This window comes from Sciurus carolinensis, chromosome 17, assembly GCF_902686445.1.
Source record: "Sciurus carolinensis chromosome 17, mSciCar1.2, whole genome shotgun sequence".
Taxonomy (NCBI): domain Eukaryota; kingdom Metazoa; phylum Chordata; class Mammalia; order Rodentia; family Sciuridae; genus Sciurus; species Sciurus carolinensis.
In genome coordinates this window covers 30,484,999-30,629,177 of record NC_062229.1, presented here as the reverse complement: position 1 = coordinate 30,629,177, position 144,179 = coordinate 30,484,999, and the positions used below count along the sequence as shown (strand labels likewise).

At 39.8% G+C, this 144,179-nt stretch overlaps 1 protein-coding gene across 1 annotated transcript; it reads right to left on the bottom strand.

Moving 5' to 3' along the window:
* Positions 1-24,519: 24,519 nt before the first annotated feature.
* On the bottom strand, positions 24,520-139,982 carry Scn11a (sodium voltage-gated channel alpha subunit 11). Its single transcript, XM_047531029.1, is given in 27 exon segments — positions 24,520-25,505; positions 25,508-25,543; positions 28,479-28,749; positions 33,948-34,048; positions 37,681-37,822; positions 42,216-42,269; positions 42,428-42,688; positions 43,094-43,195; positions 56,636-56,809; positions 59,665-59,819; positions 61,595-61,712; positions 62,405-62,518; positions 67,617-68,048; positions 69,770-70,132; positions 79,427-79,591; positions 83,068-83,306; positions 84,473-84,602; positions 87,778-87,951; positions 88,707-88,904; positions 89,497-89,638; positions 94,306-94,372; positions 95,770-95,943; positions 99,893-99,987; positions 101,337-101,465; positions 137,792-137,893; positions 139,083-139,201; positions 139,716-139,982. Coding segments are annotated over 27 exon segments (5,310 nt in total).
* Positions 139,983-144,179: the final 4,197 nt, after the last annotated feature.

Genomic DNA, 144,179 nt, shown 5'->3' with positions numbered 1-144,179 from the left:
TCAAATATTCACCAAATGAGTGATTGAATGAATGAATGGATGGAATGGAAATCGGCAGAGAAGGGTTGCAAAAATGTACTTTTAATAATGCAATTAATCTCCTGTGCTTTCTAGGTTTTCTGCAGTGAAAAGATACCACTCGATTGTTGGAATAAGATTGAAAACAGGTTGGGGGAGCTGGTCAGGAGTCTGTTCCCTTGGGGGAGAATTTTCTGAGGTATCCATTCTCCAGGCTAGGGACGGTGCCCTGCCCACCCATAAACCAACCACAAGATGGTGTGGGAAGGCAGATGCTGGTCTCAGGGCTGGGGCAGTGACCAACCAGGACTGGGTTTCTCTGTACCAGAAGTTGTGGTGGAGCTGGATTCCAGATGGCCTCTCCCTCAAAGAGCTTATGGTGTGGTTTGAAGGCTCATGCACTTAGCACATGTAACTCTAGAACAACCTGTACGTGCTTGTGCCCATAAAAACAGCAAGCTTGGGAGCCGAAGGATAGCTGGCAGATGGAGGGAAATGTGTCTACTGAGAAACCACTGTGGTTACAAAGGAGAAGTGTGCACCTAACCCCAACCCTCTTGCCAGTCAGAAATGACTGGTGGGACACAGCAAACCATTTTGCATGTCTCTAGTTGTTCTTCTTGGCAATTAGAGCAAAAAATGCATGTAAGGATTTCACTTGGGTGGTGGGGTCGAGGTGGAACTTCGGCTTTCCTAGAAGGGGCAGGGCTGTATCTGGGCTCCTTGGGATAGGGGGTCTGGAGAGGTGGGGTAGGAAGACCCGGCAATGGGAGCGGCAGGGGAATAGCCATGTCATTGGCAGGAGAGTCCTGTTCAGTTGTGCCTGTCAATCTTCAGGAATCACCTGAGGTGGTCCTAAAATGCAGAGTCTCATTCTAGAGCTCCATTTCTAGAGATTTTTCTTTTCTTCTGTTTTGAGGTAGATTTGGAGTTGGTTCCAAGAATTTACATTTTTCACAAATGCTCTCAGTGAGCCTGATACAGAGGATCAAGAATTATAGTTTTTATACTATATTAGACAGCTTGGGCAGCCCTAACTAAATAGGACAGGCTACATGGAAGAGATGTCTCGCTGGTCCTTTTCTTATAAGGTTACCAATCCTATTCAATTAAGGACCAGTCCTCATGGGCTCGTTTAACCTTAGTTATCTCCAGAAGGTTCCAGCTTCAAATGTTGTCACAATGGAGTTAGAGTTTCAGGGAACATGATTCAGTCTTCAACCTGTCCCTTCTAAGGAAAGTGGGACCATCACACCTGGCCAAGGATAGTGGAGGATGTCCAGAGAAAAGGGCAAAGACCCGGGTGAAGGATTATGTGCCAGGAGATGACTGGGCATCAATACTGCCTCCCTATTCAGATGATCTGAAAACCTGAGTGTAAGAAGCAAAGATTTTACTCCACTACAATTTTGTGGGGCAAGTAACGCTACATGACTTTTTTTTTTTTTTTTAAACTAAAGTGAATGGCTCTCTGAGCCCCTGTCGCTCCAGGGGTTAAGAACTTCATCTCAGTCATCCCCGAGAACTTTTCATCTCTCTCCATTCTCCTGGGGGCAAGTGAAGCTGTCCAGGCCTTCCTTACAAAGTCCAGAACATGGGGAAAGGAACTGTGGCCTTGGACCCACACTGGTCACGGGCGGGGCATGCTCATGGTCCAAACCTGCATGATCTCTTGGAGGTGGTAGACTACTGCTTGGTGTCCTGATGGGAAGATATCTCCTTCCAGGACTGGGATACCTGGGGCAGGATTCCACCTTTTATGATGTTATTTTGTTCTGGTACCCTCATCTCCCCAGCACTCCTATTACTCCTATCTCAGAATGTCTCCCCTGCCAATTTAAAAGAACACATGAAGTATTGAGGTCTCTGCCACTCAGGAAAGTCCCTTTGCTAGTTCCAGAGAACATCCATTTCATCCTCGGACCTGAATGGTTGATCCAACCCTGCTCTGTGCCCTTCTGCTCTGGATGGGTCCCACATAATGTGGTGTCCAGTTGGCCTGTGACAGGATAGTGCAGTCCCTCCTTGGAGATGGGGTTTGAGAAAGAACAGGATGAAGGTGGGTGATCTCCTGAAGTTTGAGGACTGCTGCCCTGCAAAGGTTAGTGATCCACCTCTGCAGGAAGCCGTCCATGGCTTCTATGAGAACTGAGCCTAATTTGAGCCATTAACCAGGAATATCTAGTCTCAGGAACTCACAGTGGGTTGACTGTTTGAGACCACCCAAGTCACATGGTTATCCTGCATTAGCTCACCGCTCACGTTCAAATACAAGCATTGGATGTAGGAGTGAATCTGCTAGAGCCAAATGGCTCACTTACCTCCATGCCCCCATCCTGTTTTTCATGAAGAAGCTTCTACTGGTCTATTTTGATTTGTACCAATATAAACGAAGCAAGTGCGGGCTCCTTTCTTTTGTTATAGCCAGACCCTTCTTGACGACTCAACCAGTCACACTCCTGCCCTTAAGATAATTTTGTGTTCTGTCTTTATTTCTGATAAATTTCATAACTTTTATTTCACAGCCAGCCCATCCCTCCAACAGAAACACTTTCTCTCGCCCATGTGGGCCATGAGCGAGAACTGGCACCTGGATCAAGTACTGTTCGAGAGGAATCCAGAAGAGGAAGATTACAGGTAGGTTATGACCCTCTCTCGTGGAAAGCACGCACACATGAATAACTCATTGAGAGAAAGAAAAGAGAGGAATCTTTCATAGCATGATGCTATTGGAGATGGAGTTGGGAAAGAACAGGATACAGGTGGGTGATCTGCTGAAGTTTGAGGACTACTGTCCTGCAAAGGTTAGTGATCTGCCTCTACCAGATCTCTTGCAGTGTTCAGATCTCTGGGACTCTGGGTGCAGGATGTGGCATCCCTTGGTCCTGTAAGGCTGAAAAGAGAACATGTTTTATAACTGAGACATAACAGAGCCAAGTGGATGCAGAGTTTCTCTTCGAGAGTGAGTGGATCATAGAACAACAATGCGGGGAGAGAACCTAAAGCTCATCTCATCAACCTCCTGGTTTCACAGTTAGCAATCAGAGGCCTAGAGAGGGAAGAGGACTTGCCCAAGGTCCACATTCTTCCAGTGTCCAGGGCAGGAATGAATCCTAAGACCCCTGATTCCCACTCTGGCTCTGTTCCTCTCATTCTCATTTGGTGTGAGCTTGCTTCCTCTGCTCTAACTAAATCCTGTAATTTTACTTGGTTTTGCAAACCTCAACATTTGGTTTTGCAAAACCTAAGATCACCATGGGATTCATCTGAGAAGTCCTAGGGAAACACTGTTAGCCCACAGGGCATGTTCTTCCAGGACATGGAGAAAAACACCTGTCTTGGAGCTCCAGCAAGCAGCTGAGGAAGCAGCGTTCACACATCTATTTCTGAGCATCCTATCCACCTGAACAGAGTGGACCGCTGCATCCCGACCTCACTTCCAGGCTTGGAACAGGAATGTGAGCACAGAGGCAATGCTGTTGGCCTGGAGTAGAGGGAGATGGAATATTTCATTCACAGCACCAGACCCGCTATGCTCCATGGAGAATCTACCAGGCCTTCAGGCAAGTGTGGAGGTACACAGTGCATTTCTTTGAGACATGGAAGCCACGTACCTTGACCCAGGTATGCTGCAGTCCAGGCAAAGAGGGCAGAGGACCAGAGTTCCTTAGTCAGTAATGACCTTCTGCAGACAACCGTTCTGGCTTATGGAGGAAGATGAGGCCAAAAGGGATGGTGAGAGCCAGGGAGAACAGCACTACCCTAGCCGACACTTGCTGGTGTATTGTGTGCAAAGAACCTGATAAAGATTAGCTCATTTAATTCCCAGAAGGAAGCGTGGACAAGGATGGTGGAGCTGGAGGTGTGGAGAGGGGGTCTCCATGTGTGACATTTGGGGACTGCGACTAACAGGGCACACTGGTGGGTCTATGATACAGGAGAGGGAAGAACAAGAACAGCTCCCAGGTTCCTCTGATAGAATAGTCTAAGGGAGTGCAACCCCTGAACTTGCCCATGAACTCTTCTGCTGTCAGCTGGGAGCCACCCTGGTTTATCAAAGCCAGTGTGTGTGTGTGTGTGTGTGTGTGTGTGTGTGTGTGTGTGTTTCCTGCTGGCCACAACTCCAAAGAGAGGGTAGAAGGAGGTGAGGGAAAGAGGCTGCTCTCAGGACCTCTTCCCTGTCTGAGTCTGGCCCCACAACCACAGTTCCCCTCCCCACATTCTTATCCCAGGCTGGTGCCAGGAGAGAGCCACAGTGATGAGGGCGGAAGAAGTTAGCTCTTGGAAGAGAGGGGAAAACAGGCTCCCTCCGGCCAGTTCCTTGTATGGAAAGTCAGTCCTGGGCTGAGCCCAGACAGGCCTCAGACAGGCAGCCCTGAGGGTGGCTGCCGGGCTCACTGCCTGCAGAGCACTGACTCATTTATTTGGATAAGTGGTGGTTTGCCATAATTATTCACGGGGCTCCCCCTCCTTCCACAACTCCAGGCCCAGCACCAGGAGGATGCTCCTGTTCTGGTGTGAGCGGCCCTTTGGAAAGCAGTCGGCCAGGCTGGCAGGTGGACCCCAGCACACAGGTGTACAGGACCCTAGAGAGGGCAAGTGGACAGAGGTTGGGGACAGACAGATGCCCTGCCTCTTCACCCACAAGCCAACCCTGAATCCGCACAGCAGCTCTGGATGTGACGAGGTTTATCTTTCTCATCTTGATTCAAGGAAAATGAGTTAGTACATACTTTTCCCAGATAAAGTTCCAGAAAGATGCTGAAGCAGCCAGTTCCTTGGAGACCTCAGAGCTGTCAAGTGCCTGGAGAAAGCCAGTTAGAACTCACCCATGTAGCCCCCAGGGGCCCTTGGGTACCTGCTCCTGGTAGGACATCCTGGGTCCTGGGCTCCAGGCTCACTTTGGGCTCCTTTCTCTGGCAGCATCTGAATGATACCCTGAAAAAGGCATCGAACACCTCCCAGGAATGGGACTGGGAACTCAGTGAGGGAATAGGACTACCCCTTAGTTTTCTTTGTACCTCCTTCCAGACTTTTCGAATGCTAGCAAAAATAAAGCAAGTACAACAAACATTTAATACATAGTGATAGTAGTCGCTGCCAACTGAGCCCTCTCATTCAAGGATCTCAACTCTCTCATGAAGTATGGTCATTATTGTCTCCACTTTTTCGATGTTTAGAGCCTCAGAAGGTGTAGGAGTGGGGCCAAGGTCACCCCACTGCTATTTGGAACCATGGACGGAACTCCCAAGCAGCCTCCCTGTCCAGCCGTTTTCCCTCCAGAGAGAGCAAGAGTCCTTGCACTGAGGTTAGGTTAGGTGCTGAAGCAGCCTGCACACGTCCACTCACAGACCCAGCGGCACCCTCTCTAACTCACCCCACCCAAATTTGTGCATTTATGGTCATTTTAAATCCAATTTCAGTTCCATTATTTCATTCTGGGAATGAACTAATACATAAGGACATGTTGCATTGCCCTTCAGGGTTGATGACAGAATCGCTGTATCAGTTAGAAGGTCCCCACAACTGCTTAAAACAGAGACTCACAAAAGAACGGCTTCAAGAATACATAGGCTGCTTTTCTCCAACATAAGGTGATATGCAGAAGTAGGTCCAGAGTAATGCAGCAAATCCAGGATTCCACGAGGTCTCACCTTCTTCGTCTTTTGACTCTGCCATTCTTAGGATATAGCTTTCATTTTTCAGTTTCACGGACACAGGACAGCTACTGAACCCTACTCTCACATCTGAATTCCAACCAATGGAATAAGCCTCTTATTTTAAGGATCTTTTCTGGAAGTCTCCTCCAACAATGTCCACTTATAATTCATTAACTAGTAGGCAGTCCATAAAAATCGAGCTTCAAAAGAGGATGAAAATTGTACTTTTCTCTTTTTTTGTGGTTAGGAAAAGAATCCTTTGTTTAAAAAACACTCTCTGTTGGTTAAATTTGATCATAGTTGTGAATATAAATATATTATTTTGTAAATCTGTGAGTCAAGTCCAAAACTCTGTTCTCAACCAGAAATTCTTAGATGTTTCCACAGAAGATGAAAATCAACTTTAAATGTTCTCTTAAGTTCAGGAGTTCTGGACTCTGAAAAAAAAAGAGGTTTTTCTGGTCCAAAAACATAGGTTAAATAGGTTCATTTGATCCCCTCTTTCCAATGTGTAAATTAGAGCAGGAAATTAGAGATTGGTAGAATCCTTTTGAGCATGGCGAAGGGCATCGTGTAGTTCTCTGCAACCTGGAAAAACAGACCAATAGCAGAATGGAGTGAAGCTGTTAGAGACTGTGACTAGGGAGATGATTACTTGGAGTTTGGAAAAAATGGAAGTGTGGTTATAATTAAACCTGTTACACAGCAACGCCACTCAAGGAAGTGGAAGGCACAGAAGGTTCTTTCCATATCAGTCTACAGAATGTCCTAAAGCAGGTTCTCAGAGGTGGTTACTGGACCAGCAACAGTAGCGGTTGCATCGCCAGGAATGTGAATTATCAGGCCCATAACAGACCTACTGAAACTATATTTTATGTATTTTTTTATTTAAATTTTATTTTTACAGGCTGCATTTTGATTCATTGTACACAAATGGGGTACAACTTTTCATTTCTATGGTTGTACAATGTAGATTCACACCATTTGTGTAATCATACATGTACACAGGGTAATACTGTCTCTCATTCCACCATCTTTCCTTCTCCTGCCCCCTCTCCACTTTATTTCCCTCTACACAATCTAAAGTTCCTCCATTTTTCTCTTACTCCCCTGCCCCCCTAACCCTGTTATGTATCAGCATCCACTTATCAGGGAAAACATTCAACCTTTGATTTTTTGGGATTGGTTTATCTCACTTAGTATGATCTTCTCTAACTCCATCCATTTACCTGCAAATGCCATAATTTTATTCTTCTTTATGGCTTAATAATATTCCATTGTGCATATATACCACAGTTTCTTTATCCATTCATCAATTGAAGGGCATCTAGGTTGGTTCCACAATCTAGCTATTGTGAATTGAACTGCTATAAACATTGATGTGGCTGCATCACTGTAGTGTGCTGATTTTAAGTCCTTTGGGTATACTGAGGAGTGGGATAACTGGGTCAAATGGTGGTTCCATTCTAAGTTTTCTGAGGAATCTCCACACTGCTTTCCAGAGTGGTTGCACCAATCTGCAGTCCCACCAGCAATGTATGAGTGTAACTTTCAGAAATTGTATTTTTAAAAAATCTGATCACTTTGATGCCTCCAATAAAGTCATATTTCTTTCCCTACGAAAAGGAAGGGGATAGATATTGTATCAGGTGTCCACCACTACAGGTACAGTTTTCCTTGGCCCTGGCCTGGCCTTTGTCTCTGTAGTCAAGGATAACTCTGGAGAGCATTTTCATAGACAGGAAACTCCTCGTGACCCCCACCCTCTGAAGCCTTGAAGGGAGTTTGCCCCTGCAGTGGCCTCATTCCTGCAGCAGCCTCGCCACACGGTCCCTCTCTGGGCTGACCTCAGTGGGAAAACACCTCACAAGGAAGAAAATAGGTAACTTCGGCCTGGCTGTCCCCACCTTAGCAGTGAGCCTTAGGAGAGCCAGCACACGTGACAGCTCATCATGAACTCTGATGCCTCTTCCCAATATCATCAAGGTCGCTGCTGCCTCTCTAAGTTCATTTTGTGCTGCTGTAACAGAACACCTAAGACTGGGCGATTGTAAAGAGTAGAAATGTGTTTCCATGTTGTGGAGGCTGGGAAGTCAAGATTAGAGGCTGGCATCTGATAATGGCCTTCTTGCTGCATCATCCTGTAGCTGGGGGACCAAGGGGACTGAACTCACACTATTATAAGGGTATTGAACTCACACTATTATAAGGGTATTGATCTCACCCCTGAAGGCAGAATCCGGAAGACCTTGTCACCTTCCAAAGGTCCCACCTCTTAATACTGTTATGATGCCAGTTAAGTTTCAACATGAGTTTTGGAGGAGAGCAACTATCAAGGCAAAGCACTACCACTGTCTAGGACCTTACTACCCAAATGGGTTCCTATGACTCACAGAACTGGCATCTCTGTTTTTTTGTTTGTTTTTTAAGAAGACCACAATATCTTTTTTATTTCTTTAATTTATGTGGTGCTGAGGATCGAACCCAGGGCCTCACACATGCCAGGCAAGTGCTCTGCCACTGAGCCACAACCCCAGCACAACCGGCATCTCTCGATGCCGTTAGAAATGAAGATCCTCAGACCACCACAGAGCTATGGAATCAGAATACACATTTTTAACAGATCCTGGGAAATTTGTGGGCCTCTTATAGTTGGAGAAACACTTCCCTATGGCCTGTGAGTTCCTCCGATGCTCCCCTTATTCCTGCCCAGGATAGGTGGGCACACCTGAGAGGCACTGGTGAGCCACGAGCCCACTACTGAGCCAGTGGTCTGGTGACAGGAGGAAGCTGAGCCTGCCTGAGACACTTCCTCTAGCCTGATTTACATGTCAGGAAAATCGTCCGTCCTGGCTTTGGTCTTCCCTTGGCAGTGGGATGAGTGTGCACACACTCCTGCTCCATGAAGTGTGGTCGTGAACCTGCAGCATCAGCATCGCCTTGTCAGAAAGGCAGAAGCTCAGGCCCATCCCAAGGGGACTGAAGGAGAGTCTGCTGGGAGCAGGCTTCTGGTGATGCACATTGAAGTCTGAGAAGCCCCGAACGTACACAACTGGGTCCAGGCTCCCGTCGATGAGGTGGACGATGGAGATGACTGATTCCTGTAACGCCACAAGTCACTTTGGATGGAGAACAATGCCCTTTGAAGGCACAGTGACCAGCAGACCCCAGGTCGGGGAACAGTGAGTGGAGTGAGCCCCGTGGTAGGTGCTGTAGAAGCCTGGGCCAGGCAGTGGCACAACTGGGTCAAACGGTGGGTCCATTCCAAGTTTTCTGAGGAATCTCCATCCTGCTTTCCAGAGGGTTTGCACCAATGTGCCTTCCCACCAGCAGTGTATGAGTGACCTCTTTCCCCACATTCTCACCAACATTTATTGTTACATGTATTCTTGATATTTGCCATTCTGACTGGAGTGAGATGAAATCTCAGTATAGTTTTTTTTTTTTCTTTTTTATTGTTTATTCTATTTAGTTATACATGATAGTAGAATGCATTTGGTTCATTGTACACAAAGGGGGTGCAGTTTTTCATCACTATAGTTTTTTAAAAAATATTTTTAGTTGTAGATGGACATAATACCTCTATTTTATTCATTTATTTATATGTGGTGCTGAGGATGGAACCCAGTGACTCACACATGCCAGTGAGCCAAAACCCCAGTCCTCTGCATAGTTTTAATTTGCATTTCTCTAATTACTAGGGATGTTGAACATTTTTTCATATATTTGTTGACCGTTCGTATTCCTTCTGTGAAGTGCCTGTTCTGTTTCTTTGTTCATTTATTGATTGGGTTATTTGTGGGATTTTATGGTGTGAAGTTTTTTGAGTTTTTATATATCCTGGTGATTAATGCTCTAGCTGAGGTGCAGGTGGCAAAGATTTTCTCCCATTCTGTAGGCTCTCTCTTCATGCTCTTGATTGTTTCCTTTACTGTGAAGAAGCTTTTTAGTTTGATACCATCCCATTTATTGATTCTTGATTTTACTTCTTGCGCTTTAGGAGTCTTGTTGAGAGAGTAGGTTCCTAAGCCAATGTGATAGAGAGTTGGGACTACATTTTCCTTGGTATATAGGACTTAAAATCAGCACATTACCTTGATGCCACATCAATATTTATAGCAGTTCAATTCACAATAGCCAAGCTATGGAACCTACCTAGGTGCCCTTCAACAGATGAATGAATAAAGAAAATGTGGTACATATACACAATGAAATATTACTTAGCCAAAAAGAAGAATGAAATTATGGAATTTTCTGGTAAATGGATGGAACTGGAGACTCTCATGCTAAGCGAAACAAGTCAGTCCCAAAAAACCAAAGGCCAAATGTTCTCTCCCATATGTGAGTGCTAACAAGTGGTGGGGGTGGGACGAGGTGGGGCACAGGGGAATAGAAGTCCATTGGATTAGCAAAGGGGAATGAAGGGAAGGGTGGATGGGGAGAGGAAAGACAGCAGAATGAATAGGACATAACTTTCCTAGGTTCATATATGAACACACAACCAGTGCAACTCCACATCAGGTACAACCACAAGCATGGGATCCTAATTAGAATAAGTTATACTCCTTGTATGTAGAATATGTTAAAATACACTCTACTGTCATGTATATCTAAAAAGAACAAATAAAAAACCCAGAAGCCTAGACCAGGTCTGGAGCAGGGATCAGGTTTGGGGTGGGGACCCCTGACTCTTCCCTATAACTGGAGGGGTACCTGGAGACAGAAGCAGTGCCTGGCGACAATCTTGAGCCATGTCTCCACGTGCTCCTCCTCTCCCGGGGTAGGAGGGCACGCCTGAGGGGGTGCACAGTGGAGTGGATGCCACCTGCTTTCTCAGCAGCAGGAGGAAGCAGAGCCCCTCGCCAATCTTCCTGCCACTGAACACTTGGTTGTTAAAAAGAATCCTTTAAAACAGTTTGATGTTTTGGACTAAATAAAGCTACGCTCCCACTCCAATTGAGCTTATAATGGAGTCTAATTTTATAAAGAAGCCAATTAATGGCTTTGTAAATATAAAAGAAAGGATCCCTGCTTTTTTTTTTTTTTTTTTCTCTCTTGACCAAAAGGCCCCAGAAGTTAGTCCTGCAAAAATGTCAAATTTTGCTCTAAAGAATGGCAGGACTTCTTGGAGGAGAATAACAGGAAATGACTCACAGAGGGCACCCTGAGGCCACTCTGCCATACAAAGGGGCCCCCTGTGCAGTAATGCCTGGCTGCTGGTCCCTGCCAACTGCAGGGAGGAAAGTGCCCCGCCCACGAGGGGGGCCCTTGCCATCTTCTCTAGGCAGGGGCTGCTCTCTGGGGCCTTGAGGCTGCTGGCACGCCGGCTGGTAGGGCCAGAGCAATGCCTGAGGCTGGGAACCAGGCAGAGTCTGGGTTTGGTGCCTGGTGGAGAACTCATCTAGAAGTAATGCTAAATTAACAGCACAGAACGGGCAGCCACTGGACTCTTACCTGTACTGGATCCACTCTGACCCTCGCCTCTATCCCCTAATTGAGTTAGGTGGGGCTCCTTGCAGAGCAGATGGTGTTCTCAAAGATGTCCCTCCTGATTTCAGGATCGAGACTTTTATTGTGCCATCTAGATCTCCGCCTGCCGCTGTACTTCCCTTCTCCCATTTCCCTTTTCCACCCTCTTGTCCTAGTCCTTTTTCAACAGGACTCCACCCCATCCAGACTTCCCAGATCTCCAAGCAATGAGTGACAGGATGTTCAGACAGGATAGACCAGTATAACCAGAGCATTGTTAAGACAGCAAACCTCTCCCATTCCTGGATGCTACACTGAGCTACTCTATTAGTCAAAAAGAAGAACCCACCTCAGATGGTGCAGGAAACCAATGAAATGACTATTTGCTCAGGTATGGATGGAGTAGTATCAGTTAGCTACTGCTGTGTAACAAATCACTCCCATACTTTGCAGCTTCAAAACAATAAACACTATCCCACTATTTCTGAGGAATGAGAATACAGAAGTGACTTAGCCAGATGATTCTGGCTCAGAGTCTCTCTTGAGGCTATAGACAGACTGACTGTAGAGAGATGACAGTCACCCAAGTCACCTAGAAACTTGTCTGAGGTCGCAGAGTGTGTTTCTAAGCTCATTGAGAAACTCTTTGGCAAGCTACTTCCTATTTAGTTAGGAAATTTCAGTAGTGTTCTGTGTGAGCTTCCCCAGGGAGCTACTCACATCCTGGTGGCCAGCTCCCTCCTAGTGAGTGCAAGAAAGCAAGCCATAGGGTAATCAAGACAGAAGTTGTAATCTTTTGGAACTTAATCTCAGAAGTTGACATATTGTCACTTCTGTTGTAAGCTATTGGTCACACAAAATGAACCGGGTACAGTGTGGAAAGGGACCACTCACAGGCACAAATATCAGCAGACGAAGACCACTAGGGACCATCTTTAAGGCTGCTACCCCAAAAACTAAAGGTGTTGAGGCACTCAGAGTCTAGCAGAGCAGGAAGCCTTTTCCACACTTGGACTGGAAGGGACACAGGGAATATAGTTTTGCCGGAGCCCAGGGAGAGCTAGAACAACCATCAGGAGCTGCACCAGCCCTGGAGTAATGCAGCCACTGCTAGCAACACTGTCTTGAGCAAGGAGGAAACAGGGAAGGAATGCCCCCAACGAATCAGTCTCTTGCTGGTCTTTCCCAGTCACTGAACCCCACTGGAAGTTCAGTAACAAGAGAGCCCAGTTGACAAAGCCTGGAAGGATCTGTCTTCCTGGACACAGATCAAGGAAGAGAAAGGCAGAAAATGGATCTGAGATGGGCATACAGTGAATGAATTCTAAGCAGCACTCCTAAATGTTCTCTGGGCCCCTCAGCTGCCCTGGCTCCTTTCCCAATACTTCTACCCCCAATATATCCTGGGATTCAATAACTACAGAGTCATACCCAACCACACTTCTGACCCACCTTGTCACTACCCACATTTTAACCAGTCTCAGGGACCCATCCAGCTCTCAGGGGCATCCATTCTGTTGGGCCAGCATCCAAGCCTTGCCAGAGGTATTTTGAATATCACCTCTGAGCAGCACAGGCAACAAGGAAAATAATTTGAGCCAAAGCAGAGAGTGACAACTGAAGGAGAGTTGGATGAGGAGTTTGGTTTAGGAAGGGGAGAACCCATGTTTGACCCACTGGTCTCCATTTCCAAAGCAGGCTCCACCCAGGTCAGAAATGAGCTCTTATGTCCCATGACAGAGGACTCCCCGGGCTCAGAAGAGCTGCCATTTTGGATCGGGTTGAATCTTTTGGGATCACCAGCATTTTGCCTGTGACCTGGCATACTTCGTAGGGTCCCAGTGGCAGGATGAGGGGCAGGGTAGAGAAAACCCACATTCTCAGATGGAACCTTCTCCACACCCATGTCTACACTCTTTCTTGCATGGCACTAGGCTATGCAGAATTAGATGGGTAAGAGGTGTCTTCTCAGTCAGCTTGGAAGGAAGTAAAGCAGAGAAGCTACCAGAGACTGAGTGCAGGGCTGCCTTGGGAAGGAAGTGAGAAAGGGAGGGCATTTCAGTGAGCAAATTGGTGTGAGGAGGGCAGGATCTGCCGGGATTATTCCAAGAACAGCCTGGGGGCTGGTGGAGCCTGAATGGAAAGTAAGGAATGGGTGGTTGGGAGGTGAAATTACCCGCATGGCCTTCAAAGAAGACCCTGGTGCCCTTATTCCCTCTCTTCCTGGGGCCTACTTGAGCTATTTAGCCCATGTTTGAGATCTGCCATGGCACCTCTGGGCTGGCTAATGAAAGGTCTATGACGGATGCCATATAGAAAAGGTGACCAAGTCACCGTGACCTGGACGGCACTTCTTTGCATCTCGATACTGATGTGTTTACTCTCTATGTGAGCAGCAACCTGTCCAGAATTTCTCCCTGTTTTCCCACACCTCTGGCTGTTGGCATTTCTGCCCTTGACCATTTCCTTACAGATCTTCCACCAGGTGTGTGTGTGTCCCTGCTCTTTCTCTGCTACCCAAAGATGAGGGCTGGTGAGGATGAACAGACGGAGCACACACCGCCAGGAGCAGCACAAACAGCCCTTCCATTTCATTAAGGTCCAAATTAGGCTCAGAGAGGGGAAAGGTTTTGCTCAAGGTCATGAAGCAAGTTGAGGGGACAGTAGGGCTCAGCTTCCCTCCACCACCACCACCACCATCACCACCATGCTGTGTGGGAGGGCAGGGGGTTTTCTCAGCATGGTGGGGGGGAAGTAGAATAGTAGCTGCAGGCCCCAGTGGCTTTGAGCAAAAGCTGCTGTTGGGCGCATCAGAGCATTCTTAAGTGTAATTGACTTTTAGGCATTAAACTTTTACCAGAATGAGCTCACATGGTCTGCAGGGATAGGGAAAGTGCCTGGTGCTTCCTGCCTCCTGGGGCAGTGTCTGGGGTGCAGAAAGCCCATCTTCCTGACTGATGGAGCTCTCTCCTGGGAGGGAGGAGAGGGCGAGGCCCCAGGAGAGGGTAAAGGCCCAGATGCAGTGGCGGCCAACTGGTCCCCACCAACTCCGGGTGGGCTGGGATGGGGCCAAGATCACCCACCCAAGCAGCTGTGTTGTGCAGTGAGAGACTACTGCAGGCCCAGGGAGGAAAGACGGTCGTCACTGCTCATAGGACACACCCTTGTCCTTTCCCCAACCCATTTGCTCAGCAGTTGTCCTCCCATCTGTGCATCCATCAATCAGCACCGTGTTTAAACCACTAGCAGTCTGGGTATCAGTTTTTGTATCTGTGCCATGAGGACCTGGAGCCGATGAAGCCAAGTTTTCTGAGCACAGTCATTCCCTAAAGAGGGACTTACAGTTCTTACACGCGGGGCTTCCTTCCAGGTGCGGGGATAGCCACGTTCCACCTCTGGAGGAATCACGTTGGTTTGCAGTGGCGAAGGCAGCGGGGCAGGTGACCAATCTTAGCCGTCATCTCTGGAACAGCGCTGGTTTCTCCTTCAGACATCAGTTCTAAAATGAGGGATCCACTGGCTTAGTGAGACTCCTACTTAGACCCAGACCACAATGTTTTTAGTTATATGTAACATTAGGATACATTTTGACATCATCACAAAAGCATGGGTTATAATTTGCTCTAATTCACTCCCTGGCACTCCGCCTCCCCCTCCTTCATTCCTCTGTTCTCCTCCTCCTACTGATCTTTCTGCAATTTATTTGTAGTTTTTTTAAAATTAGTGTCTTGAGGATATACTTGTTGTTGATATTCACTGTGGTATATTCATGTATGTGCAAACAAAATTCAATTATATTCATTCCATTTTTCTTCCCCTATTCAATCCCTCCTTCCTTTTCCTCAATCCCCTTTGTCTACTCTACTGATCTGTCTTCTATTTTGATGGAATTCCCTTTCCCCTTCTCCCTCTCTCTCTTCTCTCTCTTTCTTTCTCACTCGCTCTCTCCCCACTGCACCAATTCCTGATTAGCTTCTGCATATCAGAGAAAACATTTGACTTTTGAATTTTTGGTACTGGCTCAATCACTTAGCACGATAGTCTTCAGTTCCATCCATTTACCAGTAAATGCCATGATTTCATTCTTCTTTGTGGCTGAGTAATACTCTGTTGTGTATATGTACCACATCTTTATCCATTCATCTGTTGAAGGGCACCTAAGTTGCTTCTTGGCTATTGGGAATTGTGCTTCAATAAATATTGATGTGGTTGTATCACTGCAGTATGCTGATTTTAAATCTTTTGGATATATACTGAGGAGTGGACTAGTGGGTCATATGGTGGTACCATTTCTAGATTTTTGAGGAATCTCCATACTGCTTTCCAGAGTGGTTGCACTAATTTGCAGTTCCATCAACAATGCATGAGAGTATATTTTCACCCCCATCCTCATCAGCATTTATTATTATTTGTATTCTTGATAATTGCCATTCTGACTGGAGTGAAATGGAATCTCAATGTAGTTTTGATTTGCATTTCCCTAACTGCTGGAGATTTTGAACTTTTTTTTTCATATATTTGTTGACCATTTGTATTTCTTCTTTTGAGAAGTGTCTAGGTTTATGCAGTTGACATACTGTGAACTGCATATTTAAAGAGCACAATCTGAAAATTTTTGGCATATATTATTTAATTGTGAAACTATCACCATAATCAAGATAGTGAACATAATCATTATCCCTAAAAAATTTATTTTTCCTTATCAACCCTGCCTCATTACCACTGACTTTTTAGTTTACATTTTCTTAAATTTTATGTAAATGAAATCCCTTATACTTTTGATTTTTCTCAGTAGATTTCACTTAGTGCAATTATATTGGGGATCATTCATGTCATATGTCATTCTGTATCAATAGTTCATTCCTTTGTGTTTGCAGAATAGAATACAGCAATAGACCCACACAGTAGGACAGTATTGAATGGACAGACTCACACAGTAGGACAGTATTGTGTGGATATACCACAACTTATTTATGTATTTACCTGTTGATGGACATTTGGAATTTTTTGCAAGTTTTGGCTATTAAAAATAAAGTTGCTATTAGCATTCATGTACAAGTTTTTGTGTGAGCATATGTTTTTATTTCTATTGAGTAAATACCCAGGAGCAGAATGACTGGATTTTGTGATTGGTAGTATACATTTAACTTCACAAGAATGAGGAAAATATTTTTCAAAGTGGCTACATCATTTCACCCACCAGCAATGTATGGAAGTTCCACTTGCTCAACATCCTCACCAAAACTTGGTAGGGTCATTTTTTTTTTCTTTTCCTTTTGTTATTTGGATGAATTTCAATTTATTGATACTTTTCCTTTAAACATTAACCCTTATCTGTTGTATTTAAGAAATCTCTTCCAACTTAAGATTATTAAGATTTTCTCCTATATTTTTATAGAAATTTATAGTTTAGCTCATACTTGGGCTTATGATACATTAAGAGTTAGTTTTGTATACAGTGTGAGGCAGGGGTCAGCGGTTTTCTATTTATTTTACTTTTTGCAATTTGATATCCAATTATTCCAGAACATTTTTTCCTCCTATTGAATTGCCTTGACATTCTTGTTATAAGCCCATCCATTGGTGGACTTATAATTGAATGGACTATTGGGAGGTAGTGGAAGCTTCAGGATGTGAGGCCTAGTTGAAGAAGTAGGTCACTGAAGGCATGTCCTGGAAGGATATATTTTGTCCTTTGCCCCTTCCTCTTGCTCTCTTTTTCCCTCTCTGCTTTTGGCCACCATGAGGTGAGGAGGTTTGCTCTCTGCCCAGCACTTCTATGATATCAACTGACAATGGAGTGAAACCTCTGAAACTGTGAGCCACAAAAAATCTTCCCTCCTTTAAGTAGTTTCCCTTGGGTATTTTGTCACAGTAACAGAAAGCTGGCTAACACAATATCAAATGAACACATATCTGTGGGTCTATTTCTGCTTCATCGAGCTATTTGTCTTTGTTTATGCCAGTAATACTGTCTTGATTACAATAGTTGTATAATAATTCTTGAAATCAGGTAAAGTTAGCCTCTCTAACTTTCTTCTTTTTCAAATTTGTTTTCTCCATTCTAAGTCCTTTACCTTTCCATATAAATTTTAGAATCACTTTGTTAATTTCTATTAACAAAGAACTTTGATTGGAATTGCTATCAGGGAAAATTGATAAGAATATTGAGAATTCTGATCCATAATCTTCTTTAATTATTTAGATCTGCTTCTCTCAGCAATGCTTTGTACTTTTCAGTACACAAGTCTTGCACCTTTGTAGTCGTATCTACCTATAAGTATTTCACTGGGTTTTTAAAATTTTTTATTGATGGATTATAATTATACATAATAGTGGAATTCATTGTGATCTATTCATACAAGTTCACAGTATAAAGTGGTCTATTTAATTGCCCTGTACCTCCCTTTTTTCTCCTGTCCTCCCTCCTCTATCCTCTTTCTTTCCTCTACTCATCTCACTTCTATCTTCATAAGGTCCCTTTTATCTTTTTTTCTTTCTAGCTTCTGCATATAAGAAAAAAATTTTGCCACTAGACTTTCTCGGTCTGGCTTCTCTTGTTTAACATGATGTTTTCCAGTTCCATCCATTTTCCTCCCAATGTCATGATTTCATTCTTTATGGCTGAGTAAAACTCCATTGTGTATGTACACCACACTTTCTTTATCCATGAATCTATTGATGGACACCTAAGTTAGTTCCATAATTTGGCTTTAAATACTATTTTGAATTTTAACTTCAGTTGTTCATTGCTAGTGTATACAATTGATCTTAAAATTCTATCTTGTATCTTACGGCCTTGCTAACCTTACTGTTTGTTTTCATTGTTGTTATCGTTGTTGTTGTTTGGTAGATCCACAGGATTTGCTATGTACTAGGTCATGTCATTTGTAAGTAAAAGTAGTGTCACTTCTTTTCCAACCTCTCCAGATACCTTTTACTTTTTCTTGCCTTATTGCTCTGGTCAAAATTTCCTGTATAATGTTGAGAAGAAGTGATATGACCAGACTTCCTTGCTTTGCTCCTGACCTTGAGAGGAAAGTACATCCTCACATGTTTAACTCATTTGTTTGATGCTTTTGAAGAAGCTCCTTCCATGCCTAATTTGATGACAGCTTAGAGCTTTTTTTATTTTAATCAGAATGGATGTTAGATTTTGATAAATGACCTTTTTTTCATCCTTTGAGATAATCACATGGTTTTTCTTTTGGATTTCATCAATATGATGCAGTAAACTGATTGATTTTTCAGCCATGATTTAGACCAATCATGTATTTCTGGAATAAATTTCAATTGGTTGTGATGTACTTTTAAGAATTTATTTCTGGATTTGGTTTGCTAAATTTTGTAAAAAAAAATTTTTTTTGAACCTTGTTCATGAAGAATATTGGTTTGTTGTTTTCTTTCCTTGAAATGTCTTTGCTTTTTGTATCAAGGTGATACTGGCCTCATAGAATGAATTGGAAATATTTCCATCTCTTCAATTTTCTGGAAGTTTGTGTAAAACTGGAATTTTTTTTTTTCCTTCAATGTGTGATATAGTGCACCATGTGAAACCATCTGGGCCTGGTGTTCTCTTTGTAGAAAGTGTTTTAACTGCACATTCAATTTTTAAAATAGACATATCACTATCTGAGATATTTATTTCTTCTCAGCTGAGATTGGTGTCTTTTAAGGAATTTGTTTAGTAAGTTGTTGAGCTAATTAGAATAAAACTGTTTGTAATAACCTCATAATATACTGCTATTACCTGTGGAATCTGTGATTATTTCTACCTTTCTTGTTCCTGATATTTATCACGTGTCCCTTTTTTCCATCAGTTTATCTAAAAATTTATTGATTTTGTTGATCTTTCCAAAGAAAGTTTCATTGATTTTCTTTATTATTTTTGTGCTTTACATTTCCTTAATTTCTCTATTATTTCATTTCTTCTGTTTACTTTGGTTTCTTTCCATTGCTCTATTTTCCCACTTAGGATGGGAGTAAAGTTGTTGATTTGGGAAACTTTCTTCTCCTTTCTTTTACTTCCTTTTCTTCTAACTTAACAATCAGTACTACACATTTTCCTCTAGCTACTAATTTAGCAGTATCCCACACATTTTCAAATGTTGTGGTTTTGTTTTCGTTTTTCTTTAGTTCCAAGTACTTTTAATTTCCCTTTTGATTTCTTCTTAGACCTATGAGTTATTTAGGAGTATGTTGTTTTTTGTTTCCATATTATAAGAGATTTTTTTCCCCCAGAGATCTTCTTGTTGTTGATTTCTAATGCAATTCCATTGTGATCATAACAGCATATTTTTATGATTTTGAATATTTTAAAATGTATTCAAACACTTTATGGACTTATCTTGGGAAACATTTCTATATATACCTGAAAATAATGTATATGGTGTTCCTATAAAATTCTATAAAAAGCGAGTATACTGAGTTGGTTGATCGTTTTATTCAAGTTTTCTATACTCTTCTGTATTCCTACCCCATCCTGGAGTAGTCACTCCTAACTTCAGGCAAAGTCTTTCCTTTGCTGGATAAGTCTCCCTAAATGAGTGGACCATCACCTGAGGCTCTGCTGCTCTTCTGAGGAATAGCAAAACCCCTCCTTTCAAACTTTGTTGAAACCTTCCTGAGACCTTCATTTACATCCAGAAAATTGTTTTTCAAGTATTTCTCTTTCAATGATTAATTTTTGAGTAAAAGCTGTCTGGAATTCTGACTAGAGCTCATGAATAAGTAGAATATGAGCTTCCAGTGTGAGCTGGCTTCGTAAATGATTTTAAAGCATAGGCGGAGCTGAGAGTGTGGCAAGGGAGTAACCAGGGACCTGTTGCTACATTGGCACAGCAATCATAATATTTTTAGATCACCTGTGTGTTAATTCAGGGTGTCTTTAGTTGGGGGATTGATGGAAATTAAGGAGAAGTGAAGTTAGTATTGCCAGGGTACCTCTGGGTACCACCACTCTCTGGCCAGCACATTTGAGTCTACATTAATAGAAGTATGCTGTCCAAGAAGAGGGGCTATTTTCACTGCTCCTGGGCACCTGATTTGATAGGCGGTCGATTAACCAGAGTTTGCCTGGAGAAGGGAAAAGGGAATGGTAAAAGGATAGCAACTCTGTCAAAATATTAGGAAACCAAATACGCCAACGGAGCTGAGTATGTCACATTTGAAGAGGGAGCAGAACATCTCCTGGGTGCAGGTTTCCACACTGTGAGAACTTTGAAAGCATGCATCTTCTCTAGAGGAGAGGAAATGGGTGGTGAAGTGTTCACAGGAACCACCAAGAAATTGCACCCTCCCTTCAATTTCAGCAACATGATCCCTTTTCGTCTGTGGGGCAGTGCAATGCAGTGGTTGAGAGCTGGAGATCTGGAGCCAGGTGTTGGGGTTCAAATCCTGACAGGGCCATGCATTGGCTGTGTGGCCTTGAATAGCCTTTTACTTCCTTTTTATGCCTCAGTCTGATGAGGGTTAAAAATAGTTTCTGTCTAAGGCAGTATTAGTGGTGATTTGAGGAGGTAATGCTGGTGAATTGACTACCAGGTCCATAATACGTGCTCAATAAATATTAACTCTCGTTTTCTCGCTGCCTCTTTGATTACACCTTGTGTATTGAGGGATGGGATTGTCCATTAAATGACCTAGGAGGTTCTATCTGGGTTGCCAGGCAACAACCTATCTGGGACCAGGGGGAGCTGCGCTGGCTTTCGACTTCCCCAAGGGCTTTGGGTGCTAGTAGCTGACATTCCAGGACTGCTGCAGGGCACAGCTGGCTCCTAGGCCTGATGACTTGTAAGGCACGCTCTCTTTCTTGCCCTATAAAAAGATAGAGAAGTAGTGGGTGGGACTCTGTAAGAAAACCATGGCATGGCCTGGTTCCTGCATGCTTCTAGGTGGGAGGGCTGAAAACCTGGAACCACGCATCTCATCTTGTCGACTGTGAATTTGTCCATCGAAACCTGCTCTGGGTCTGTACTTCATGACTTGGTATTCACTTTCACTCCCTCCCCACATCCGTCTCTGAACTGTCTCACTCCATGTCAATCAGGGCAAGTCCTCTCCCCTGAGACCTGAGCATGCTCTCTCCCTTATGATTTCATCCATTCCTGAGGGTTCAGATGTCGCCTTTGCATTAAAGACTCCTGACCACACCTTGACCTCACTCTCTAAGCCTGGCTAGAAATTGTCACCTCAACCTGTCATCTTAAACCTTCAAAGAACTTAAAATTTGAATTCATTTGGGGATTTTCTTTTTCCTTAGCCACAAAAACAAATAAAAAGAAACAGACTTGCTCTTCCTATACTCATTAACTTTGTAATCTGTACTGTCATCTATCTTGTCCCCTGATCAGAAATTCCCAGGTTCCCCCAAACTCCTCCTCCACAACTAGTCAGTCAGTGTAAACATCTCAGAGTCCCACTGAGTGCCCACTTCCTGACTCAGTGCCCCCTTCACACCAGGACCAGTGATGGTCTCCTTCTCTGTTCTACCCTGCTCACTCTGTCCACTTATCTTTCCTCCCCTCCTCAAACGCCTTCAATGCCTCCCTAGTCCCTTAATATAGCTCTTTACTCTAGCTTTGTCCAGTCAGTTGGGTAACTCAGACTCCCTTACACATTCTAACTCCATGGTGCTGTCTGCACTGCCTCCTCCGCTTCAGACATCCTCCTAAACCACCTCCACCTGTCAAAATCCTACACATCTCTCAAGCTAATCTCAGGTGTCTGACTGTTCGACTCTCCTCTTCCTCTATTCACATCCTCAGGGCACAGGTGGTCCTTGGTTTCTGATTTGTCATAGTGTATGGCATTATCATCACCTGATGATTATCATTATCTGATTTTTTCCTCATTAGCACATGCTTTGAGGTTAAGGGTCACTGGTCAGCAGCCATTGCACAAGGTGTACTACACTGGTCCTCAGGAACATGTTTCTCCATTGAACTAAGCAGGGCCTCATCAACCTGGAGAAGGCTCAAGGCCTATGTGCCTGTAGAGCTGTTTACCATGGACATTCAGTGTGGTCACTGGGGAGCAGATCTCAGATCAATATGTCTGCCCCTTGGGGGAACCTTGGTGTTCTCACAGTGAGAGGTATCTCTGGGGAGGCTGAGCTTTCTGGAACTCACCCAAGGATGGGATAATTCACTGCTTCCTGCCTTGGCTCCTCTCCCTCAACCCTCTGGCTCTCTTAAGTACTGGGCTCACACACAGATTGCTGTGCAGCTCTAAGAACGGGTTGGTCATTTGCTGCCATCTAGTGAAAGAAGCGTAGTTCAACCTCTTGGTAAGCCAGGCAGAGCCCGAGCGCTCCCTAGGAGGTGGCTCCAGGAGTCCAGTCTCGGCCAAATGGTAGACAGGTGTATATGAGTATGGCTGAAGCTTTGCATAGAGCAGATTATATCCCAGTCCCTGAATGGCAGACTGAAATGGGCAAGATCACATCCTTCCCTCTCCTTCTCCAGCTCCAGCAAAGAGGCACCCCTACTGGAATGATGACCAATCATCTTTTTCAGAAAACTTGGTAGGGTTCTACAAAATGCCCAGAGTACACAGTCAGAGGCGTCATTTAGAAGAGCCAGAGGTCATTCTCATAGCCTGAAGAAGAACTCGACCTTGACTTTAGAACTGGTGATTCCCATGAGGCTCTTGTACTTCCACATAGGAGCCCCTGTGGCCCATCTCAAAGGTGTCTGGCCCTGGAGCCATTTATCCCCTCTGCCCCAGCAGGGCACAAAGGCTCAGGCTTCACCAGATGAGTGACAGTGTGCAAGTCACCCAACCTGTCTGAACCTGAGTTTTCTCATATTTAAATGGGGTACTCCTTATTCATTACGCTGTTATGATTACTCATGGCAAATGCTTAGCCAGTGCCTGATGCAGAGCAACCACTCAATAAATATTTCTAATGATAGTATTACCATTTTATTAATTTTTTTATTTGTTCTAATTAGTTGTACATGACAGTAGAATGCATTTAATCAATGCTCCAGAACATGAGGCTGCCTACAACACTCGGATTCTAGCTAAAAATACATTGCATCAAGTTTGGATCTTACACGCATTGAAAATAATCACTGCCTCAGCCCATCACAGGATCCATCTACTGGACAGTGGCGGCCAGGTCAAAGGCTTGGACCTCAAGCCTCTGGCAGACACATCAACTCTTCCCACCTGAGTACAGATTCCAGGGTTTTGACCTCTGGGCATCTCTAGTATTTGTGGAAGTCCTGGGCTGCCAAGTACTTCTGACAGGCTTGGGTTTTGCTCTGAGCTACATTGCATGGTGACTGACATTCAACCAGAATTGAGTGTGGGGCTCATCTGATGTCTAAGACTGCTGGCTAACCACTATGTCTTACGGTCCCACATCCTGTGTCCCAAGTATTGAGAAAATGTGCTCCCTCTGTCCAAGGCACTCACTGCAGATGTTATAACCAGGACTTCCTTATTAGTTCTAGCTCATGGTATACTGGAGCCAGCTCAGGCCACCTCTCAAGAATTTATTTTGAGCATCTTTTTCCAACATGTCGTTAGTTTGAAATCAGCCATGATGGGAGTATTCACACCACAGAAATCAGTGAATGCTAAAATGCAATTTTTTTCTCCCGTAGAGCTCATTGTTAAACACTTATCAGACAGACTGCTGGCACCAGCTTTAATTCCAAGCAAAGAACCACATTAAACCACCGCTTATGCAGCCACCAAACAAGAGGAAAATATTAGTGTACTATCTCAATGAAGCACAAATGGAAAGTCTCATGTATTTATTTACTTGCTTAGTATATATAACATAGATTGCAGTTTGGAAAAGACAGCTTGGTAACTAACAAGTCAAGATTGTGCTTTCAGGTTTGAGGCACAAATACTTAATATTGGCAAAAAAACAATCTGCAATAAGCTACTCATTTATTGGCAGGTTTTGATTTTTCACTTAGCACATAAAAGATCTCCAGGTGGTTAAACTGCATACATTGAAAAATCATTAAACAAAGGTACTGGGTAATGTACCTAGAAATGTGGGGTCACAATCTAAAATTTTAACATGGTTTTTGTTCTTTATCCTTTTGTTTTTATATCATTTCAACAGTATTCCAATCCTAACCTTTGGGTGGATACCCTCTGCAGTCCTTCCTAGCATCTTGTTCCTCACTAAAATAGTACCAGAGGTTAAGTAAGGCAGTCTGATCTTATATCTCTGCAAGAATCATTTTAAATAAATACTGAACTATCACTTCTTTCTGTCAGAAAAACAAAACTGTATGGCTAATTCTGTGAGTCCGTCGCTTGCTCCTACATGGAGCTGCAGACCTCTGAGTTGGGGCTGGAGGCAGGACTGTGAGGCCGTGAGGTAGGGGTGGAGGTGAGGGGCTCAGTCATAGTGCACTTTGCCCTTGGCCCCCTCCGAGCTAGACAAGTCTCCATTGCAAAGTGTCTGGAATGGCGAAGGAGGCCTGTCTTCCAAAGCACACGTCATCCTCCTTATGTACCTTCGAAAGGCCTTCTGAATAACAGCAGCACCTCTTTCCTCTTCCTTTCTCTTGGTGGTGGTGACTATGGGTTCATATAACTTCTTGAAGGGATTGGCTTCCATGAACTTTTCCTCCATCATTGCTTTCATGGTATCCAGGCCACTAGAGTCACCAAGTACCCTAGTGGTGAAGGCAAAGAGAATATCCATACAGTGCAGGCGATCCCCACTCACCATGGGCAAGTCCATTACTAGGAACTGGAATTTATTTGGCTTTGCCACACGCAGAGGCTCAGGCAGGGCATCGGCAAAGTCGGAAAGGGCAGAGTATTCAATAAACTGTGTTGCTTCGGGATCGAACTTTTCCCAGACTTCATAGAATATTTCAAAATCATCTTCACCCAGAGGTTCCTCACTCTCTTCGGTGGCTGTATTGAAGTTCTCTAAGATCACAGCAATATACATGTTGACGACGATGAGGAAGGAGATGATGATGTAACTGACGAAGTAGGCTGTGGCTACGGTGGGGAGGTGACTGTTGGCTGAGGAGTTGTGCGAGTCTCCTGAATTCAGCATGGGGTTGAGGAGAGAGTCCCAGCCTGCCGACGTGGTTATCTGAAAGAGACAGAGCATGCTGCCCTCAAAAGTTTCGAAGTTGAATATGTCATCGATTCCAGACTCTTTCTTCACTTCAGAAAAACATTTCATGCCTAAAATGGCATAAATAAACATAACCAAAAAGAGCAGAAGACCGATGTTGAACAGAGAGGGAAGGGACATCATCAGAGCAAAAAGGAGCGTCCTAATTCCTCTCGCTGCCCGAACAAGTCTCAGGATGCGCCCAATCCGAGCCAGGCGGACGATTCTGAAGAGAGTTGGAGGAAAAGAATGTGCTTCTGATTTTCCAAGGCAGAGACCATTGTACCTGGAGAAGGAGAAGGGTCAGTGAATATCCAGCAGGAATTCTGGTTTCAAACTATGTCTTTTGTCTCAGAAACGTAGTGGTGTGAACTTTGAAGCCATGCTTTGTAATTTATGCCTAAAACTAAGAATTTTCTTTTTCAGTATCAGGTGAACTGTTTACCTGTTCTTTCACATGAGGAATCATTTCCAAGGGCCATACAGCTTTATATGGGACTTTTGATGGGGTAAGTCGTATAATATATCAAGGACAACCAAGGAAAGGAATCTAGTTTATGAAAGGCTACTTTGGGGATTATCCCATATAATTGAAGTACATTATCTACGTTGGATTTTTAAAGTCACTCTTAGAGCAGCAAACAGAATCATTTTCCACACTTATGAATATAAAAAATGGAAAATGGAAAAACTATACTTGGAGTCTTTTAGAGTCAAGGAGAAATTTCTACTTCCAAAGGTTGACTGGAGTCTGAGATAGCTGTGAATATTGTGGAATCTCTAATAATCCCCAAGTTCCTTAAAAGGGACAGGTTCTTATTTATTTAGAGGAATTCAAATACAGTCTTGCTACAGGCAAGGACAGTCTGCTGAAAGGGTCAGGCATGTACCGGGCTAGAGGGAGGCAGTGGCATTGGGACGCTCATCTTAGGCTGAGGCTGCCCATAGATCACTCACATTTGTCAATAAGCTCCTCCAAGGATTCCTGAGGGCCGAGCTCACAAAACTTGAGGCTTGAAATTGGGAGATACTTTCTCTGTTGTTGTGGACCCTCCAGAAAGGGCACTTCAAGCAGAGCTTTGTGCAAACAGGTGAATATTTGGCCTAAAATGTCACCCTGTTCTCTCATTACCTGCTCTCCAGGCAAGTGATACAAGGAGCTAAAACAGTCACATTTTGGCCCAGATATTCTAGAATGACTGGAACATGCTTGCCTTGTGTAGGCATGGCCTTGTTCTTGTTTTGAGGGTCCTCTAAAGTCATAGGGGGTCATGGACAGTGAAAATGGTTCTGCCATCACCTAATGACTAAAGAGAAATAGTCGATGATATCCTTCCCTAACTGCCCAAGTGTGCCAAAGAAGTTTAATTCATATGTTCATTGGGCTGTCAACCCTGGCAATATGTGAAATTTATTAAGTGCCAATTCAGCAACATCCATCCTTTAAAAAGGCCTGTCTTCTGCATAGATATGCCTTTGATTAATCAGGTCCACGGTCATCTGTCCTTTCTCTGAGCTTAGTTCTTCTGTGTAGCATGTGATTGGTGCCTAGTTTTTTCTGAGAGTTTAAGATGAGTAAGCTTTAATTCCTCACTTGGATTGCTAACTCCTAGAGAGAGACTTACTCAGCTCATACTCATTTTGTTTTACTGTAAAAGCTTAGGAAGGAGTTTGGGAATGTGTTGAGGCTAAGTGTTGGATGGCAGATGAAGTGGCAAAGGCACATTAAGTTCCACCCACACTGGTAAGTAGGATTTGGCTTCAGGGGTGAATTTTCTCATCCACTGGAACAAAATGCTGTTTGGCACATGTAATTGCAATTGTCTAGCAGCTGTCCAAAGGACAGATGTCAGAGATATTTCCAGGAACTATATAATGCCAGGCAAGAGCCAGAAGCAGCTGTGGAGTAAACGAACCTCTTTGCACATCAGAGGAAGGGTTCTCCAAGCTTCCAGAGGGCTGCCCCAGACCTGTCCTAACACCATTTTCTTCTAGTTTTTATTACTGCTTCCAATTGCACCAGGACTTGTGATTGGAATTGACTAATAAAGATTAAAGGTCTATTGAACTATAAACACTTGGAAGAATCTACCACTCAACTTTATCTACATAAACTTCATGGCTTAGAAACCAGAGTCGACTAGGGACTGAAGCACTTTTTTTCTCTCTGGCATGCCTGTGTTGCTGCAGTAGCAACAGGAATCAAAATATTTTGATCCATCCTATCTGTCTAGTGCATCACTTCTGAGATTGCACAAAAACATCCACTTGTGAAATCAGTTTTCCTTGTCTTCGTTGCTTGTTGAACTATGAGAAGGGTCCCTGGGCAGTTTTGCATAATTATAAAAAGTCAGACCCATAGTTTAGTTAAAACCAGACTTCAAAATCCACAAGTAAATGCCAATGGGTTAGCTATGAAGAATTTAATTTCCAAGTTGTGTGTGTTTTATGAAAAGATGTCTGGCAAAGGCTGGGATATAACTCAGTAGTAGTGCACATGATCCCCAGCACCAAAAAAGAAAGAAAAAAAGGTTATAACCTTCATTCTTCTTCCCTAAGGTTGGGAAAATAGACGTACAGCCTGGGACTGGTTGGTGAGCAGGGTCAGAACAGTTGAGTGAAGCATAGTTCACACTGTGGTTGAAGTGAATGTGGAATTCAGAACAAAGAGAGAGCACAGCTTGTCTCTATCAGACACAGTCTAGAGTAGGCCAGGGGCCTGGAAGCCCAGTCTAGAGTCGACCATAGGCCTATATAGAAGGTGAGGGAAGGCCCCAGAATGCAGGAGGACCCATCATTGTGATCTAGCATCTGCATGTATTTTGAACAAAGGAAAAACATAGGTGCTAAGTGCCAAATCCTTGAAATCACAGAGGGCTCATTAGAGTTCATAGTTGCACAGTAAAGGTAGATTTTGACCCAATTATCTGTATAAATCGGGTACCACTGCAAGAACTTCTAAATCATCTTAATTTTGTTCATCACCATTGAAAAAAATCTATTTCATTGGTGCTGACAATCAAAGGAATGGAAATTACTCTCTATCTCCTAGCAACTTCCCTTAGAGATGGCATTAGTATGCCTGTCTGTTTTTTTCAGATACCACATTAAACCTAATTTGTTGCTTTGTGGATAGTTTGGCCATACTTCCAAATTATAATATTTACAGGTTTACTTCTGGATCTCAGTTAAAAGCCACTCTGGCCGCTGATTTTACTTACTAATAATAGAAAGAACCACGACCACACAATCAAATAAGTTCCAGCCATTGGTGAAGTAGTATTGCCTCAAAGCAAAGATTTTGATGAGACATTCTATCGTAAAGATGACCACAAAGGCTATGTTGAGATTCTCAAGGATAAATGTCGCTTCTTTGGATTGTTCATGTGATTCAGCCATCATGCTAACCATGTTTAGGATAATGAGACTCATGATGAAGATGTCAAAGACTTGGCTTGTGACCAGGTCAAACACAAGACCTTGACATTTGTTCTGAGGAGAAAAACAAAAGAAGAAATCATTGATCATTTGGAATCATTAGAACAAAATCGTGTACATCTAAAAACCACGTTAATACAACAGAATTTGTTCTTTCTTACAAGTAGGCAGCTCCTTGAAATAAAAACAGACCTTTTCAGAGGGCACGGCATTCTTTTTTTGTTTTTTAGATTCACAGTGTCACCTTATATTCATTTAAATTTAATTAGATAACTGGTTTTAAGTGCATAAGCTTATAATTTTAATTCTACTTTAAAACAAAAACAGTAGACAAAAAATTCTTAGGAGCAACATAACTTTGAGGTGATGGATGATGTTGTTTTCCTGAAGCAAAACAGCTCCTGTTGGATTTAATAAAAAAAGGATGAACCTTGAGCTCTAATATTTCATCTGTTTCTGTATTTTTACTTCAATAATATTAAAGCAGAGAACATTTGCTTACATAAGTATCTTGGGCAAAATGGACTGAACTTCTCCAAACTTCTATTTATCAGTTTGAAATAATCAGAACTTTTAAAACTTAACCAGAACTCTGCATTCAGGGGATTCTTGCAAGCTAATTTTCTAATTCCTGTTACAATAAGTTAGATAAATAGTGTTTAATCCAGTAACTATTAAAAATGAAAAAATTATCTGATTATTTCCTATTATTATTGAGGATCAACTTGCATTTTGGGTTCTTTTTGGATGGGTTACTGCCCTTCATGTGACTATAAACCGATGACAGCTCTGGTCCAAGTTCTAACTCTAGTTTGCATGCCTTGTCTATCATGTGCAGTAAAAATCTCAAATATTTCATTATTTTCTTTAACTCACCTGCCTGGTGCTTTACTGAGTGCAAAACTGTTCTGAAACACAAACTCAGACCTGAAATTGAGTGACATGCTTGACTATACATTGGTTGTTTTACAATACATGTATATATTTGATTGTTTTATATTATCATTGAATCAAAAAATGCACATACTATTCTATTTAGCAAACTCATGGATGGCTTAAAAGTGCATCATTAGAACTTCCAGGGATCTGTTACGGTAAAACAGTAAAAGATGATGTTGGTTTGTGGTGGTACCAGCAAACAAAGACATAGCATGCAAGTTTAAAAGCTAACATGGAGGTTGAAGCGGAAACAGTCAGAGTGTTAGAATCAAGGGGACTATGGGACAGAGACAGCTGACATTGTTTCTGGTTAGTCGATCCATTTAAACATCCAGAGAACAGAGAATAAGGGCATTTTTGAGGGAAAGTGATGAGATCTGTCCTGAGCATGTTGAGTTAGAGGTGTCAATGGAGCATATAAGGGCCAGGAGTAGATAGAAGTTGTATTTTGAGCTCAAGTGCAGAATCTGGAAGGCAGATATGGAGTCCCATAGCATCAACACTGATATGAATCAAAACCATCAAAGTGACTGATACCATTCAGGGCAATGAGAAGAAGGGAACAGATCACAAGGGGAGGGATGCTATGTTTAAGTAGGAAATTTTCAAGCCATGTGTTGGAAGTCCTAGGCTTTTATCAAGGAGTTCTGAGGATACACCAGAAATCCAAGTACATTTCCTAGGTAAGAATGCTTCTGGAATATCAGCAAGGACATGGAGAAAAGATGTGTTTACAGGTGGTTTTCTGGTAAATAGAACAAGAGGCAAGAAGAGATGTAAGTACTGACTTTAGAGATAATTCTGACATTTAGACAAATAGAGATTAGAGGTATAAATTAGTTAAGTGTTAGATGACCAAAAAGTGTTCCATAACTCTTCAGAATATACAGAGACTCTTAAACCTCAGTATTTTTTATTATCTTATTAAAATTTCTTTTGGTACCAGTGATTGAACCCAGGGGCACTTTAACACTGAGTCACATCTCCAGCACCCTCCATTCTTTTTTATTTTTTATTTTGACAAAGGGTCTCAATAATTTGCTGAGGAACTCACTAAATTACTGAGGACTGATCTCAAATTTGTATAAATTACTTAAGTGCTAGATGACCAAAAAGCATTCCATAACTCTTCAGAATATAGAGACTCTTAAACCTCAGTATTTTTTTTTATTATTTTATTATTATTTCTTTTGGTACCAGTGATTGAACCCAGGGGCACTTTAACACTGAGCCACATCTCCAGCACCCTCCATTCTTTTTTATTTTTTATTTTGACAAAGGGTCTCAATAATTTGCTGAGGAACTCACTAAATTACTGAGGCTGATCTCAAATTTGTATAAATTACTTAAGTGCTAGATGACCAAAAAGCATTCCATAACTCTTCAGAATATAGAGACTCTTAAACCTCAGTATTTTTTTTTATTATTTTATTATTATTTCTTTTGGTACCAGTGATTGAACCCAGGGGCACTTTAACACTGAGCCACATCTCCAGCACCCTCCACTCTTTTTTATTTTTTATTTTGACAAAGGGTCTCAATAATTTGCTGAGGAACTCACTAAATTACAGAGGCTGATCTCAAATTTGTGATCCTCTGGCCTCAAGACCCCGAGCCTCTGTGATTACAGGTGTAAACCACGGCACCCAGTACTGATTTTTAAATCAAGTAATGAAGTCACTTTGTGGGGATGCTTTGAGAGAAGCCAGAAGTGAGTCCAAATCCCTTCCTCTATTGCTAGAAACAAAATACATCAACACTCAGGCTAAACCAACTGGATTTTCCTCCCTGGGTCATTGCTATGCATTTGTTCTCAAAGTCAAAATATAACATTCAGAGTTTAGAGATTTTTAAAAAAATCTCTGTGAAGGTGAAGTTGTGGGTGACAGGTTAAGAGTTGACTGGGAATCTTAGTTCAGACTCAGGGACATCTGAGAACATGATGTTGGATTTATATCATGCCCCACTGATCTCTGGAATATAGAAGTTAAGATATATTAACATGTTAAGATATATATGCAGTGTTAACTGGAGAGATTGTATCAAAGTCATTCATCGAAGGTTTGATTGGTGGGTTGTGGTTACACAGGGAGTGTTGGGACTTGGCACCTGCTTCCAGATGATCCCTTGGTAAACTTGCTATAGAAGATGGTTAAGGAAAGGAGGTAGCAGTTTTCCTGTAGGAAGGTCCTCCATACCCACTTTAGGTCGTGTCTTGTGCCTACCTTGCTCTGCACAGTGAGGGGTCAAGAAACTGCATCTGTACCCTAAGTTCTGTTTGGCTGTGTGCTGCATTGCTTGAAGCAAACTGGTAAGTATGTGGGAACACGTAGTGTCTTTTGAGTCTCTGAATTAGTTAATTCTAATCCCAGGACCAAGTGGTATTAAGCTAGGGGTTGCTTAATAAGCACAAGTAAACACAGTCCTTAGGTCTTATTTTGTTGACTCAAGTCCAAATAAGAACTTCAAACTGAAAGGAGTACTAAAAAGTAAGACTGGTATTTTTTTTTTAAAGTTTATATCTTAAGTTTATTTTAGATAAATCTTCATTTGTATTTAGCTTAAGAGTTTTACAAACCATCAAACCAAGTCTAATATTGAAGATTATTAAAGCTAGATTTGATTTAGCACACACTGTTAACAGATGTTTCACACACTGTTAACAGATGAAACCTCTCCAAATACAATTGTATCATTAACCTGTGGCCAAAAATTCCCTCACTGTACAAAGGATACATTCTAAATACTTGACCCTGAAATTCACGGACACTTTTAATGTAATACAAATATTTAATCCTAGTGGAAGTCTGTTTATGTTCTAAAACACAGTCTTTCATTCAACAAATAATTAACGAGAGCACACTTTATGCCAGATTGTTTTGAGTCCCAGGAAGAGCAGTAAATAGAACATACCTTTGACCACTTCAGGTTTCATGTTCAAATGAAAATCTCTAAATTCTCCACACGCTTCAGATAGCAAGCCTGCCTTCCATTCTGCTTTCTCTATTTCTTAGCCCCCACTGACCCTCCCTGCCAAGGAAGCCTTCAAACTCACTACCGGAGCTACCAAATGTGCTCACTATTTTGAAGATCAAGTATCCCTTCTCCAAAATGCTTGGGATGAGAAATGTTTTGGATTTTGGATGTCTTTGGATTTGTGAGTATCTGCATATACATAATGAAATATCTTAGGGATGAGACCCAAGTCTAAACACAAAATTCATTTATGCTGGGCCATGCCTGTAATTCCAGTGACTGGGGAGGCTGAGGCAAGCAGATTGCAAGTTCGAGGACAACCTCAGCAAAGCAAGGCCCTCAGCAACTTACTGAGACCCAGTCTCAAAATAAAAAAAAAAATAAGAAGGCTGGAGATGTAGCTGGAGGTATAAAGCACCTCTGGGTTCAATCTTCAGTACCAAAAAAAAATCTGTGTTTCATATTTGCCTTCTACACATAACCTGAAAGTAATTTTATACAATATTTTCAGTGCATTCACATTTTGACAGTGACCCATCAGGTCTGATGTGGAATTTTTCACTTGTTGACATCATCACTAATCAAAAAGTGTTGTATTTTGAAGCATTTTCTGATTTCAGGTTTTGGATTAGGGATGCTCAACCTGTACTTTCTAATCCAATGCACGGAGCCAGTACTCAAAGCAGTATTCAGGTGCTACTGCCATCTTGCCCCATGGTACCTGACCAAGCAGGATTCAGAGAGAGCAGGGTTAGCAAATTGTGGTCCACGGGTGAAAGTCAGCGAGTCTGATTTTTTGTTTTTGTATTTGTTTTTATGTCCAATGGATAACAGCCACATTCATTCGTTCTTTACTATCTCTGATTGCTTTATCGCCACAATGGCAGAGTGCAGTAAGAGTACTGGAGACTGCAGTCCCATCAAAGCCTATTTAGCCCTTTGCAGAAAAAGTTACTGAATCCCTGCTGCAAAGTATTTATTATAAAGTGGAAGTGAGTATGCATGACCTCAGCGTCACACAAGCAACCTCACATATACTGGTAAAGGACATTATAAGTACATTTTAAATTGGTTAAAGTCAAACGAGTTGCCAAGTTTGCGTCAATGCAATGCACCTATGGTGCGTTCACTAAAAATTACATTTAACTTCTTGCCCAGGCTCTTTCCAATGCACACGACTACCTAATTTCCTTAGGATTTGCATGTATCTGGGATTTTGTTGAGTTCTTAGATAAATATGTAAATTTAAAAGATTTACAGTATGGCTTTGCAGAAACCTGAGTTCCTCACCCTCTCTTATCTGAGTTATGTATTTAGAATCATTCAATTGCTCTCACCAGAGGCCTTGGAATGGGTTTTTGAGGTTTTTTGGTTCCTAATTTTTTCATTGCACTGTAGTATTTCTTCTGTTCTTCTGTCATAAAAATGTCTTGTCCACCTAGGTATAAGGAGAAGATGAGAGTTATTTACCCTTAACAGGTTTTTTAAATCAAATTCTGAATTTTTAGACACAATTTTAAAGTTTCATTGCATTTCTATCAATAGTTCTTAAAATTTCAGTGGGAAGCAAAAGAAGATGGACCCTAGGGGAGAGGTGGAAAGAAACTGTTTAAGGGAGAAATAAAGTAACTTTTATCAATCATATTTCACTTTTTATAACATGGATTACAAACAGCAAATGTCTCCCAGAATCTCTATAAAAACTGCATATATTTCAGATTGCATAAATTCAACCACACAGTAACAATTATAGGAATTAACAACAAAAATTTACATTAAAAACCCTGCAAAGTGGCAACTACAATTCTCCCAAACAATAAACACCTTAGAGCCGCTCTTAGAAAAATAAAATCACAGAGCTTTAAAACTATTTTCACCACTGACCAAGAAAAAAAGACAGAAAAATGGGCTAGAGTTTTAATTTCTGGAAATTTTGGAGGCAAACTATCTAGAAATGCTGCATAAACTATAATAGAAGTAAGGAAAATCTCCAGGTTCTGAAAATTGAGAAAGAAAGAAATTAGAGTGGTAAAGAGTTCTAAAGCCAGGGTTGGCCTAACAGCATTTGCTAATTTCTATGAACTAGAGTCTTGGATTTTCTTGACTGAAAGCTGGTTGTGGCAAAAAAAAAAAAAAAAAAAAAAAAAAGACCGTGGGCTAATGTGAACAGAGGGAGGCACACAGGACCCTGCAAGCCTCTGGGACTCTCCAAGGGCTTCCAATGACAGGGTGAAGAAGAAGACAGCCTCTTAGCAATGAAAGACACCAGGAAGCTTGGTCTGGACCAGGAGTAAAACCCTGTCTTCTCTGATACTCTGTGACTCCAGACTCATCTTGATGAGCATGTGAGATTGGAATTTACTCTTCCAGTGTAGACCAAAGACAAACAGCCCTAGAAGTTAACCTAGAAGGTAATCAGGTTGCTTGGGGATTCTGGGCAGAAATAAATCTTTTGGTAATCATATGTGTGTTGTGGAATAAAGAAAACGAGTCATTGTGGTTATTTTAAATTTATCATCATATCCTATGCTCTTGAGAATCAGGTTTTTCAGTGTGGAAAAGGAGGCACAAATATTCCATATTCCGTAGGTGAATATTTAGCTACTTGATTTCAGAGAAGGGGTTATATGAATTATCTATATGCATAGTTCTACACTTATATTTCCTTTAATTCCTGAATTTAAAGTAAGTAGCTCTATCCACTGGAAAGACCTAGAAATGATGATAATGAACATTCTGGATTGCAGTCTTGAGACACCATTTTCCAAAAAAAAAAAAAAAAAGAGCAAAACAAACAACAACAAACTAGCACTTCTTAGAGAAATGGCTGATTCCAGATAAGGACAGAGAGGGTACAACCTAAGCCTGGAATATCCTGTCACTTCAGAGAACAAAAATACTGTCAAATGGGAGAACCTCATTTGAACCCTGATTTGAAAGCAAAACTTCAATAGAAGTGAATAAATAAATAAAAGGAAAAAAATAAATAAATCATTTAAGAATATTAAAGACATGGCAATTTGCACATAGATGGAGTAATTTGATGAATTCAAAGAATACATTGTTTTAGATGTGATAATGGAATTGTGGTTATGTGAATGCACATCATAGGCATGTATGGAAAATCATGGAGAATCCATTAATCTGTGCAATTAATATGTGTTAATAATTTTAATAAAAATAGACATGTAAAAAAAGAGATATGCTGAAAAATATTTATGAATGAAAAGATGTGATGTCTTGTCACTTACTCCATAAAACAAATCCAGTAGCAGGGCTGAGTAAGGGTATAGATGTTCTTAAGTCAATAAATGTTGTGCTAGTATACTCTTGTGCATGTTTGAAACTTTCCACAAGACAAAACAAAAGGATGTTATGGAATGATCAAAACAGTAATTTCTAATGTGAGCTTAAATCTAAAATCACAAGGGCTGACATCTAAATTGCAGGTATTGATTGCAATCAAGATGCCTATAACAGAGGTGACTACATTGCTCACACCCTCCTGAGCAGGAGAAGAAATACAGTTGGTGTAACAATAGCGAATAACTAAGCTAAGAAGGCTAATTGGTACCAAGGTACATTTTGGATGAATTATAAGATTTCAACAGTAAAATTTTAAAAAGAGGTTTAAAAAAAGATAGGAATACCATAGGCGAATATTTAGCTACTTGATTTCAGAAAATGCCTTTCGTTCACAAATGTGAGAAAAGAGCTGGGGATATAGCTCAGTTGGTAGAGTGGTTGCCTCACAAGCACAAGACCCTGGGTTCAATCCCCAGTACAGCCAAAAAAAAAAAAAAAAAAAAAAAAAATATATATATATATATATATATATATATATATATATATATATGCATAAATGTGAGAAAAGGAACCCAAAAGGACAAAGTTGGCAATTTGACTCCATTAACATATCTATAAGTCAAAATGTCATAACAAAAAATATAAGAAGTGAGCCACAAAGTGTACTTACTACTTTAAAATGTGTAAGAAAAAGATGTCATCTTAAATATAGACAAAAGATAAAACAAAGAATTCTTTGAAAGTACTTAGGTTCACCAACCTGTGAACAAGTGTGTCACCTCACTAATGATCAAACACACAAATATAAAACAATGAGATAACACTTTCCTCATAAATCTAGAGAAGATTATAAATTATAACCATCAGAATGGTGCATAACCAGTCATTCTCATAGCCTGCAGGAAAAGGCTAGCTACCATAGGGAGGTAATTTGTCAATGCCTTTAATGCCTTAAATATTCTAATTCTAGGAATTTATCTTGAGGAAATAATCAGACATCCAGGGGAATGTTTATGATTGCTTTAAAAGAGCAACAAATTTATTATGAGCTCAAAAACTACAAAATTAAAAATATAAGGAATTCCAACCAAGTAAAAGGAATTATATGTTTAGTTAGAAAATTACTGGAGAGAACTATACTAAAATGATAATAGGCACTGTCTCGTGTGGTTACCGTTTGATGATTGTTGGAGGGTGATATATATTTTCTTTTTACATTCCTGACTTTACCACCTTTAGTATGAAGCTCCTGTGGGTTTTGGAATCAGAAAAATAAGTATCTGTTTATTATAATGCATGGGCAAAGACCTCCCCAGCCCTTCCTCTTCCCCAGTGATCTTTCCAAGTAGGTTCGATAGATCTGCTAAGACTAGTGTTGGGAACCAGGACAAAAGTTTGTTGAAAGAGGAAAGTTCATACTTTTTATCGTGGATTAAAAAAAAAAAACTTGTAATGTTATTAAAATATGACTATAGGACATAAATACTTATCCTGGTGATTGATATTCTATTAGGATCCAATTATTATCAGGTTTAATCTCAACAAAAACAATGTCCATTGAGAGGAGAAAACAAGTATCAAAACAATGACTTAATAACACCCAGATATTTCCATTCCCTTTGGCCTTATCCTGGAGGATCTTCTCCAGGCAGAGGTTTTTTGTTCTCAAGCAGATCACAGACAACAGTCTACTTCAGAATCATGTTCCATCAAAGCCCTTTGCAGAACCGAGGGGGAATTACCAAGTCAGGGCAACCGGCATACTTATCTTTTTCTGCTGTTGGTTGAAGTTGTCAATAATAACACCAATAAAGAGATTCAGAGTGAAGAATGACCCAAAGATGATAAAAACTACGAAGTAAAGGTACATGTATGGATTTGCCTCAAAAGCTGGCTGTTTTTCTACCTGTTAGGGATTTTTTTTTAATGAGAGAAAAAAGCAATTATTGAAGAAAAATTAAACAATCCTGTTTTATCTACAAGACAAAAGCATTTTTTACCAGCAACATTACACACTTAACCTCCTCCTGATGGCCACTGTCCCTCTGGAAAGTCCTTTTATGCTGTCCCTCACTTAGCTTGAATAGTGCACAGGTGGGGATATGGGGTGGGGGGGCAGGCTCAGGCTTTTCTTCTAAGCAATGGAGAATCATTAGGATTCTGAGAGAGGCGTGGAATGATCCCATTTGTCTTTTGAAGGTCTTCTGAGCATCGCAAATTATATTCCATGCTTATATGATTCTGTCAAAATGAACTAATAAAAAATAAATTTAAAAAAAGAATTCAGCTTCTCGGGGCACCAGAGTAAGATAGAAGAGAATAGAACTTGGATATGAAGGAATGAATGGAAACTTCAGTCTTCAGTGAAGACTTGAATGAATTCAAGATTCAAAGATCTTTCTCATTTTTTAACAACTTGATTTATCTTGGACATTGAGAGTATATTTCAAGTTTTCCACTGGTAGAGAGTTTCTATTTATTCTCTCCTTCATTTTGGCTTGAAATGAGCTTCTGCCATGTGGTCTATATATTCTCATTGTGCTTTGTATGCTGAACTTTACAAAGTGTTTCACTGTCCAATTTTATGATAAGGTCTCTAAATTTCATTTAATATTAAGATCACAAACTTTCTTTGGGCTTATATTTGCCTAGTGTATATTTGTCAATTCTTTTATATTTAACTTCTCTGAAGTATGCATTTTATGTGTTTACATTTAGTTTACGAGCTAACCTAGAACTCTTTTGTGTAGGAATTTAGCCTATTTAGATTTATTGATATGAAAGATACAGTTGTTTTTAATCACTTTTTTAAAAGGAAGTCTTTCTGAGTGTCTATATAGACTTGTATTCGGAAAGACCCAAACTGGAGGTGAGGCCAACAGAGAAGGGGCTCATACACCTTAGGCAGAGATGACTAACCTACCAAACATTACTGAACTAGTACACCTGTCATACAGAGACCAGTACTCTACTCACAGTCCTCTGTTCCGTGTGGTTCCATTCCTTCACTCCTGAAATCCTAGTGCCTAGCACACCTCTTGATATGTAGGTTCTCACACACATGGATGAATGAATGAACCATCAGGCTCCAGAAGGGACAAAAATTGATTACAGCTCTCCCAGGTCAAGAAAGAGCCAAAAGCCTCTTAGATTCTTTGCTTCCAAGTTCCTCACATTACTTTCAAAATTTATATATATATATGTATATATATATATATGTACATATATGTATATATAATTAAATAAATATTAAATATTATATAAATGTATATATTTTAAATTGGCATGGTAATTGTACCTATTTATGGGAGTACAGCATGACATTTCAATACATATATACAATAGGCAATGATCAGATCAGGGTCACTGGCATCTCTATAACCTCAGACATTTATCATTTTTTTGTGTTGAGAGCATTCAAAATCCTCTCTTCCAGTTATTGTAAAATATTCAACTATTTGCTCTCAGCCTCAGTTATCCAGCCAGGCTATAGAATGTCAATTATTCCTCCTGCCCAGTGGCACCCCTGTAGCCATTTACCACCCTCTCTCCACCAGCCTTATGTCCTTCCCAGACTCTGGTAACCACTATTGATTCTTTACTTCTGTGAGATCAACATTTTAGTTTCCAGATATAAGTGAGAATATGCAATACTTGTCTTTTTGTGCCTGCCATTTCATTTAAGATAACATCTATCAGTTTCATTGATGTTGCAAATGACAGCATTTCATTCACTCTTGTGGTGAATAATATTCCATTGTGTATACACACCATGCTTTCTCTATCCATTCATCCGTTGGTGGACACCTAATTTGATTCCATATCTTGGCTATTATGAATGGTGCTGCAGTAAACAGGAGTGTACCTGCCTCTTTGACATACTGATTTCGATCCCTTTGGATACATACCCAGTAGTGGGATTGCTGAGTCATATATAAGTTTTATTTCTATTTTTTTGAGAAACCTTGATGCTGTTTTCCATGTTGTTACTATTTTACTTTCCTACAATTGTTGTATGAAAGCTCTCTTTTCTCTGCATCCTTAGCAGCATTTATTAATTTTTTTGTCTCAACAATGGCTATTCTAACTGGATTGAGATGATACCTCATTGTGATTTTGATTTGCATTCCTCTGACAATTGGTAATGTTGAGCATTTCTTCATATACTTGTTGGTCATTTCCATATTCTCTTCTGAGAAATGTCTATTCAAGTCATTTGCCCATTTAAAATTTGGATTAGTTCCTTATATATTTGGATATTAATCCCTTGTTGGATGAATAGTTTGCACATATTGCCATTATATTCATGCAGACATGTTGGGTGGAGGATAAGAGGATTTCTCTTTCTTTTTCCTGATCATATTCAAAGATATAGCTAGCACTGTTGACAGCTCCATTGCCATTGAAATGTATTTATATTTGTTATTCAATACTCCTCATATAACCTTGGGTAATGGAGACAATTATTAAAAATATTTTTCTCATATGCCTGAAAGACTTGACCTTAGTCCCAGTTGGCTTGAGGCTTCCATTTATTTCAACAAAGAACAGGCAGTACAGAAATAAAATAATGGGAAGAAACAGTTAAGGTTCAGCACCTGACATTTAAAATAAGATTATGCCATGGGCTGGTAGTCTTGCAAGTTGTTATTGACTTGAGAAATAAGAATATCTCCATTCCTTCAGGTCCCTCTTTGTCATATCAAGGTCTTGGAATAGACAAGTTTTATGTGAGGGTGGTTGAGACAAGAGGAGGAAAGGACAGAAATAATCAGAGCTTCAAGATGTATGTTCTGATTCTTTCTCTATGGTCTGGAGAGGGGAGTTGGAGTTCAATAAATTGACTAGAATGTGGAAGACGAAGAAGATGTTCTTGCTTGAATTCTGTATTTTTCTGGGAGGAAACTACTACTTGGAAGACCAGGGATGTATTGGGTAGGCAGGCTGACCTAAGGGCCTGGGGCAGCATAATCAGGCAGAGAGAGGTTTCTTAAATCTCTCAGTCCCATGTGGCTTAGATAAGGAGTTGACAGTCATGAACCTGCCATGATAGACCTTGCAGCAAGGGACAGGCATAGACTTCTAGGCCAGGGACCATGTGAAGGATATGGCTGAGAGTCTGCGTGAGGCCGTGATGAGTTGATGGAGAAAGTGGTCCATGAATTTACAGTTGAAGCTGCAATATTTTGATACCAATAGGACGCCCTGTGACTTTGCAGACAAGAGCCATAATGCCAGAGGTTAGTATGCAACAGCTAGTGAACACCAAGACCAGCACCACAATAGAAACCCTTCCACACACTTCCACCCAGCCCCAATTCATCAAGGGAGCATATGTAAGCCACACACCTCTTCTGCCATACATCTGCAAAAGCTTCCTTCACACCCCACCTTTTCACCTCAGGGCAGATGGATGCCCAAAGCAAAGTAAGGTATCAAGTATATGTATTCAAGAAGAAAAAAGAAATGAATACATTAAAATTTTTAAAATTTTCCTTTGTTACATAGTGTAAGTATAATATAATATATATAATATATAATTATCTAATTATGTTATATTTAAATGCTTTAGTATAAATTGTATATATATGTAATATAATGGAATAATTATTATAAACAGTTAAGTATCTACTACTAGTTTTTCCTTTCCAGAAACTGCATTTTATTACTATACTCAGAATAAAACAAACTCAGATTTGTTGCTATGCATTTTCTACCTATGAACTCATAATGACAGTCTGTGAATTTATAATAAGAATCATTTTCCCCATTAATTTCATTCTTGACTCAACCATCTGCTTACTCTGCGGTTTTGGGCAACTCTTTTTTTTTTTTTTTTTAAACTGGAATTCAACAGTTGGCAATCACCAGATTCCCCTCTAGTCCCCCGGGAACCTAGAGTCTTGGGAGGGCCTGTCTTACTCAAATGTAGCCCAGTCTTAAAGTTTTTCCTCACAGTCTGGTCTTTGACATTTGGTTTGTTCTCCATTCATTTGCAGAAGAAATTAGAGGAAGATCAAGACATCCCATGATTGCTTTGCTTCTGGCTCCATCTCTCACATGAACAGTTTTCCCTTATTTACCATGGAGAAAGAAGACTGGATTTTAGAGAATACTGGGGTTTCAGATACTAATAGGACAATGTATTAGAACCCCATTTTATCAGACTGGTATTTCATAATTTTGTCCCAAAGAAAACAAGGCAGAGAACTCAGACTGTTGAAAATATAAGGCAGGAAGTTTGGGACTATCCACGATTTAACCCTAACATTCTAGAACATAGTGGAACATGAACTTACCCCTTTTGAATCAACAGCTGCATTCATGATGTCCAGCCAGCCTTTATATGTTGCCTGCAACAGAAGCAAAGAAACATGAATACAACTGCAGACATGTCATCCTGGACACAGTTGATTCTATTATCTTAAATGGAGTCACTAGATTTTTATGAGAAATGTTTTATAGTTCTTATGAGTTTTCTCTGAGTTCAAAACACACCAACAGCACTTACCACTTGCAGGAGAGCAAGGTAAGCGATCCCCACGTTGTCAAAGTTGACTTCCAGGTTGACCCAGCGGTAAGTCTCATTACACTGGCTTTTGTTATTTATAAAATCTAGATAATTGTTTTTATCTTTTCCACTAATGCATCTTCCAAAATGTCCAGAAAAGAAGTTTACTCCCAGGATACAAAATATGAGCCAGAAAATTAGGCAAACAAGCAAAACATTGAGAATGGCAGGAATGGCCCCTATAAGAGCATTAACCACCACCTTCAAGAAAACAAAACAGAAGAATAATAGAACAGATGCGGAGGCCTCCCCGGCTCTAGATCACCCCAGGATGGCCCAATGGGCGTGGCTGGATCTCTTTAAAGCTCTGTCTGACAAGCTCAACTCCCAGTTCCTATTTCCACTGCGAATAGCTTGAGGATGGCGTTAGAAACTTAGAGGAGAGCTGCCCTAGGATTCTGAAGGGAAGCCATCTCGGCTGACACAGAAGCTCTCTAGGGACTCTCTCTGACTCTTCTCCATCTCTCAAACTCTAAGCCCTGGGCTGCGTGGAAAGAATCCCAGGAATGCTTAGCAACCTAAAGAAAGCCCAGGTCCAGAAGAGCAGAGGGCTTCTCGGCCTCTACCTGTTAACTGAATCTCCACCCATCCACCTGGAGAACGTACCTTCATTCCTTCAAACTGAGACAGTGCTCGAAGAGGCCTCAGTGCTCGCAGAGTCCGGAGGGGCTTCCACATCTTTAAGGTGAAGAGACTGACCACGGAGACCTGGAGGGAGGAGAACCTGACTGGTGAGTGCACCTAACTGCATGCCTAGGGGTCAGCTCAGGGCTCAAGAGCCCCTTTTCTTAAGCCAATCCCAAAGAACCAAAGGCCGAATATTTTCTCTGATATTTGGATGCCAATTCACAATGGTGGGGAGGTGTTAGGGAAGAATAGAGGTACTGTGGATTGGACAGAGGGGAGTGAAGGGAGGGGAGGGGAATGGGGGTAGGAAGGACAGGAGAATGAATTGGACTTTATTACCTTATGTGCATATATGTTTACACCACCAGTGTAACTCGGCATCGTGTACAACCAGAAGAATGAGAAGTTAGACTCCATTTATGTATGATGTGTCAAAATGCATTCTACTGTCATGTATGACTTATTAGAACAAATTTTTTAAAATATTTTTTTAAAAAGAGCCCCCTTTCTGAGAGGCTGAGTGCAGTAACAAGTCAGACTGTGCTGGAAGAGGAGGGTTGAGGGAGAGTTCACTTTTTTTCCTTGTCTGGCAAAGCTACAGTCCACAAAAGCTGGAACAATGCATTTGCATTATTTGCTTAATGAAAGATGAAAAAAGTTGAGAAACTGTTATGAATTATAGGATACCAAAGAGACGTGACATGAACTCATGTTGAATTTTGTCAAACACTTTTTTGGTGACTATTAAGATGAGCATAAGAGTCTTTGTTCTTCACTCTGTGAATGGTTTACACCACATTTACTGATTTGTGTGTTTTCAAACACTCTTGCAGCCCAGGATAAATCCCATCTGATTGGTTGGATCCATTTAATATGCTACAGAATTTGGCTTACTAATATATACTTATCATTGGTCTATAACTTTATTATTACTGTATTAACTTTATTGTGACATTGGTCTATAACTTTAGTTTCTTTTTTATATTTGTCTTTCTTTGATATTAGGGTAAGGTTGGTTCTATAAAATGTAAAATGGAAAGTTTAAAGTTTTTCCACCATGAGCAGGAAGAAGATAAGGATGCCCATTTTCACCATTTCACCATTTTTATTTAACACAGTACATTTCTACCCCCCAAATCTAGAACAGAATAGATAGAATTAAAAAGGCTTCCAACTTTCAAAGGAGGAAGAAAAGTTGTGTATGTTTGCCGATGTAATTATCTTCAATGCAGAAAATCTTAGATACCCCAACAAAAAGTGTTATAACTAATAAAGTTAATTTGCATTAAAAATTTTTTAAAAAAGGAGACAACAACAGTGATATTATAGTGTGGGATTAGGGCAGGGGTAGAGGCTGTGTGAGTAGAAAGAATTCATCATAAAGATCTTGGTTTGACGACTGACAGTATAGAGCTGATGTTAAATTTTCTAACTTTAAGCATTGTACTGTGATTATGAGACAATGTCCTTGTTAGGAAATGCATGCTGAAATGTTTAGAGGTAAAGAGACATCATGCTTGCAACTTATCGTAAGCAGTTTAGAAAAAAAAAGGGAGAGAGAGAATGAGAGAAGCAAGCAGAGGGGCGACCTGTTGGTAAATGGTGAAGCTGGGGACAGAGTATGAGGAGTTCTTTATACTATTTCTTGCACCTTTTCAGTAAGTTTGAGATCAAAATAAAAAGTTACAAAAAAAAAAAAAAAAAAAAAAACAAAATAAAAAGTTACAAAGAAAAACCAATTCGTTTGCTAATGTTTTTCCTTACTCAGATAGCTCCTTTTTTTGAGAAATAAAAAGCATTTTTTTCTCCCCAGTACTTTTCCCTAATGGGTAGGACTTAGGGTTGGAAAGCTCTGGTAAGGACACAAAATAAAAACCTAGTGATCGGCTGATCTTAAGCTGAAGACTGCTCCTTGCAGATCTTCAGTCATTATTATTAGTTATGAAGAGTCTTCAGAGGTTCGTCTAGGATAAGGAGTTGCTCAGCTGACCAAGGAGTTATGATGCTCCTGACTAAGCCAATGTTAACGTTTGCTTTTAACCCAAAACATTCTGCACAAATCCTGCCAACTACACTGCAGTAGTATCATATTTGCAAAGTAAGAGTAATTGAGTGATTATGACAGAATGATAGGATTTTAAAATTTGTCATCAACCTCAAATGTTTCTATGTATAATATTTTTTTGAAAATGGGCTTTTTGCTTATAATAGCATTGCTTGTTGAAGGAGTATTAAGCACCTCTCCTACACACCCCCACCCTGCCCCCAGCCAGAGAGAAAAGGATGGTAGAGTTAAGCTGTTCATCTGGCTTTACCAAACCACTGTCCTCTTTGCTGGGAAAAGGCGTTTCAACAGGGATACTAATAAACCTCACCCCCATCTCTGTTCCATCAAACTTGGAGACATTGATGAGACCCATAAAAACACCCAGTCTTTCCCAATCTACTGCATTTTTCAAGTGGGATGTCTTCTGATAGTTTTATCTTATCTTTTAAACTTGCATTTATCACACTCCAGTGTTCTTTGAAATTCATCATGCTTAGTTGCTCCTTTTAATTGTTGTGGAATATTACAGCATTCAAATAGTCATGTTTTGTGGATTCATTCTCCCTTGGTGAATATCAAGTTTATTTCTATTTCTTTGCTATTATGAACAGCAATAAACTAACAGATATGTGTGTTTTTTTTCTGGGTACATATGTGAGAGTTCTCCCTGGATCTAGAATAGAAAATGGTATTTCTAGATTGTAAATTGGACTCGTTTGTAGTTTTATTTAATAGTGCAAGATTTTCCTCATAATGGCTGTATCAGTTAAATCATAAGCAATGATTAGAGATTCCATATCTTTCTCAATAGGAAATAACATCTAACTTTAAAATTGTTTGTCACTGTGGTGAGTGAAAAAAGCATGTACATTCTCACCACTTCTATTCAGTATAGTTCTTGAAACTCTAGCCAGAGCAATAAGGCAAAAGAAGGAAATTAAAGGGATACAAACAGGAAAAGAAGTCAAATTATTCCTGTTTGCTGGTGACAAGATTCTACATCTAGAAGACCCAAAAAACTCTACCAGAGACTTCTAGAGCTGATAAACAAATTTAGCAAAGTAGTAGGATACAAGGTCAACATAAAATATCAATAGATTTTTCATATCTCAATAATGAATTTGCTGAGAAATAAATGTGGAAAGTAATTCGATTCACAATAGCTTCAAAAAAAAAAAAAAAAAAACCTTTGGAGAACACAGAAACCTAACCAAGGAGGTGGGTGAAAGAATTCTGAGTGAAAATAATAGACTATTAAAGAAAAAAATTAAAGAAGACTTTAGAATATGGAAAAATTTCCCATGTTCTTGGATTGACAAAACTAATATTGTCAAAATGCCCATGTTACCAAGAATGATCTACAGATTCAATTCAATCCCCATCAAAATACCAATGACATTCTTCACAGAACTATAAAAAAGTCTTAAAATTCACATGGAAGAATAAAAGCCCCAGAATAGTCAAAGCAATCCTGAGTAACAAGAGCAATGCTAGAGGTATCACAACACCCAACCTCAAATTATACTACAGATCCATAGCAACAAACTCAGCATGGTATGAGCATAAAAACAAACATGGAGACCAATGGAATATAATAGAAGACACAGAGACAAATCCACATAGAGAGTCATGTGATCCTTGACGAAGATGCCAAAAACATATGTTGGAGAAAAGACAGCCTTTTTAACAAATGTTGCTGGGAAAACTGGATATCTTCTACATATCCTTATGTTGAAGAATGAAACTAGATCCCTATCTCTTACCTGGAACACAAATCAACTCAAAGACCTAGGAATTAGACCGAAACACTACAATTGCTGGAAGAAAATAGAGTCAACACTCCAACATGTCAGCACAGGCACTGACTTCCTTAATAAGACCCATAAAGCTCAAGAAATAAAATCAAGAATCAATAAGTAGGATAGCTGTAAATTAAAAAGCTTCTGTACAGCAAAGGAAACAAGAGAACAAAGAGAGAACAGAATAGGAGAAAATTTCTACCAGCTACTTTTCCAATAGGGGATTAATATCCAGAATATATAAAGAACTCAAAAACGTTATCACTAAAAAAAGGAGACCCAATCAGCAAATCGGTAAATAATCTAAAGGATATTTCTCAAAAGAAGGAATACAAATGGTCAACAAATATAGGAAAAAAATGTTCAATATCCTTAGCAATCAGGGTAATTCAAATCAAAACTACGTTGAGATTTCATCTCACTTCAATTAGTATGGCAATAACCAAGCATACACATAACATGCCAGGCATAGTGTCACATGCCTGTAATACCAGAAACTCAGGTGGCTGAGCCAAGAGGATCACAAGTTTGAGGTCAATCTTGGCAACTTAGTGAGGCCTGTCTCAAAAAAAAAAAGGTTGGGGCTGGGAATGTAGCTTAGTGGTAGAACATTCTTGGGTTGAATCCCCAGTACCATGGACAGAAAAGGTACACTAAGACGGAACTGGCCCGCTAGTGAGAGCCTGTCTGAACAGAGCACGCTCCGAGTCCCGGAGCCCCTGCAGGGCAGTGTACTCCTGCAAAGAACCAGCGGAGAACCTCGATCTGCAGTCAGCCTCAGGGATAAGGGCAGGGCAGCAGGAGACCTCTTCAGGCGGCACTGCCCACTCCGGCTGCGGGCTCTCTTCACGGGGCGATCCAAGATGGCGGCCTAGAGGGAGACTGCACCCCCGGTCGCTCCAGAACCCAGGAGTTAAGAAGGGGAGGCATTGAGAGACTCGGACTGAAGTGGAGCCACGGGTGAGTCTGCCCACTGGGTAAAGCTCGGCCCGGGTGACAGGCCCAGATAGAGGTGGCTTATCGGAGCCGGGCAGGGCAGCTAGAGTCATCCACAGGCAGTCCTGCGCACTCCGGCGGTGGGCCCCGCCCACACAGCCAGCTTCTCCAGGTTCTCCGAACGGAACTGGCCCGCTAGTGAGAGCCTGTCTGAACAGAGCACGCTCCGAGTCCCGGAGCCCCTGCAGGGCAGTGTACTCCTGCAAAGAACCAGCGGAGAGCCTCGATCTGCAATCAGCCTCAGGGATAAGGACAGGGCAGCCAGAGACCTCTTCAGGCGGCTCTGCCCACTCCGGCTGCGGGCTCTCTTCACGGGGCGATCCAAGATGGCGGCCTAGAGGGAGACTGCACCCCCGGTCGCTCCAGAACCCAGGAGTTAAGAAGGGGAGGCATTGAGAGACTCGGACTGAAGTGGAGCCACGGGTGAGTCTGCCCACTGGGTAAAGCTCAGCCCGGGTGGCAGGCCCAGATAGAGGTGGCTTAGCAGAGCCGGGCAGGGCAGCTTGAGTCTTCCCAAGGTAGTCTGCCACACTCCGGCAGTGGGCTCTTCCCACACGGCCAGCTGCACGGTGCAGGCCCACAGTGAGAGCATTTCCGCACAGAGCCAGTTCCAAAACGTGGAACCAGTAGGGGGCTAGGGGCAGTATTCTTCGAATGAGCTGCTTTATCAGATTCCTCCAAGACATCAGGCTACTGAAGGCTGGGAGGTGATACACTGGAAATCTACTGGGACACTATAAGCCAATAGTGGAAAACTGCAATATCTCAGGGTCCCACTGACAACTGACCATTATGAGAAAACAAGGGAAGAAAATGTCCCAAACAAACCTAGATACTACATCAATAAAACCCAATGACAGCAGAGCAGAAGAAATGTCAGAAAGGGAGTTCAGAATGTACGTAATTAAAACGATCAGGGAAGCTAATGAGGAGATGAAAGAGCAAATGCAGGCATTGAAGGAGGAGATGAAAGAGCAAATGCAGGCATTAAATGATCGCACCAATCAACAGTTAAAAGACCAAATACGGGAAGCAAGAGATCATTTCAATAAAGAGTTAGAGATACTGAAAAAAAAACCAAACTGAAATCCTTGAAATGAAGGAAACAATAAACCAAGTTAAAAACTCCATAGAAAGCATAACCAATAGGATAGAACACCTGGAAGACAGAACCTCAGACATTGAAGACAAAATATTTAACCTTGAAAACAAAGTGGAACAAACAGAGAAGATGGTAAGAAATCATGAACAGAATCTCCAAGAACTATGGGATATCATGAAAAGGCCAAATTTGAGAATTATTGGGATTGAGGAAGGCTTAGAGAAACAAACCAAAGGAATGAACAATCTATTCAATGAAATAATAACAGAAAATTTCCCAAATCTGAAGAACGAAATGGAAAACCAAGTACAAGAGGCTTATAGAACTCCAAACATACAAAATTACAACAGACCCACACCAAGGCACATTATTATGAAAATACCTAACATACAAAATAAAGACAGAATTTTAAAGGCCGCGAGAGAAAAGAATCAAATTACATTCAGAGGGAAACCAATAAGAATATCAGCAGATTTTTCAATCCAGACCCTAAAAGCTAGAAGGGCCTGGAACAACATATACCAAGCCCTGAAAGAAAATGGATGCCAACCAAGAATCTTATACCCAGCAAAACTTACCTTCAAATTTGACGATGAAATAAGATCCTTCCATGATAAACAAAAGCTAAAGGAATTTACAAAAAGAAAGCCAGCATTACAGAACATTCTCAGCAAAATATTCCATGAGGAAGAGATGAAAAACAACGATGCAAATCAGCAACAGGAGGCGCTAGCCTAAAGGAATAGCCAAATAAAGGAGAAACCAAATCATGTCAAAAACAAATATGAGTCAATTGACTGGGAATACAAATCATATCACAATAATAACCCTGAATGTTAATGGCCTGAATTCATCAATCAAAAGACACAGACTGGCAGATTGGATTAAAAAGAAAAATCCAACAATATGCTGCCTGCAAGAGACACATCTCATAGAAAGAGACACCCATAGACTAAAGGTGAAAGGATGGGGAAAAACATACCATGCACACGGACACAGCAAAAAAGCTGGAGTATCCATCCTCATCTCAGATAATGTGGACTTCAAACCAAAACTAGTCAGAAGGGATAAAGAAGGACATTACATGCTGCTTAAGGGAAGCATAAATCAGCAAGACATAACAATCATAAATATCTATGCCCCGAACATTGGCTCATCCACGTACGTCAAACAAATCCTTCTCAATTCCAGAAATCAAATAGACCACAACACAATAATACTAGGCGATTTTAACACACCTCTCTCACCACTGGATAGATCGTCCAAACAAAAATTGAATAAAGAAACTATAGATCTCAACAACACAATCAGCAATTTAGACTTAACGGACATATATAGAATATACCATCCAACAAAGAATGAATACACTTTCTTCTCAGCACCACATGGATCCTTCTCTAAAATAGACCATATTTTATGCCACAAAGTTACTGTTAGTAAATACAAGAAGATAGAGATACTACCTTGTACTCTATCAGATCATAATGGATTGAAATTAGAAATAAATGACAGAATAAAAAACAGAAACTTCTCCAATACCTGGAGACTAAATAATACACTATTATATGATGAATGGATAACAGAAGACATCAGGAGGGAAATAAAAAAATTCTTAGAAGTAAACGAGAACAAAGACACATCATATCAAAATCTCCGGGACACTATGAAAGCAGTACTTAGAGGAAGATTTATTTCATGGGGTGCATTCAAAAAAAGAAGTAGAAATCAACAAATAAACGAGTTAACACTACAGCTCAAAACACTAGAAAAAGAAGAGCAGACCAATACCAAAAGTAGTAGAAGACAGGAAATAGTTAAAATCAGAGCCGAAATCAACGAAATCGAAACAAAAGAAACAATCGGAAAAATTAATAAAATAAATAGTTGGTTCTTTGAAAAAATAAATAAAATTGATAAACCCTTAGCCACACTAACAAAGAGAAAGAGGGAGAAAACTCAAATTACTAAAATTCGGAATGAACAAGGAAACATCACAACAGACACGAGTGAAATACAAAACATAATTAGAAGCTATTTCGAAAATCTATACTCCAACAAAACAGAAAACCTTGAAGACATCAACAAATTTCTAGAGACATATGAACTACCTAAACTGAACGAGGAGGACATACACAACTTAAATAAACCAATTTCAAGCAATGAAATAGAAGAGGTCATCAAAAGCCTACCAACAAAGAAAAGTCCAGGACCAGATGGGTTCTCAGCCGAGTTCTATAAAACCTTTAAAGAAGAGCTCATTCCAATACTCCTCAAACTATTCCATGAAATAGAAGAGGAGGGAACCCTACCAAACTCGTTCTATGAAGCCAATATCACCCTGATACCTAAACCAGACAGAGACACATCAAGGAAAGAAAATTTCAGACCAATATCCTTAATGAACATCGATGCAAAAATTCTCAACAAAATTTTAGCAAATCGCATACAAATATATATTAAAAAGATAGTGCACCACGATCAAGTGGGTTTTATCCCAGGGATGCAAGGTTGGTTCAACATTCGGAAATCAATAAATGTCATTCACCATATCAACAGACTTAAAGTTAAGAATCACATGATTATTTCAATAGATGCAGAAAAAGCATTTGATAAAATACAGCATCCCTTCATGCTCAAAACACTAGAAAAAATTGGGGTAATGGGAACATTCCTAAACATTATAAAGGCCATCTACGCTAAGCCCATGGCTAATATCATTCTAAATGGTGAAAAACTGAAAGCGTTCCCCCTAAAAACTGGAACAAGGCAGGGATGCCCTCTTTCACCGCTTCTATTCAACATCATCCTTGAGACTCTAGCCAGAGCAATCAGACAAACCAAAGAAATTAAAGGGATACGAATAGGAAAAGAAGAACTCAAACTATCCCTGTTCGCTGATGACATGATTATATATTTAGAGGAACCTGGAAATTCCACCAGAAAACTTTTAGAACTCATAAGTGAATTCAGTAAAGTAGCAGGTTACAAGATCAATGCTCATAAATCCAATGCATTTTTATACATAAGTGATGAATCTTCAGAAAGAGAAATTAGGAAAACTACTCCATTCACAATAGCATCGAAAAAAATAAAATACTTGGGAATCAATCTCACAAAAGAGGTGAAAGACCTCTACAATGAGAACTACAGAACACTAAAGAAAGAAATTCAAGAAAACCTTAGAAGATGGAAAGATCTCCCATGTTCCTGGATAGGCAGAATTAATATCGTCAAAATGGCTATACTACCTAAAGTTCTATACAGATTCAATGCAATTCCAATTAAAATCCCAATGATGTACCTCGCAGAAATAGAGCAAGCAATTATGAAATTCATCTGGAAGAATAAAAAACCTAGAATAGCTAAAGCAATCCTCAGTAGCAAGAGCGAAGCAGGGGGTATTGCAATACTAGATCTTCAACTCTACTACAAAGCAATAGTAACAAAAACGGCATGGTATTGGTACCAAAATAGAAAGGTAGATCAATGGTACAGAATAGAGGACATGGACACAAACCCAAATAAATACAATTTTCTCATACTAGACAAAGGTTCCAACAATATGCAATGGAGAAAAGATAGCCTCTTCAACAAATGGTGCTGGGAAAACTGGAAAACTATATGCAATAGAATGAAACTAAACCCCTATCTCTCACCCTACACAAAACTCAACTCAAAATGGATCAAGGACCTCGGAATCAGACCAGAGACCCTGCATCTTATAGAAGAAAAAGTAGGTCCAAATCTCCAACTTGTTGGCTCAGGATCAGATTTCCTTAACAGGACTCCCATAGCACAAGAAATAAAAGCAAGAATAAACAACTGGGATAGATTCAAACTAAAAAGCTTTCTCTCAGCAAAGGAAACTATCAGAAATGTGAAGAGAGAGCCTACAGAGTGGGAGAATATCTTTGCCAACCATACCTCAGATAGAGCGCTAATTTCCAGAATCTATAAAGAACTCAAAAAACTCTACACGAAGAATACAAATAATCCAATCAACAAATGGGCTAAGGAAATGAACAGACACTTCACAGAAGAAGATGTACAAGTAATCACCAGATAGATGAAAAAATGTTCAACATCCCTAGTAATAAGGGAAATGCAAATCAAAACCACCCTAAGATTTCATCTCACCCCAATTAGAATGGCGATTATCAAGAATACAAGCAACAATAGGTGTTGGCGAGGATGTGGTGAAAAAGGAACACTCATACATTGCTGGTGGGGTTGCAAATTAGTGCAACCACTCTGGAAAGCAGTGTGGAGATTCCTCAGAAAGCTTGGAATGGAAACACCATTTGACCCAGCTATCCCACTCCTTGGCCTATACCCAAAGGACTTAAAATCAGCATACTACAGAGATACAGCCACATCAATGTTCATTGCTGCTCAATTCACCATAGCCAGATTGTGGAACCAACCTAGATGCCCTTCAGTTGATGAATGGATAAAGAAACTGTGGCATATTTATACAATGGAATATTACTCCGCAATGAAGAATGATAAAATTATGGCATTTGTAGGCAAATGGTCGAAATTGGAGAATATCATGCTAAGTGAGATAAGCCAATCTCAAAAAACTAAAGGACAAATGATCTCGCTGATAAGCGGATGAGGACATATAATGGGGGGTGGGAGGGGCTAGCATTAGGTTTAGGGTTAGGTTTAGAGTTAGGCTAAGGAGAGCAGTAAGAATGAAGGAAAGAAGGACTGTGTAGAGGGAAAAGAGGGGTGGGAGGGGTGGGGAGGGGTGGGAGGGGTGGGGGGGAGGGGAAAAATATAATAAACATCATTACCCTATGTAAACGTAAAAAAAATAAATAAATTAAAAAAAAAAAAAAAAAAAAAAAGAAAAGGTACACTAATACATTGTTGGTAGGACTGCAAATTAGTCCAATCTCGAATGGAGATTCCTCAAAAAACTGGGAATGGAGTCACCACATAACCCAGCTATCCCACTCCATGGTATTTATCCAAAAGAATCAAAAGCAGCATATTATAGTGATACAGGAACATCAATGTGGATAGCAGTGCAATTCACAATAGCCAAGTTATGAAACCAGCCCAGATGCCCATCAACATATGAATGGATAAAGAAAATGTGGTATATACGCAATGAAGTTTTATTCAGAAGATGAAATTATATCATTTTATGGTAAAAAGAATGGAACCAGAGAACAATTGAATTTAAATATTTTATGGTTTATTTGTTTTTCTACTCCAAAATTATAAAGATCATAAAGATCATTATATGTAATCTCAATTGACAAGCAACATTGTAGGATTTTTTTTTTTTTTTTTTTTGGCAGTGCTGGGGATTTGGACCCCAGGGCCTTGTGCTTGAGAGGCAAGCACTCTACCAACGAGCTATATCCCTAGCCCTAGGATTGTTCATATAAATTCTCTCATTTGATTTTTTTCAACAAAGTCCCAAACCAATCAATGTCCCACAACACCTACCACATTACAGATGAGGAAACCTGAAGCTCAGAGGATTACCATCTTGTGTCAGGAAATAGAGTTGATGAGTAGTGAAGCTTGATTCATACCTCAGTCCATATGATGTCAAGACTAATAATAGTTATAGTGACCCACACTTATTCAGTGCTTTCTCTGTGGTTTATAAAGAGATATAAGATTCTTTTCTTGTTCTATTTGTTTGTTTCTATTCGTTGTCTAGATTCCACTTGTCTCACTCATTAAATAAGTTTGCAAACTTTCCCTCTTCTATTCTTTGTAACAATTTGAATAAGATTGGGATTAAATGCTGCTTGGGAGATTAGTAAAATTTGCCTGCTTTTTTAAGTGTGGTTTGGGATGACTGCTTTGATATCTTTAAGGGTTATTCCTAGATTTATATTTCCTTCTATTTAGTATTTGATCAACTTATAATCCTCACTTTTATTCAGAAGAAAACCAGTGATAAAAAAGAGGAAATGCTCTCCTTAAGGTTACTCTTGGGGTAAACACCGATCAGTGCCTAGGAAAGCTTACAGCAAGATAAAAAGGACTCTATGTACATGTATGATTACATGAATGGTGTGAACCTACATTGTACACACCATAGAAATGACAAGTTGTACTCCATTTGTGTGCAATGAATCAAAATGCAGCTTATAAAAATTTTAAAAATTAAAAAAAAAGTTGTAAGTTTAATGCAAAAAAAAAAAAAAAGAACATGATAAGAAAGGAAATGTAGAGGAGAAGCTAGCCACTTCCCTTGTCTCTAGTCTTGAGGTAAGAATCAAAGCAGAATGGCCTTGGTTGTAAAATTAAAGAATGTACTCATAAAACATCTGAAGAAATCCACCTGTGCAGTGGGCACTCAACCTATTCCATATGTTACCCTGCTAAGCAAAATAAGCCAATCCCAAAGAACCAAAGACTGAATCTGTTCTCTGATACTCGGATGCTAATTCACAATGGTGGGGGGTGTTAGGGAAGAATAGAGGTACTTTGGATTAAACAGAGAGGAGTGAAGGGAGGAGAGAGGGTCTGAGTATAGGAAGGGTAGTAGAATGAATCGGACATTATTATCCTATGCACATATATGATTACATGACTGGTGTAACTCTATATCATGTACAACCAGAAGAATGAAAAGATATACTCAATTTATGTATGATGTGTCAAAATACATTCTACTGTCATGTATAACTTATTAGAACATATAAAAAATTATTTTAAAAAATCTAATTATCTCATATTGGAAAGGATGTTAAAATCCAGTGCTGCAGAGTGAGACTTAACTAGGTTTGAATCTCACCTCACCATTTCTATCTAGGCAATCTTGAACTTGCTTCATAGCCTCTCTGTCACTTGCTTTCTCTGACTATGGGGAAAATAATAGTGCATGACACAAAGAGTGAGGTGGTAACTAAAAGAGAACAAGTAAGGAGAAATGGCAGAGTATTTGGTACAGAGAAAGTACTCAATAACTGTGGTCCACTGTTGTTTCAATTAGCATTATCATATGGATGGAGGTGTGGACCCTAATTTTATCACTAATCAATTCTATGATCTGAAACAAATTGCTGAGCTTCTGAACTTCTGATTTCCTCATCTGCAATGTGGTAGGTATCATAACATACTGCTTAGAACAAATGTGCACATTAAATGAGAGAATGTATGTGAGCAATTCTCTTATATTGCCTGACTGTCAAGACAGGGACCAACCTATTCTATTGACCTGTTTTGAGAAGTCTTGAAAAGAAATGAAAAGTTGGAAGCAGGAGGGGAAATAGAGGCTACTCCAAGTGATTTTAGGTATATATTACACATAAGTGGGGCTAATGGAGAGAACTAGATGATTGCCAGCTCAGAAATAGCCAGTGGCATTAAAGGTCAGGAAGGTGAGCATAGGAAGTATAGGTGAGAGGTGGGGCATAAGGAAGGTTGAAATCGCATTAGATGCAAAACATTTAGTTACAAGTACTGTGAGGAGGCAGGAAATAATTAACAAGAAAATAATTTGGAGAGGCACCCCTATGAGGCACACAGGCAAAGCAGCTCCTAAATAGTCCCCTTCCCTAATCCACCTCCACTTTCATTGGACACAGACAGAGAAGACTTACAATCACAATGATGAAATCGAGCCAGCACCAGGCACTGGTGAAATACTTCCCAAATCCAAAGGCCACCCATTTCAAACACATCTCCAAGATGAAAATATATGTGAAAGCATGGTCAGTATAATTTAGTATTTCTTGGATATGGGGCCGCTCATTAAGATGAACATCTTCGAATACCTGAAAAAATGAAGAACATCCAGCCATAGGCCAAGCTGAATATTTGCAGAACACTCATTGCTTAATTTTCATTTTTCTTCCTTGTGTGAATAAAGGCTAACACATCTCCTGGTGAAGCAGCTTTGCTCAAAAGAAATTAAGGCTGAGCTTTTCCAGTGGGATCAATTCCCAAATGAAAATGGAAAATCCTTTTCCTATACTTCTGTTACCCTGTGTTCCCACGGTCTCTCTTTATTAGTCCCCAGAATATAAAACCTCTTCCTAGTGGATCACCACACCATTTCCTGGACTTCCTAATCTTTTCAGCGCTCACCAAGTGAATCTTTTCAACTTTTTCCAGAAACACCCAGTGGCATAGACCATCTTTTTCATCTTCCTAGTCATCTCAGTAGCTTTATTCAGTGTCTCTCCGTGGCTGGTGGCACTGAGTCCAAATGCTTTAGCCCAAACTTGAGATCCTGACCTGAAGTCTGTCATTTCCCACAACAAGCAGCCTTATCCATTTACCCCAGTGTTCCCTGCAAATAATACCATTTTATATATATGCCACAACACACTAAATCTGAGCAGCTCTGGACTTGAGTTCCCAGTGCAAATCACTTTGAATAGTAAACATTCACTAAGTGTGATTATGAAAGTGAGACATACTGGTTTTCAGAGAGACCCTTTTTCTTGCTATAGCCAAACATTTCCCTCACCGGAAGTATGAGTGTAATTCTGAAAGGTAGATATAATTAGCATATCACCTGTCCTTTTGGCCTTTACATAATGAGGATGAAAGAGAGCCTGGTACTAAACCTGCCCAAGACACAGAAAAACTCTGCAGACAGGCAAGAATTAACCCTACTGTTGGGCACCAAGATTAGCCCTCAACCCCAGGTAAAACAGAAAGTGATATGGTAAAACAGTCCCAATTCCAGCTACCAAATGGGTTTTTGTCTAGAGAAATCCTGCATCTCCTCCTTGCCCTGCCAACTCCTCCTCAGCCTTAAGATCTGAGTGTAACTGGCATTTCCTACAGGAAACTGTCCTGTTCCCACAAAGGCTAGAGGTAGGTACCCATCCCTACCTGCCTGGCTTCACCCACTGCTGCTGTCTATATGGTTTATGGCCTGTAATGGTGCCATCTATCTTTCTTACTGGTCTCCAAGCTTGTGGAGGTCAGGGACTTGTCTGTTTGTCTCTTCAGGACAGACAAATCTGATTAGCGTTATAGGTTCATTTTCTCTCTCATTTTGGAAGCTGAGCAACAGACTGGCTAAGCAAGTCTGAATTAGCTTATCTTTGGAGCTCAGTTATAACTAGGCCATTTCCCCATCCAGGAAGCTCTTATTATTATGTAGATGCCCAGACCAGTACTTTTCAGATCCTAACAAGCCCAAATTACCTGGGAAACTCCTCAAATGGTAAGTTCTGGTTGAGTGGGTTGAGAGGAGGGCCAAGACTCAGCATTTCTAAGCTTCCAGGTGATGCTGAAGCTGCTGGCTCATAAACCACATGCATTGGTAAGGGATTGAGTTTTTCTTATTCCCATTTCTTTACAAATATGTACAGTGAAATGGGCTGGGTCTGTCTCCTGGCACCCTTTGCATTGTATGTTCAGTATTGCTCTCCTCAGCCTGCACATGTCTCCTGAAGGCAGGAATGGACTTGGATTGTGTACCCTCTGCTCTGCTCTGATTGTACATTTTCTCTCCACGATGCCGCACAAGTGTGTCTCTATGGCCTTCTGACATTGACACTTGCTTCCCCACTGAGTAGCCCAAGTACTATTCGTAGAATGAAACGAAAGAAACCCCAGTATTTGAATAAGAGTAGATAGCCAGTGGAAATGTAATCACCAGCAGACTACCGATAATCCTAGACCACAGACCAGCAACACGAATCAATCAAGGAGTTCACTGGGTGGTTCTAGAAACATTAGTTTTTTCCTCTGAAAAATAATTTACATTGCGGTAAATAGATAAACAGGGATATCTGTTGGTCACAGTCCCTGGTGGGCTCTGGTATATTATCATCTCTTTTCACTTAGAGATCACGTGGATATAAAGCATTAACTGGAAGGCCTGGGATGCAGGAACAAGACATTTCCTTGTCTTTTCTATTTACTAGAGACTTAATGTGAAATGCTCTGTCATTCTAAATCAAGAAGGGGGACTCAGGACACTGTTCACGTAGCATGGCAGATAGTAAAAGCTTTTAGTTCCTTTTGGTGGCCATTTAAAGGGAAGACATAAGATGGAAGGGGAGGAAGTGAGGGAGAAAGAAGGGGCAGGGGGAGAGAGAGAGAGGAGAAATAAGAGATATTCCTTTGGAGAGGGTATAGGAAGGACCAGAAGCTGTGAAGAGAGGAGAGACAGGAACTGATAACTCTATGACTATGGAGGCAAGTGGACTCAGCATTATTTTCAAGCCCCACAGGGACTCATACCACTCTTGGTCTAAAAGGATCAAGAACATAAAGCAGTGTCTCCTGATCCCTTTCTTTCTGAAAGCAGAACTATAATCTTCAAGAAAAGGAAGGATGGGAGAATTGCTGTAGGAAATGTGTAGATACAGTGAAAGTAGAAATCCTCCAAAACTGGTGGTGTGGTGGGGGGTGAATGGACAGGCCTGGGCTCAAGGGCCTGTCACTGAAGAAGTCACTTTAAGGCACTGGTTTAAGTTCATTCTTCCCCACAGATAAAAGCATCTTTGGCTTGAGGATTTCCCAGATGGAAGATAACTCTAAAAGCACAGCAAAAAATATCCCACCTCTGCCTGGTCTCCCCACACTTACAGACTTAGGAAGGACAGTCAGGGCAGCTGGGAGCTGCCCTGATGCGCAATGTCAACACAAGACCATGATAGTTTACCAGTGTCCCACTGCTCAGCAGAATCACAAAGATAATAAAGCTCTCAAACCAGCTGTGTTTCACTATTTGGTAGCAGGTTTTCCGAAGGTTCCACCAAATGACCCAGGGAGAATTTCTCCTGTCCTTGCTACAGCAGGGAAAGAAGCAACGCAGACCTGAAAGGGATCAGAAGAAGAACTAGCATTAGGATCTGTAGTAAACTGCATTAATAGCCCCAAATATTCGCTCCTCCCCGTATTGACATCTCTTGTCCTGTGGCCTGTAGTTCCTCCCATTAAAAAGGTAGAATCTCCTTCCAACCACCTGAATGGACTCAGCCAGGTAACTTGCTCTGGCCAATAGCATGGAGGGGGATTCATGGTGTGCTGAGCCTGGGATGTGTATATTTCCACTTGCCCTCTTGCACCATCTCCATGAGGAAGGTATGTTCAGGCTATCCCAGTGGTTCTGGCAGGAGGATGAAAGACATGTGCAGCAGAGCCCAGTGATCCAGTTGAGCCCAGACCAGATTAGTTGACTCCTGGACAGTATCACTCACATGGAAAGCCATACAACATCAGCAGAGATATCCAGCCTAGATCAACTGTATCATGCAGGTACATGTTCATTATTGTGTGCCTCTGAGGTTCTGTGGGTTGCTTATTATGAAGCAGTATTTTTGGCACTTGTACAGATTGTGTCCAAAGAACTTCAAGAAATGAGGTAAGGATGACCAAAGGCTTTGTGGACCACCCAAGCTGTACATGAGAGAACTGGATCCATATTATCAAGATGCCTACAAAGAGCTAAGCATTTGTCCCAACACACAAAAACCTTTAGCATGGATCACATGGTGCTTCTCACCTAGCCTCTCCCTCCTCTCCTCCAAAATTCGGATGATCCTGACTTCATGGTGATACCAGCATTCCACTCCTTTCCTCATCATCTTCCCAAGCCACTATGAGGTCTCCTCACTCTGCCTGCCCCTTTTTCTCGCCATCTTTCAGAACATCAGTAGGGTAATTTTCCTAAAAGACTATTTCTTCCTATCTTTTATCCCACTCCTCTGTCCTTCTAGCCTCTCCCTTTCTTCTCTATCTCCACTGTTGCCACTCTGCACCTTCTTCAAGGATCAGGCCAAATGAAAATTGGGAGAACTATAGTCTCCTGGAAATCCCTAGTCTGGCCTCAGTGAAGTTTTAGAGCTATCAAACCACCTAGAATATAAATCTGAAACCCCCTCTTGGTGTTCCTTCTAGTCCCAATTTAATCCCAAATGGATGGGAAAATTTTTAATTTTTAGATTCATTTGTCAATTTGTTGTTACTTGTTTATTGACTGATTGACACACTTGTCAAATTTCATTATCGGCCAGATTCTTTTTCCCATACTAGATATACAAATATAATACAAATATATAATTACATTTACTTATTTAATACAATAATCCTTTGCAGTAGATGCTATTATTATCTTCATTTTATGAATGAGGCATAGACAGGGTAACTAAATTGAATAAGTCACATGGCTAGTGATTGGAGGAGTTAGAATTTGAGCTTAGGCAGTCTAGATCCTGAGATGAAGGTCAGAACCACAATAGTCAAGTTCTTTTCTTGGTCTTCAACTCAAATATATTCTCAAATATATTCAGTACAACGGATATATTGGGACTATACAAAGTGGCAGATGTGTTGGTCCACTGGAACTTCTAGGGAAGTTTTCTAGTGTTTGTCATTCTTATAGGGCTATGTGAGTGGGGCCCACCTAAATCAAGAATTTCCTGACATCCCCTTTGCCTGGACCTCATAAGGGCTCCAAGAATCTCTGGATGCCTTCTCTTTGCTTTTGTCTCTAAGTGGAAGGAAGGCACCCACCAAAACCACAGAGTTACAAAGACCAGAAATACCATTCAAATACTTTTTTAACGGTATGCAAAAATATGGCCACTTACCTTTGGGCAAACATCTCTCTGGTTTTTTTTTTAGGGGGACCATTCTATTTAAAGGTCCAAAGACATCCTGCAGATCTATAGTGCTACATTCTGATTGAATACTGGTAGCATCAGACTTCTGCACATCAGAAAAAAAAAAAGGGGGAGTCATTTACAAGACCCTGTGTCACTGTGGTAGTACCTAATTCTTCATTATGATTTGTTAGAGATAAAATCAACTAGGTGAGGGCTTCTAGATCTGAAGGGTGTTAGGTTAGATCCTTTCCTAAATGCCCTGATCAGCCTGACTTCAGGAGAGAATTCACTAACTACTCTCCATGGCTTTGAAAATGGTGAGGGATATAAAAGCTCAGTACCTCAACCTTTTCCTTCGTACAAATCATAACCATGACAGGTTGCCTAATCCCATTTGGAGACTAGGTAAGGAGAAGACTATTTTGCTGAGACTATAACTTTTAGCTATCTCAATTTGTGGCATAGTAGACCTAGACCAGGGGTTCTTGTTCATGTTGCCCTGTAAGAGACATTTTGACAATGTCTACCGACATTTTTAATCATCCCAACAGAAGTGGGGGATGCTACTGGCATCTAGTGAATAGAGGCCCAGGATACGACTAAATATTCTACAGTTTACAGAAAATTCCATAGAATTGTCCTGCCCCAAATGTCATAGTAGCAAACTTGAGAGATGTTCTACTTAAAACTCAATTTGGGCAATTCTATCTGTATTAGATATTTTTCCATGATGGCCATTGTGGAGATGTGTGGATAAGTCACATGTCCCTTCTTACAAAACCCTAAGAAAATTACCTTTCTTGGATTCTGTATGGACAAATAAGCCTCATCCTCAGGAAACACATCAATTTCCACACTTTGATCTCCTGGGCTGGCAGGTTTCTTGGTCCCTTGGCGAAGGTCATAGGCCTGACACAGAGACGTCCAGAGTAGAATTAATATTCTTTCTGGACATTTTGATTGAGATGAAATAAGTTTGAATTCTACTTGGCTTTCTGTGTGTCATGAGAACAGTCTGTGACATTACTCTCTTTTAAGAAACTGCCCCTGGAAGAGCTCGATGTGAATAATTCTGGGAAATCTACTAGATAAAACAGATAATCAAAATCATAAGATTCTGTGACAAAAACCCACCAAATAGTTCAGAGGTGAAGGGCACATGAGGATTTAGTATACTTTAAGTTTAATGGCCAAATAATAAATTATTTAATAAATGGTACTAATACTGATTGCCATTATAGAGGAAAAATAACATCTATAACATGTGATAGTTTGATATAAAAATAAATGAGCAATAAATATTGAGAAGAAAAATTTGGAAAATAATACTTTTTATCCTTTAGGATACAGAGGGTTTCCTTAGAAAATAGGAAGCAAACATGCATAAAGAAAAATACATAACCACATAAAAATAAATTTGGTTCAATGATCTGAAAGTTTATCTAAAAATGATGCATAAAATCACAACTGAGGTAAAAGTTTCATTCTATTGAAGGGTTCCTGCAACTATGACGATGATTTAAGAATTTCACCACTTTGGCCACATGTGATAACACATATAAACACATACACACATGTATGCATGTTCTCAAATATACATACATATACACAAAAAAGGAGGTAACACGCCTACAGACCAGATACCCAACAGAAATGCAAAGTCATAGTAACAGGTAATGGTGCCTAAAAATGACCCGTGTAAGTAAAGGAACCAGAGGGCTCTATCTGCAGTTAAAACTGTGGGGTGTTGCAGGTGAAGTTCTTGCAATCATGCAATCTTGCAATTAAGGAAGAAGGAAAAAAAAAAGAAAAGAAAAAGAAAACCTGTACCAAATGATCCTAGTTACAATAATACAAAGTTGTCCACCTCAGAGAAAGAAGGAAGTACAACCTAAGAAATAAGACCTGCTCAAAAGTACCCATAGTTCAGTGACGGGATCTGCAATATGCTTACTGTCACTATTAGACAAGAATCTCAGGTTGGTGGTAGAAGTGATGATTCTGAAATGGATGCCCCAGAAGGATCTATTGGAGACAGTCATGGGACTTCAGCAGTAAAGACTGTGACAGATTCTCTCACTAAAGATGAACTTTCAAACTAACATTCCAAAATATATAACATAATCAGTAGCCTCCCCCCAAAATAAAAACTGAGAGTGAACGTACTTGAGAAAATATGAAAGCAATATAATAATGTAAAACTGCCTTTAAAATTAGTAAGTTTAGAATTTTATTTTAAAAATACATAGAATTTCACTCTAAATGACAATGTGAGGATCTCTGTGGACCTCCTCTCCAGGGACTAATAGTGGTGAAAATTTAAAAAATTTTTGAAATCTCTGGAAATTGTCCTGAGAGCATATAGTACAGGACAACACACTCATTTAAGAGACAGACATCATTACCCTATGTACATGTATGATTACACAAATGGTATGAATCTACATCGTGCACAACCATAGAAAAGAAAAGATGTACCCCATCTGTGTATAATGAATCAAAATGCAGTCTGTAAAAATAAAAAAATAACTTAAAAAAAGGAAAAAAAAAAGAAAATATACTAAAATTCAGTAAGGACGGCAGAAGTCTACACAGCATTGGAGCCAAGAGGTTCTTTCTCCTTCCCACTCCCAACCCAAATGAGGCAGGTGTGGCCAAGAATATAAGGTTCCCTGACCCTCAGCTCCCAATCAAGGGATACAATATCTTATCAGGAGTAAGGTCACAGTACTTTTCATCTCCTCTTTCAGTTGACGAGTCTAAATTCCTGGTGAGTGTGGTCAAAAAGTTAGCTCCCCTTTTCCATTCAGCCCCCACACATAGGACAGAGACTTGACCCTTGAAGGAGCAACCTGAGAATACTGGAACACTGATCACTCTCACTTCAGCTTTCCTGTACAGAAGAGGCTTTGGGGTCTACTGGAAAAAGAAAACTGATAAGAAGAAAGGCTATTGCCCCTGCTGAGTACTTAGAATAGTGACTCAGAGATTTTTCCTGGAGTGCAAGGAAATCCATAAGAAAAAAGAGCTCCAAAGCTCTCCACAAACAAACAAACAAAAAAAACAAATAAAACCCCTGACTTTATTTGAAAGAAAGTATGAGGAAGTTCAAGCCTATGGACATCTTGAAAACAATGGAGAAGTGGAGATTTTGGTAGTAAATAAGAAACTGGTAGTTTTTCTTTATTAAAGGCAGCAAACTAGGTCATCAGGTTAACCCCAGAGAACTGTGGAAAAAAACATTAAAGAAGAGTCTTTTGGGGTAAAAAGAAGAAGTCAATGACTGTCCTTAAATACTATCTCTTCCTGAATTTAAGTAGTTCACAGTGTTGAGCAATTCATGCCTGATGGCATCATCAAAGATAATAGAGCACTTATGCAGAAATCAGTTGAGCTTAAAATCCAGATGTGGTACCAAATGAGGCAGGTGACTTAACAGAGATCATAGAAACAGAGCGTCAAAGAGCGCCCTAATAGAACAAGAGTCATCTTCGACTGAATGTGCACATTCTGGGTTATATTCTCTGAGGAGCGAGGCCAAAAATTTCACATTGTGTGTGTGTGTGGGAGGGGTTGGGGGTGGTTACAGTTTAAAAAGGGAATGACCTTCACTAAATTAGTTTAGCTAAGGCACCAAATAAGTAAAGCAGAGAGAAGAGAAAGGGAACTCTGTTCTGGAGTTGCTATAACTGGTAAATGGATGAAGTTGGAAAATGTCCAATGTTAAGCAAAAATTTTAAAATGCAAAAATCAGGAAAATGTGACCCACACATAAGAAAAAGGCAGGTAACAGAAGTTGCACATGAAAGGGCAAAAATATCAGAGTTAACAAACATTGCAAGATAGCCATTAAAAATATGTTTAAAGAATTAAAACAAGTCACTCATAAAGAAAAGATGCCGTGATGACAATTATAATTAAATACATAATATAAATAAACACATAAATTAAAATTTTAAAAACAACAAAATTCTGGAACTGAAAAGCACAATAACTAAAATAAAAAATGTATTAGAAAGACTGAAAGTACACCTGAACTAACAGAAGAAAGAACCAGTGAACTCAAAGATGTCAATGAAGATATGCAATTCAAAGAACACAGAGAAAAAAGAAGAAAAATAAACAGAGATTAGGACTCCTGTAGCTCAGGAAATTGTAGCAAGAATTGGACAAATGAGATGACATGAAATTAAAAAGCTTTAGTACTACAAAGGAAATAATTTACAGAGTGAAGAGACAACATATAAAACGGGAGAAAAATCTTTGCCAGCTCCTCTTCCAATAGAGGATTAATGTTCAGAATATATAAAGAACTCAAAAGAATTAACACGAAGAAAATGCCAGGTGCAGTGGCACATGCCTATAATTCCAGTGGTTTGAGAGGCTGAGGCAGGAGGATCACAAGTACAAAGCCAGCCTCACAACCTAGCGAGACCCTAAGTAACTTAGTAAGACCCTCTATCTAAATAAAAAGTAAAAAGAGGATGTTGCTTAGTGGTCAGCACCCCTGGGTTCAATACCCAGTAAAAAAACAAAAACAAAACCAAAACCAAAACTGAAACTCCAAAATAATCCAATTAATAAATGGGCAAATGAAATGAACAGATGCTTCTCAAAAGAAGTAGTACAAGTGGCTAATTATTAGATGGGAAAAAAAACGTTTAACATCTTTGGTTATCAGGTAAATGAAATCAAAACTACATTGAAATTTCATCTCACCCAAGTCAGAATGGCACTCATGAAGGATATAAACAATAAATGATGGTGAGGATACAGGGAAAAAGAATTCTTCTATTTTGTTGGTAGAAAATGTAAATGAATATAGCTACTATGGAAATCATTACTGAAGTTCCCCCAAAAAGCTAAAAATGGAACTACCATATGATTCAGCTATACCATTCCCCAGTATATATTTGAAGGAATTAAAGATGGCATTCTGTTGAGATACCTTCATACCCATGTTTATCTTGGCTATTGTGAATAGCTAAATTATGGAATGTGGGATTAGTGCCCTTATTTTTAAAAAGTTCACAAGAACTTGTTTGCACCCTGGTGACCTTGGGTCACCAAAGAGAGGGCACAGTGAGAAGATGCTACTTATGAATCAGGAAACTGACCCTCACCAGACCTGAATCTGCTAGCCCCTCAAAGTTGGATTTTCCAGCTTCCAGGACTATGAGAAATGAATGTCTATTGTTTAGAAACCACCCAATCTGTGACGCTTTGTTACAGTAGCTTGAATAGACTAAGACCCACCAACAGCCCTCATCTCCCACCACTTCTCCACAAGACTGGTCCTTTAGAAGGCCACGTTTGTTCCCATACCTGTCTCTTTTAGCATTGTTGATCACTTTACTTTACTTTCTACCCACTCTTCCCTCACTTATTGGCCAATTCTAGTGCTACATTCTTACAGGGTTCAATCAAAGGCACTTTCTTGCTGTTGTCCCAGCTCATTCTGATCTTGCTCCCCTCTGAACTCTTCTGACACCTCCCATTGTGTCACATGTGGAGGACTATGACTGAAACCTGCCCTCAGATATGCACAGGGACCTAAACGGGCAGCACTACATTTTATACTCTTCTTATTCCTGCATGGTGCTTCTTAGAGCAGCCAGAGGCAGTTGGATGGGGGTGGGGCAGCAGGTAGCCCACATGTGCCAAAGAACAACCAATCAGACAATGACGTCTGGCAATACCCAATCAACTTAGTCCCCAGCCAACCCCAGGGGGGACACTAAACCCGCAAGCCTTCCCCCACTTATCTCGGACTACAAAAATGCTGCCACATCAGGACCACATGTGACTTTCCCAGCCCTTCACTCTGGCCGGCTGGCCAATCTCGCCCAAAAGTCGATCCCAATAAGGCTTTATTCAGTTACTTTTGGTCGGACTCCTTTCTGGCTGCCCTCATCCAATCTTACAGTGCTCAGAACAGGGCAGGCAACAGGAGTTTTGGGATAACTCTAGCTTTGTACCACCTCAGTCAATATATGAACCTTCCTACCTGTCTTTCAGCCTCAGATTGTGTGATGGATGGTACATTATTTGCATCCGGATCTTCATCATCATCTTCTTCCTCTGCAAGTGGGGCCAGCCAAGTCCCATCGTGCCCAATGCTTAATGCCTTTTGTGCAGAGTTTAGTACTCCAAATTCCTCCCGGGCTTCTGATTTCCTTTTCATATCTGTGGTCAGAGGAATAATATCCTTGCTCTCTGCATCAGAGTCTGCTGTCATCTCTTCTAGCTTTGGTAAGTTCTGCCTCTTGCATCGCTTGCAACAGAAATGCTGGAGAGTGTGTATCACAAAAGAAAAAGCCCGGCGGAACCGATCCAGGGCTAACTGCACTTTAGTTTTCCTAGCATCTCCTTCTGAGATTCCATATCTCTCTTCATTGCTGAAGGAATTGAGCAATAAAGCAATGAAGAGGTTGAGCACCTAGGGCAGGACAGGGTAGATAAGGAAAATGGAAAAATTAGCAAATGCAAAGGTATAATGAGTTTCCCCAACAACTTTTCCCCAAGACTCAAGAGTCAAATGAGAGTTCTGTGTCTTGCTCTCTCCCAAGAAAGTTCATCTATAAAATGAATAAAAGATTGAGGAAGGCATAGAGTTGATAAGATAAAAGAGAACTTGAAGTTAAAGGATGCAAATAGCCAAATCCAGCTAATCTCCATGTAAGCAACAATTATGTGCAGAACCTGGTCAGGGTAAAGGAGATGAGATAATCTTCATGTGGCAAAAATAGAGAGTACATGGAACTTAGGGGTCAGCTGGATCACAAGCTTGGATTTTTTGCTGGACTTGTCCGCTGGGATATGGATCAGATATCCAAGACCTCTATGCAGTCCTCCACTGTTGGTCCAATGGAGATGAGTTGAGATGATGTATTTTCTACAGACTCTTTAGACCCTGCCCCTCTAAACTCACTAAGGCATTGGGGCAGCACCAGCAGGGTCTGGTTCAAATCTGTAACTCTTCCTTTGAAGCACATGCCACTTTAAATTTAGATCACTGGATATCTACCTACTTGGCTTTTGCTTATACTTATACACTCTCCAGTTCAAGTTCTCCTCTCTTTGTCTATGTCCTCTTGCCTCTTAAGTGGACTTCTCAGGGGCCATATTTCTTCAGAGCCTTTCTTGATGTTCTTTCCCCATTCCCATTGGTGATATCCGGCTCTTTTGAACTTCTGGATCATTACTGTCTATGAACATCATTTATCAGGCTCTTGGGATAAAGAGATCTTATGGAGATAATCATATGTGCATATCAGCTCCAACTGGATTCTGGAGAGCTTGTGCTCAAAGATTTTTGTGAGTCTTCTGTCTCTTCATACCTTCACCAATGTGTGTTTTATTAGCCTCTTCGTAAATATCAATGTTTCCAGCTGCGAGGAACGGCCTCAAGCCAGCTTGTTACATAATAAGCATAACAAGAAGCTTGAAAATAGGTTAGAGACCAATTCTGACATGAAGGTGGGTTTGTTCTCTTTTCACTCTCCTTTCCTCAGTGCTAGGATCTACCTTCCTTTGTTCTAGGTTCTCATATGGTCTCATAATTTCATGAAGTATATAGCTCCTCTAGGAGTTAAGGTCACAAAAAGGCCCAGAAGAAGTAAAGGGACCATTTTCCCCCCTCATACATACTTTTAAGAAAATATTTTTAGTTGCAGATGGACACAATACTTTTATTCTGTTTATTTAGTTTTATGTGGTGTTGGAGATTGAACCCAGTGCCTCACACGTGCTAGGCAAACACTCTACCACTAAACCACCACCACTGCTCTCATATATACTTTTAATAACAAGAAATCCTTCCTACGTTTCCACTGTGAACATCTCTTTACTTCTTACCGATCAAATTAAGTCACAAACCCTTACCTCCGCCACCCACTGGCAAAGAGACTATGATTGTCTTAGATATATCACTTGAAATACATGAGATACTGGAAGGTCTTTCAACCCATGGGCCCTTTGTCAAGATGATTCATTTCATGCTTATTCTACTTTCTTCAAACCAAATTCAAAAGATTTTAAAGATGTATTTGTTATTATATGTAGAATTATGATTGTCACTAGCAAAGTGTTGCAAAAGAAGCATTTGAGAGAGACACATTTTTCCCTCTTTTTGAAAAAAAAAATATCTAAGAGACTCACCACGAGTTTTCCTATTATCAAGATCAAGACAAAGACAATAATGCACAGCGGTCCGTCAACTTCTTGCATACACGCCCACATGTTTTCGATCCATTCCCCACAGAGGATGCGGAATACCACCAGGAAGGAGTGGTAAAAATCCCCCATGTGCCAGCGCCGAAAACACAAGTCTCCAGAACAGAGGTGTTGACTCTTTCGGCAACCGAATTTAGAGCCAAAAAGCTGCATGCCAACTACAGAAAAAATAAAGATCACAATGGCCAGGACCACAGTCAGGTGTCCAAGAGCTCCAACAGAGTGGCCGATTATCTTAATTAGTGTATTTAAAGTTGGCCAGGATTTGGCTAACTTGAAGACCCTCAGCTGTAAAAAAAAAAAAAAAAAAAAAAAAGACAACAAACAAAAATGGAAGAAAATCCCGTTAAAAACCAACTCCATTTGCTCATCTATGAAGCATATGACATATTCCTAAATCACAGCACTTATAACTTAAAAACTTAGTTTCAAGTTAACTACCAACTTCCTGTCTCTTTGTCATTTAAAAATAGAAATATTTTGTTCTAATTTACTTTACAGATAAAGATTTGGGGTTTAGAATGGCAATTGAACATACATATTTATTGTATAAAATGAATGTTTTTAAATTCTATCTAATATACCAGGTGTCACCAAACTCGGGCCTCTGGGCCATTTGTAGCTCATCACCTGTTCCATGTACCTGAGACAAGGATGTCCATTCTCAATGTAGTACTGGAAGTACTAGCCAGAGCAGTCAGGCAAGGGAAAGAAAAAAGGCCATCCAATTTAGAAAAGAGGGGGTTAAATTATACTGTTTGCAGATGACATGCTACAGACAAGCACGTCTAAGAACACTCCACCACAAACAAACAAAATTATTTGAAATAGTGAACAGAAGTTATAGGATACAAAATCAATGTACACAAATTAGTAGAGTTTCTAAATGTCAATAGAAAATTATCTTTTTAAAATTTTCAAGAAACAGTCCCATTTATAGTAGCTATAAAAAATAAATAAAATACATAGGAATAAATTTAACCAAGGTGGTAAAAGATTTCTACAATATAAATTATTTTAAACGTTGATAAGAGGGATTGAAGAGGATACCAAAAAAAAAAAAAAAAAAAAAATGGAAACACATCCCGTATTTCCATTCATGGATTGGAAGAACTGATATTGTTAAAATGTCTATACTACCCAAAATTATCTACAAATTCAGTGCAATCCCTATCAGAATACCAATGTATTCTTTGTAGAACTAGAAAGAGTAATCCTAAAATTTGCATGGAACCACAAAAGACTCAAAAGAGTTAAAGCAATCCTGAGCAAAAAGAACAAAGCAGAAGGCATTACACTACCTGACTTCAAAATATACCATGAAGAGTTAGCAATCCAAACAGCATGGCAGTGCCATAAAAGCAGACCAATAGAGTAGTGAACCTAGAAGTAAATCCATGCATCTACTGCTAATTGTTTTTTGACAAATCTACTAAGAACACACATTGAAGGACAATCTTTACAAAAAATGCTATAGGGAAAAGTGGATATCTGCATGCAGAAGAATGAAGCTAGGTGAATATCTCTCATCATATCCAAAAACCCAAACTGGATTAAAGACTTAAGTGTAAGATCTGATACTATGAAAATACCAGAAAAACAAACAAACATGGGAACACTTAGAACATTGGATTAGGCAAGGGTTTTTTGGACAAGACCTCCAAAGCACAGGAAAAGAAAGAAAGAAAAGAAAGAAAAGAAAGAAAGAAAGAAAGAAAGAAAGAAAGAAAGAAAGAAAGAAAGAAAGAAAGATTACATCAAACTAAAAAGTTTTTGCACAGCAAAGAAAACAATCAATGGTATGTAGAGATGACCTGAAGAATAGGGGAAAATATTTGCAAGCTGTACATCTGACAAGGTTAACAGAATATATAAACTCAACAGTAAAAAACAAATTATCTAATTATAAAATGGGAGCTTCTCCAGGTTCTCCGAACGGAACTGGCCCGCTAGTGAGAGCCTGTCTGAACAGAGCACGCTCCGAGTCCCGGAGCCCCTGCAGTGCAGTGTACTCCTGCAAAGAACCAGCGGAGAGCCTCGATCTGCAGTCAGCCTCAGGGATAAGGGCAGGGCAGCCGGAGACCTCTTCAGGCGGCTCTGCCCACTCCGGCTGCGGGCTCTCTTCACGGGGCGATCCAAGATGGCGGCCTAGAGGGAGACTGCACCTCCGGTCGCTCCACAACCCAGGAGTTAAGAAGGGGAGGCATTGAGAGACTCGGACTGAAGTGGAGCCACGGGTGAGTCTGCCCACTGGGTAAAGCTCGGCCCGGGGGGCAGGCCCAGATAGAGGTGGCTTATCGGAGCCGGGCAGGGCAGCTAGAGTCATCCACAGGCAGTCCTGCGCACTCCGGCGGTGGGCCCCGCCCACACAGCCAGCTTCTCCAGGTTCTCCGAACGGAACTGGCCCGCTAGTGAGAGCCTGTCTGAACAGAGCAGGCTCCGAGTCCCGGAGCCGCTGCAGTGCAGTGTACTCCTGCAAAGAACCAGCGGAGAGCCTCGATCTGCAATCAGCCTCAGGGATAAGGGCAGGGCAGCCGGAGACCTCTTCAGGCGGCTCTGCCCACTCCGGCTGCGGGCTCTCTTCACGGGGCGATCCAAGATGGCGGCCTAGAGGGAGACTGCACCCCCGGTCGCTCCACAACCCAGGAGTTAAGAAGGGGAGGCATTGAGAGACTCGGACTGAAGTGGAGCCACGGGTGAGTCTGCCCACTGGGTAAAGCTCAGCCCGGGTGGCAGGCCCAGATAGAGGTGGCTTAGCAGAGCCGGGCAGGGCAGCTTGAGTCTTCCCAAGGTAGTCTGCCACACTCCGGCAGTGGGCTCTTCCCACACGGCCAGCTGCACGGTGCAGGCCCACAGTGAGAGCATTTCCGCACAGAGCCAGTTCCAAAACGTGGAACCAGTAGGGGGCTAGGGGCAGTATTCTTCGAATGAGCTGCTTTATCAGATTCCTCCAAGACATCAGGCTACTGAAGGCTGGGAGGTGATACACTGGAAATCTACTGGGACACTATAAGCCAATAGTGGAAAACTGCAATATCTCAGGGTCCCACTGACAACTGACCATTATGAGAAAACAAGGGAAGAAAATGTCCCAAACAAACCTAGATACTACATCAATAAAACCCAATGACAGCAGAGCAGAAGAAATGTCAGAAAGGGAGTTCAGAATGTACGTAATTAAAACGATCAGGGAAGCTAATGAGGAGATGAAAGAGCAAATGCAGGCATTGAAGGAGGAGATGAAAGAGCAAATGCAGGCATTAAATGATCGCACCAATCAACAGTTAAAAGACCAAATACGGGAAGCAAGAGATCATTTCAATAAAGAGTTAGAGATACTGAAAAAAAACCAAACTGAAATCCTTGAAATGAAGGAAACAATAAACCAAGTTAAAAACTCCATAGAAAGCATAACCAATAGGATAGAACACCTGGAAGACAGAACCTCAGACATTGAAGACAAAATATTTAACCTTGAAAACAAAGTGGAACAAACAGAGAAGATGGTAAGAAATCATGAACAGAATCTCCAAGAACTATGGGATATCATGAAAAGGCCAAATTTGAGAATTATTGGGATTGAGGAAGGCTTAGAGAAACAAACCAAAGGAATGAACAATCTATTCAATGAAATAATAACAGAAAATTTCCCAAATCTGAAGAACGAAATGGAAAACCAAGTACAAGAGGCTTATAGAACTCCAAACATACAAAATTACAACAGACCCACACCAAGGCACATTATTATGAAAATACCTAACATACAAAATAAAGACAGAATTTTAAAGGCCGCGAGAGAAAAGAATCAAATTACATTCAGAGGGAAACCAATAAGAATATCAGCAGATTTTTCAATCCAGACCCTAAAAGCTAGAAGGGCCTGGAACAACATATACCAAGCTCTGAAAGAAAATGGATGCCAACCAAGAATCTTATACCCAGCAAAACTTACCTTCAAATTTGACGATGAAATAAGATCCTTCCATGATAAACAAAAGCTAAAGGAATTTACAAAAAGAAAGCCAGCATTACAGAACATTCTCAGCAAAATATTCCATGAGGAAGAGATGAAAAACAACGATGCAAATCAGCAACAGGAGGCGCTAGCCTAAAGGAATAGCCAAATAAAGGAGAAACCAAATCATGTCAAAAACAAATATGAGTCAATTGACTGGGAATACAAATCATATCACAATAATAACCCTGAATGTTAATGGCCTGAATTCATCAATCAAAAGACACAGACTGGCAGATTGGATTAAAAAGAAAAATCCAACAATATGCTGCCTGCAAGAGACACATCTCATAGAAAGAGACACCCATAGACTAAAGGTGAAAGGATGGGGAAAAACATACCATGCACACGGACACAGCAAAAAAGCTGGAGTATCCATCCTCATCTCAGATAATGTGGACTTCAAACCAAAACTAGTCAGAAGGGATAAAGAAGGACATTACATGCTGCTTAAGGGAAGCATAAATCAGCAAGACATAACAATCATAAATATCTATGCCCCGAACATTGGCTCATCCACGTACGTCAAACAAATCCTTCTCAATTCCAGAAACCAAATAGACCACAACACAATAATACTAGGCGATTTTAACACACCTCTCTCACCACTGGATAGATCGTCCAAACAAAAATTGAATAAAGAAACTATAGATCTCAACAACACAATCAGCAATTTAGACTTAACGGACATATATAGAATATACCATCCAACACAGAATGAATACACTTTCTTCTCAGCAGCACATGGATCCTTCTCTAAAATAGACCATATTTTATGCCACAAAGCTACTGTTAGTAAATACAAGAAGATAGAGATACTACCTTGTACTCTATCAGATCATAATGGATTGAAATTAGAAATAAATGACAGAATAAAAAACAGAAACTTCTCCAATACCTGGAGACTAAATAATACACTATTATATGATGAATGGATAACAGAAGACATCAGGAGGGAAATAAAAAAATTCTTAGAAGTAAACGAGAACAAAGACACATCATATCAAAATCTCTGGGACACTATGAAAGCAGTACTTAGAGGAAGATTTATTTCATGGGGTGCATTCAAAAAAAGAAGTAGAAATCAACAAATAAACGACTTAACACTACAGCTCAAAGCACTAGAAAAAGAAGAGCAGACCAATACCAAAAGTAGTAGAAGACAGGAAATAGTTAAAATCAGAGCCGAAATCAACGAAATCGAAACAAAAGAAACAATCGGAAAAATTAATAAAATAAATAGTTGGTTCTTTGAAAAAATAAATAAAATTGATAAACCCTTAGCCACACTAACAAAGAGAAAGAGGGAGAAAACTCAAATTACTAAAATTCGGAATGAACAAGGAAACATCACAACAGACACGAGTGAAATACAAAACATAATTAGAAGCTATTTCGAAAATCTATACTCCAACAAAACAGAAAACCTTGAAGACATCAACAAATTTCTAGAGACATATGAACTACCTAAACTGAATGAGGAGGACATACACAACTTAAATAAACCAATTTCAAGCAATGAAATAGAAGAGGTCATCAAAAGCCTACCAACAAAGAAAAGTCCAGGACCAGATGGGTTCTCAGCCGAGTTCTACAAAACCTTTAAAGAAGAGCTCATTCCAATACTCCTCAAACTATTCCATGAAATAGAAGAGGAGGGAACCCTACCAAACTCATTCTATGAAGCCAATATCACCCTGATACCTAAACCAGACAGAGACACATCAAGGAAAGAAAATTTCAGACCAATATCCTTAATGAACATCGATGCAAAAATTCTCAACAAAATTTTAGCAAATCGCATACAAATATATATTAAAAAGATAGTGCACCACGATCAAGTGGGTTTTATCCCAGGGATGCAAGGTTGGTTCAACATTCGGAAATCAATAAATGTCATTCACCATATCAACAGACTTAAAGTTAAGAATCACATGATTATTTCAATAGATGCAGAAAAAGCATTTGATAAAATACAGCATCCCTTCATGCTCAAAACACTAGAAAAAATTGGGGTAATGGGAACATTCCTAAACATTATAAAGGCCATCTATGCTAAGCCCATGGCTAATATCATTCTAAATGGTGAAAAACTGAAAGCGTTCCCCCTAAAAACTGGAACAAGGCAGGGATGCCCTCTTTCACCGCTTCTATTCAACATCGTCCTTGAGACTCTAGCCAGAGCAATCAGACAAACCAAAGAAATTAAAGGGATACGAATAGGAAAAGAAGAACTCAAACTATCCCTGTTCGCTGATGACATGATTATATATTTAGAGGAACCTGGAAATTCCACCAGAAAACTTTTAGAACTCATAAGTGAATTCAGTAAAGTAGCAGGTTACAAGATCAATGCTCATAAATCCAATGCATTTTTATACATAAGTGATGAATCTTCAGAAAGAGAAATTAGGAAAACTACCCCATTCACAATAGCATCGAAGAAAATAAAATACTTGGGAATCAATCTCACAAAAGAGGTGAAAGACCTCTACAATGAGAACTACAGAACACTAAAGAAAGAAATTCAAGAAAACCTTAGAAGATGGAAAGATCTCCCATGTTCCTGGATAGGCAGAATTAATATCGTCAAAATGGCTATACTACCTAAAGTGCTATACAGATTCAATGCAATTCCAATTAAAATCCCAATGATGTACCTCGCAGAAATAGAGCAAGCAATTATGAAATTCATCTGGAAGAATAAAAAACCTAGAATAGCTAAAGCAATCCTCAGTAGCAAGAGCGAAGCAGGGGGTATTGCAATACCAGATCTTCAACTCTACTACAAAGCAATAGTAACAAAAACGGCATGGTATTGGTACCAAAATAGACAGGTAGATCAATGGTACAGAATAGAGGACATGGACACAAACCCAAATAAATACAATTTTCTCATACTAGACAAAGGTTCCAACAATATGCAATGGAGAAAAGATAGCCTCTTCAACAAATGGTGCTGGGAAAACTGGAAAACTATATGCAATAGAATGAAACTAAACCCCTATCTCTCACCCTACACAAAACTCAACTCAAAATGGATCAAGGACCTCGGAATCAGACCAGAGACCCTGCATCTTATAGAAGAAAAAGTAGGTCCAAATCTTCAACTTGTTGGCTCAGGATCAGATTTCCTTAACAGGACTCCCATAGCACAAGAAATAAAAGCAAGAATAAACAACTGGGATAGATTCAAACTAAAAAGCTTTCTGTCAGCAAAGGAAACTATCAGAAATGTGAAGAGAGAGCCTACAGAGTGGGAGAATATCTTTGCCAACCATACCTCAGATAGAGCGCTAATTTCCAGAATCTATAAAGAACTCAAAAAACTCTACACGAAGAATACAAATAATCCAATCAACAAATGGGCTAAGGAAATGAACAGACACTTCACAGAAGAAGATGTACAAGTAATCACCAGATATATGAAAAAATGTTCAACATCCCTAGTAATAAGGGAAATGCAAATCAAAACTACCCTAAGATTTCATCTCACCCCAATTAGAATGGCGATTATCAAGAATACAAGCAACAATAGGTGTTGGCGAGGATGTGGTGAAAAAGGAACACTCATACATTGCTGGTGGGGTTGCAAATTAGTGCAACCACTCTGGAAAGCAGTGTGGAGATTCCTCAGAAAGCTTGGAATGGAAACACCATTTGACCCAGCTATCCCACTCCTTGGCCTATACCCAAAGGACTTAAAAGCAGCATACTACAGAGATACAGCCACATCAATGTTCATTGCTGCTCAATTCACCATAGCCAGATTGTGGAACCAACCTAGATGTCCTTCGGTTGATGAATGGATAAAGAAACTGTGGCATATTTATACAATGGAATATTACTCCGCAATGAAGAATGATAAAATTATGGCATTTGTAGGCAAATGGTCGAAATTGGAGAATATCATGCTAAGTGAGATAAGCCAATCTCAAAAAACTAAAGGACGAATGATCTCGCTGATAAGCGGATGAGGACATATAATGGGGGGTGGGAGGGGCTAGCATTAGGTTTAGGGTTAGGTTTAGAGTTAGGCTAAGGAGAGCAGTAAGAATGAAGGAAAGAAGGACTGTGTAGAGGGAAAAGAGGGGTGGGAGGGGTGGGGGGGAGGGGAAAAATATAATAAACATCATTACCCTATGTAAACGTAAAAAAAAAATAAATAAATAAATTAAAAAAAATAATTATAAAATGGGCAGTAGATCAAAAGGGACATTTTTCAAAAGAAGGCATACAAATGACCAACCAAAAATGCTTGGCATCTCTAATCATCAGGGAAATGCAAATCAAAACTACAGTGAGCTGTCACCTCACTCCAGTTAGCACTGCAAGCTCTGTTACTCTGCCCTAATTTTGTTCTACCTAGGTGGTCTAGCTGAATTTTTACCTGACCCTACTAATGCTTATCATCGAAGGCAGAAGTTCTTTAGTTGAGCTGGCTGAAACTAGAAGGATCCAAGAGAGTTGGCCAGAGTGACCCCATCTTCATACTGAATGACACCTTCCCCCAGCACCATGACAATTGGCAATGACCCTGACAACAACCAAAGAATCATAAAAAGGAACAAAAAGAGGTTGGTGCCTGAATTTCCTGAAAATCTCTGCCCATTCCCCTGAATTTGCCTTTAGTCACCTATCCCTTCCCCTCATTTTTCAAAATCCTATACTTATAAACTTCCAAACCCAAAGGGGCAGGAAGTTGGTTTGCAAGTTCATCTCCTCACTTCTATTCTTGGCCAAGAATACAAGTCTCCTCCCCTGCTCAGTGGGTGCTCATTCTTGTTATTGGTTCTATGATTCCACGAGGAAAAAATACCCAGCCTTTGGGGTCAAACTTGGTTGGTAACATTATCAAAAAGACAAGAAGTACTGGTGAGTATGTGGAGAAAAGGGAACCCTGGCACACTATTGGTGGGAATATAAATTCATACAATCACTATGGAAAACAGTATGGAGGTTACTAAAAAAAAAAAAAAAAAAAAAAAAATAGAACTACTGTCTGATCCTGTGATCTCACTCCTGGGTATACATTCAAAGGAAATGAAATCAGTTTACTGAAGTGACATATGCACTCCCATTTTCACTGCTGGGCTAATCATAAAAACCAAATAAATGTGTAAGTGACCATCAACTAGCAAATGGATAAAGAAAATGTGATGAGGTGTTCTGAGACAGCACCTGTGGGCAGCACAAATCCCTCTCATGGGCTCTACAGTCTACACCCTCATTGGTGAGTCCAGATGTGAGGGTGTCTGCCTCAGAGTTCAATGGCAGAAGAGAGTTTTGCAGGGTCATATAAAACAGAGAGAGCAGAGTCTTGACCCTGGAAAACACAATTTTTATATCCAATCACCTAAAGGTCATCTCAGTGGGGAGACAGAATAGGACTTTATTTGAGAGAAGACTCCCTGAGACTCCCAAGGCTATTACAATTTTGAGTGTCAGGAGGAGTACATATTTTATTCTAGGGTTAAAATGAATTAAATTTTAGTCCAAGTTAGTCATTGGATTTACTCAAGATTCTTCAATATGGACAACTATGTTAGGCAGTGAAAGATCCTTACCACTCTGAAGGAACGCAAGAAGGACCACTTTGAATATATGATTTCTGCAAAACTCAGAACAGCTACGATGCTGTCAAAAATGTTCCAGCCTTGGCGAAAGTAGTGGTAAGGATCAAGTGCAATGATTTTTAGGCACATTTCTGCTATAAAAATGCCACTGAAAACCTGCAGTGAGAGGAAGAAGGAGAAAAGACACACTTTTAAGAATGCTCCACAGGAATTGCAGAGGTTACAAAGAAATAAAAAGTATTCTTGTGGTTGATACAATGTACTCTAAAGTCCATACAATGGAACCCTTTATGCAGTAGCTTGGCTCCTCTCAATCATTATCCATGGTGCCCAGCCCAATGCTATCAAGCTCATAGATGTCGGGATGGAAAATGAATATTATTTCCTATTCTGTTGAAAAATAAGGTAAAACTGGATCTTTGGCTATTAGCTGAGTGATAGAAAATGTCAGGCAATTCCTCCTCAGCATTATCCTTACCAATTTAAAACTCCCAAATTGAGGGTGGGAGGGCAAGGTAAGATGAGGTAAACAACAGCTCTGAAAACTCAGGATAGCCTCCATAAACCAGCCCAGGAAGAGTTCACTTAACCGCTCAATCACAACACCTTGATTTAAATTTAAAAAAAAAAAAAAAAAAAAGTTTTTGTTTTTTTTAGAGTGACCCAGAGTCGAGAATTAGAAAACACCACCTGGAATACAAAAATGTCTTTGAATAGCTCAACATAAACCCTCCACTGGTTATAGGTGAAAGGACTAGTGAATCTGAATACAGCCTTCAAAACTCACTGAGGACACAGTGAGTTTTTATCATTCCACAGCGGAGACATTATCACCTTATGTACATATAGGACTGCATGACCGATGTGAGCCTACAATATGTATAATCAGAAAAATGAGAAATTACACTCTGTGTATGATCTATCAAAATGTACAAATACATTCTACTGTCATGTACAACTAATTAAAACAGATTAAAAATTAATTAAAAATTTAAAAAACATATCAGAATAGGAAGAAGGGGTAAGAGACATAAAAAATGTTATGTGTGTTCCTCATGAACAAAAATAAATTATTTTGTCTTTGTCTCTGATAACTAAATAAATACGGGCTTAAGAAGTTTGTAAAATGTTTACTAAGTAGTAGCCATATTAAAACTAAATATTCTCCCAATCCGCACACAAGATAAAGCAAACCATTTCTTCATAGCAAATAGCGCTCTCTCTCTCTCTCTCTCTCTCTCTCTCTCTCTCTCTCTCTCTCTCACACACACACACACACACACACACACACACATACACACACACATTAATAAATAGAAATTGGAAAAAAAAAACAAAGTATGAAGATAATAAAGTAATATTAAAAGGATTAAACTCTTTGAAAATATTGCCAGTAATACTGCAATACAGAGAGTCTACTGCATTTCTGGGTGAAAAACCCATAAATACAAGGAGATAGTTTAAAACTGACTCTCAGGTTAGAAAAGTCTAAAGTTGGTTGATAATTCACTATTGTTTAAAATAAATGCTACATAAAGTCTTGACAATTATGGCTTTATGTTCTTAATTAAAACAATTTGCCATAAAAACATAAATGATTAAATCTTATTAAAAGTAGCAGATTGTTTTTATAAACAATGCAAAGATTTATTATTATGAAAAACCTGTCTAACATAAAATGGCACAAGTTAAAAATAAAGGGATCGGCCAAGATATATCCAGTCGAGTGACAGGGCCAAGGAAACTCAAGCTTGTCTTCCCATTAAATTCTGTTGCATACTACTTACTTCTCAATGCCATGATCAGTATCTGAAAGCGTACAACAGCACCTGTCCTGGGTAGTTATGGACTGCTCTATGCCCCCTGTGACTCTCCCTCCTCCTCTTGCCTCCTTAGGTTTTAGGTGTCGAAAGCCCTAGATGCTTTGGGTCCATTGGTTTTGTCAAGCTAATCCAGTTGCTATTTATGGCATCTTGGGAGCTTAATGTACTCCTTGATCTGAACAATCCCTAAACATGGAGAGTCCATTGTTACTGAACTCCACAGACTAGCTTAATCCTTGTCCATCCGTCAGAGAAGGGGAGATTTGAATATGTTTCTTGAAACTCATGACTCAAAAGCCCCCACCCGCCAGCACCACAGTGAGTGCAACCAATGATGAGCTGGTCGCCATCTTTGTATTGCCTGTCTAGGGAGTGGGGCACACGGAAAGGAAATGGAAGCTATGTGGACAGTTTGACATGTTTCCTGTCAATTTTTAAGAGCTGGGGTGTAGCTGCTGAGTGTGTACTTGGAAAACAATCATGTTCCTGGGACTCCTTCTGCTTCTGGAAAGAGTAAAGAAGAATGTCATTCAATCAGCTGGCTTCTAACTAGAAAAAGTAGCTTCATTTCAATGCTCAGGATCCCTAATCAGTGGGAAATTTGAGAAAGAAAATAAAATCAACAAACAAACATAAATGCATGTATATACACACACACATATTGCAATGCTAATATGATCATATTGAGTTTCTTCTTTGCATTTCCCATATTTATATTTTCCTTTAAATTTTTTTAAATCCTGTGTGGCTTTTAAAATTGGAAAAATAAATAAAACTTCATGAAGGAAAAAAAAATAGATGTTCTGTTGAGATTTTTTAGCCAATTAACCCATTAACTAACTACAGTAAAACATCCAATGGCTAATTATGTGTTGTTCCTGATATTTGAGAGACTAATTTTCCCTCCAGAAAAATGCCTTTCAGAAGTGGACAAGCCTCAAAAAGTCTCTTTCCCTGTCTTAATGTTCCCAGTTTAACTGAGTCTAGATCCATTCCATGAGAAACACTGAAATAGGCTCAAGTCTGGGTGCTCACCCTGAATGCTTTACATCTTCTCCTAGGAAAGTGAACCCCCCACAGCTTGCAGGCCCTGACTCATCTTCCAGGGACAACACCTAAGTAATGACTTTGTTTTATGACAAATAATGTTGTCAGTATCACTGGGGATCATGGTAGTCAATACCAAGGGTCTCTGGATGTGATGATATTTTCCTGATTATCCCAACTCGTTGACCTTTTAAGATGTCTACTTGTGCCAGGTGAGGTGGCGGTGCATGCCTGTAATACCATCGACTCAGGAGGCTGAGGCAGGCAGATCGCAAGTTTGAGGCCAGCCTCAGTAACTTAGGAAGGTCCTAAGCAGTTTACAGAGACTCTGTCTCAAAAATAAAAAGTGTTTGTGATGTTACTCAGTGGTTAAGCGCCCCTGGGTTTAATCCCTGGTACAAACAAACAAAAAGATGTCTACTTGTTTCTGACTTACCAGTAGGTACTAAAGAGGTATCTTGACCTACTAGAGGGCCAACATGGGACCCTTGGAACATTATTCAGATAAACTGGGTAGAAATAAAATCCTGAGCTGGGGATATAACTCAGTTGGTAGAGTTCTTGCCTAGCATGCACAAGACCCTGTATTCAATCCCCAGCACCACCAAAAATAAAATCCTGACAGTCATATTTTCCCTCTACTCCACTTACAGAGACCAAAGACTTAGTTTAGGTTAGGCCACTCACAAAATATTTAGACTCTGAAAGAACCCTAATTCATAATTGGAAATATAATTTATATTTCACAAAGCCTAAATTTACCCAATTCCCTGTTTGTAATATGGTCCTCAAATACTTGTCCATATTGTTATGCTCCATGGCCAAGAAGATGGTATTGATTATGATGCAGATGGTGATAGCCAGTTCAGTAAAAGGATCGGTCATCACAAATCTCAGGGTCTTCTTAATGCACAGCCACTGGGGACTGCAGTTCCACACGAGGTATCTGGATGCCAGGTTTTCCCCACATGGGAGACAAGGTTCCTGTGATTTTTCTTGTTCTGGAGAAGGAGAAAGAAAGAGTGACTGAGGAGTCAGCTCTGAAGTCTCCAGCTGCTCTTTGCCCAAGTATATTCCTTCCTCCCTCCTTCCCGGATCTCCTAGGATCAATGCTCAAACAGGGCACTGTCTTGTGTAGCCAGAAAAGCTTTCCAGCCAGTCACAGATGATTCACCACATACAACCCACACGAGGGACGGTCAAAAACATCAAGTCTCTACGCTTACGGAGCCTCCAGGGCTGGGCTGCACTGTTAGAGATGCAGATGTGGAAGTCAATGCTGACTAGCTGGGAACCCATGAGAGAGATACAGGCACAAGCTCTGTCCTCTCAAGACGCTATAGTGATGGCTGTAACACAGGCACTGGGGACTGACCAGGGCTTGAGGGAAGGGTATCCATAAGCACTTGAACAATAAAAGGCACCTTATGAGCTGCTTGAGATCAGACCACGAGGCATTAGCACCCCTGACTTCTTTGGCACCATTTCATGGACTACCACAAGCCAAATGAGGCAATGCGATAGGCTCACGGGTGCTAAGGAATCCGTATGAACCCACCCTTGCAAGACCCTTGCAAGACACTAGCCCCTTAATTGGGGCCCTATTACCTGCTATTAATTAGGTCATCTCATAGTTCCATCTCGTCTATATAGGTCTTTTATTGCCCAAACCAGATTCCTGACTAATGACAACTGCCACCTCCTAGAAAAGTCTTAAGTCTTCTTATTTTAGCTGTCATTGTTACTCAGACCTCTTGCAACTGCCTGGCCTGCTTGTGAGGCCCCATCTGTGCACTTGGTCTGAAGTGTCATCCTACATTTAGCCAGTTCCCATCACTACCAGAGGGCCCACTCAGAGTGGCACTTAGTTAAGAGAGGGCCATTTCATTCAAGTCACTTTGCTGACATGTTCTGAAAAGGTATAGGAAGTTCCAATTTGCAAGATGGTACAGTGGGCCTCTTTTGTGAAGGGCTTTTGGAGAACTGGAGGGGAAGATGATGGAAGGATGTCATGGAAGGACATCACTGAAGTGAGTCTTTCCCCTTGCAAGCATAAGGTCCTGGGTTCAATCCCAGCACTACAAAAAAAAAAAAAAAAAAAAAAAAAAAGAAGAAGAAGAAGAAGAAAGAAACGAGCCTTTCCCTTGGACTGGGAGGTAGAACTTACCATGCACAGTGATGGTGAGGATGCTAACAGCACTTAGTGCCCTTTGTCTTTGGAAGGGATCTCCATGCTCATCAAACAGGTCCACTGGCAGGTTCTGGGACAGTTGTTTGGTTTTCTCTAGAAGAGGCGGCTGTAAGAGAAGGCATGGTGAACTTTCTGAAGGCAGGCAGGGGCTCCCTCTCTCTAAAATTTCACATACTACTTTGTCTCAATGCTATGGGCAATGAAGGTGCTTGACAGTGCATTAAGGTCTACTAACTTCATCCTCAAGGCATGCCAAATGTTCACTTTTCTTATTCCACATTTAACAGATCAGAAAAACATGGTTTAGCCATTTATATTTCTTATGCATGCACATTTTCACCTACAGAAACTTTACTTTGTGCTTTATTCAATGTCCACAAAGAACAAGCAAAATTTTACAAAGGCTAGTAAGTAATGGATCCTTGAACGAAAGCAATAAAAAGTCTAATTTGGAAACAATGTTTGCAAAGGCCAGAAGTGGGGGATAGATTTACAAAAGTGGACAGGGGCCATATAGTGAAGGGCTTTGAATGGCTGCACTCGCTAAAAAGAAAAGTCAGTAAACTGGTTGCGGTGGTGTATGCCATAAATCCTAGGGATGCAGAAGACTGGGGCAGGAGGATGGGAAGTTCAAGGAGAATCTGGGGACTTAGTGAGACCCTGTATGAAAAATAAAATAAAAAGGGTTGAGCTACCACTGATGTAGCTCAGTGGTAAAGTGCCCATGGAATCAATCCCCAGTACCAACAACAACAAAAAAGAACAATCGAGCTAGCAATTGTAGCTCAGTAGTGGAGCACTTGCCTAGTAAGCATGAGACCCTGGGTTCAATCTCCAGCAGCAACAACAACAAAGAAAGAGTCCAATTAAATAGCACAAAATCTGTATACCAAATCTCAAGCACTCTCTCAAGCTATGAACAAGGGCTTGTTGATACCCATCTTACCTACATTTCTAAAGTCATTGTAGATCAAAGGATGTAACCCTTCAGCTATCCAGGAAAACTCAGTATCCAGAAGGGCTTATTTGCCCACAGTTTTAACCAAGCAGAGCCTCAATCTATGTAGCCTTTTCTATAGTTATTCCCAGTTCTTGTTAAGGTGGGAGGGATGGTTTATCTAAGGTGTCTGGGTCTTTGTCTAGTGTTTTGTGAAATAAGGAAAAACTTTAAAAATATTAAAGAACATATTTTCAGTCTTTTCTTTATATCATTATCTAATAGAAGAAATCTGTAAATCATGAGCTCTGCCCCCATTTCTGCAGCAGAGACCCATCCCAGCAGTGGATAGAGTCCATCTGGTTGCTTCTGTAAAGGCCCCTGGGTTCTTTTCCCCACCCTGTCATCGGGCACGCACATCCCCCTTCTACCCACAGCTCCCTCTGTTCATCTCAGGACAGTGGCTCTTGCCATCCTTCCTTGGATGTATCTTCAATATTTTCCTCTTCCAATTTTTCTTTTCATAATTAAGCCATTTCTTAAGATCGTCCACCTTAATGATAAGGATGACTTTTCTACTATATATTCCCTCATCTCCTCATTTCTGTATAACACAATCAGTAACCACTCAATATCCCTACCGGGATGTCTCATGGGCACCTCAAAATTGGCACATCCAAAACTCAGCTCGCCATCTTTCCCACCCCCAAATCAAGTTTCTTTCCTCTCAGTAAATGACCTTCCATTGAGTCATCTATCCAAGACCTAAGTCAGGCATCTATCATTCCCATGCTGTATTCAATTCAGTTGCCAGACGTGATCTATACTTTTCTTCAGTTCATGTCATCTGTTCATCCTTCTTCATCCTCGCTGCTCTAACCCTAGTTTAAGCCCCTATCATCTCTTACTTCCATTACTATGGCAACCTCTTCATTCGTTGCCTCTAGTCTTGCCTCCTCCAGTCTGCTCTCTTCAATGCATTCAGCATTTGAAAAACGTGCATCTGGTCATCTCATTCTTTCATTTAAAATCTTTCAGGGCTTCTTACCCCTTGTCCTCAGTGTAAAGGGCAAACCTATCGGCTTGGTTTTCAAGACCTTTTGTATCGTTCCATCTTACCACTACAGCTTCTTGCCATCAACCCTGCCTCATCATACACACGTGCACACAAGTGCACAATCCCGGCCCACACACACACATACACTTAAAACACTCAAATACATGCGAGTGTTCCAGTGGGTCCTGTTCTCTGGCTCACCTTTACTTCCCGGCCTTGCACAGGTCGCTCTCCCAATCAGGGGTGCTTTCCTCCTCCTTTCACCACCCATTCAGCTAAGTACTGTTTTCTGGGAGCCCTTTTCTGACCACTGCTCTTCCTTCCCCCTCCCCCAACTCCCCACCAAGTCTGGGTTGGTTGTCTGAAACAGAGGCAGTGGGTTGCCCCATATAACCTTGGGCCTTGCTGGAAGGCTTCCTCCTGGGACTCAAATCCTCTCTGCCCTATGACACAGCAAGTTAGAAGTACAGGAAAACTGTCTCCAGTCCCCAGCAATCTGTAACCAAGGATGGACTGAAGTTGGTGCACATGTATGCTAACACCCTCGCTCCAGAGGGATTAAACTTCAGCCACCTTCAGGCATAACTGGCTTGATCTTGCACCTTCACTGGGTCTCCTTCCCTCCCAGGTGCCAGTCCTCCCCTGAGGATTGAACAAAAACATCTCTCTGGGATGACTTCCCAAACAATCTACTTGCGACCTAATGTCTTTGGGTTTGCTTCAAAGGGAACCCACACTGACACACAAGGAGGAACTCTGTATCGCCAGGACCTACTACAGTGCCAGGCAAATAGGAATCATGAGAAACAGCTTAAAGAGATGTTTATAAACAAATGTATAATTGAATAGACATATGGATGCATGAAAGTATGTGAAAAAGGATGATTAGATAAATGAGGAAATGAAGAATGAGTGGATTCTTTTTTATATGTATGTTTAATTAATTAATTAATTTATTTTTATATTTTAATTTTTAAATTTGTTCTAATTAGTTGTACATGATGGTAGAATGCATTTATACATTTTGATATGTCATACATAAATAGAGTGCAATCTCTCATTTTTCTGATTATACATATTGCAGGATCACATTGGTCATGCAGTCATACATGTACATGAGGTAATAATGTCTGCTTCACTCTACTATCATTCCTTCCCCCATACCCCTTCCCCTCCCTTCACTCCCCTTTACCTAATATAAAGTAACTCTATTCCTTCGATTAGGTCCATTGACCTGTTCCCCTCCCCCAGTATTATGGTGTCATCAATTCCTTGGACCAGACTTACATTTGGGGGGGACTCTCCATCAGAATCTGATCCTGAAGCTTTGTCTTTCCTAGACTTTCCCTTAAAGAAGGACTTCCTTTTCTTATTTCCAAAGAACTTTCTTTTCTTTGGGGAAAAAGATGAGGCTTGAAGGGAATTAAGTGAACTTCTGTCAATTCCCATGGCAACCAGAGCCTTAGAAAATGAACAAAAGCAATTAACAAATACAATATGCCTCCCCATAAAACAGTTCAGATGACCCCAGCCTCAGGAGCACCACCTCCCCATGGTAGTACTGCATCATTGGGTTGCTCATTGCCTGTCTGGAATATGACAGCTCTGTTTTTATTTACCTGGAAAACATGTCCTGTTTTTGCAGAGATTGCAGTTGTCAGATGCAAGGTTGACTCTCATATCTCTATCACTAACCCTTACCCCATGTCCAGTATGCACTAGGAACTCAATCAATGCTTATGCCTGAGGTTGCAGATGCTAGGGACTTGGAGTGGACTTCCCTATGACAAATCTCTGTAAAGAATGACAAGGAGTATAAAACAAGTCCCTGCCTGGAAATCTTGCAATTGAACTGGGAAATGTAAAGATAGCAGAGAAACCTTAGAATAACCTATAACCACAACAGGGGTTTCAGCAAAGGGAGAGGTCATCATACCTGTTGTTCCAGAGCTCCCTCCCACCCCCAAGCAAAACCCCTGAACAAAAACATCTCCAAATTTCCACAAGAAAGCCTAGAGGAGAGCCTGGATTTACATTATTTCCTAGAGTGGGTACAACACAACCAGCCTGCAGAGGGCTTAAACTCTCAAAAATCACAGGTAGAGAAAGAACTGAGATCAGACCTTGAGGCAGCTTTGAACCTTAGGTCACATTGCCTCTGGGGCCCCTCTGATCCCCTAAGCAGATCCCACAGTTTTGACCTTGCATGTCCCTACCTCTTTCTCCTCCTTTAACAACTGCTGGGCTTCCTGAAACATCTTTTCCTTGGCCTCTGTCTCTGCAGCCACATTCCTGTTCTGCTCCTCATAAGCCATGGTGACAACAGCCAGGGTTAAGTTAATCAGGTAGAAAGAACCCAGGAAGATGACCACCACGAAGAAGAAGACTGAGTAGAGCCCAGAGGTGCGCAGAGTCTGCAAGGAACAGAGCATACGCTTGCATCTGAAGCCTTTTCCATAGAAGAGTGACCATCACTTAAGAAAAATGACACAGCCACAGACAATTGGTCTTTCCCCAGACCTGGGTGACTCAGCGGCCTCAGCATCCTCTGCAGCCTCCCAGCCACCCAGGGACTCCTGAGGATACCCGCTCCTACAGGGAGGAGATGCCGTGCACACATCCTCAGTGACTTTACTATTTTTCACTTCTCAATGGAATTTGTATTTTTGGAAGAGAGAGAGTGAGAGAGAGAGAGACAGAGAGAGAGAAGAGAGAATGCTAGTAGTGGATATTTTGGCAGCAGGAACTCTGGAGAGTCGTAATACTTTTTTGTTTTGTTTTGTTTCATTTTGCACTCTTCTTCCAAATATCACATTTATAATTTTCTTGAAATTTCTAACAGAATTTCTAAAGCAAAATTTAATAATATAGCTCTTAAAGATGTCAGGAATACATGAGAAAAATATGGATGAATGGTAGGCTTTACATAAATAAATATGTAAATAATAGACACAGGGGAAAAAGGAAAGAGTGGGGAAGGAAAAAGAGAGACCATCAACAGGTAACCTGTCGATAAAGCTTCTCCCAGGAATCTTGAGTCATAAGCCGGAACATGGCAAGAAAAGACCAGCCAAAGTTGTCAAAATTCGTGTAACCGTTGTCAGGATTAATTCTGGTGTGGTTGCACGTAGAATTGTTGGGACAGGATCTAGATGTTGGAAACAAGGGAACAGAGAAAGAATTATATTCCCCACAGTCCAACTCCTTCCACCCTGATGTGGTTCTTTTTTTTTTTTAATATTTTTTTTAGATGTTGATAGACCTTTATATTATTCATTTATTTATATGCGGTACTGAGATAAGAACCCAGTACCTCACACATGCTAGGCAAGTGCTCTACCACTGAGCCACAACCCCAGCCCCCTGACACAGCTCTTCAGAGGGTCTTGGGCTTACACCAGAAAGCCCTGGAGGAGTGATGGGAGTATTTCTAGCGCGGCCACCCATTCCTCTGCCAGCCAAGCCTCCCAGGCTTCATCTTCCTGTGGCCACTCATTGACTTCTCTTTCCAATAGATTGATCAATAAATTCATATTAACAAGTTTTTCATTAAAAAATTAAGTGCAGTGACACAGTAACAATAAAAAAGTGCCGATGATACTGTCTCTATCTGTCCTTAGACCTTCAGTATTACTTCCTAGAAGTAACATTTAACAGGTACTTTTGCAAACTTCTAGTATTCCCTGAATACAGTAACAACACACACATACACACACAAACACACACACGCACATCTTTAATAATACACAGTACAAACAGGAGCATGCCTTAAGAGTCTCCTGCATCTGGCTTCTTTCATGCAATAATATAGCTTGGAGATTTTTCTATATCAGCATACAGGGGAATACGTCATTCTTTTCAGATCTTACAGTCTTGATTTATTTTACTACTCTGCTAGTGATGACTATTTAGGTCTTAAAGGTGAACAGTCTTGCTCTTACAAACAGCTGGGCAATGGATATCATTGCCCATTGGTCTTTGCCCATTTTACCAAAGCACACACCATTAAATACATCTATGGGATATAAGGGTATGCACTTGCTTAATTTTCAGTACATGTAGCATTTCGTCACAGGGTGTAAAAGAACTGCACGCACCAAAGAGCTTGTAATGAAATCCACTGCATCATTCTTTAACTGCCATTCCCACATACTACAGTTCAACAATTTCGACTTTTAAATATATTTAAATATATTGCTTACACTGATATTTGATTGATCAGTATCCCGCCATGGTGGGTAAGGGTCAGCTCTCCAACTTCCCACACCACTCCATCACTACTCCTATCGCTACATACAGGAGAATGCTGTGGCTCCTGTCAGTGGCTCTCCTGGGCTGAGACATTTTTTACCTTGACTTTGGCATGTTGTGTTTTCCTAGTTTTACTCCCTCATTTTTCTGGCGCACATCTTTAGAAGACTGAGTGAAAGTGCATTCTACTGTCACATATAACTAATTAAACAAATTTTAAAAATTTTTTTAAAAAAAGACTTTTTACATGTGTGAACAAAATCTGTATTCCATCTTCACCATCAATTGATAGAATTCCTTGTTAAAAATTGCTTTTCCTTAGAAATATGAAGGCATCGTTTAGCTATTGTCCTGTGCTGCTGTTGAGAATTCTGATGCCAGTTTCAACTTTTGTTTCTTCATGGGTGACTTTCTTTCCCTCTTTGGCTTTAAGATCTTTCCCCCCAAAATACCCTGAAATGCCAGAACGATGCACTTGTCATGGGCCTTTTCTGTTCGTTGTGTTGGTCACTTTATGAACACCAAAGGTCTTGCATCCTTAAATCCCAGGGAAATTCTCTGCTTTATTTATTTTTTATTTTTATTTTTTTGACTAATATTCTCTCTCTCTCTCTCTCTCTCTCTCTCTCTCTCTCTCTCTCTCTATCTCTCTCTTCCTTTATTTCTGGAATTCCTACTTAGTCCAAAGTTAGAACTTCTTTATTGATATTTCTTCTTACATTTTCTGTTTCTGTCTTGTGTTTCTACCATCTGAGCATCTCTTCAACTTCATCTTTCAATCCCATTGTTGATTTTTTTTGTAATCATGTTTAGTTTCTAATTGATTTCTTGTTTTCTAACTGTTCGTTTTTCTTAACAAGCTATTTTTGGTTTTATGTATGCAGAACATCTCTTTAAATTTCACCAAGGACCCTACTTAAAGTTTCTAAAGACCCTTTCAGCTCTGTGAATTCTTGTTTTGTCCATAGTCACATGTTCTGTTTATCTATCTCGGTCTCCTTTCAGTCAAAGCCTTTCCCCAGATGTCATGGTGAGCTTGAGCTGTCCAGTGGCGTCCCTAACAAGCTGATCAGGAGTTCTGGTGGGACTTCGCGGTGATAGGCTTTGCTTTAGGGTACCTAGGGTGGAGGGCATCCTTTATACCCTCACTGGGAAGTGCCATCTAACTTCCAGGAGCCTGTGGAGGATGGTCCCACCATACTGGATCTCCCCTCAATTCCTGGTCACCATTTAGAACATTTAGTCTCGTCTCCTCCTCTTTGGATGCACCTTCCTAACAACTCACCCAGGTGATTGAGCCTCTCTCTCCATGTTCCCATCTCAGCCAATGGCATCGCCATTCACACTGGGAATGGAAGCTTGTGTAAGCTTCCTCTCCTTTGCTCTCCCCCCCACCGCCCCATCTCTTACACGTGCATACACATTCGTAGTCATATAGATACACCACATTCCTTTTCAACCTACAAGTCCTGTTAAATGTCTTTGGAACTCATTTCCTGATTTCTTCTCCTTTTGTATTTAAAATTTTTTTTTTCAATGGTGGGAATTGAAGCCAGGGCCTCACACATGCTAGGCAGCCACACTCCTGCCCGTCCCCATCCATCTCTCTTCAGCTTCACTGTACAGCTTCATGACTCTCACCTGTACTGATACAGTCTTGTAAGTGACTTCCTCATCTACCCTCTCCTTCCATTCTCTCACAGAAGCCATGGAGATTTTTTTTTAAAGTCAACAGAGATAGTTGCTCCTGTATTAAAACCTTTCTAAATCTCCTGTTTTCATTTATGATCAAGGTCAAAATCCCTGGCACTGATGGGCCCTGCACAGTTGGCTCCCATTTCCCCTCCTGCCTCCTCTCAAGTTGCTGGGCTTCACGCATTCCCTGATATGTTTGCATGCTGAGGCCTTCTACCCTGCTGACCACTGCAAGGAGTGGGTGCTCTCTTCTCACCTCCTGGAACCTCCCACTCTCTCTTTGGATCTGAGTCAATTCATCCTCAGAAATGCAGCAGTGAGCAAAGCCTGGAGACCAGTGGGGCCTGCCACATGAGGCATGCCTGGGAAGATAAACTGAGAGCTGCCTTCTCAGAGTGCCAGCTCCTCAGAATCCACTGCACTGTGACCTGCCCAGGATATCGCAGACTAGAAGTTGGTTTATTGTCAAATTCCTGAGCTTAGACTAAGAGAGCAGCGTCTGACATATAGAGACAAGAACACCATAAAGATCAGCTGAAAACCAAGACTGTAGCTTTTGTGGGTCAAGTTGACATGACACAGCCCACCTTGGCTTTTGCCTATAGTACCCACACCTGTCCTGCCTGGTGAGAGGTCAAAGAATCATTGTCTGCAGTAGTTAAGGATCCCTGGTTAAGATAAGGACATTGGGGGCAGTGTGTCCTAACAAGGACCATTCTAAAAAACTTGGGAAACCTTACACTGGATTCAAGCCTGTTGCATCTTGTAAGTGGTGTGACAGATCCTTCCCTAATTCCCCAGAAAGGGCCCCATCCCCTATCATATCTCAGCATTTGCACATCACCCTTGTAACACACATCACACTTGTAGTATTTATTACAAAGTATTTACTACTATGTCTTTCTTCCCTGGAAGGTGCTAATTTCAAGAAGGCGGAGTAGCCCTGTTCATAACATACTGTGGGTCCTGATGTCTGTTTGATATAGGGGAATGAATGTGATCTATTTTATTACAGGGCCTTGCATATTATTTTAATTTGAAATACACTCAATAGATCTTCATTGACTTGAACTTCTCACCCTAGCTCTTGGAAGAAAGGGTTTCCCATAGGCCCAGAGGGTGCCAAACTCTAGGGCTGTGTGTGTGTGAATGCACAAGCAGCTGCATTTTCAGTTAGAGGAGTGGTGCCAGCAGCAAAGGGAAGCATGCTCAGACAGTCTTGCACCAAGGAAATGCCAGTGAGCACAAAACAAGGGCCTATGTGGTTCTCCACCATAACATCTTTATCACCTTTGAAAGTCTTGCATATCCACTCCATCGAGTTAAATGTCACTAAGTTTTTAGTAGATTTCTTATGAGTTACCCATTCAACATAATTGGGGGAAAACCTGTTTTAAACCCTTGGAAATATCTTTTTTTAATTTTTTTAAGTTGTTGATGGACCTTTATTTTATTTGTTTATTTATATGCAGTGCTGAGAATCAAACCCAGTGCCCCACACATGCTAGGCAAGCACTCTACCACTGAGCTACAACCCCAGCCCTTGGAAATAACTTTTAATTCAATAATGCAAGTCTAAACTTCCTTAAGCTGGACGTAGTCCTGCACTCCTGGGATCTCAGCTCTTCAGGAAGCTGAGGCTGGAAGATCATGAGTTTAAGACCCGACTGGGCAACTTAGCAAGACCCTGTCTCAGGATAATAAGCAAGTAAGTAAATAACCTTGCTTAGACACAGGGATTAATTGACTGTTTGAGAACTCTTCTCACTGTTTCTACCAGTCATTACATGAAGGCTATTTGCCAAATCATTCCATGGGTCCAGAGGTGCTCTGCTTGGGGGAAATAAAAGGAGAATATAAACCCCTTACCTGCTGCCAAGCCAGCTGCCACACAATATGGGTTCTTTGGAATTATCTTCCTTTTCAAAGCAATATTCTGAGAGAAGGAAGAGTCATAAATTGATTTTAAGAGAAGCACTAAAATGAAAAGGAATAGCAAATAAGCCTGATTTAAAAAAAAAAAAAAAAAAAAAAAAAAAAGATGATTCTGAATTCTCTAAAGTGGTCAAAGTTGGTGCCCAGAGAGAAACTGAGTTCTAAGCCCTCAGGAAGGAGTGAGAGAAAAGGAGGAAAGAAAGAAGGAAGGAGAAAAGGGAGAAAGAAGCAATGACATCACTATTAAGCTTCACCCCTGGGTGTATAATATACACAGCAATGAATGAGCTAGGGACCAAACCAGGGCAGGTTGAGGCTTGGTGGGGGTGGCAGGTGGCTGGGCACAGAATCTGTCCATGACAGATGCAGAGAGAGTGTAAACACTTAAGATTCAGGACACATGGAGAAGGTATAGGGTTGACCTCAGAGTACAGAGGGTGGGAACAGAAAGAAATTGGAAATACTTGAGGGGGAGGTTTGGAAGTTGCTGATTCCTTCTGACCAAATCCAGGCATTGCGAACACTTTTGTTAAATATGATGAAGAAGTGGGCTCAGATCTAAATGGCAGGGGATGGAACAGACACAGCTCTTGTGGGTGTGACTTCAGGCATTTCCTTCTCTAAAAAATCCCAAAGTGGGGAAATTCTTTAAGAAACCTATCTTTCTTCCTTACAAAACTTGGAATGGAACCACCATTTGACCCATTTATCTCACTCCTCACTATATACCCAAGGTACTTAAAAATGACATACTACAGTAACAGTCACATCCTTACTTATAGCAGCTCAACTCAAAACAGCCAAGCTATGAAAACAACCTAGGTGTCCTTCAACAAATGAATGGATAAAGAAAATGCATTTTATGTAATATTACTCAGCCATAAAGAAGAATGAAGTCATGGCATTTACCCATAAGTGGATGGAACTGGAGACTATCATGCTAAGTGAAATAAGCCAATCCCCCAAAAAACCAAAGGTTGAATGTTCTATCTAATTTGTGGATGCTAACCCAGAATAAAGGAGGTTGGGGAGGGGAGTAATAGAAATCCATTGGATTAGACAAAGGGAAATAAAGGGAAGGGAGGGGAATAAGTCATAACTTTCCTAGCCTTATATTTGAATACATGACCAGGGTAACTTCACATCATGTACAACCACAAAAGTGGAATCCGAAATAGAATAAGTTATGCTCTATGTATGTATAATCTGCCAAAATACCTTCTACTGTTATGTATAACTAAAAAGAACGAATTTTTAAAAAAAACCTATTTTCATGCAAGACCCTGAATGGATGAAACCCTCCCTTGTTCCTAAGAGCAAACTTTGCAGGTGGCATGAGTCAGAGTAAATAAAACTTAACTATACAGGGGTGCAAGGAGTGAAAGATGGGGTGTTTACCATTAGTGTGAAAGTCTTTCGTACAGTTCTTCCTGATACATCTCTGGTTCAGATTTCCCATGAAGAGCTGCTGACCTACCAGGGCGAAGATGCTGAGGCAGAAGAGGGTGAGGACCATCACATCAACAAGCTTCTTCACAGAGCGCAGTAAGGCCCCCACAATAACCTTCAGACCTGAGGAGGAGGACAGGTGAGGGTTGAGCCCCTCCCACCCCAGGCCAGACAGGGCCAGGAGTCAGGAGGAAACAACAAAGGCCCTGGAGACTGTCATTTTGGGCGCTGGAGTTGGAAAATGGCCTGGCCTGGGATCCCGATGCCTTGATTCTTGTTCCAGCTCTGTGTGGTAGACTCCATGTGTCACGGAGGCAGTCAACCAACCATTCTGCCCTACATCTTCACCCAGTCCTCTGCCTGCCTCAGAGCTGCTCTGAGGAGCAAATGAATAGACTTTGAGCAGAAGCATCTCTCTCTCTCTCTCTCTCTCTCTCTCTCTCTCTCTCTCTCTCTGTCTCTCTGTCTCTCTCTCTCTCTCTCTCTCTCTCTCTCTCCTCTCTCTCAGTCCCCTCTCCCCCCATCTCTCTCACATGCACGCACACACATAGTCTCAACTTGGTGAATCATGACAGCCTTCCACAGCAGGGGAGACTGCAACAGGGAACCAGGTAGACCTGGACTTAACATTTAGTAGTCACTGTCTGCCAACAAGGTATTTGAGATGCCATGAGACAGAGCTAAACTGGAGCAGAAGAAGAGCGTTGTCTAGACCCAAATAATGAGGATGTCATTATGAGGGGGAGTAACTCAGATTACCAGCTGCAACAGGGTGTTTTTTTTTTTATTTTCATTCATTCATTCAAGAAATATTTACTAAGTACCTATATCCATGGAACACTTCCAGTGTGCCACGAAGGGGGCTGGGAATAGGAAAGACAACAAAATGAATTGGACATAACTTTCCTATGTTCTTACATGAAGTCATGACAGGTGAAACTCCACATCAGGTACAACCTCAAGAATGGGATCCTAATTAGAATAAATTTACTCCATGAGTGTATAATATGTCAAAATGCACTCTGCTATCATGTGTATCTATAAAGAACAAATAAAAAATGTGGGAAGGAATAAAAGACAATTATAAATAATACCTAGTAATCAAATTTACATTAAAGGGTTAGTTTTTTTTTTCAAAAAAATAGAACATAATTTTGCATTATGCTAATAAATGTTTAAAATTGGCTCTCCAAGCAGAGGATAGGGAAAACCCTGGTCCATACCTTTTAAATGTTTCCTCATTTGCTGAATTTTATGGTGTGAACACCAATTCTCCTTCACCTTCTTGGTAGATTTCAAGTTACAACATGATGCCCCTGGATGCAGAGTTGCTCCAGCAAACCTTTTAAGTTTAAGAGCCTTTGCTCTTAAGACAGCTGGAGAGACAAACTACCGGACATTCATTGTAATATGTGGAATCACTCTAAGTGACACGATTTTAATTTGATTAGTACAGACCATGAATGATAAACTCAAAGACAGAGGGGGTGAGACTACATGGAAGCATCCAGCAGGAGGCCAAGCCCGCCGGATGAACTTCTCATAGATGTGCAGTCACATGGGGAGGAGCCAGGAGGCCACCTGGGGACCTCAGTTCAATTCCAAGTGCAGCCAAATCAAAGGTTACCACAGTTCAGCTGAACCAGATTTTAATCCATAACAGGAGGATTGGGTCTTCTCCATAGCAAGATATTTAGATGAAAGATGTGATTCCTGATGTAATTTTTACATGGTCCCATTACTTTCAAAAAGCGTCCAGAGATCTCAGTGTATTTCATGGGCCAAAGTGGAGACTGTATGCACCTACATACAATCTTAGAGATGAAGCTGAATGACCAAATTGCAAAATGACGGCTTGAGTATATGTTTTACCTGTATAAAAATATGAGAGGCTCAAATCCTGCAGAAGTCACTTAAGCATACCTAGAAAACCAAAGTCCTAGTCACAACAGTAAAGGAAAAGGAGGAGGAATGAATTCTACATAAATGTCCTCTGACTGACAGTTTCTTTATCATTATGCAGTTGCTTTTCTGAAGTCAAGAAATAACCCACTGCCTCTGGTTTTAAAGGATCCAAATTGCCTGGGGTATGGGTTTTGGGGTTATGTGGTGGAGTTTAAGTCTATGTAATTAGCACACCCAATAGTTTCCATAGTGTTCATAGTTTGCCAAAGTCACTGATAGGAGAGAACAGAAGGAAAAGGAAGAAGGGAGGGGACAGAACTCCAGAGGGGAAAGATTTTAAAATAAATTTTTTGTTTGTATTGGTGAAAAAGAGAGAGGGGAAGAAGATTGTGTCATAATACCTCATTTTTAATACCCCAGAATTCATATTCATAACCCACCCTTGACTTTCTCCTGCTTCACAGAGCTAAAGTACCCTCCTCATCTGGCTTCCAGAGGTCCATCTGTGGTTCCCCTCCCACTTCACTGATGGCTCCTGCTCATCTCCTTTACTGGTTCCTCCTCTTCTCCCTCCCTTTTAAAGTTGTAGTGCCCTGGGCCTCAGGCTCTGGTCTCCATCTGAGATCATCCTTTAGTGATCTTGGCAGATTTCATGACTTTAAATACCGTCAATAGGCTCAAGATTCCCCAAACCTAACTTCAGCTCAGACTGTCCCCTGGAATTCCAGACTCATGTATCTAATTGCCTGTTTGAGACTTCCACTTGGATGTCTCCCAGACATCTCAAACACAACATGTCCAAAACCTCTCCTAATCTGAACCCCAGGCCCGCTCCTCTCACAGCCTTCCCTATCTTGGTCAATGACAACTCCAAAGGTCCACCCAGGTCAAAACTTAAACATCATCCTTGACTCCTCTCTTTTGCCCACAACACATATACACTTGACCTGTCACGAACTCCTATTGTTTCTACATTCAAATGTAAGACTCTGACCACTGTCCACCAACTCCATGCCCAGCACCTGACCTGGAGCACCACTGTCCCTTTCTTTGAATGATGGTCACCTGTGCCACTTTGGGTTCTGAAAAGCAGACACTCTGGGATCAGGTGCTCAAGAGATCTGTGGAGGGAAATGCCTGTGAAAGGGAGCAGCAGTCTGCAGGGACAGCCTTCAGACTCCATGCAGCCCTGACCTCTAAGAAAGGAGAGAGGAAAAGAAATGAGATTGGATAGGAAGAGCCTCAGGCCTGATGTTGAGTCTCAGCCAGAGGCTGGGGCATGAGAGGGTCCAAGGTCCTTCAGGAAAAGGCCAGAACTAGCACCCCTGCCAAGCAGGGCAAGCAGGATCTTGGCATGAGCATGGATGCAGTGGTGACTCCAGAGGGGTGACAGCTGGGACTTTAGTCAATTGTGCTCCCTGCAGCAGGAGATGAGAAGCATATTTCCATGGTAACCACCATGCCTTCTCCTTGGTCCTCCAGCCTCTGTGGCTCCCTACAATCTATGCTCACAGTTCCCAATTCTTCAGAGCGAGACCCAAGTCCTCCCCATGCCTGTGAGCCTCCCCTTTACCCCTATGATTCTACCTCCACCTGGCCCCTCAGTCACCTGGTTCCAGTCCCACCCACAACCTTGCTCAGTCTTTGCTCTGGCTCGTTCCTATCCTGGAAGCACTCCTTCCTATACTTCTGCTCACGTTACCCCTCATCACCTTCAAATTTTTACTCACTTCTCACCTTCTTAATGACACCTGTCATGACCACTCCTAAGTTACAACCTGCTTCCCTTAACCTCTGTGCCTTCCCATAGCCCTTGTGATGTCTCAGTTTCCTTTTTATTTTCCATGGTACATAGCAGATTCTGACATGCTACATAATTTGCCTATTTGTTATAGTTATTGCCTCATGTCTGTCTCCCCACTCCGACTCTAGACCATGAACTCTCTGAGGGCAGGGGATTTGTTTCCTCACTGATAGATCCTAAACATCTAGCACAGTGCCTCGACAGACATACTAATATGCCAATAATTATTGGTTAAACAATCAAATAAAAGTGTCCAGCAGGGTTTGTTTGATTCTAGTTCACATGATGACATTTTGAAAATTTTAAAGATAAAAGAACACTCTCTCCAGCTAAGAGCCAGTGTTGAAAGTCAGAGTGACTTACCTGAAACTACTGAAATTGCCTTCAAAGCTCTGAACACTCGGAAGGTACGCAGGGACAACAGATTGATTTTTTTATTTGGAAAATAAGATGCAATCCTATGAGACAGAACACAGGGTTAGCCTGGGCTTGCTCAGTCAGGCAACTGCAATGCCCGTCTCCACCAACGCCAGAGTAAGCACAGCCCGGGGCGGGCAGCCTCACCTCCCAGCCCCACTGTTATCACAGGACCTGGCAACATCCCTGCTAATTGCTGTGGACCACGACCTACACAGGAGCCTCTTCTCACTAAGCTTTACACACAAACACAGATGAGGATTTCCTGAAGTTGTCCATGGAGTTGTGGTTACATGCATGGGTAACAGAAATCTCCATATGATTGCCAAATTCCAGGCACTTTGCTAAGGTCTCCCAGTCCCTACATGACCAAACCTGGATGTGAGCCCAGGCAGTCTGGTTTCAGACTCCACACTCCACCGTTAGATTATACCATCTTTCAGTGACTAAGAATATGTAAATGTTGAACTTCAAACACAAAACTCTGAAAATAATCACACCTTCTTCTCAGGGCTTTTGTGAACCATGAATAGGAAAATAAATGCAAAGTGCTAAACACAATGCCTGGCACAGAGACATCATGTTAGGTAAGTTGTTGTTCTGTTGACACTGAGACATTACTTTTCTTGATTTTTATTTTATTTTTTTTTGTTCACCGACTCCATCTTGTTATTTAGTGCCACATCAGTATCCTCTTCTTCAGGAAGAACTTCGACCATCACCTCATGCGTGCACAGAAATGAACACAAGTGAACCATGGAATTAAACATGAGAATGAGGGCTGGGGATATAGCTCAGTTGGTAGAAGTGCCTGCCTCGCATGCACAAGGCCCTGGGTTCAATCTCCAGCACCACACACACACACAAAATGAAAATGAAAAGTATAAAACTTCTATAAGTAAACATGGGGAAAACCCTTTGTGACCTCACAGTAGCCAGGGATAATTTTAGAGTCCTTGGTTCCTCCCACGTGCTCCGACAGCCCTACAGATGCAGAGCCCCTATCTCATACCGTAATGGGCACTACTTTTCTATTTTCCCCTGTAGAATGTGAGCTTCATGGAGTTGAGAGTCATGCTTTTATTGTTTTTCATTGTTATAACCACATATCTGGCACAGAGCTTGGCCCCCTAAGAGGCCAGTGTTGGGGAGTGAATGACATGAGTAACTGAATGAATGGCAGCAGGGAGACTGGTCTAGGGTTTGTACCTCCAGGCCTCTACCCAGCTGGCTGCACCAAGCTGTTCAGGGTCAATCACCACCACACTCAGAGCTCTAAGCATTACCAGGCCACCTCCGTCACTCATGCGGTCCATGAGAGACAGCCCTGAGAGAAGCAGAGGGACTTTTTCCCATCCCAACTCTCCAATAAAAATCTTAAGCATCTTACGCTGTTCCAATGACAATGGAGTCCAGCCAGTTCCATGGATCTCGAAGGAAAGAGAACTCATCCAGGATAAAACCTCTTGCCAATATTTTTATCACGGCTTCCAAAATATAAATCGTAGTGAAGATGTATCTATAAAACAAGTCATCCAGAACAAGAAGGAACATGGTAAGTGATGGGAAAAGCAAGGAGTCCATCTGTCTTATCTGGCCTTGATATTTTATTTCACTTTAATGTGACATTTAACATTCTGGTCTTCAACAAATCAGAGTTCAGAAAGCCAAGCTCCTCGAGCACATTCTGGTATTTAGAATTTCTGAGAAACAGGCCTGTGGATAGTTTTAAAGCTACTGTTCAATGTCTGGCTCAAGGGCTATATTCTTGAGGACAGTTTTAGTCCACGTGGGCCACATGGTCATTGCCATTCTAGAGCTGTCACTCTGGTACACAGCAGGGGTCAACTGTGAGGAAATAAAGAAGAAAGCATATAACCAAGCAAAAAACTGAGTCTTCCCACATCCTGTACTCATGGATTGGAAGGAAGATTTAATATTGTTAAGATGTCATACTACCCCAAACAATCTATAGATTCAATGCAATCCTTACCAAAAAGCCAATGACAGTTTTTTTTTTTTTTTTTTTTTTTGCAGAAATGTAAAAATCAGGCTGGGGTTGTGGCTCAGAGGTTGAGTGCTCACCTGGCATGCATGAAGCCCTGGGTTCAAACCTCAGCACCACATAAAAATAAAACAAAGGTATTATGTCCACCTACAACTAAAACAAATTTTTTTAATGTAAAAATCTATTCTAAAATTCACATGGAATTTCAAGGAAGCTTACCAGCCAAAATAATCTCAAAAAAGCAGAACGAAGTTGTAAATCTCATACTTCCTTATGTTAAAATTCATCGCAAAGCTACAGCAATCAAAATGGTGTGGTTTTGATGTAAAGACAGACATATGGGCCAGTGGAATAGAACACAGAGTCCACAATAAAACCTTAATATCTATGTTCAAATGATTTTCAATACGGTGCTAAGACTATTCACTATTATCTTTTGAATAAATAGTGTTGGGAAGACTTGACATCCATATGCAAAAGAATGAAATTAGATCCTTATCTTACATCTTATACAAAAATTAACTTGATGTGGATTAAAAACCTAAATGTAAAACCTGGAAAATTTCATAGAAGAAAATATTTGCAAATAATATATCAGACCAAGGGTTAATATCCAGAATATACAAATAGCCCTTATGGCTCAACAACAAATGAATTAACCCAGTTAAAAATGGACAAAGGAATTTAACAGCTGTTTCTCCAAAGATGATGTACAAATATCCAACAAGTATATGAAAAGATGTTTAACACCACTAATTATTAGAAAAATACAAATCAAAACCATAGTAAAGATTACCTCACACACAATAACAAGAACAGAAAATAATTAGTGTTGGTAAGGCTGTGGAGAAATCGGAACCCTGGTGCACCGTTGATGGGATTGTAAAATGATGCAACACCTATAGAAAACGGTAAAGAAGTTCCTTAAAAATTAAAAATAGACCTGTCTGTCCTAGGACCCAGCAATACCATTTCTGGGTAGATATGAAGTAATTGAAATCAAGGTCTCAAAGAGATACTCACATTCATGGCAGCATTATTCACAGCATCCCAGAGGTGGACGCACCCAAAGGTCCTTCTAGATGAATAGGGTGAACAAAATTTGGGGCAGACATGCAATGGAACAGTCATCAAACTTAAAGGTGCAAGTCCCCATCTAGATCTCAAGCAAATGAGACAGCATGTCACCTACTACAACATGCATGAAACTTGAGTCTTGCGTTAAGTGAAATAAGCCAGTCACAAGAAGACAGATACTGTACAATTCATTTGGTTGCCAGGGGCTCGAGGGGAGGGTGGAATAGAAAACTGATGTTTCATGGGAATAGAGTTTCAGTTTTACAAGAAAAGAATTATGAAGATAGATGATAGTAATTTTGTGCAGTCAGATGGATGTACTTAATTCCCGTTAAAGGCATACTTGAAATGGTTAATATGGTACATTTTATATTGTAGGTATTTTATCACAATTAAAAAAAAATACTGAATCTTTCCATTTTCTTTCCTAATTCCTGCATTATGTTTCACTCTCTAACTTTCTTCCCCCACCTCCCAAAAGAGTCTCTCTCTCTCTCTTTCTCTCTCTCTCTCTCTCTCTCTCTCTCTCTCTCTCTCTCTCTCTCTCTGCTGTCCCCCATCTCCCTGTGCCTTGGTACCAGGGATTAAACCCAGGGGTTCTTAACCACTGAGCCATATCTCCTACCCTTTTTATATTATATTTATAGACAGGGTCTTGCTAAGCTGCTAAGGGCCTCACTAAGTTGCTGAGGCTAGTTTTGAACTCACAATTCTCAGCCTCCCAAACCTCTGCCATTGCACCTGCTCTCTTTTGCTATAATCCCAAACTGTCAAAAATGCTGGGTCTTGGGGCTATAGCTCAGTGGCAGAGCACTTGCCTAGCATGTGTGAGGCACTGCGTTTGATCCTCAGCACCACATAAAAATAAATAAATAAAATAAAGGCATGCCGTCCATTTACAACTACAAAAAATTTTTTATTAAATATTGGGCCTACACACACACACACACACACACACACACACACACAGAGGATACACTTTGAGAACTGTAGCAATCAATTCAATCAAACAACCTGATAGTGCAGAGTAAAAGAAGTGGGCCTTTCCTGGCAGAATATCTAGCTACACATTGTCTTCCAAGCTAAAGGACCAGGTCTTGAACTTGAAAAGCCCAAAGCAGCCAAGACCAAGTCCAAGCGCAGAAGTGGTTATAAAGCTGCCATGGGCAAGAGTTCTTCTCTGTTTCAGCCTATTCTGAGCTGCTCACCTTTTGGTGACAAATTAACACATCAGAATAAATAATGTCTGCCCTGAAATAGCTTTTAACCTCAAGTGTGATTTATAAAGGTATAGATACTTTTGAGAAAAAGGTTATATTTGCAGATTTGTGGGATTTTGAACTTTTGAGAAAAAGGTTATAATTGCAGATTTGTGGGATTTTGCAAGTCCTCATCTAGATCTCAAGCAAATGAGACAGCAGCCCTAAGCTGCCTCTTCTACCTGACCATTAGTCTCCCGCATCCTGTCCCCCACTGATCTCCTTTCCAGTGGAAGCTTGACCAGGAAGCCAAGATGACATCTGATATAGAGTAGAGACATCATGCCCACCAGCAGGACACTACAGGGCTCCTTATCTGGGGACATTTTTGATGACCTCCTCCCATCCCCACTTTTAGGCAGTCACTGCCTGACCAAGTGCTACCAGGGAAAGCAGCAGCTCTCCTCTTGCCCCTGCCCCTGCCTCGCCGCTTCCCTGCAATAGACAAGGACTCTTTCCTGTCTTTGCCTCATGGGTCTTTCAGTAGTGAAAATGACCTTAGAGCAAATTAGCTTCCAGTTGAACCACTCCTTCCCATAATTGAGAAAGAGAATCCATTGCACCTCACCACAAGTGCTGGGCAGGGCAAACCACCGCTGGCGGGGCAGTGCCTCCTCTGCTTCTCTCTCCTCCACAGGTCCTGCTCCACTTACCACCACAGCTCCAGGGAAGCTGAGTATGCAGCAAGCTGCAGCCCCACACTCTCAGTCAGCTCCTAGCATGATGAAAAATCTGACCATGTTCCCCAGTGATGCTAACAGGATGGTCTCTATTCCCAGGGAATCCATGAGCTCCCCAAGGCACAGCCCCTACGCAGCTTGGTCTTAACCAGATTCCAAGTTCCTCTCAGCAGCAGAGAGGGATCATACAAGACCCCATGCAAGTGGGAGGAGAATTTCCTGGAGACAGAGACCAAATCAAACCTTGTGGTCAAAGAGAGGGCACTGTCCAAAGTCTGACTCATGCCCCAGAAACCACTAGAATTAAATAAAGGAGAACATATGTAGTCCCAAAAAATGGTAACATAGAAGTGACTGGACACTGCCTTCCCAAATTCCGATTAAAAACCTGTGGAACCATCTGAAAATAAAAGGACTTTTTAAGCATTTGAGTGAGAATGAGCATCACTCCGATTCTGGTAGGAAAGTCTCCAGCAGTTATTCACCCATCTTTCCCAGGAGCATCCAACCTCACTCACATAAACCCTTTCCTGATGCTGCTGCATCTTCTGACTAGTGCCTTCAAGGTCTGGGAGTCCTCAGTTCCACTCCTGGATGAGGTATTAACAGGAACCAGCCAGCTCCCTCATCATACCTCTAACACAGGTGCTTTCTTACTTGTGCACGAAACCAAGTCCCTCGAGCCTGAGACAGTAAATGGGTCATTACCTTGATAATCTTGTAAATGTTAGATGAGCATTCCATTCACAAGATGCTTCTTACATCTGCCTAAACCTGAGTGGGTCTCTGATTACTAGAGGATCTGAAAGAGGAAGGTATCTAATGTGATAGAAGTGGTGCAGTACTTAAATCTGCCAAGTGCGACTTCAAGAGTACTACTATCAACATCCCTGAAAAGGAATCTTCAAGGAACTGAATCAAAGAGGAAAGAAAAACAGAAATACAAGACATTTAGAATTTATTAAAAAGTCACACATTAAACTCTGAGACAGGAGATCCAAGATGGTGGACTAGAAGGAGGCTGTGTTCCTTGTGGCTCCGTAACTCCGGCCAGGCCCCATTGGACCCTTGGCCGGACTGACTGAGCCCCACCTCCAGGATCCCTCAGCCTGACCGATCACTCCCTGCCTCTGGGGCCCTCACATCGACTGACTGCTCCCTGCCGCCAGGAACCCCAGACCAACTGACTGCGCCCTATCACCGGGACCCCAGACCGACTGATTGCAACCGGCCTCCAGGATCCCACAACCACACCAAACACACCTGACCTCCAGGACCCCTGCCTGACCAACCACATCCTGCCTCCAGGACCTCCTGCTGACCACGGCCACACCCTGAGCTGCAGCTCCCCATTTGCCAACACATTTGGAAGCCAGAGTGGCCATCTTGGATAATCCTGGAAGCCTTAGCTCTGATCTTTAGGTGGGGCAAATCCCATCCTGAGACGCCTGCTGGAGGCTTGAAGCTCATTGTCTGGTATCTCTCATGTATCAGCCTACTGAACTCTGGGAGGTTTCATTACTATACAACTGTTATACTGTAGATTTTCTTTTTTCTCCTTATTGAAAAAGTTTAAGTTTTTATTTCTTTACTTTTCTTGCTCTCTTTTCCTTTTGTTTACCTGTTCCCTCAGAGTCTCTTTCTCCATTTTTTGTATGCTAACATCCAATTTCTTTTGATTACACTCTCACCCTTTCTATTATATAGAACTTCTGTATATTCTTTTCTTATCCCATTAACAGCCACATTCTACATCCCTCTGCATCCTCTATGTCCTCCATTTGAAACTGCAGACCTTATTGCAAATTTGTTTGTTTTACTGAAGATAATATTTGAACTCATTCTGTTTGTTATGACAATTTTGTTATTGTCCTCATAGGGGCTATTTGGTCTAAGATTGCATAGTGTCAGAATTGGGCACTGCTAATATTGATCTCCCCTTAAAGAAAGGGTTTTGGAAACCTATAGGGCCACTATAAGCCTATAGGGGGAAATCTGCAATACCCCAGGATCTACACTGCTAGAGGGGAAGATACATGAACAACATGAAAAAACAAGGGAAGAAAATGATCCAAACAAATCTAGATTCTATATTAATAGAATCCAATGACAGTATGTTAGAAGAAATGTCAGAAAAGGACTTCAGATTATACATGATTAAGATGATTCGTGAAGCAAAGGATGAGATAAGAGAGCAAATGCAGGCAATGAATGATAATACCAATAAGCTGAAAGAGCAAGTGCAGGAAGCAAAAGATCATTTCAACAAAGAGATAGAGATTCTCAAAAAAAACCAAACGGAAATCCTTGAAATGAAGGAAACAATAAACTAAATAAAAAATTCAATGGAAAGCATCAACAAAAGACTAGACCACTTGGAAGACAGAACCTCAGACAATGAAGACAAAATATTGAATCTTGAAAACAAAGTTGAACAAACAGAGAAGATGGTAAGAAATCATGAACAGAATCTCCAAGAACTATGTATGGGACATCATGAAAAGACCAAATTTACGAATTATTGGGATTGAGGAAGGCACAGAGATACAAACCAAAGGAATGAACAACTTATTCAATGAAATAATAACAGAAAGTTTCTGAAACCTGAAGAATGAAATGGAAAATCAAATACAAGAGGCTTACAGAACATCAAATGCACAAAATCACAACAGGTCCACACCAAGGCACATTATAATGAAAATGCCTAACATTCAAAATAAAGATAGGATTTTGAAGGCTGCGAGAGAAAAGCATCAGATTACATATAGGGGGAACCAATACAGATAGCAGCAGACTTCTTAACCCAGACTCTAAAAGCTAGAAGGGCCTGGAACAACGTATTTCAAGCTCTGAAAGAACATGGTTGCCAACCAAGAATCCTATACCCAGCAAGACTTACCTTCAGATTTGAAGATGAAATAAAATCCTTCCATGATAAACAAAAGTTAAAAGAGTTTACAAATAGAAAGCCTACGCTACAGAATGTTCTCAACAAAATATTCCATGAGGAGGAAATGAAAAACAACAATGGAGATCAGCAAAGGGAGGAACTACCTTACAGAAAAACCACTCAAAGGAGGAACCAAGCCAACTTAAAAACCAAAAATAAGCCCAAATGACTGGGAATACAAATCATATCTCAATAATAACCCTGAACGTTAATGGCCTAAACTCATCAATCAAAAGACATAGACTGGCAGAATGGATTAAAAAGAAAGACCCAATGATATGCTGCCTGCAAGAGACTCATCTCATAGAAAAAGACATCCACAGACTAAAGGTGAAAGGATGGGAAAAAACCTACCATGCACATGGATTCAGTAAAAAAGCAGGAGTTTCCATCCTTATATCAGATAAAGTGGACTTCAAGTCAAAGTTAGTCAGAAGGGATAAAGAAGGACATTTCATACTGCTTAAGGGAACAATAAATCAGGAAGACACAACGATAGTAAATATTTATGCCCCAAACAATGGTGCATCCCTGTACATCAAACAAATCCTTCTCAATTTCAGGAATCACATAGACCACAACACAATAATTCTGGGTGATTTTAATGCACTGCTGTCACCACTAGATAGATCTTCCAAACAAAATCCAACCAAAGAAACCATAGAAGTCAATAACACAATCAATAACCTAGACTTAATAGACATATATAGAACATTCCATCCATCAACGAGTGGATTCACTTTCTTCTCAGCAGCACATGGAACCTTCTCGAAAATAGACCATATGTTATGCCATAAAGCAGCCCTTAGGAAATGCAAAAAAATAGAGATACTGCCTTGTGTTCTATCAGATCATAATGGACTGAGAATAGAAATCAATGACAAAATAAAAAACAGAAATTACTCCAATAACTGGAGACTAAATAATATGATATTGAATGAAATATGGATAACAGAAATCATCAGGGAGGAGATAAAAAAAATTCTTAGAGGTCAATGAGAATGATTATACAACATATCAAAATCTCTGGGACACTATGAAAGTGGTACTAAGAGGAAAATTCATTGCATGGAGTGCATTCCAGAAAAGAATGAAAAGTCAACAATTAAATGACCTAACATTACAGCTCAAAGCCCTAGAAAAAGAAGAACAGAATAACAACAAAAGTAGTAGAAGACAGGAAATAATTAAAATCAGAGCTGAAATCAATGAAATTGAAACAAAAGAAACTATTCAAAATATTGACAAAACAAAAAGTTGGTTCTTTGAGAAAGTAAACAAAATAGACAAACCCTTAGCCACACTAACAAAGAGGAGAGAGAAAACTCAAATTACTAAAATTCATAATGAAAAAGGAAATATCACGACAGACACCACTGAGATACAGAACATAATGAAAAACTACTTTGAAAATCTGTATTCCAACAAAATAGAAACTACCGAAGACATTGACAAATTTCTAGAGACATATGTTCCTCCCAAACTGAACCAGGAGGACATACACAATTTAAGCAGATCAATATCAAGCAATGAAATAGAAGAAGCCATTAAAAAATCTACCATCCAAGAAAAGCCCAGGACCAGACAGATTCTCAGCCGAGTTCTATAAGACCTTCAAAGAAGAACTCATTCCAATACTTCTCAACGTATTCCAGGAAATACAAAAGGAGGGTATCCTACCAAACTCATTTTATGAAGCTAACATCACCCTCATACTCAAACCAGGCAAAGACACATCAAGGAGAGAAAATTTTAGACCAATATCCTTGATGAATATAGATGCAAAGACCCTTCACAAAATATTGGCAAACTGTACCCAAAAACGTATTAAGAAAATTGTGCACCACGATCAAGTGGGGTTCATCCCTGGAATGCAAGGGTGGTTTAACATCCGTAAATCAATAAACATAATCCATCATGTCAATAGACTTAAGGATAAGAATCATATGGTTAAGAGCTATATTCAAAGCACTAAATGAGCCACCATTACAAACCCAGGACTCAGGCATGCCAGGACGCAGGATTCAAAAGAGGAGATAGTGAGAGACTTGGGACCAACTCAAAGCCGCCAGGTGAGTCTCTCCCATTGGGGAGGCGTCCTGGATGGGGCGGTAGCCCCAGAAAGCAGGGAACTTTGTGAAGTAGAGTTGCCCAGCAAGATGCCCCTCCCCCCACTGGAGCAGTAAACACGGACAACTGGGATCATCGTAGAGGTGGCTGCTCAGCGCAGCGCTTGGACTCGGAGCAACCACTGGGGCTCTGGGCGGCTGCCTGAGGAGGAGCTGCGTGGAGAGCTGTTTAGACTCGGAGCGACCGCTTCTGAACACCAGGGGGCTGCCCGGAGGAAGAGGAGGAGCACAGCAGGTCGCTTGGTCTAGGAGTGACTGCATCAGAGCTACAGGCGGTTGCCAGAGGAGGAGGCGAGTGGTGAGTTTTTTGAACTCAAAGCGACCTCTCCTGAACACCGGTGGCCTGCCTGGAGGAGGAGCGCGGTGGGTCGCTTGGTCTCCGAGCGACCGCTCCTGAACACCCTAGGGGCTACCCCGAGGAGGAGGAGGAACAGGGCGGGTCACTTGGACTCGGAGTGACTGCCTAGGGCTACAGGCGGTTGGCGGGAGGAGGAGACGCGAAGTGAGTTGCTTGCACTCCTAGTGACTGCGTCGGAACACCGGGCGGCTGTCCGGAGGGGGAGGTGTGTGGCGGGTCTCTGGGTCTCGGAGCTATTGTACGAGGCTCCAGGTGGCGGCTCAGAGGAGGGGCCGCATAGCCAGGCGATTAGGTGCAGAGCAGGGTCCCAGGACCTAGGCGGCTTCTTGGTGGAAGAGCCACACAGAGACACACATGGGGGCAGAGCGAAGGTTCCAAGACTGTGGGCAGGTTCTCTGAGGAGAGACAGCCTAAGGAGACTCGTCTGCAAAGGGTGAGGCTCCCAGGCCCAGGACGTAGGTCCGGGCCCCTGGGAACGTTGCAGAGGAAGACAGCCCAGTCCAGGTGGTAGTTGTAGATTGAGGGGAACCTCTAGGAGGGGAACTGACCAGTGAGACCTCCCCAACGGGTGAGTCTTCCCCGCCAGGTGAGGTTTTCCCACAAGGATGGTAAAACCAGAGACACAGACACAAACAGGCCTTGCCTCAGTCCACAGCTTAGTTCCCCTTTGGATGACCATTGGTCAAAAAGTGGAGGCACCTCTGCCCACTATCAGGGAACATACCCCACCTGAGGGTCACCACCCCTAGAGAGGCAGCTTCCTTGTGGAGCACCGCATTATCAACTTCCTCCAAGACTTCAGGCTACTGAAGGATAAGAGGGGATATACTAGCAATCTTCAGGGACATTATAAGTCAATAGAGGAAATCTGCAATATCTTAATGATCCACTGATTCCTGAACAATATGAGAAAACAAGGGAAGAAAATGCCCCAAACAAATCTAGATGTTACATCAATAAAGTCCAATGACAGCATGGCAGAAGAAATGACAGAAAGGGAGTTCAGAATGTACATAATTAAAATGATTAGGGAAGCAAACGATGAGATGAAAGAGCAAATGCAGGCATTGAATGATCGCACCAATTGACAGTTAAAAGAGCAAATACAGGAAGCAAAAGATCATTTCAATAAAGAGTTAGAGATATTGAAAAAAAAGTCAAACACAAATCCTTGAAATGAAGGAAACAATAAACCAAATTAAGAACTCCATAGAAAGCATAACCAATAGGATAGAAAACCTGGAAGACAGAACCTCAGATATTGAAGACAAAATATTTAACCTTAAAAACAAAGTTGAACAAACAGAGAAGATGGTAAGAAATCATGAACAGAATCTCCAAGAACTATGGGATATCACAAAAAGGTCAAATTTGAGAATTATTGGGATTGAGGAAGGCTTAGAGAAACAAACCAAAGGAATGAACAATCTATTCAATGAAATAATATCACAAAATTTCCCAAATCTGAAGAATGAAATGGAAAATCAAATTCAAGAGGCTTATAGGACTCCAAATACACAAAATTACAACAGACCCACACCAAGGCACATTATAATGAAAATACCTAACATACAAAATAAAGACAGAATTTTAAAGGCTGTGAGAGAAAAGAACCAAATTACATTCAGGGGGAAACCAATACGGATATCAGCAGATTTTTCAATCCAGACCCTAAAAGCTAGAAGGGCCTGGAACAACATTTTTCAAGCTCTGAAAGAAAATGGATGCCAACCAAGAATCTTATACCCAGCAAAACTTACCTTCAAATTTGACGATGAAATAAAATCATGATAAACAAAAGCTAAAAGAATTTACAAAAAGAAAGCCAGCATTACAGAATATTCTCAGCAAAATATTCCATGAGGAAGAGATAAAAAACAAAGAAGCAAATCAGCAAAGGGAGGAATCATCCTAAAGGAACTGTCAAATAAAGGAGGAACCAAGTTGTGTCAAAAAAATAAATAAATAAATAAAATTTAAAAAATGAACCAAATGACTGGGAATACAAATCATATCTCAATAATAACCCTGAATGTTAATGGCCTGAATTCATCAATCAAAAGACATAGACTGGCAGATTGGATTAAAAAGAAAGATCCAACAATATGTTGCCTGCAAGAGACTCACCTCATAGAAAGAGATACCCATAGACTAAAGGTGAAAGGATGGGGAAAAACATACCATGCACATGGACTCAGCAAAAAAGCTGGAGTATCCATCCTCATTTCAGATAATGTGGACTTCAAGCCAACGTTAGTCAGAAGGGATAAAGAAGGACATTTCATACTGCTTAAGGGAAGCATAAATCAGCAAGATATAACAATCATAAACATCTATGCCCCAAAGAGTGGCTCATCCATGTATGTCAAACAAATCCTTCTCAATTTTAGAAACCAAATAGACCATAACACAATAATACTAGGTGATTTTAACATGCCTCTCTCACCACTGGACAGATCTTCCAAACAAAAATTGAACAAAGAAACCATAGATCTCAATAACACAATCAATAATTTAGACTTAACAGACATTTATAGAATATACCATCCAACCAAGAGCAAATACACTTTCTTCTCAGCAGCACATGGATCCTTCTCTAAAATAGACCATATATTATGCCACAAAGCTAATGTTAGCAAATACAAGAAGATAGAGACACTACCTTGTATTCTATCACATCATAATGGATTGAAGTTAGAAATAAATGAAAGAGTAAAAAACAGAAACTACTCCAACACCTGGAGATTAAACAATATGCTATTATATGATGAATGGATAACAGAAGATATTAGGAAGGAAATTAAAAAATTCTTAGAGGTAAATGAGAACAAAGAAACATCATATCAAAATCTCTGGGACACTCTGAAAGCAGTACTTAGAGGAAAATTTATTTCATGGAGCGCATTTAATAAAAGAAGTAAAACTCAACAAATAAATGACCTAACACTACAGCTCAAAGCCCTAGAAAAAGAAGAACAGACCAACACCAAAAGTAGTAGAAGACAGGAAATAGTTAAACTCAGAGCTGAAACCAATGAAATTGAAACAAAAGAAACAATACAAAAAATTGACAAAATAAATAGTTGGTTCTTCAAAAAATAAACAAAATTGATAAACCTTTAGCCACACTAACAAAGAGAAGACGAGAGAAAACCCAAATCACTAAAATTCGGAATGAACAAGGAAATATCACAACAGACACGACTGAAATACAAAACATAATTAGAAGCTATTTTGAAAAAATCTATACTCCAACAAAATAGAAAATTTCGAAGACATCAACAGGTTTCTAGAGACATATGAATTGCCTAAACTGAACGAGGAGGACATACACAATTTAAATAGACCAATTTCAAGTAATGAAATAGAAGAAGTCATCAAAAGCCTACCAACAAAGAAAATTCCAGGACCAGACGGGTTCTCAGCCGAGTTCTACAAAACCTTTAAAGAAGAGCTCATTCCAATACTTCTCAAAGTATTCCAGAAAATAGAAGAGGAGGGAACCCTCCCAAACTCATTCTATGAAGCCAATATTACCCTGATACCTAAACCAGACAGAGACACATCGAGGAAAGAAAATTTCAGACCAATATCCTTAATGAACATCGATGCAAAAATTCTCAACAAAATTTTAGCAAATCGTATACAAAAATATATTAAAAAGATAGTGCACCACGATCAAGTGGGTTTCATCCCAGGGATGCAAGGTTGGTTCAACATCCAGAAATCAATAAATGTCATTCACCATGTTAACAGACTTAAAGTTAAGAATCACATGATTATTTCAATAGATGCAGAAAAAGCATTTGATAAAATACAGCACCCCTTCATGCTCAAAACACTAGAAAAAATAGGGATAGTGGGAACATTCCTTAACATTGTAAAGGCCATCTATGCTAAGCCCATGGCTATCATTCTAAATGGTGAAAAACTGAAAGCATTCCCCCTAAAAACTGGAACAAGGCAGGGATGCTCTCTTTCACCACTTCTTTTCAATATCATCCTTGAAACTCTAGCCAGAGCAATTAGACAGACCAAAGAAATTAAATGAATATGAATAGGAAAAGAAGAACTCAAACTATCCCTATTTGCTGATGATATGATTATATACTTAGAGGAACCAGGAAATTCCACCAGAAAACTTTTAGATCTCATAAGTGAATTCAGTAAAGTAGCAGGATATAAGATCAATGCACATAAATCTAATGCATTTTTATACATAAGTGATGAATCTTCAGAAAGAGAAATTAGGAAAACTACCCCATTCACAATAGCATCGAAAAAAATAAAATACTTGGGAATCAATCTCACAAAAGAGGTGAAAGACCTCTACAAAGAGAACTACAGAACACTAAAGAAAGAAATTCAAGAAAACCTTAGAAGATGGAAAGATCTCCCATGTTCTTGGATAGGAAGAATTAATATTGTCAAAATGGCCATACTACCAAAAGTGCTATACAGATTCAATGCAATTCCAATTAAAATCCCAATGATGTACCTTACAGAAATAGAGCAAGCAATTATGAAATTCATCTGGAAGAATAAAAAACCCAGAATAGCTAAAGTAATCCTTGGCAGAAAGAGTGAAGCAGGGGATATCGCAATACCAGATCTTCAACTCTACTACAAAGCAATAGTAACAAAAACGGCATGGTATTGGTACCAAAATAGAAAGGTAGATCAATGGTACAGAATAGAGGACACGGACACAAACCCAAATAAATACAATTTTCTCATACTAGACAAAGGGGCCACAAATATGCAATGGAGAAAAGATAGCCTCTTCAACAAATGGTGCTGGGAGAATTGGAAATCCATATGCAACAGAATGAAACTAAACCCATATCTCTCACCATGCACGAAACTAAACTCAAAATGGATTAAGGACCTCGGAATCAGACCAGAGACCTTGCATCTTATAGAAGAAAAAGTAGGTCCAGAGCTTCAACATGTCGGCTTAGGACCAGACTTCCTCAACAGGACTCCCATAGCATAAGAAATAAAAGTAAAAATCAATAACTGGGTCAGATTCAAACTAAAAAGCTTTCTCTCAGCAAAGGAAACTATCAGCAATGCAAAGAAAGAGCCTACAGAGTGGGAGAAAATCTTTGCCAATCATACTTCAGATAGAGCACTAATCTCCAAAATCTATAAAGAACTCAAAAAAACTCTACACCAAGAATGCAAATAATCCAATCGACAAATGGGCTAAGGAAATGAATAGACACTTCATAGAAGAAGATCTACAAGCAATCTATAAACATATGGAAAAATGTTCAACATCTCTAGTAATAAGAGAAATGCAAATCAAAACCACCCTAAGATTCCATCTCACCCCAATTAGAATGGCGATTATCAAGAATACAAGCAACAACAGGTGTTGGCAAGGATGTGGGGAGAAAGGTACACTCATACATTGCTGGTGGGGCTGCAAATTAGTGCAACCACTCTGGAAAGCAGTGTGGAGACTCCTTAGAAAACTTGGAATGGAACTACCATTTGACCCAGCTATCCTACTCCTTGGCCTATACCCAAAGGACTTAAAATCAGCATACTACAGAGATACAGCCACATCAATGTTCATAGCTGCTCAGTTCACAATAGCCAGATTGTGGAACCAACCTAGATGTCCTTCAATTGATGAATGGATAAAGAAAATGTGGTATATATATACAATGGAATATTACTCAGCCATAAAGAATGATAAAATTATGGCATTTGCAGGCAAATGGATGAAATTGGAGAATATCATGCTAAGTGAGATAAACCAATCTCAAAAAACCAAAGGATGAATGATATCGCTAATAAGTGGATGATGACACATAATGGGGGGTGGGAGGGGTTAGTGTTAGTGTTAGAGTTAGGGTTAGGGAGGGGGGCAAGAATGGAGGAAGGAAGGACTGTATAGAGGGAAAAGAGGGGTGGGAGGGGAGGGGGGAAAGGGAAAAAATAACAGAATGAATCAAACAACATTACCCTATGTAAATTTATGATTACACAAATGGTATGCCTTTACGCCACGTACAAACAGAGAAACAGCATGTATCCCATTTGTTTACAATTAAAAAAAAAGAAAAAAAGAAAAAGAATCATATGGTTATTTCAAATGACGCAGAAAAAGCGTTTGACAAAATACAACACCCCTTAATGCTCAAAACACTAGAAAAAATAGGGATAGTAGGAACATACCTGGACATTGTAAAGGCTATTTATGCTAAGCCATGGCCAACATCATTCTTAATGGAGAAAAACTGAAACCATTCCCTTTAAAAACGGGAACAAGACGGGGATGTCCTCTTTCACCACTTCTATTCAACATTGTCCTCGAAACTCTAGCCAGAGCAATTAGGCAGACTAAAGAAATTAAAGGGATATGAATAGGAAAAGAGGAACTTAAGCTGTCACTATTTGCTGATGACATGATTCTATATTTAGAGGATCCAAAAACTAGACCTCATCCATGAATTCAGTAAAATAGCAGGCTATAAAATCAACACGCATAAATTTAAAGCATTTTTATACGCAAGTGATGGAACAGCTAAAAGGGAAATGAGGAAAACAACTCCATTTACAATAGCCTCGAAAAAAATTAAAATACTTGGGAATCAATCTAACTAAAGAGGTAAAAGATCTCTACAATGAAAACTACAAAACATTGAAGAAAGAAATTGAGGAAGACCTTAGAAGATGGAAAGATCTCCCATGTTCTTGGATAGGCAGAATTAATATTGTCAAAATGGCCATACTACCAAAAGTGCTATAGAGATTCAATGCAATTCCAATTAAAATCCCAATGACGTACCTTACAAAAATAGAGCAAGCAATCATGAAATTCATCTGGAAGAATAAGAAACCCGGAATAGCTAAAGCAATCCTTAGCAGGAGTGGGAAGGGTGCAAGAATGGAGGAAGGAGGGATTGTATAGTGGGAAAAGAGGGGTGGGAAGGGTTGGGGGGAGGAAAAAATAACAGAATGATTCAAACATCATTACCCTATGTAAATGTATGATTACACAAATGGTATGCCTTTACGCCATGTACAAACAGAAACAACATGTATCCCATTTGTTTACAATAAAAATAAATTTAAAAAAAAGATTATTTTGAAGATGACAGTTAACAAAAGTAAATTTCTTATCATACAATCTGGTATCTGTCAATAAATAGTGTTTAGTGTTATTCATTAAAAAAAAAAAACCTTTTTCCCTTTCAATTTGGTTCATATTCATGGAGGTTTGTAAATCTTGTGCACTCCATAACACCTGAGATTGTCCTCTAACTTGTGATCCTTCTGCATCAGCCTCCCAAATTGTTGGGGTTACAGGTATGCACCACTGTTCCCAGCTATGAATGTGTTCATTTCTAGCCCCCAAACCTTATATATACTGTTCATCCCTTGATTTCCTTGCTATTCTGCCTAGGGGGCAACCACCTTGGTATGTAAACCAATGCAATAAACAATTCTTATTCTTTCAAAAAAAAAAAAAAAAAACTCTGAGAGACACAGTTTTACAAAAAGGCATTGCTCCTGTAAATATTTTCATTATTTGCAAAAAGAAGGAAAAAAAAAACGCATGAATTAAACATTCGAAGTCGTATTTTAGGAAACGTTAAATCCTAATGAATGTGTGATGACAAAAACCGAAGAAAGTAGAAGAAAAGATAAAGTGTGTTTTAAAATCAAGTGGAAAAGCTGGTTTTAGAAGAACATAATCATAGGCAAACCCCTGGTAAATTTAATCACACAAAAAAGAATGCCCATGAACAAAATTATAAATGAGAAAAAGGATATAGTAAAATATTCAGAAGTAAAGCTAAATAAAGCCCAATTACCTAGGAATAATGAAAAGGCTATTAATAAACTAATCCCTTCCCATTCGACTAATTCCTTATATCTTATCTCACCCCCAGAAAGAGATTTGCAAACATAAGCTATTTTGCTGAATAATTCTCCCTCTCCTGACACCCCAGAATGGCTCATTTCCATGCTATAGAAAACATTCCAAAATACAGAAAATATGGGAAGTCATCCAAGTCATAAAAAGAGAAAGAAAGGAAATATGACAACAAGGAAAACAGAGAAATGACATATCCAAACTTCTGGGACAGTATGAAGGTAATTCTAAGAGGAAAGTTTCCAGCATTGAGCACCTACATTAACAAAAAAACAGAAAGATCCCAGCAATCTAATGTTACACCTTGAGGACCTAAAAAAAGGAAGAACAAACTAATTACAAAATCAGCACAAGGCAGAAAATAATTAAGATCACAGCTGAAATTGAAAATCTATAGCTGAATGGAAAAATATAAAGCATCAACACAACAAAGCATTGGTTCTCTGAAGAGATAAATAAGATTAATAAGCCCTTAGCCAAACTAACCAAAAGAAACAGAAAGAAGACCCAAATCAACAAAATTAGAGATGAAAAATAGGATATTACCAAGACGCTTTTGAAATCCAAAGGATCATTAAAAACTATTTTGAAAATATAAACTCTAAGAAACTGGAAAATCTAGAAGATATTGACAAATTTTTAGACACATATGATCTACCCAAATTGAACTTATGAGGATATAGAAAAACCTAAATGGACAAATATCAAGCAACAAGATCAAAGCAGCAATTAAAAACATTCCAAGAAAAGCCCAGGACCAGATGGATTCTCAGCCGAGTCCTACCAGATCATTAAAGAAGAACTAATGCTAATCTTCCTCACATTATGCCATGAAATAGAGAGGAAGGAAACATCTAAAATTCATTCTATGAAGCCAATATCACCCTGATACCAAAATCAGACAAAGTCACATCAAGGAAAGAAAAATTCAGGGAGGTTTTCAAGATGGCGGAAGAGAGGAGGTCGTTTTCCCGGCTGCTCCATGGAGTAAAACCAAGAAAGCAGACAGGCAGTTTCTCAGGAAGGTGAGTGAACAAAAAATAAGCTGGGGGACTTTACTGGAATTCAAAACTGGAAATTCAAAGCATATCAGGGACTCAGGAAGTTAGATATAATTTAAAAAAGAAGAAATCCCCAAAGGCAAAACCACTGCCACAGCTGGGCCAGGAGCACCAGCCAGAGCAGTCCCTCCATGAGCATAGTAGAGGGACAAGGGAGTTAAAGGAACCTGCTTTTCCAGGAGGCCCGAAGTGTGTCCAGGTATGGAGAGTTCAGAGATCAAAGACATTGCCCCTCAAACCTGAAACACTCACTGTACAATATTCATGGGTGGCGAAAGGAGCCTCCATCTCTGCAGGTGGCATGTGGAGGACAAAAGAAGGAACAATTTTGCAACAGCTGAGGGAGGTGATCCTGGCAAACGTGAGTCTGGCTTGAAATACCGACTCAGTAAACACACACTGCACAACACCGAGTGTGCTTAAGTGACCAGGAAAAAAATCAAACATGGAGAGAGGTTTTTACACAGGGGAAACCCACTCAGTTCTACCCCTTCTCCTCCAAACTGGCTGCTTGCAGGACCAGCTGGGAGAGACATATCTGGCCAGGAACTTGGAAGAGTGGGGTCAGAAGAAATTGGAGACTGAACCTGAGACCAGGAAACACTGGGTGGGAAGGAGGTGTCAGGGACTAAATATAGGGTCTCTTACCACACGAGTGGAACCCAGGGGTGATCCCTGGGGTACAGTCTTCCAGCATGAACCAGCAAGTACCGGGCGCTGGAGGTGTGCTAATTTAAAAATCTCCAAACCAACTGGCATCCAAGGAAGAGCCTGGAGCCTGCCTCAGCCTAAACCCCGCCTCCAGGAACTCCGCCTACGGGATTACCTCTCTCACTCCAGCAATCCAGAGGGTGGAGCGTCACCCTGCAGAGGATGCCACCTAAAACTGCTGAGAAGAGAAGCCGAGAGTACTTTGAACTCCAACAGAAAGAATTCTTTTTTTTTTTTTTTTTTTTTTTTGCGTTGCTGGAGATTGAACCCAGGGCCGTGTGCTTGCAAGGCGAACACTCTACCAACTGAGCTATATCCTCAGCCCACCAGAAAGAATTCTTTAACTTTTCATCAAGATCTTTTTCTTTTTCTGTTTAATTTTGACCTTAATGGTACATGAACATTTATACATATTTGTATTTTTTTTCTCATTTCTAGCATTTTTGAAGTCAGTTATTTTTCATGGATTAGTTTTTTTGTGTGAACTCAGATGTTTGGTTAATATATTTTTGTTCTGTTTTGTAGTCTTTTATTTTTATTTTTAATTTTTTTAAATTTTTACTTTTTATATATATTTTTCCTGTGTCCCTTGAATCTCTCATTTCTTCTGTTAACAGCCAATCTCTATTGTCCTCTCTTTCACTCCTCTTTCAATTTTTTACTTCTTCTCTCTTCCTCCCTCATCATCATCACATCCTATTATCACTTCTGTTCTATTCCTGTCCGCCATTTGAAATTATAAACCCTTTTGCAAATGTTATTTTAAGCAATATTTGATCATATCATTTGTGTTTATTGCGATCATTAACATTGTAGATATGATAGTAGGAGCTATTTGGTTTAATGTTGTATATTGTTTGCATTGATTGTTGTTACTATTTGTCTTCCCCTAAACAGTGAGGTACTGGAAACCTTCAGAGACTCTATAAGTCCACAGGGTATAAACTCTACTGCCTCAGATCCATTCTGTTAGATAAGTGGACACACAAACAACATGAAAAAGCAAGAGAACAAATCACCCGAAACAAACCAAGACACTCCGATAACAGAATCCATTGACACCACAGTGGAAGAAAAGTCAGAGAAGGAGTCACTGATCTGCAAAGTAAAGGGAATATAAGAAATGAAATCAGAGAGAAAATAAATGAAGTGAAAGACCATTTCAATAAAGAGGCAGAGATTCTTAAAAAAAAAAAAAAAGAAGACAAGCAGAAATCCTCAAAATGAAGGAAACAATAAACCAAATTAGAAATTCAATAGAAAGCATCACCAACAGACTAGACCACTTGGAAGACAGACCCTCAGGCAACGAAGACAAAATATATAATCTTGAAAACAGAGTTGACCACAGAGAGAAGATATTAAGAAACCATGAACAGAACTTCAAGAATCATGGGATAACATGAAAAGACCAAATTTAAGATTTATTGGATAGATGAAGACATGGAGATACAAACCAAAGGAATGCACAATCTTTTCAATGAAAATAATAGAAAATATCAAGCCTATAGAATGAAATGGAAAATCAAATACAAAAGGCTTACAGGACCCCAAATGTAAAAAATTACAACAGACCCACACCAAGACACATTATAATGAAAATGCCTACTATACAAAATAAGGATAGAATTTTAAAGACTGTCAGAGAAAAATATCAGATTACATATAGGGGGAAACCAATTTGGATCTCAGATGATTTCTCAACCCAGACCCTCAAAGCTAGGATGTCCTAGAATAAAATGCACTAGGCTCTGAAAGAAAATAGATACCAACCAAGAATCCTACATCCAGCAAAATTAAGCTTCAGATTTGAAGATAAAGTAAAAACCTTCCATGATATTCAAAAGGTAAAAGAATTTGCAACTAGAAAGCCTGCACTATGGAACATTATCAACAAAATATTCCATCAAGATGAAATGAAAGAAAAAGTGAAAACCAGTGAAGAGAGGAATTACACTAAAGGAATAATCAATCAAAAGAGAAACTAATTCAAACTAAAAACTAGAAATAAACTCAAATGACCAGGAATACAAATCATATCTCAATAACCTTGAGCATTAGTGGACTAAATCCATCAATCAATAGACACAGACTAGATTTCTCTAATTGCTAAAGATGTTGCACATTTTTTCTTATATTTGTTGATTGATTGTATTTCTTCTGTGGAGTGTCTGTTTAGTTCCTTAGCCCATTTATTGATTGGGGTTTTTTTTGTGCTAAGTTTTTTGAGTTATTTATATATCCTGAAGATTAATGCTTTATCTGAGGTGCATGTGGTAAAGATTTTCTACTGATCTGTAGGCTCTCTCTTCACATTATTGTTTCTTTTGCTGAGAAGAAGCTTTTTAGTTTGAATCCATCCCTTTTATTGATTCTTAATTTTACTTCTTGAACTTTAGGAGTCTTGTTAAGGAAGTCAGATCCTAAACAACATGATGAAGATTTGGGCCTACTTTTTCTTATATTAGATGCAGGATCTCTGTTCTAGTGCCTAAGTCTTTGATCCACTTTGAGCATCATGCAGGGCGAGAGATAGGGGTTTAATTTCATTTCATTACATATGGATTTCCAAATTTCTCAGCACCATTTTTTGAATAGGCTATCTTTTCTCCAGTGAATGTTTTTGGTGCCTTTGTCTAGTACAAGATACCTGTATTTATGTGGATTTGTCTCTGTGTCTTCTATTTTGTACCATTGGTCTATGTGTCCATTTTGGTGCCAATACCATGCTGTTTTTGTTATTATGGCTTGTAGTATAGTTTAATCTGGAATTGTGATGCCTACTGCTTCACTTTTCTTGCTAAGAAATGCTTTGGATATTCTGAGTTTTTTATTTTTCTAAATAAGTTTCATGATTACTTTTTCTAGTTCCATGAAAATCAAAACTACTCTAAGATTTCATCTCACCCTAGTCATAATGGCAATTATGAAGAATGCAAACAACAATAAATGTTGGTGAGGATGTGGGGAAAAAGGTACATTCATACATTGCTGGTGGGGCTGCAAATTGGTGCAACCGTTATGTAAAGCAGTATGAAGATTCCTCAGAAAACTTGGAATAGAACTACCATTTGACCTAGTTATCCCACTTCTCAGTTTATATTCAAAGGACTTAAAATCAGCATTTTACAGTAATGTAGTCACATCAATGTTTATAGCAATATATCAATTCACAATAGCTAAACTATGAAACCAACCTAGCTGCCTTTCAACAGATTAATGGATTAAAAAGAAGTGACATATATGTAGTCATATAAATATAAATATATTAGAATATTACTCAGCCTTAAAGAAGAATGAAATTATGGCATTTTCTGATAAATGAATGGAACTGGAGAATATCATGCTAAGGGAAATAAACCAATCCCCAAAACCAGAGTCTGAATGTTTTCTCTGATATGCAGATGTTAATTCACAAGGAGGGAGGTTGACTAGGGAAGAATAGAGTTACTTTAGATTAGGTAGAGAGAATTGAAGGGAGGGGAGAGGGTCTGTGGGGATAGGAAGGATAATAGAATGAATCAGACATTATTACCCTATGTACATATGTAACTATATGACTGGTGAGATTCTATATCATGTATAACCAGAAGAATGAGAAGTTATATTCCATTATATATGATGTATCAAAGTGCTTTCTACTGTCATATATAACTAATTAAAACAAATTTAAAAATTTTTAAAAAGTCACAGACTGGCAGATTGAATTTAAAAAAAGACCCAACAATATGCTGTCTCCAAAAGACTTACCTTATAAGCAAAGACATCCACAGACCAAAGGTGAAAGAATGGGAAAAAGCATATCACTCACATGGATCAAGTAAACAAGCAGGGGTTTCTATCCTCATATCAGATAAAGTGGGTTTTAAGCCAAAGTTAATCAGAAGGGTCAAAGAAGGACATTTCAGACTGCTTAAGGGAATTATACATCAATAAGACACAATAATTGTAAATATTTATACCCCCAAACTATGGAGCATCTACATACATCAAATGTACCCTTCTCAATTTCACAAATCAAATAGACCACAACAAAATAATACTGCATAACTTTAACATACTTCTGTCACCACTGGATAGATTCTCCAAACAAAAACTAAATAAAGAAGCTATAGAAGTCAAAAGTACAATGGATAATATAGTCTTAACAGACAAATATAGAATATTTCATCCATCAATAACTGAATACACTTTTTTCTCAGCAGCACATGTATCCTTCTCTAATATAGACCACATTATGTAATCTATCACATACATTGGCATACAATTATAAAATTACCTTAATATATTCTTAACATCTGTAGGTTTGTTTTGATAGCTCCCTTTCCATTGATATTAATTTTTGTCTTCTTGCTTTTTTCTTTATTAGACTCATTTGATTTTTATCAAATTTTATTTGTATTATTTCCTCTCTATTTCAAATATTTCTGCTCCCACTTTTATTTTTTTCCTCCCTACTATGTAATTTGAAAATAATTTTATTGTTATTCTAGCTTCTTTCTGATACAAGTACTTCAAGTTATAAATGTTCATCTGAGTACCAATTTCATCCCAGAGATACTGACATTTCAAGCTTTTATTATCATTTAGTTCAAAGCACTTTTTATTTACTTTTTTGTGCTTTCTTCCTTGACCTCTGAGATATTTATAAATGCATCATTTAATTTTGAAATAGTTGACATATGGGGATGGGGTTCTATGTATCTTAAGGTGATTGATTTCTAATGTAATAAATCATGCAGGAAACACATTCTGCAAGATTTAAAAATTTTAAAAAGTAATGGAAATGCTTTTATAATTATTTTATTGGTTACATTCATGTTAAAACTGATCAATTTGCATACTTCAAATATGAGCATTTTATTGTACTTCAATTTTAACTCAGTAAAGTATGAGGGAAAGATAGAAAGAGGGAAAAATTTTAAAATAAAAAATAAAAAGAAAGAGAAAAATAAACTTCAGACCAATATCCCTAATGAATAAGGACTCAAAAATTCTTAATAAAGGACCTCGGAATCAGACCAGAGACCTTACATCTTATAGAAGAAAAAGTAGGTCCAGAGCTTCAACATGTTGGCTTAGGACCAGACTTCCTCAACAGGACTCCCATAGCACAAGAAATAAAAGAAAGAACCAATAACTGGGATAGATTCAAACTAAAAAGCTTTCTCTCAGCAAAGGAAACTATCAGCAATGCGAAGAAAGAGCCTACAGAGTGGGAGAAAATCTTTGCCAATCATACTTCAGATAGAGCGCTAATCTCCAGAATCTATAAAGAACTCAAAAAACTCTACACCAAGAATGTAAATAATCCAATTGACAAATGGGCTAAATAAATGAATAGACACTTCACAGAAGAAGATATACAAGCAATCAACAAACATATGGAAAAATGTTCAACATCTCTAGTAATAAGAGAAATGCAAATCAAAACCACCCTAAGATTCCATCTCACCCCAATTAGAATGGCGATTATCAAGAATACAAGCAACAACAGGTGCTGGCGAGGATGTGGGGAGAAAGGTACACTCTTACATTGCTGGTGGGGCTGCAAATTAGTGCAGCCACTCTGGAAAGCAGTGTGGAGATTCCTTAGAAAACTTGGAATGGAACCACCATTTGACCCAGCTATCCCACTCCTTGGCCTATACCCAAAGGACTTAAAATCAGCATATTACAGAGATACAGCCACATCAATGTTCATAGCTGCTCAATTCACAATAGCCAGATTGTGGAACCAACCTAGATGTCCTTCAATTGATGAATGGATAAAGAAACAGTGGTATATATATACAATGGAATATTACTCAGCCATAAAGAATGATAAAATTATGGCATTTGCAGGCAAATGGATGAAACTGGAGAATATCATGCTAAGTGAGATAAACCAATCTCAAAAAACCAAAGGAAGAATGATATCGCTAATAAGTGGATGATGACACATAATGGGGGGTGGGAAGGGTTAGTGTTGGGGTTGGAGTTGGGTTTAGGGAGGGGGGCAGGAATGGAGGAAGGAAGGACTGTATAGATGGAGGGGAGGGGTGGGAGGGGTGGGGGGGAAGAGAAAAAATGGCAGAATGAATCAAACAACATTACCCTATGTAAATTTATGATTACACAAATGGTATGCCTTTACGCCATGTACAGACAGAGAAACAGCATGTATCCCATTTGTTTACAATAAAAAATAAAAAAATTTAAAAAAAATAAAAAAAAATAAAAATGTTAGATGAATATGGATTTTAAAAAATAAATAAAGACTTTGCCTGGCCATAAAAAAAAAAATTCTTAATAAAAAATTGACAAACTGCATTTAAAAACACATTAAGAGGATGATATACCATGATCAAATGGGTTTCATTAATGGGATTCAAGTTTAGTTCAACATATGCAAATCAGTAAATGTAATTCACCACATAAATACAATTAAGGGCAAGAATCATATGATCATCTCAATAGTTGCAGTAAAAAACTTTGACAAAATCCAACACCCATTCATGTTAAAAACTCTGGAAAAACTAGGGTTGGAAGGAATTTACCTCAACATTATAAAGGTTATATACAACAAAACCAAAGCCAACATCATATTGAATGGAGAAAAACTGAAAGCATTTCCTCTAAAATCAGAAATAAAACAAGGATATCCACTTTCACCACTCTAATTCAATATAGTTCTTGAAACTCTAGCCAGAGCAGTCAAGCAACAAAAGAATATCAAAGTGATACATGTAGCAAAAGAAGAAGTCAAGTTATCTTTGTTTTCTGATGACATAATCCTATATCTAGAAGACCCCCCCAAACCCCAGAAGACTTGTAGAGTGGAGAAACAAATTCAGCAAAGTAGCATATACAAGATCAACATACCTAAATCAGTAGCTCTCTTATGCTCCAAAAATGAATCTGCTGGGGGAAAAATCAGAAAAACTACCCTCTTCACAATAACAACAACAACAACAACAAAAACCCCTTGGGAATAAATGTAACCAAGGAGAGGAAAGACCTCTATGATGAAAACTATGAACACTGAAGAAATAAATTTAAGATCTTAGAAGATGGAAATATCTTCCAAGTTCTTGGATAGGCAGAATTAATATTGTCAAAATGGCCATACCACCAAAAATGTTACACAGATTCAATGCAATCTCCATAAAAATACCAATAACATTCTTCACAAAACTAGAAAAAGCAATCCTAAAATTCATTTGAAAGAATAAAAGACATAGAATTGCCAAACCAATTCTAAGAAAAAAACAATACTGAAGACATCACAATATTTGATCTCGAATTATATTGCAAAGCTATAGTTACAAAAACGGCATGGCATTGGCATCAAAACAGACATGAAGATCAATGGAATAGCACAGAAGACACAGAGACAAACCCACATAGATATAGTCATCTGATACTTGATAAAGGTGACAAAAACATATCTTGGAGATAGCCTTTTTAACAAACATTGCTAGGAAAACTGGCCATCTATATGTGGAAGAATGAAATTAGATCCCCATCTCTCACCCTGCACAAAAGTCAAATCAAAATGGGTAAAAGACGAGAAATTCCTAGAAATTAGACCAAAAACACTGCAACTGCCAGAAGAAAAAATAGGTCTACACCCTAACACATTGGCACAGGCACTGACTTCATTAATAAGACTTCTAAACTTCAAGAAATAAAACCAAGAATCAATAAGTAGGATGGTGTCAAATTAAAAATTTCTGCACCACAAAGGTAACAAAAGCAGGAAGAGACAGCCTACAGAATGGGGGAAAATCTTTGCCAACTACTCCTCTGACAAGGGATTAGTATCCAAACTACATAAAGAACTCAAAAAACTTAACACCAAAAACCAAAAAAGCCTAATCAATAATGGACAAAAGAATTAAACAGACATTTCTTCAAAGAAGAAATTGCCAACAAATATATGAAAAAATTTTCAACAGCTCTAGCAATCAGAGAAATGCAAATCAAACCTACATTAAGATTTCATCTCACTTCAGTTAGAATGACCATCTTGAGAACACAAATAATAATTTTAAAAATGCTGGAGAGAATGTTAGGGGAAAAAATACACTTGTATAATGTTGGGGGGACTACAAATTAGTACAACCACTTTGGAAAGCAGTATAAAGATTTTTCAAAAGACTAGGAATCAAACCAACATATGACCCAGGTATTCCACTCCTTGGAATTTATCCAAAAAAAAAAACAAAAAAACTAAAAGCAGCATACTATAGTAATACAGGCACATCAGTGTTTATAATAGCATAATTCACAATAGCCAAGTCATGGAATCAGTCCAGGTGCCTGTCACAGATTAATGGATTAAGAAAATGTGGTACAGATACATAATGGAGTTTTACTCAGCCATGAAGAAGAATGAAAATATGCCATTTGCTAGTGAACAACTGGGGAACATCATGCTAAGTGAAATAAGCCAGATTCAGAAAGTCAAAGGTCAAATGTGTTCTCTCATGTGCAGAAACTGAGAGCAAAATAAGGGGGCAAAGGAGAGGAGTCCCATGAAAATAGAAGGAAGATCAACAGAGTAGTTAAGATTGAGGGAGTGGGAGGAGGGACAGGAAAAAGGAGAAAACGCAGAATGAAATTGACCAAATTAGGCAATGTACATATATTAATATACCACAGTGAATTCCACCTTTATGTATATTTGTAAAGCACCAACTTTAAAAACAATAAATAAATATAAATAAGACCAGTAGAGTAGAAAAAGGGGAAGAGGGGAGGGAATAGGAGAGGGAAAGAAGAAGTACTGGGGACTTAAATGGAGTAAATTATATTCCACGCATGTGTGATTATGTCAAAATGAACCTCCCTATTATGTATGACTACAATGCATTAAGGAAAATGTTTTTAAATAACATTTTATCAATGATTTCCCAAGAATTTGCATGCATGTGTATAATTTTTTTACATATTGGTAGTTTTATATAATGATAGCAGCTAGTTACAAGATACAATAAGGGAAAGATCAGACTTACAATTATGACAAAGACATAAAATTCACAAACATACATTTAACAAGAAATTTGGAACATCGATGTGAAGAAAACTTTCAAGCAAATCTGAAGGACATAAAGGACTAAGTGAAAAGACATGTTCTTGGTGAGTTCTAACCTCATAAAGACATCAGTTTCCTCCAGGTTAATTTATAAATTTTAATGCCATTAATAAAACTAAACAAGTTGACTATACAATTTAGGTAGAAAAATAAACCAACAGAAACAATAAAAATCCTCAAAGGAGGAGCAATGAAATCATAAACAAGCAATCATAAATAAGCAAACTTGATAATTAAAAAGTACAGTTTGGATATATGGAAATGCACAACAAGGCAGGTATACTGGTGCATGCCATAATACCAGCCACTTAGGAGCCTGAGACAGGAGGATCACAAGGTTGAGGACAGCCTGGGCAATTTAAGGAGGTCCTGCCTCAAAATATAAAAATAAAAATAAAAAAGGCTGTGTAGCTCATACAGATGTATTTCAGTGGTAGAGCATCCCTGGGTTCAGTCCCCAGAATTGCAAAAAGAAAAGAAAATGCAGACCAATGCAGAGGAGAAAGCCTAGAAACAATTCTAAATGTGGAAATAATATCTCAAATTAGAAGATAAAAGGCAGACTCCTAAATGGATAAGCATCTGAAATGAAATATGGAATCAGATCTGTTTATCACATTCTGTACTTGGATAAATTCTAAATTGGTCAAATGTTTAAGTTTATTTTTTAAAAAAGAAATTATAGAAGCCCTATAAAAGGCTATCTTTTCTCTAATGCATGCTTTTGGCAACTTTGTCAAGAATAAGATGGTTGTCGGTGCGGGTGTCTCCACGTCTTCTGTTCTGTTCCCTTGGTCTACCTGTCTGTTTTTATGCTGACATTAGGCTGTTTTTGTCACTATGGCTCTAGCGTAATGTGAAATCAGATATTGTGGTGGCTCCAACATTGCACTTTTGCTCCCCTACAGGATTGCTTTGGCTATTCTGGTTCTTTGGTTCTTCCATATTAATTTTAAGAGTTTGTTTTTCTAGTTCTGTGAAGACTGCCACTTGTCTTTTGATGGGGACTGCTTTGTATCTTTTAGCAAGTGTTGCTGGGAAAACTGGATATCCATATGTAGAAGAATGAAACTAGAGTCCTATCTCTCACCCTGCACAAAAGTCAACTCAGAGTGGATCAAAGACCTGAGTATGAGACCTGAAACGTGCCAGGTGTAGTGGGACACACCTGTAACCTTGGTGACTGGGGAGGCTGAAGCAGGAACATAGTAAATTTGAGGCCAGCCTCAGCAACTTAGTGAGGCTGTAAGTACTTAGCAAGGCCCTGTCTCAAAATAAAATATAAAAAGGGCTGTGGGGGCTGGACTTGTTGCTCAGTGGTAGAGCACTTGCCTAGCACAGGTGAGGCACTGGGTTTGATCCTCAGGACCACATAAAAAATAAATAAATGAAATAAAGGTAGTGTGTCCATCTACAACTAAATATATATATATAAAATAAAAAAGGACTGCGAATGTGGTTCAGTGGTAAAACTCTCCTGGGTTCAATCCACAGTACCCACCCTCCACCAAAAAAAAAAAAAAAACACCTGAAACTTTGCAATCATTAGAAGAAAAAATAGGGGAAACACTTCAGCACATAGGTACAGGTAAAGATTTCTTGACTAGGATGCCAGTAGTAAGGAAAGAAGAAAAAGAATCCATAAAGGGAATGACATCAAATTAAAAAGCGTCTGCACATCAAAGGAAACAATTAGCAGAGTCAAAAGACAACTGACAGAATAGGAGAAAATCTTTGCCAGCTCTTCTCCCAACAGAGGATTAATATCCAGAGCATATAAAGCACTCAAAAAACTCAACATTAAAAAGAATCAAACAATCCAATCAATAAATGGGCAAATGAACTGACCAGACACTTCCCAAAAGAAATACAAATAGCCAACAATTATATGGGGAAAAAAAGCTCAGCATATTTAGCCACCAGTGAAATGCAAAGCAAAACTACAGAGATTCCTTCCCACTCCTGTTACATCAAGCAATCATCAAGAATACCAATAACAATGGCTACACAAGCAATAATAAGTGTTGGCGTGGATGTAGGGAAAAAGACACACTCATACATTGCTGGTGGAGTTGCAAATTGGTGCAGCCACTCTGGAAAGCAGTATGGAGATTCCTCAGAAAACTTGGAATGGATTCACCATTTGACCCAGCTATCCCACTCCTCAGTTTATACCCAAAGGACTTAAAATCAGCATACTACAGTAATAATAGTTGCTCAATTCACAATAGCTAGATTGTGGAACTAACCTAGATGCCCTTCAATAGATGAATGGATAAAGAAACTGTGATATATATACACAATGGAATACTATTCAACCATAAAGAAGAATAAAATTATGGCATTTGCAGGTAAATGGACGGAGTTGGAATATATCATGCTAAGTGAAATAGGCCAAGCCCAAAAAGCCAAAGGCTGAATGTTTTCTCTGATAAGTGGATGATGATATATATTGGGGGTGGGGAGTAAGAGAAAAATAGAGGGACTTTGGAATGTGTAGAGGGAAATGGGGTGGGAGGGGTGGGGGAAGGAAAGACAAGTAGGCTGAGACAGACATTATTACCCTATATACATGTATGATTACACGAATGATGTGAATCTACATTGTGAATAATCATAGAAATTAAAAATTGTACCCCATGTGTGTACAGTGAATCTGTAAAGATAAAAAAATTTAAAAAAAAGAATATCAGTAATGATAAATGCTGGTGAGGATACAGGGGTAAAGAAACTCACACACTGTTGGTGCGAATGTAAATTAGTACAGCCACTGTGGAAATCAGAATAGAGGTTCCTCAGAATGCCAAAAATAGAACTACCATATGACCCAGCTACCCCACTCCTTGGTATTTATCCAAAATAATTAAATTCGGCATACTTTAAAGACATATCCATACCCATATTTATCACAGCAAAATTCACAATAGCCAAGCTATGGAACCAGCCTAGGTGTTCATCAATGGATAAATGGATAAAGAAAATGTGTTATATACACATGTTGGATTTTTATTCAGTCACAATTAGAACAAAATTATGTCATTTGCAGGAAAATGGATGGAACTGGAGACCATTATTTTGAGCAAAATCAGACAAACTCTGAGATAAAAGTACTATATGTTTTCCCTCATTTGTGGAAACAAGAGGGGAAAAAATAGGGGTGCCATGAAAGTGGAAGGGTGACTATTAGGGTAAAAGGAGGGGTTCAGGGGCTGGGAGATGAGGGGGGTAGGAAGGTATTGGGGAGTGAAATTGATAAAATTGTGTTTTTATGTACATGTGAATATGCCACAGTGAGACCCTCCAGTCTGTATAATTTGGGATGCATCGATTTTTAAAAATATTTAAGAAAATATGGGAGGATTCTTGCCGGGTGCAGTGGCACATGTCTGCAAATCCCAGTGGCTTGGGAGGTTGAGGCAGGAGGATGGAGAGTTCAAAGCCAGCCTCAGCAAAAGGGAGGTGTTAAGCAACTCAGTGAGACCCTGTCTCTAAATAAAATACAAAATAGGGCTGGGGATGTGGCTCAGTGGTCGAATGTCCCAAAGTTCAATCCCTAGTACCAAAAAAAAAAAAAAAAAATTATATATACATATACGAATATAAAAATATATATATATATATATATGGGAGAATTATTTATAACTTAAAGCTAGAGAGAATCTAACTGGAAGTCAAAATGTATAAGCATAAAAGAAAAGTTTGTTAAATTTTACTGCATGAAAAGAAAAACATGTACAATTAAGAGACACTAGACTCCTGCTGAAGGTGGTGGGGGGGTGCGAGGAGGTTGGAAAATCCTTCCACAAATAATGAGTATTAAATAGATGAAATATATAAGGACCATTATTTGAAGGTTCTCAAAAATGAACAAAAGTCCAGGTGTAGTAGCACACGCCAATAACTCCAGTAACCCAGGAGGCTGAGGCAGGAGAATTTCAAGTTTGAGACCAGTCTCAGTAACTTAGTAAGACTTTGTCTCAAAATAAACCATATCCCTGGATTATATCCCCAGTACTGGGGGAAAAAAGACAGAAACTGAAAGGAAAATTCCTTTAATGTATTTATTTGCCTATTTATTTATTTTGTGGTACTGGAAATAGAGTTCAGGTCTTCACACATGCTAGGCAAATACTACCACTAAGCTAAACCCCCAACCCATGGAAACATCCCTTTTAAAAGGAAGTTAATTGCAATACCTGAGATTATGAAAATGTTTAACTATTTTGGTCTGAAAGTGTTTTTCAACCCCCATACTCCCTCCTCAACATTGACAAATGAATCTAGTCCTGAAGATAGAAGGTGGCAGAGGATGGGTTTCAGAGCTGTCAGAGAAGATGGAAATTTAGAGAGAAAATCCTGGAAGCAAGAGGGAGCTGAACAGAGGCCAGAAAACACTGATATAACATGCTTACCGTGCTAGAATAAAAATCATCAAGCAAGACTTCTATAGTCAATGAAATTACCTCTCAAAAAAAATACAAAATAAAGACATTTTCAGATAAATATAAACTGAGAGAATGGGCTGCTGATGGAACTGAACCACAAAAACTATTAAAGGAGAATTAAATTGCATCCTTTGCTGATAAGTGGATGGAACTGGAGAACATCATGTTAAGTGAAATAAGTCAGATTCAGATGTCAAGGGTCAAATGTTTTCTCTCCTATGCAGGAGAGAGAGTGAGGGAGGGAGGGAGAGAGGGAGGGAAAGGAATTAAAAGGGGATTTCACAAAAAGAGAAGGGAGACCAATGGAGTATAAGGGGATCGAGAGGAAGGGAAGAGAAATGAGTGAAGGGAAGTACTGGGGAATGAAATTCTACCACATTATGCTATGTCCATGTGTGGAGATGCCACCATGAATCCCACTCACATATTTAATTATAATGGACTAAGTAAAATAATAACAATAATAATAATAATAATAATAATAATAATAGAAGAGAAATCAGTAGAATAGAGCAATCAGATAAGAGGGAGGGTATAGGGAAGGGAAAAGAAAGGGACCAGGGAATAAGATTGAACAATTATGTGGCTGTAGGAATGTGGAACAATGAATCCAATTATTATGTATAATTGTGTTGCATTAATAAAAAAATTAAATACATATTTATTAAAGGAAGTTATTCAGGATGAATAGAAATGACACCTGAAGATAATTTATATCTACACGCAGGAATGTCTTTAAAAGACATGTACCCAGTTAAAGCAAAAGTCACAAACTGTATTGCTGGTGTTGTCCCACATATTAATTTAAATAAATGACAAATAACAAACAGATGTGGAATTATACTGTGGCAGGGTTCCTGTGCTTACCTGAAGCAATTCAATATTAACTGTCAGTACATTGTGATATATTAAGGATGCATAAGTAATCACTGGAACAATCACTGAGAAAATAATTCAAAGACAAAAAGCTAAAAATCTAGTAGATGATTAAAATAAAACACTAAAACATACCTAATTAATACTGAAGGAGATAGGAATGAAAGAACAATAGAATAGCAAAGGAACAAAAAAAATGAGATAAATGCAAAACCAATTAAAAGTGGACTTAGATTTTAAGTATAATCATAACTATATTAAATGTAAATGGACTAAATATGCCATCAAAAGACAAATATCAGATTGATAGACCACAAAAAAAGCAAAAACTAATGATATAAATGCTCTTTACAAGAGACATACTATAAATGCAGATACAAAAAGATTGAAAGTAAAAAGATGGAAAAAGATAGATATAACATGAAAACAACATAAGAAATGGCAGTAGCTATATTAATAACAAACACTAAGATGAGTATTGCTAGAAAGAATTCATTTCATAATAATAAAAGAATGCATACATCAGAAAGTTTTAATAATCTTAAATGTATGTGTGTCCAAAATAGTGCTGAAAGATGCCCAAAGCAAAATTAGACAAAAAGAGAGGAAGAATAGCCAAATCCACAACCACAGATGGAAATTTCAAGCCTCTTTTTCAGTAACTTATGAAAGCACTAAGTAGAAAAATCAGTAAAGGTATAAAAGATCTAAATGGCCCTATCAACCACCTTAACTGACCACTTATGGAACACCATGCCAAAGAACTGCAGCCTTCTTTTCAAGTGCACCTGAAACATTCCCAAGTCAGACTATAAAGCAAGTTTCTCTTGATCTCCAAAGACTGAAATCTTACATATATTTTTCTCTGACAACTGAATTAAATTGGAAATCAATAACAATGAGACAAAGGAAATAATCAACAGAGTTAAGAGATCACCTGAAAAATGGGAGAAAATACTTGCAATTTATTCATTGGACAAGGAATTAAAATTCAGAATATGTAAGAAATTCAAAGAACTCAACAGAAAAAAATAATAATCCGATTAAGAGTAGGCTTATTATCTGTGTAGATATTTCTCAAGAGAAGACATGCAAATGGCCAAAAAGTATGTGAAAAGATGTTCAACAGATACTTTGTTAGGGAACTGCAAATCAAAATTACAATGAAGGGGTATGGGGGAAGGAATGATAGGAGAGTGAAACAGACATTATTTCCTCATGTACATGTATGACTACATGACTGAGGTGATCCTGCAATATGTATAATCACAAAAAATGAGAGATTACCCTCTGTTTATGTATGATCTATCAAAATATATAAATACATTCTACTGTCTTATACAAATAATTAGAACAAATAAAATTTGAAAATTTAAAAAGATCACAATGAGGTGTTCTCTCTCCCAAGTTAGAGTGACTATCATGAAAAAGATAAAAAAGAAGAAATGTTAGCAAAAATAAGGAGAAAGAGTAACTCTTATACACTGTTGGTGGAATATGGATTAGTACAGCCATTATGGAAAACATTATAGAGTTTCCTCAAAAAGCTAAAAATAGAACTACCATATGATTCAGCAATTCCAGTACTGAGTATACATGCAAAGGAGATGAAATCATCATACCAAAAAGATACTTGTACTTCAATGTTTATTGCTGCACTGTTCATAGAGCTAAAATATTGAATCAACTTAGACAGTCATCAGTTGATGATTGGATAAAGTGTGGAGTATGTAAGTGTGGAGTATATACACAGTGGAGTATTACCGGACTATTAAAAGGAATGAAATTCTGTCATTTCAGGCAATGACATGGAAGTGGAAGTCACTATGTTAAGCCAACGAAACCAGACCCAGAAAGACTTACATCACAGGTTCTCATTTGTTTGTGGAAACTAACTAAATAGGTCATCTCAAAGAACAGAATCAAATGGAGGTCACCAGAGATTGGGGAGGAAAGGAGGAAAGGAAAACTGAAAGAAGTTTAAAAAAAACTTGCACAACATATGAGAAAATATTTATCAAATTTAGAAATTTCTAAGTTAATAAACAACTTATATTCTATAGATGTATGATTACAGACCCGTGTGACTCTGCACCATGTTCAGCCAGAGGAAGGAGAAGTTGTATATTTATGTACAATGTGTCTAAATGCATTCTACTGTCATGGATAACTACTTAGAATAAATTTTAAAAATTAAAAATTTAATAAAAAAGGCAACTTTCTGAAAAGTCAATTGAAATGACAAAAAAAATTTAATTATACAATGGAGTCACTCAAATAAAACAGGATACATGGGCGAAAATGGGAATATACAATTCACAACTAAAACATCAGCAAGTCTTGCACATGAGGAAATTAAAGAAATATAAATATTTTAATTACATAAGTTGAAAAAGAAAAACTGAAAGCAGGCAAGAAGGAAATCTGATTAGTTATTAGAATATACCAATGATGGTAAATAGGCACAAATGTTTTGGGAAGTATTTTGTCTACTTAGAAGCATTATAATGTACATTTTGATCTTGGGAACCAATTTCTAAGAATCTATTCTGAAAAAAAAAAAAAAGATCATTTTAAAATAGCTTCCTAAAAAAAGAGGCTGACGATGCCACTTGCACTATTAAATACCAGAACGATTAAGTGAACCATGGTTTGTTTACCTGATGAAAATAAATCATCAAAGTGGATTCCTATCAAACCTATGTAAGCCTAAAGAAAACCACTTAAGATCTAGACACAAATCAGGCACGTTCTGTTTATTACAAATGTAATATTTGTTGGCACCATTGGCTTCCTCTTTGGTAGCCACTGAATGACAAAAATTAACACTATTCAAGGGTAAAGAAAGGGAGGGAGGGGGCGAGATTGTCTAGCAGGTAGAAAGACAGCTAGATAAGAGGAATATGCTAAGGTGTATTGTTTTTAAATATTTTGAGTTGATCATTACATACTATACACATGTAATAAAAGGACACTGTGCCCCATAAATATGTACAATTAGTATCTCAATTAAAAAATCATTCATTAGTTAAAAAAAAAAAATAAAGTCCTTTAGGGCTGGGGATATAGCTCAGTTGGTAGAGTGCTTGCTTTGCAAGTACAAGGCCCTGGGTTCAATCCCCAGCACAGCAAAAAAAAAAAAAAAAAAAAAAAAAAGGGGCCTTTAAAGACAATTGTTAGAAAAAAATGTACACAAATAAGTCTGACTCTGCCAGCCTTTCCATTGGGGGATTGGGTTTACTGGGGACTTGTTCTTTCTCTCAACTTGAATAGATCTGTTTTGCACTTCAGGACAGGTGAAGGAAGGGAAGTACTCACTCAGTAGTGTCTGTCTCGTTACTATTGTTCTCCTTAACTTGAACCGCAGCCATAAGCACACAGTTGACAATGACCGTGCAGATAATGAACATGCTGAACAACGTGACCAGCTCCCATTAAGGCAGATACTCTGTGGGCAATGCACCCCAGGAGCCACCATCCTCCAACTGTAAGACTCAGCTGAGAACAACTCGTGCCTGTCCCCTCTGCGGAACTGCCCCCTGCCAAACCGAGAGCCACACACCCTCATCTGCGGGTCTGGCTGACACAGACTTACACAAATCCGGCCCCTTGCTTCAAAGTTGGACAACGCTGTGCTAGTCTAGTGCCATCCAGGTTCCAGAGCTCCTCCTGGGATCAGGCTCAAGCAGACTTAGCTGAGACCACCATCTTGCTTGGCTCTTTCTTTTGCCCCATCTTGCTTCCCTTTCCCCCTCTTTAGAGAGCACTCCTCTACTAAATCGCTTAAATGACAGTCCCCATCTCAGGTTCTGTTTCTAGGGAAACCAACTTAACTTCATTACCATTCTCCTCAATATTTCATTATGTGTAGTAATTCATGTTTTTTTTTTTTTCACTTCCCTGTGCCTAAAATGGTCTAATGTCCCCCCGTCCTCTGCACGCATCAGAAATGCTTAATAATTTCTATCTATCTTTACCCTTTAAAACCAAGGCTGCAAACTCTGTCTTAGGAGGCTGGAACATCATACATTTGCAAAGTCAGCTAACGCTGCTTGCTCCATAGGAGGGGTCCAGGTGGGGTGAAACAGAGCGTGCGTGCCCCTCTAAAAGAGGCGATGGTTTCTCACATGTTGATTTTTTTCCAGGAAGGAATGTAGCCTAGACATGCCAGAGATTCCATTTTACAAGAGAAGCTGGAAATCTGGCCTTTTCATATTAGAAAATGTCTCCAGAATGTTTAAACACTGTGTAGGTCCAACACAATGCATTTGTCCAACCAATAAGGTGCATAGGTTACCAGTTGGCCAGCCCAGTGTGGGCGTGCGCTTCAACGCTCCTTCCTCTCCACACTGCCACTCCCATCCTGCTGATCTCTCTCTCTCTAAACTGTCTGCCATTTGTTCTCCTTCTGAAGCCAAGGATCCCATAGCAGGGGGCAGGGGACATACCTGTTGACAACCAACCCCCAGCACAAAGCCCATCAGTGCTGCAGCAGTAGCACTCAGACAGTACCAGCTGAACGGATGAGTGTTGGCTTCCACTCACTTGACATGTAAACCCCCTGGGACTTGTGCACCTTTCGTGTGACCTGGACTTAGCAAAAGGATATGAATGGACCAGGATTCTAATGGCTAAACTTCTGATTGGATTGAAAGGTCCCAAAATGAACAAGGCACGCTTGGCACTGAAGCGGTAGATTGTTCTCTTCTTGTTCAACACCATAAATGTCTGCAAAACACCAAACGTGGTGGGAATTAAATACAATGACAACGATATTTATTATGAGTTCATTTACAGAAAATTCAAGGGAACCACAGGCTGAGTGAGTCCTGGTTTGACTTTGAACAAGAACTGCAGTTTTTGTTTTTGCAGAATTATTCTGAAGATGGAGGTATGTTTTGACCAGCAACTTTGTGACTCTGGAGGTCAGTGAATGTCCCCACATGGATTAGGTCTTAAGATAATTGTTGGAGTGTGGACTATTCACACAAAGGGATATGATGGAGGAACCAGAAATGTGTATTTTTGATTATCTGTCATAATGACAGGGCTCTACTTTAGCAGATATGTCCAGGGATGCTAAAAACAGGACAAATCTGTTAAATGGTGCATTGTCCCATCCCGAATGCCCAAAAGGGCCCCATTGAAGGACATCAATCTGTGCCCATTTCCTCTTAACCTGTCTTCCTGGGCTCTGGGAATGAAGCAACTCCTGAACAGCTCAGCTTCCCCACAGAAATACCTTGTGATTTCTGTAGTATGGGTCCAAGTCTTCCAGGGGCTTCGCTACCAGGTCACGGGGAATGCTGCCATAGAGCTTGGGCACCTTCCTGGAGGCCTTTAGGTCAAGTTGAGGTCGAAGCTCAGGTTCAGTCACTGTCTTGTCTTTGGACTTCTTTTTCTCTTTTTGGACAGCAATCCGCTTCTCTATGGCAGCCAGAGAGTCAGGAGTGAAGGGGCGGAAATTCCGCTCATCTGGGAAGATCACTGGGTAGCACCTGTCGTCCATCTTCACCCTTGCAATGGAGACAAATTGCAAATCCTCAGGGAGCTCTCGGGAGGTAGGAATGATGCAGTCTACCCTGGGTTTTAGTCTCAAAGGCTGATGTTATGGGGATCTACAAGAGTCGAGGTTGGGGAGAGGACAGGAAGGAAAAGGGTGGGGGAGGGAAAAGGGGAATCATAAACTGAAATAGATTTCCAAGTATGTATGAGTTGTTGGGATGAACCCAACTACTATGTATAACCATAAAGCCATAATTAAAAAGAAAAAAAGTTGAGGTTGAGGGGGTTGGGGACTCATTGGTTGTGTGGCAGATCAGAAGTGACCACCACTGTGGGTATAGCTGAAATTTTAGGTCTGTATACACAAGACTGAAACAGAACATCATTCCTGGAGGACCTGGGAATAGTGGGAAGCTGAATTCAGGAACCAATGAGCAGAAGAAGACCTGTCTCTAAGACTGAAACTCAGATAAGGTTATAATCAGCAGAGAGAGAGAGAGCACGTGCAGACCTGTAATCCTTTGCAAAGATCATGGACTTCTCCCTGAAAGTAATGGGGAATTGCTAGAGGTTTTGTTTTTTCATTGTGATGATGATGATTACTATAGAGGAGTAACACTATGAGGATTTTTTAAAAATCCCTCTAACTGGTGGGAATCAACAGGGCTTGAGACACAAGGTTGAAGGAGGTGATCAAACCACAGAGGGGGTTTGATCATGGAATGGATGGATATAAGAGTTCCTCAACGATAGCCTTGACCAGGGAGAAATTTGAGAGATGGTCCTTACCAAGGTCCCTGGCTTGATGCCCCACACTGAGATAGCACTAGGAAAGCAGGAAGCTTTGGGGGGATAAATTCAGTTTAAAACACATGGAGTTGAAGTTGCTTGGGAAACCTGCAAAGTAGAGAGAACCAGAAGCACTTGAATACAGGGAAAAATCACAGTTTATACATGTTACACTCTGAAAATAGCACACGAGAAAAAAAAATATGCTGTTAAAACTTCTCTGGAAGTTTTAACAGCATATTTAAATGCCTGCCTCAGCAAGGTCAGTACAGCTGACTTTTCTTTCAGCACCTCCTGAGTTAAGCCCCAAATAAGGTAGTTGATGGTGCTTAAAGGCAATGTTTCTCTTTAAATATGCATTTGGCAGGTCAGTATAATGCTGATGCCATTTGAGTCATATTTCCATTGAAAGTAGATGTGGGACTACAGATTCACTATGCTCTATCCCATTAAGGGTCAAGCTCATTATTTATGGTCTGCATGATAGAATTGTACATGCTCCTTAAATCAATTTTTCTCTCCTTCCTCCACTCTCAGAAAAATATATAATTGAATTTGTATAAATGAAGTGGACATATAATGAGACTCCACTGCATTTGGCTCTAGACCTCACGAAAGATAATTAAGATGAAATTAAGTTTTTGACAATCAACAGCATATGGGTGCTAGTTAATCCTATAAAATTCATGGGTTGAAAAAGATCCTTGGGTTGGAGTTGCTGCTCAGTGGTAGAGCACTTGCCTAGCAGGTGTGAGGCATTGGGTTCGATTCTCAGCACCACTATAAATAAGTAGATAAATAAATAAATAGTTCATCAAAACTAAAAAAATTTTTAAAAAATAAAATAAAATAAAAAAGAGCCGGGTGCAGTGGCACATGCCTGTAATCCCAGTGGCTCAGGAGGCTGAGGCAGGAGGATTGTGAGTTCAAAGCCAGCCTCGGCAATGGCGAGGCACTAAGCAACTCAGTGAGACCCTGTCTCTAAATAAAATACAAAATAGGACTGGGGGTGTGGCTTAGTGATTGAATGACCCTGAGTTCAATCCCTGGTACAAAAAAATATATTTTTTAAAAAAGAAAAGAAAAGAAAAAAAATAAAGAAAGAAAGAAAAAGATCCTGGATGGCAGAAACAAGATCTTATGCTAAGTTATAGCAATGTCCCCATTGTAGGGCTACTGCCATAATCATGTGACTATTAAGAAACTGGGAAGTCTGACCCTACCATTGTGACCCTGAGGAATATTTTGCCCATGTTCTTAAGGAAAAGAGATTTGATATAAATAACACAAAATAAAACTGGTAACCCCTGAAACCACACACTTAATATTTGTTATAGATAATAAAACAACTAAAAAACTACATCTTAAAGGTAACATGGAAAGCTGCAAAAATTGACTCAGGGGAAAAAAAAGATTTTAAAAACTGTCAACTCAAATAAATGTGACAAAATCAAATGCAACAAACTTGTCTTGCTTATCAAAATAATGTGATGGAAAAATCAAGTACTGCTTAATACTTGACATAGAAAAAATAGGACATGGGAATAACAGTTGCACCCACAAAATTTTTAAAGTGATAATTTAACAGAAAATCAATATGGCAATATTATAATTGGCAAAATTTGGAATGAATGGAATCTTTATTGTGAAATTTATACAAAAAATACTTAATTCTGAAAGTTTTTTCCTGGGCAGAAAAGAGACTCTATTGCTAAAAAAAAAATTAACTAAGTGCAAGGATTTCCCAAGTTCTACTAACAATCAAGTATGAAGACAAATTTTTCAAACACTAAATGACTCTTTACAAAATAGTAAGTTAAATATGTGCTTCCATTCTTCTTTAAAGTTGAGTAATATTCCATTATATATATACATATATATATGTATAATACCACATTTTCTTGATCTGCTTATCTGTTGAAGGGCATTCTACTGTCATGTACAACTAATTAGAACAAATGAATTTAAAAATCAAAAAAATAATAAAATAAATAAATAAATATGTGCTTCCAAATAATGAAAAGAAGTCAAAAGAGGTAGATGCGTGAAATCCAAGACACAGTATACTTAACCAAACTACACAATAAAGCATTCCAAGGCGAATGCATTTCAACAGAATGAAAAACAGGTATCCTGGTTAGAATCATAAGTCAGAGAATTCTGAGAGAAATCCTTAATGTTTAAAGAAAATTCTGTGCAACAAGGACTATGATGAGGAATGTGGTTTTTCAATGTATAAAAAAATAAAGGTGATTAGAAATTTCACTAAAAAGTTTTCTAAAGACCATGGTTTACACCGGAAGTCAAATAAAAGATTTGAGCAACTGACAGAATATAATATTAAAAAAGAGAGTCCATTCAACCTTGAGGCCTAGGACCTTCTCCTTTATGCAGCAGTTGACATCAGAGTCCTCTTTACTCTGGTTCGAAATAAAACTTTAGGCCTTTGAGCATATTAGCAGGAAAAATGTTAAATAATAATGGTTATCTATTAATTTTTCATTTTAATAATCATTCCAAAGATAAAGTTGAATTAATGGTAATTATAGTATAGAATGCAAATGTTATGAATGTTTTCCTCCAACCTGGAGTTGAGGAGAAAAGGTGAAAAGTAGCTCAAGGCTACCAGTTTCCTCATCTCAGACACTTGGATAGTCAAGGTATTCTATGGCAGGTCAATCGATCAAGCAACACAAACATATCTACCCCTTAAAATGATATAGGTAATAAAGGGCAAAACTGCATTTAAAATACAAGTAACAAAACCGAAAGAATTTTGATTCTAGAACCAAATATGGTTGAATGTCCTCAAATGTCCACTGCATTTATACAAGGGGAAGGTAGAGGGATGGCTTTCAGTAAGCTGAATCCCTCTTCCCCGCTGGGACACTTCTGTAACTTCTATTCAAGCATGATAAATCAAGAAATGGCCCTAAAAATGAATTCAGAGTTAGAATGACAAGGACCAGAAGAATTAAAAACTGAAGTGGTTAAAAGTGAGCCTGGGTAGAGAGATGAAAGTGGAAACATTTAATTTTTCATATTATAATATTTCATATTATATCCTTCCCAGCATTTTCCCCCTTTGAGCTATTTGAATTAGGAGCATGTGTTACTTTTATTGAATTGTAAAAGGATTGCAAAAATCCTTCAGGGACTCAAAATATCTTCTGATTCAAAATAGAGAGTCAAGTAGCAGATATAATCACAAATTTTAAATCCCCTTGAATCATAAAGGAAACAAGAATAACCTCAATTTGCAGTCCTAACCAGGAGGCCAACAACACCAACTAGGACTTGTCATGGGGAAATCAGAGACTCAGAAACACCGTGGAGGTTCTACCAGACCTTCACCAGGTAATAGGGCTAGACTTTAAGAAAGGCCAGGGGCTGGGGAGATAGCTCAGCTGGT